The sequence below is a fragment of the Neomonachus schauinslandi genome, chromosome 3 (assembly GCF_002201575.2).
Source record: "Neomonachus schauinslandi chromosome 3, ASM220157v2, whole genome shotgun sequence".
NCBI lineage: Eukaryota > Metazoa > Chordata > Mammalia > Carnivora > Phocidae > Neomonachus > Neomonachus schauinslandi.
Window position 1 is genome coordinate 171516408 of NC_058405.1, and position 144179 is coordinate 171660586.

At 39.1% G+C, this 144179-nt stretch overlaps 2 protein-coding genes and 1 pseudogene across 23 annotated transcripts in view; 2 read left to right on the forward strand and 1 right to left on the reverse strand.

The window, feature by feature from the left end:
• Positions 1–1071, forward strand: part of ATIC (5-aminoimidazole-4-carboxamide ribonucleotide formyltransferase/IMP cyclohydrolase) — a 23732-nt gene extending 22661 nt beyond the window's left edge. For all 5 annotated transcript variants that reach the window (XM_021703287.1, XM_021703288.2, XM_044913397.1 and 2 more), the window contains 2 exons: positions 184–339; positions 843–1071. In XM_021703287.1, coding sequence (XP_021558962.1) covers positions 184–339; positions 843–962 — 276 coding nt within the window. In that variant the 3' untranslated portion in view covers positions 963–1071. The remainder of the gene's footprint in view (positions 1–183; positions 340–842) is intronic.
• An 8220-nt stretch (positions 1072–9291) lies between these two features.
• On the reverse strand, positions 9292–75765 carry FN1 (fibronectin 1). 18 transcript variants are annotated; one of them, XM_044913737.1, is made up of 47 exons: positions 75537–75765; positions 74430–74558; positions 73376–73513; positions 71880–72011; positions 70552–70689; positions 68413–68571; positions 66080–66271; positions 65115–65294; positions 64311–64487; positions 63049–63201; positions 61204–61332; positions 60039–60182; positions 54832–54953; positions 52227–52407; positions 51865–52041; positions 50757–50885; positions 50561–50650; positions 49569–49763; positions 48548–48820; positions 46966–47232; positions 42701–42795; positions 41113–41281; positions 40530–40616; positions 40119–40310; positions 38535–38807; positions 37236–37418; positions 35067–35156; positions 33566–33835; positions 32543–32659; positions 31709–31873; positions 31019–31174; positions 30229–30342; positions 29139–29408; positions 27751–27938; positions 24756–24843; positions 23841–24017; positions 22746–22835; positions 22354–22533; positions 21098–21187; positions 19881–20165; positions 19699–19805; positions 18207–18345; positions 15894–16059; positions 13918–14042; positions 13304–13410; positions 10444–10551; positions 9292–10038 (listed from the first exon to the last, which is right to left on the reverse strand). In XM_044913737.1, the coding sequence occupies exons 1-47, from the start codon at positions 75682–75684 to the stop codon at positions 9967–9969; spliced, it is 7356 nt and encodes a 2451-aa protein (XP_044769672.1). In that variant the 5' UTR covers positions 75685–75765; the 3' UTR covers positions 9292–9966. The 18 variants fall into 18 exon arrangements, with proteins under 18 accessions (XP_044769672.1, XP_044769680.1, XP_044769678.1 ...); XM_044913745.1 differs by lacking the exon at positions 38535–38807 and having other exon boundaries at positions 19881–20090; XM_044913743.1 differs by lacking the exon at positions 38535–38807.
• Positions 25210–26242, forward strand: LOC110592313 (annotated as a pseudogene).
• Positions 75766–144179: the final 68414 nt, after the last annotated feature.

The following is a 144179-nucleotide window of genomic DNA, read 5'->3' on the forward strand; positions in this document are numbered from 1 at the left end:
AATGAAATGTTAAAAGCATCCAAAAAAAAAAAGATTCTAGAGATGTATGTAAACTGGAATGAGCCATTGTAATTAAATCCTGGGGGAAATGTCCAAGTGCTTTCTGGCATTCTGATTTGCATCAGAAAGTACTAAAGATCATGCCCAAAATTTTACTCTCCTTTCTCCACCCTCTACTCTTAGGATGAAGATTTGATAAAGTGGAAGGCATTGTTTGAGGAAGTGCCTGAATTACTAACTGAAGAAGAGAAGAAGAAATGGGTTGACAAACTTAGTGAAGTTTCTGTCAGCTCTGATGCCTTTTTTCCTTTCAGGGATAATGTAGACAGAGCTAAAAGGGTAAGTATGGAATTGATGTTCATTTGCATAGAATTGATTATTATGTAAAAACTATTTCAGGGATGCCTGGGTGGCTCAGTTGGTTAAGCTTCTGCCTTCAGATCCCAGGACCCTGGGATCCAGCCCCACATCAGGCTCCCTGCTTAGCTAGTGGGGCGGGGGGAAATGATCTGCTTCTCCCTCTCCCTCTGCTTGTGTGTTTTCTCTCTCTCTCTCGGACAAATCTTTTTAAAAAAAACTATTTCAGAAATCCTGCTTCTGTTTAAATTCTGTGAATTTTACATCCAGGTTACAGCAGTATGATGTGTCAGTAATATTTAATTATTTTACTTTTCCGTTTGATGTATGAATAACCCAAATCCTATTATTTTCCTGTTTTGACTGTGAGTGAATCACTGCACTGTAAATCATTATTAGCTTATGCTTTCTAGAGGGGGATTTTGATTTTGGCATGTCTTAACCTAAAATTGTGTTTTGAAAGTCAGTGTCTCTTCTTCCCTCAGAGTGGTGTGGCCTACATTGCTGCTCCTTCTGGTTCTGCTGCTGACAAAGTTGTGATTGAGGCTTGCGATGAACTGGGAATAATCCTTGCTCATACAAATCTTCGGCTCTTTCATCACTGATTTCATTGCACAGTATTTTATGGTTTGCTTATGTGTAGGTGAAAAATCACATGTGACATTTTGACTGTCTTTTTTAAAAAATAAAACATTAAGTCTTAGTCATCTTGGATCCATAACTTTTGGTTGTATTTAATTTCTTAAAGTTATAGGCTGTCTAGCATACAAACATTACCCACAAATATTTGTGTGTAAGAAATACAGGAACATCCCTGCCTCCTGGAGCTCAGCTCATCGCACAACATTGCCTGTGTGAAACATCTAAAAATCAGCAAGTAAGCCAGGGAAACTGAGCAAACCCTGGAGTTAGATAGCATAAGCATCCTGCAGTCTCCCTGGTTTTCTCCGAGGGGATTCCACTCATGCAGCTTTGCTTTTAGAGTTCTAAAAAGCTTGGTTGTCTCCTTTCTAAGCAAAAGTTTGAGATTTGTTTGAATTTTAGTGTGATGTAGGGGTCAAGTTTCACTTTCTTTCCATACATTTATCCAGGTGTTTCACCATCATTTGAAAAAACTGTTGGATTGCCTGTTTGCTCAGTTAACCATTATTTGCAGTGGGTCTATTTCTGGCCTCTGTTCTGTTCCATAGTTATGTTTGTCCTAAGGCCAGTACCATGCTGTCTTGAAAATTGTAGCTTTATAGTAAAATTTTGAAATCAGATCATGGGAGTCCTTCATCTTTGTCCTTTTTAAAAGTTGTTTTGGCTATTCCAGGGCTTCAGCATTTCCATATAAACTTTAGAACTAACTAGTCTATTTCTACAAAAAAATTTGTTGGGATGTTGATTGGAATTGCATTGAATCCATAGATCAATTTGTGGAGATTTGTCATATCTCCTTTCCCTTTGAAGGTTGATCCTGTCTGGTTTCCACCATCTTTTGGTTGCTCTCCAATGGTTTCAAGTAGATTTTGTAACATTTTTGTCCCGTGTTCATAACTATCTGTAGGAGGGTTAGTCCAGTACATTCTCCTCTATCCTTAAGAGAATCAGGAACACATGAATATCGTAGGAAAATTTCTAGTCACTGTTTCCTAAAAGTGTACTTACTTTTTGAAATATATAATCATGCCTACCTGCTGAGAGAGCCAAGAAATAATGATACCTCGATAGCAGTGAGCATACCTAGGGCCAGGTTCTTGGTTTCTAATGCCACTCCAGTAAAAGGATTCAGGACTCCTTGGAGGCATAGCTGATTCTAGGACTGGGGTAGGAAATAATATGAGATGAGATACCTGGAGCACCTTACAGTGCCAGACAGTAAGGAAGGACTTTAAAAACAAGCACATGATGAGAGTGTGTCAAAGGACATGGGAGCCAACTAAAAGGATTCCCAATAGCCAAAGCTGGAATCATTTGAGCAACAAAGTAATGTAACCCAATCTATGAAATATCTGAGGTCATGGCTGACCTAATAAAGGATTGAATAAATAAATGGAGAATCAATCTGTGCAGAATTTTAAGTATATGGATATTCCACTTTCAAGAAGATGAGCATAACTCCCCACCCCTTAAGTGTAGGCTGTGCATAGTGACTTCTTTCCAAGGTGTGTAGCATTGAAAGGGGGATAAAGGAGTAGCTGCAGTGGAGAGACCTGACCGATAGCACCTCAGCCAGGTGATGAGGGTTTAAGAAGCATGTCATGTTGATAGTATGTACCTCCAAAGGGGAATGGCACTTGACCTCTTTGGTCTTCTTTCCAAAAATCTACAACCCCAGTTAAGTCATAGGAGAAGCATCAGGCAACTCCCAGTTGAAGGACATTCTATAAAATACCAGTACTAAAAACTGTCAAGATCATGAAAAACAAGGAAGGTCTGAGAACATCAATGTAGAGGAGACTAAGGATACATGTCGACTAAACGTAATGTCTCCAGGATAGACTTCTTGAACAGAAAAAAGATGCCAGGTAAAAAGTCCCAATGAAGTATGTGCTTTAGTTATTATGGATCAATGTTGGTTCATTAATGGTAACAAATGATGATCACAAATTTTTTCTGTAAATCCCAAATATTAGAAAATAAAAAGTTTATTTAAAAAAATACATAATCATACTTCAACTATCACACTGAAAGGCATAACAGTTATTAATATCAAATACCCAGTCACTGTCCAGATCTTCCACATTGGCTTTTTTTTTTCCCCCCAGAGTTTGTTGGTAGTAAGATCCAAGCCTGAGATACACATTGCATTTGCCTGGTGCATCTCAAGTCACTTAGTTGACTGATTCCTCCTTTATTTATTTATTTATTTATTTATTTATTTATTGCAGTCAATTATTGAAGATACCAGGTTTTTGGTTCCATAGAGTTTCCAATATTCTGAAATTCTGAATTTTGTTACTGCATTCCTGTAATGTCATTTTATTTCATTTGTGGCTCTGTTCCTTTATTTCTTTTAAACTGATAGTTGTAGCTTAATGATTTAAGTTTGACCTATCAACAGTAGAGAAAGATGGATTGAAACCTACCTCTGTGAAGATGAGTTTACGAGTTTCTCCCTGCAGATTTATAAATGTGCTTCATGTATATTTGAAGCTAAAAAAGTACTTTTCATAGTGATTTTATATACTCCAATCCTACTAACAATTTTTGTCTTAGATAAAATAAGTTATTTTATCTAATATGAACATAGCTAGACTAGCTCTTTTTTGGTTTATATTATGTCTAATACCGCTTTTCATTCTTTGGTGCTCTTATGCTTTAGGTGCAGATATATCTGGAATCTGTTTTTGTTTTTAATACAACTTGCCAACTCGGCTTATTTATATTCATTTCAATTATTGATATATTTGGACCCTATTTCTACCATCCTATAGTTTGAACCACTTTTTATTCCTTTTATACCATTGCTTTAAATTGATAGCTATATTTCTCCTGTAATAGGAACTTCACCTGCTTAATGAACATTTCTCCATTCCTACCCTTCAAAGCCCCCATAATGTCGATTCCTAGACTTTTCAATTCTGTGTTAGAGACATTTTCTCTTAGGCTTTGTTGTTTTTTAAGACAAGCTTTCCAACGTTTCTGTTAACCTTTACTTCACATACCTCTTGCCATTTCTCCTGAGTTTCTCTCTCCTCAGGTAGAAGCTGTATGCAATGTGGTCTGCTAAGAACAAATTCATTTTTAAAAATAAATTATAAGGGGCACCTGGGTGGCTCAGGTGGTTAAGCGACTGCCTTCGGCTCAGGTCATGATCCTGGAGTCCCTGGATCGAGTCCCGCATCGGGCTCCCTGCTCGGCAGGGAGTCTGCTTCTCCCTCTGACCCTCCTCCCTCTCATGCTCTCTGTATCTCATTCTCTCTGTCTCAAATAAATAAATAAAATCTTAAAAAAAATAAAAATAAATAAAATAAATTATAAGTCATGCCTGTGGAAAGTGCATAAAACACCTACAGTTTAAAGAATAATTTGTAGGGGCGCCTGAGTGGCTCAGTCATTGGGCATCTGCCTTCGGCTCAGGTCATGATCCCGGGGTCCTGGGATCGAGCCCCGCATCGGGCTCCCTTCTCCGCGGGAAGCCTGCTTCTCTCTCTCCCACTCCCCCTGCTTGTGTTCCCTCTCTCGCTGTGTCTCTGTCAAATAAGATCTTAAAAAAATAATAATTTGTAAACAAACACCTACGTCGCCTCTAGCCAGGCCAAGAAAGATAACTTTGCCAGTAGCTCCCATGGCCATTGATACGCCTCTTCCGGATTATTTTCCCATTTTTCCCTCCAGAAAACAACCTTGTGCCTTTTATGATAATCACTAACTTGTGTTGCCTCTCATCGGTTGGGTGATCTTGGGCATGTTGTTTGACCTCTTGCAGTTTGTTTCCTCACCTATAAAATAGGGATGGATTTGCTCCTGGAGAGGGTGAGTAGCTCTCAGTTAAAAGGACTTCTGGTTAAAACCACAGGAAACTAGTTTGTCAGGTTCAAGTCCCAACTCTGCTACCTAGGAGCTGCGTGATGTTAGGTTGTTCACTCAGCATTTCCCTTACTTTCTGTTTGTAAACTGATGATGATAACAGTACCCATCTTGTAGGGTCCGTATGAGTAGATGAGACAAAGTTTGTAAGAACACTTAGGACACCATCCGGAACAAAAAATACCATTTGTAAAAAATGCTAGGGTCGCCTGGCTGGCACAGTTGGGTTAGGCGTCTGACTCTTGGTTTTGGCTCAGATCGTGATCTCACGGTTGTGAGATCGAGCCCTGTGTCAGGCTTCATGCTCAGCGCAGAATCTGCTTGAGATTCTCTCTCCCTCTCCCTGCCCCTTCTGCTTGTGCTCTCTCTCTTTCAAATAAATCTTTTAAAAAATGCTAGTCATTATTCATAATGCTTTGGTGTATATGGAAGCATGGGAGGTAGTGAAGGAGGATATTAATGCGTGGAAATGGCTTAAAAAATAGTAAATGTATATTTATGGGAGTTTTTTTTCAGTTTCTGAATAGGTAGCCAAGAGATTTCTAAGTTCTTTCAACCTTTCATCTATTCTGTTTCCCCACACCTCACTTCTTACCATTAAACAAAAGGATATTACAGAGACTTTCTGTAAGTAAAGTGCATTTTCTTCTTTTTTATTGAAATAAGATTCACATAACAAAATTGACCAGTTTAACAATTTCAAAGTGTACAAGTCAGTGATTTTAAGTGCTATATATTCACAAATTTATATCACCATCACCACTGCCTAATTCTGGAACATTTTCATCACCCCAAAACAAAGCCCATCCCCATGAGCAGTTATTCTCTGTTCCTCCCTTCCCCGCCGCCCCTAGTAACCATTAATCTACTTTCTCTGTTGGTTTGCCTATTCTGGACACTTCATATAAATGGACTCATGATATATGGCCTTTTGTGCCTGACTTCATTCACTTAGTGTTTTCAAGGTTTATGTTGTAGCATGTTTCAGAACTTCATTCTTTTTAACAGTCAAACAGTATTCCGTTGTATGGATATATCACATTTTATCTAGTCATCAGTTTATAAACATTCGGGTTGTTTCCACCTTTTGGCTATTATGAATAATGGTATGATGAACGTGTGTGTACAAGTTTTTTATGTGAACATATGTTTTCAGTTCTCCAGGGTATATACCTAGGAGTGGAATTGCTGGGTACTATGGCAGTTCTGGGGTTAACTTTTTGCAGAACCACCAAAATGTTTTCCACAGCAGCTGGACCATTTTACTTTTCCACCAGAATGTATGAGGGTTTCAATTTCTCCACCAAGGCAGCATGTTTTTGAGTCAAATACAGCTTTCAGCTCTTGGCTCAGCATCTTATGACTAATGCTGAATTATACAGATCAGTAGATTTCATTGTAAAGTCCTGTCCAGTGGTTTGCTGGCAGAGACCATGTTTCCTTCTGGAACAAAATGGCAGTTTCCAAAGTACTGTAATGTGAGGAGAGAAAAGAGAAGGCCAAGGGAGAATCGTTGGCCTTCGTTGTATTTTATGTAAGAGGAGCCTGCTGTGGTGGGCAGCGTGCAGAACATGGGATTCCAGCACCAGTGAGCCCAGGATGCAGTCGATAAGCCTCCCACAGCCTCCAAGCAGTACTAATTGGGAGTCTTCGGGGGCTCCACACCAGAGCTATTTTAGAGAGAGATTTGGCTCCCAAGATTGTTGAAACCCACATGTCTCTAAAGAGTAAGTAAAAAGGAATTCAAGGAAATGTAAAACATGCTTTAATATCTCATACCTGACTCTACTGAGGAATGTTAAAAAAGGAATTTCCGTTTTTGGCTTTCAGCTGAAGCACCATTTCTCTGCTCTTTTAAGGCGGTATTTTCTTCCCTTCCTTTGTAATTTATATAGATTTTTGTTTGCAATTCAAATTAATCTTTTATTTTAATGAAGCTACAGAGTGAGACAATGTGGCAAACTTTCATTTAAAATAGCACCATATACTCTTTAAAAAGAATTTTCTTAGTCTGAAAAACCCATGATAGTGCATGGTCATCTTTGTGCTGCTTCTGCTTTATCAGCTCTTATGGTTATCTTTAAATGTTCCCAAACATAAGAAGTCCCAAGAGTGGTGGTCTTCTTTTTTTTTTTAATGGTTGAAATGTATTTCCTGAAAATGGGATTTTTTAATTGTAGCCTGCCACTTTCCCTACCACAGTAATGGGAAGTTACTGAATAGGAAGCAATTTCAGCATTTGAATGTGCTGATGTGATGTTTCTTAATCACCTTAATGAGTTTCATGCAACTAGAAATGGAATAGAATTTTCAATGGAACTATAATTAAATAGAAAAGTCATTTCCTATACTTATAATTTCCACCTGATCATTTCTTTATTCACCGCCTTAGAAAGTGTGCCTCAGAGACTTATAGTGATATTATTATACACACAAATTTGCATTATTCACTTAGGTCATCAGCACTGAAAACAATATAAAAACACAAATTTTGTTACAAATCGAATGCAGCAAGGCAAAGTAAAGCTTCAAGTCAACAATTTTTCTTTTTAAAATCTGATCTATTTTCTAGTTTTACCTAATTTTTTCTTGAATTGGCAATTTCTTGACTGAATCGAGATTGGTCTTTTAATTATGCCTTTTCAATTTGGCCTGTTTAAGAATTCTCGGGGGAAAAAGTATCATGAGTCAGTAAAAACTGTAAAAGAACTTTGGAAATCCTCTTGGTTCTCATGTCTGAATGATTTTACTGAGAAATGGTAAAAAAAGAAAGTTTTACCATTCTTGCATTTTGATGCCAAAACATAAAAGACCGTTTAAATTTGTTTAATTTGTTCTTACTATTTAAATATAGTTACTGGTTCACTATTAAAAGTTTAATTTGTAAGATTAATACACTGCTTTTGAGAATCTAGCAGACAGTCTGGAAAAAGTGTATTTTAAAATCTTAAATGTGGAGCTTGTGTCTTCTACATTTCATTTATAAATTGTCAGAAGGGCTTGCTATCCATTTAATTAATACAGTCCAAGTGGATTTACTTAAACTCACATTTGGGAAGATAGTTTTAGGTTTGCAGATAGGCAAGTGGTTTGAAGCACATTCTCAACTGATAGCTGTTCTTTCCTTATGTTTTAAAATATAAAGACTTTTAAGCAAGATGGAGTTGAGGTATAGACCTTCACCTGCATGTTACCTGGGCCTCCTCTTCACATATGAAGACGAGGGGACCAGCCTGCTTTCTCTCAGGCCTGCATCTTCAGTGGTACTTCCCACTGCATGGTGTGTAGATTTATACTGAATCACATTTTCTCTTAAGTGATTAGTGATGACACATGTGAGACGGTCATATAATATCACCACGATCTGTTTCTTCTGTGATTTTTTTTTTTTAAACATATACAGAGCTGCTGCTGTCTTGGTCATTACTGGCCTAATAAAGCTGAATGATTAGGAAAGTTAAACAGAAATCTGGGCTTTGGGTCTGTGTCTTGCTAAGGAAAACTAATCTGAGCTGCATTCTTTATAAAATTAGACTGCAAAACCTCCTCCCAATGAGATACTAAATGTTAGGGCATTTTGTAAACTGTAAATCAATTCAAATGTGAGATTTCTTTTTTTTTAAACAAATGAATCCTGAGGAAATCTCTTTTTGTAGTTAGTCTTAATATTCATTGACAGGTGTTTATTGAAATATTTTTTTCCATTACACAATAATGTATAAAAATATTGTATATTATGAATTACTAATTTTTTACTAATTAAAAATCAGCTATCTCCAGTGCCGTTATTTACTATTCTAGATGCCAGATTTAATCTCAAAGTTTTGTCGTTTCCCCAAAGTTAAATTGAAAAGGAGGTGTCCTTTGTAGATCAGGAGTTTTGCAAACTCTGTCCTGCTGGGGCACCCTGAAAGTGTCAGCTGGCAGGCATCAAGAGGACCTGGGGTTGAGGTTCTTGTATCAGACCATTGCCCTAAGACAAAGCTCCTCTAGGATGTGCTATTCAAGTCGTTTTAACATCTCATCTTTTTTTCTTCCTAGAAGGTAACCTCTTTGAATAGGTGTTTATTCAGTGAGGGGAAGAAGGGAAGGAGGGGGAATGATGTTTGGAATAGAACAAAAAAAGATTCTTTCAGTCCCACTTCTGAAGAGCTGGCTAGCAAGTTCAACAATATTTGAGTTCACTAAAATCCGGGAAAACAGAGATACGAAACTAGCCCTATTACTGAAGAGATGAAATATCAAGAATGAATCTGTTCTTATAGTGACAGACTTGGAAAATTTTGTACTTAAATCTCCAAGGAGAGAGCTATACACATCATAGGTTTTCAAATGTAGCTGAATTGAAAAGGAACATTCATGGGGAATCTTCTTTTCCCCCAAATTTCTTTATGCAAAAAAGAAGCCACGACATTCAAGTTGTGGAATGTAAATCTTTTATTAAACGGTTGTCTTTCCACAGTAGTAAAGCTTTGGCACATACAATATAAAAAATAATCACCAACCATAATTATACCAAATTCCTCTTATCAACTGCATACTAAATGTCTTCAATACAATTTTTTCCATATAAAAATACTGGGAAAAATTGATAAATAACAGATAAGAGAAAGATATTACTAGAATCATTTGAAAAAGGTGAATACTGTGGATATTTTAAATATCACAGTAACAAGGACATGCCGTTCGTACAATATCGCAGGCCAGTGAAGTGGAAGCAGAAGTGTTTGGGTAACTTTCCTACTTAAAATTTCAGAGGATACAATTTCAATGCATCTTTATGTTGGTTGGCGCCTGTGCTCCCTGTTGATCCCAAACCAAATCACAAGTGAGAATCATTTCATTTAAAATACTGAGCGGTATTGAATACTTCAGAGCAGAACGGGCAATGTACGGCCCCCACTTACGAGAAAAGTCTCAAAACACTCCCAGGGGTGATGCTTGGAGAAGCTGTGAGTTGAGCTGAAGCTGGAGAAGTTACTCCAGAGCAAAAGGGCTTAAGAGAGAAACACTCTAAGATGGGGTCTGCTAACATCACTCCAGTTTGGATGGACCTTGACAGAGATCCATGCTTGTTCCTCTGGGTCCGAAATACTACTCTCGGGAATCTTCTCTGTCAGCCTGTACATCTATAGGCATGAAGCATTCAATGGGGCAGTTGACGTTCTGTTAAAACAGAAAAAGGAAAAAAAAAAAAAAAACAGACTTCTGTTAAAATAGAAGAAAAATTCACCAAAAAAAAAAAAAATCCTGTGAGGCGTACGGAATAAAAGCGGAGAGGCTTTGATGACAACTGCTTACAGACAGGAGAATGTTTCTGGCTTTGGGAACTTAGCAATGTACTGGGCAATAGGCAATGTACTGGGCAATAGGAGATCTTCAAACGTTTTGATAAATTTGAACCTAAATTGTGTTACAGGGTACAGTCTTCTACTCAAGGCATTTAAAAGATGTTTTTAACAATAAGGAACACTTGGCTCATTCAGAAGAAAGGTACCTACAGAAAGAGACTCCCTACTAGGTATCTAACTGCGTTTAGGGGAGAAACACTCAAGGTGCAGGTGCACGTACAGTGTTAGTTCTCTGATGGTATCTTTGCGAGTACTGGTTGTAGTGGCCAGTGGAGCCTTCCTGACCGGGTTCAGCCCCTGGTCTGCGGCAGTTGTCACAGCGCCAGCCCTGAGAGAACACAGACATGAAGTCAAACGGGGTTTACGATCACCCAAGAACATCACCATTAGTGCCTTCATTAAAGAAGAATTTCAGGTCTTACCTCTTGGCAATGTATGAGCACTTAATCTCTCTGATGCTGATTTTAGGCATTTATAACTTTTAGAATACATTTTGGCTTATTACTCATATCTTCTGATCACTCCTGTCTATTTATGATTTTCCTGAAATGTCCTCCCTTCTCTTCCCATTCAAACCCCATCCATCTGCTAAGGCTCGTTCCAGTCCCAACTTCCTACGTACGCTTTCTGTACTAGAAGACACAGAAGTTTTCCCAGAATCCTAGAGCTTTCTACAAGGGAGTTGAGATCACAGGACAAACACCCTCATTTTATAGGAAATGCAGCCCCAAAGACTGCCTTGCTCGGAGCAAGTGGGAGGAGATCCACACAGTGAAGTGCTCTTGATTTGGGACTGCCCCCCAGTTGAGTAATGCCTGGCCATGCTCCTTCTGCTGTCCCTTCCTTCCTGCATTGCCATGGCCAGTGGACGCTGTAGCTTTTCATCTGGCCACACCTGGGATAAGAGATGGGAACAGGACTGAGCTGAGCCACTAAGACTTCTCCCTGAGATTATTTCTAGAAATGTGAGGAGACGTGTTCTCCTTCACTGTTGCTCCTAAGCCTGTAGGGGATAAACACAGAGCTAATAGAGGTCATCTTTTTCACTATCAGCAGGGGCTTCTGGAAAACAAAGCCAATACAAAGGAACAAAGCAGGGGCGCCTGGGTGGCTCAGTTGGTTAAGCAACTGCCTTCGGCTCAGGTCATGATCCTGGAGACCAGGGATCAAGTCCCACATCGGGCTCCCTGCTCAGCGGGGAATCTGCTTCTCCCTCTGACCCTCCCCCCTCTCATGCTCTCTCTCTGTCTCATTCGTTCTCTCTCAAATAAATAACTAAAATCTTAACAAAAAAAAACAAAGGAACAAAGCATATGAGAGAGTGAGAGACTCTGAATACCACTGTTGGACTGGTCCTGAAGCGGGTAGATCCTGGACTCTTGTTACGTCTTTCTTTTGCCTTAATCAACCTGAGCTGACCTTTCCTCTTACAACCAAAAGAACCTTAAATAATACAATCACTTTCTTCCTTATACTGTCACTTAAATATTCCAGACATATTTCTCCATTTAAAAGCATATTCCCCATAACACCTAATATAATACAGGTAAATACCTACTTACAGAGTCACTGAATCTTGCTTTCACATAAAAATGTAACAGTTTCCACTGCTGTCTTAAGTGTTTCATTTAGCACTTCCTTTAGAACAGAATAGGTGTCACAAATGAAAGGTCTCATGTGCATAAATACTGAGGAGATGCTGAAGTGAGACCACATTCTACAAATTCACTTTCCATCACACATTTCTATACCAGCCACTTACCAGAAAAGGTCCACCATCACAGTCTTCATAGGTGTTAATGAGAGACAGAGCACCTCCACAGCTTTTCTCTATCAGAATGGGGAGCCTCTCCCTCCCCACCTAACCACTACGGGTGGAAGGAGATCAGAGTAGTTTCCATGAGCTGCCAGCCAGGTCCTCAGGTGGGGCAGAGCCAGACCCCTGAAGGCCCTTTCCTGCTGCAGGACTAATTTTCCTAAAAACCACTTTCCATCATGCTCCCTTTCTTCTTGGGTACCTACAATTGGCTAATGCAATAGGCTTCAGCCAGTGAATCTTACCCTGGCGGGGGGAGCATGGTCTTCACGTATCAGAATGTGAGGAGCTGTTGGAGATGGTATGTTTTCATTGGAAACAAAGGAATGTTATATTCCTTTGCTTTTGAGTTACATGAAATTTTATTTTGAAATTTCAAATAACATTAGAGGAAAGCATAGCATTTTTTTTTTATTATTATAGTGAAGTAGGGCACAGATGAGAAATGGTTGAGAACTTCTCGCTTAAACAATGGACTTCCAGGCCCTTCCATAAGTGCCCCCCCACCTTCTTCTCATCTGATTTGTTACAAGACACCGGGCAGTGGGTTGGCTCACTGGAACCCACATATAACAGCTCCTTCCCATCCCGGGTGGTACACTTACTCCGGTCTTTCTGCTTCCTCCTCTTCCCTCAACCTATTTTAAACATCCGAAACCCCAGCCAGTGTATGTTTCTCTTTTCCATGGAACCTCTCTTGCTGATTCCAGCCTACCTGGAAACTATTTGTCAGACCCACGAAGAAACTCACTTAATTAGCTTGACTCTCAATGTATGCTAACTTAATGCCTCCAATTATATCCTTAAGAGCCAGGACCATTCCACATTCCCTCTGTCTGTCCCATATTCCTTAGCACAGTGCTAGATCTGTAGCAGGAATCTATTATTGGATTGAGAGAGGGTATTTTCTTAGACCCTTTCTTAGATCTTAACAACATTGCCATGTGGACATCTATCCATCAGCATGGATCTAGAGGCCCAATGCTACCCAGCATTTGACACTTCAGTTGCTGAAGAATAGAGACAGCCTGAGAATAGTAGGTGTGAGAGGGGCTGAGGCTGCCATGGAGCTGAGAACTGGGAAGAGGTGTAGAGTAGCCTCATGTTGGCAGCTCTGTGCCAACAGGAAAGGAGGTATTTCTACTTTCATAAGGGGCATTACCACACCTTTGTGTACAGCACACACACAGCAAGCTGACCTCTCAATCACCAGTGCAGGAGACTCCCCTTTATCTTATCTCAATTACAGGGAGGCCGGCCTTACCTGCTGGCCTCCAAAGCATGTGCAAGAACAAATGGCACCAAGATATTCCTTCTGCCACTGTTCTCCCACGTGGTATGTCTTCCCATCATCATAACACGTGGCCTCATCTACATGGAGATACAAGTCAGAAGGTCACGTAAGACTGAGAACAAGACAGACTTCACCTTTATATGTAGGGATGGGTTCTGGTTCTCTCCAAAATGTGCATCCTCACAGCCCAAATCCCACATGTTTATGGGAACCATTGGTAACAGAGGTACTGCTGTATAGATCTTAGGGCAGCACTTCCAAAAACTAAATCTGATAACCTGAAGAGTTTAATGTTTTAAAAGTTGAATCTGAAGACCCATAAAGCTTTCTTGTAATATTTCACTGCAGATTATGGTCAAAATACTCAGGTCAGAAAAGTGCTAACCTGTCCTATAATAACGTTAAATCATGGCTCATTTTTGAAGCTTGTCTCCACTTTCCCAAATCAAAAGATTAACAAACCCACTGTTCACTCCTCAAGGAGACCTAAAGTCTCCAGTCATTTCTGTGAATGAGAGTTACAGCTCAGTAATAAAAGTGGGAGTGCTTAAGGCACTAAAGATGATCTATGGCAACGAACGTACGAGGATCACACTTGAATTCTCCTTTTCCATTTCCAAGACATGTGCAGCTCATCATCTGGCCATTTTCCCCCTGACGATCCCACTTCTCTCCAATCTTGTAGTTCACACCATTATCATGGCACCATTCGGGGGGGGGGGGGGGGGGGCGGAATCAGAGGCAAAGAGTTATCAGTGTGTTCTGACTCACAAGACAGTGCTCTGGGACATGTCATGGGATTTTAAAAGCCAGGTACCTGGAAGGAGTGGCAAGAAAAGCTGAGGGTCATGATCTCCATGACAGACTACTTTTTGGTTGGATTTAAAAATATTATCTTTATCACTTAACATTTTCCAGGACATTTTAAGATGCAATTCATTTCCCCATAATCATGTCACAAGAATAGTCGGGGACCTTCATTTGCATTCTCACTATTAAGGTTTAACATTATTGAAAACCAAAGTAGGATTTAAATAGTCTTTTGGGAATGGATCATAGACAAAAAGTCACTTTTTGGATTTGCAGAGAACCTGGATACGATGTAGTTCTATTAACCAAAAAACAAAGCTCAGCTGGCTTATACATGCCCTAACCTGTTTCTTGTAAATGGAAAGAGTAAAAGAATAAACCTGTGTATCAAAATAAAGCAAAAACCAACAAAATGATAAATCACTGGTTATTATTCCAACAGATAAGACTTGTTCTGAAGAATATCTAAAAGTCACAGTTGCATATCTTTAACTGCTGTCCATAAAAGATGACATTTTAATCTCTAAGGTTTTTACTAAAACAAAACACACTTCAGAAGTTTGTATAACAAGTCAGCCATTCATTAAACTTTTTTTCATTCTTAAACTTTAAAAGTTATTTGACAATTATCACATCTAAGCAAAGAATATGTCAGTTGAGCCAGAGAATCACATAAATCACCTTACAGCTCTGTTCCCGCATTGTGCCTAAGTACTTACCTAAGTAATAAATATACAAACTTAAAATAGTTCAGTTTCAGAAATGAAAAACCACCTAACTGATGCCAAATTTTCAAACTTCCAACTCCTACATGGCATAGGACACATCTGTTCCATCTTTCCATTTTCAGATGGTCAAGCACAGTAGTCTACATTTGAAAAAATTAGTTGTCTCCATATTTTAGTCTGAATTAAACCATTTCATATTTTAGTGTGAAAATCTTTAAAAAATCTGTTATGTTGGATTTCCCCAAATATAATTTCGGGGTATGTCTGTAGGCGGCTTGTTTATAAGCCATAATGGGTAACACCTATAAAAATAAACCAATTGTCAATAATAATCACATCCCCTAAAAAAGCATAAATGAAAGTTTTATAAATTCTAATGTTAAATCTCAAAGCATAATAAGTTATCCCTAGGATTATTTTAACTGAAAATACCATTAAAAATGTTAAAATCTTTTTATAGTTTGAAAATCAAATATTTTTCCATTGAAGTTGATTCTTAATTATCTATAGATGATTATCAGTACTCTCTACATTACTTGGCAAGATTCAAGCTACCTGATATGTGTATGTGTACGTGTGATATGACAGTGTGTATATGTTATGATATGTGTATGTTTGGTTTGTACTGAAAGAGTGTGAGTATAAATGTTTACCTCCGAACTCACTCAACATTAAAGATTAAGAGCGATTTGGGATTCCTTTGTGTCTCTGATACTTACTCTTCATTAGACTTAGCTCCAGAGAGTTTGACTTTATTATCTTAACAGAAAATTTAAAAAAATCATTACCATCACGAATGTATTTTTAATTAATAGTCATATTGACAAAGAACCCCTGAAATGAAGCAATATTCAACAAGTAAAATTTCCCATCATTCTTTATGATGCAAAATGTTACTTTGAGTCAAGCAGTCTCCCCTCTTTTGCTTCATGTTTGGAAGAGCCTGTGTCTGCCAAACATGCTTCCTTGACACATTGTGCAAATGCATGAAACTGGAGGAGACAGACAAAGCAAGCTACTCACTAGATGAATCACATCTGAAATGACCACTGCCAAAGCCTAAGCACTGGCACGAGAGCTTAAAGCCAGATTCAGACAACCGTTCCCACTCCTCTCCAACGGCATAATGGGAAACTGTGTAGGGGTCGAAGCATGAGTCATCTGTAGGTTGGTTTAGGCCTTGGTTGACTACATGAAAAAAAGGAGGAAAAGAAAAAAAAAAAGACATCTTAATGGTGATTTTAGACCATAAGAAGAAAACTGAATTATTGTTATAATGACCTAGTCTAAAACAGAAATCCCAGCAGCATTAAGAAACATTCATTTGTTTTACCAATGCATCAGTTGCTCTAATAAACAATGCTTAGATGTTGCCAGAGGACACTTGCCACGAGCACTTTAAAAGGACTCTAACTTCCATTTTTGCCATCAGTACTAAAAAAATCACCATTTCCGGTAAAACTAGTCTATAGCACCTGAAACATATCTTGAGGCATTTTTAAGCTAGTTAAGAACTCCAGTGGGATGCAAAGGCTGAAATGTCTCTCCATCACTACCTGAGGGACCTTAAGCTAGTTATTTTGCATTTCTCTGCCTTACTTCCCTCATCTGTAATATGGGGTTAATCACAAAAATATATCTGCTCAGGATCTTGTAAAGATTACGTGGATATCATGAATTCAAAGCACTGGTCCATTGCCAGCACTTAGAAAGTGCTCACCAAGTAAAGAAAATTATTAGAGAGCATCCTTTGGTTTTAATGCAAAAGTCTTAGCCATTTTTATATACTATTACAATGCAATATTCACTTTTATTATTGCATCATAGCTAGAGTTTGTACATTAGTATGCTAGTAATAGGAGAGCTTTACTTTATCATTAAAATCAACTGTTCCAAATAAGAGAAAGCAAGTGATATGAATGACTTAAGAATACGTAATGTAGTCTCTTCGTGTTGTCTAGTATATCGGTTTTTATGTTTTGAGAAAACTTAAGTAATCTGTGAAACCAAAGTATGCTTCCAATGATTCTCTAAAAATTACATAAACTAATTTCTGTGACTTTGAATCCCACTGTGTGTATTTCTTTTTACAGTGCAAAAATCAAAAGCTCGAAAGCAGTAGATATTTGAAGTGTGTAATGTTTAAAAGGCATCGCCCTGGAAGAAAATAGAGTTTGGGAGAAACTAAGAAGTCTGACATGTCTGAAAGGCCAGAGAACCTGGCTAGAATGCAGAATATTGCTGCTGGGGATACGGGGTTGGAAAGGAAAATGAAAGGAACCTAAAGTGTTACTAGGGGTTTCAGTAACCCTCCTAAAAATAGCCACCAGTTAAAATTCCACCTGACTTAAGTTATGGAGATGGAATCTTTAAAAAAAAATGATGTGGAAAAGCACAAAGACTTTTGTGCTTTTGAAAATTCCTTTCCCGTGGCTTTCTACTAGTAAAACCACACAAGGCAGAAGGCATGCATCACCCTGGATACATAATAAACAAGTACTATATGATCCCCCACCAAACAGTCAACTGCTTAAATTCACAGATATTTATACATGTAAAATATCAGTCATCTGCAACCCTAGGAAAAAAGCCTGTCATTTGACAGAGACAGAATTCAGCACTCCCTGCTGCTGTGAGATAGAGAACCCTCTGGTGGGAAGACTGAAGATTCATGGTTTTGAGGATTCCCTATCTCATGTTCCTTGGTCAATCTTCAGCTGATGCAGGTTAAAAAGCCAGGTGATTCACTACTGATTTAAAAGGACTTTGCAGGTGCTACAAAGAGGGGTCCGTGATCATTTAACTTCTATTTGGCTTTGGGGTTATATAATTAGAAAAAGAAATTGAAATAACATTGAAAGAAGGTAGCTCTTTGAACCGAAATGGGGTATGTTTGTAGCATTTTACATCAGGAACAAAAACCAGCAGTCACTAATGTCTGCAGATAGGGAATTTCCTTTATAGATAATCCGTTTCGGTACTTAGAGATCACGCAAGAGGACAACAATGTGGTGAGGAGCAGAGGGTCTGGGAAAAGAGATTGGGGGACCAGTGCCCTGTATCAACTCAGACACTCGCTAGCAGGGAGTCAGAATGTTGGACTAAATCACGCTTGAGGTCCCTCCCAGGTCTATTATCATATCACTGAGACTACTTTACAAAGAAACTAGGATACTATGAGGGAAGAATAATTGAATGTAAAGTTGCTCATTTACTTCATGGCATCACTTCCCAAAGTTAAAAGGCAACAACAACAAAGGAACAGTGGAGAGAAAAAGTGTCTTTGGAGTAGTCCAGAGGGGAGCCTGCGCCTGAGTAACCAGGCATTCACATACCAGAGTTGCCAACAGTAATAACCTCCTCCCGAACCTTGTGCCTCTTCTGGTCTTTCAGGGCCTCCACTATGATGTTGTAAGTGGCCCCTCTGGTAAGGCCTGTCAGCGTGGCGCTAGCAGAGGTCCCAGGAACTCGGAACTGCAATCATTGGCACATCCAAAGTGAGGGAGAAACGTTATACTGAGGAATTGACGTGACTCTTTCCCTATTCTCTTATCAACAACCTGCACTATGTAAGTAAAGCAAAGGAAGACAAAGAAGGAGGGTATGTATAAACGTCCCAGACCAGCCGTGGAGAGAAACGGAACTTGGGTGAGGGGCCATCTTTTCAATCTGCCAAATTTTCCTGTCAAAAATCTACCCTATGTGCTCCATAGTTACCAGGAGCCCTCAGTAATTCAACAGCCTCCTGTTCATCCTGCTGTGACTGCAGGCCTGTGCAAGCCCACTGGACTCCCCTGGCCATGCCCTTTTCACATAAAGCGTGGACACTGCGCTGTGTGGGAGATATACTCATATCTGCAAGGTGGCATGTGACCCCGACATGGGGTCCTTAAAGCATTTGGGCAAATCCTCAAACTCATGTTTCTAAGCTCATAAATCTTTCACAGTGTAGTCAGTTTTTTTTTTTAATTCTGCCACTTTCTAAAAATAAGAACCCACTAAAAATTGGTACCAGCAAGACAAATTAAAGAATAAAAGTTTTAAAGAGTCAGTCACTTATAACAGCTGATGTGCACAACTTCATGTAAATTCTTTTTCCTGGGACATACTGTAGATAATGGGATTCTTCAAGGACAAACTATAAGGATGGCATTTTATTTCATTTATTTATTTTTAAAGATTTCATTTTTAAGCAATCTCTATACCCAACCTGAAGCTCGAACTCACAACCCTGAGATCAAGAGTCACATGCCCTTCTAACTAAGCCAGCCAGGAGCCCCAAGGATGGCATTTTAGCCCTTCCTGCACAAATGTAAGTTCAGGCAGAATATTTATCTCTCTTTTCTCAGATCATTTCTTTGTCCATATTACTAAGGAGCCTCAAATGTGTGAGAATAATAGAAATTATTTTATTCTCTCTACGAAACAAAAGCTGATGCTACTCTTTGGTACATCCCCCAAAGCACAGCCATACTGAGATCTAAAAAAGAGAAACCAGGGCTTAAGCATGCTAACTTTCTTTCTTTTTTTTTTTTTTTTAAAGATTTTATTTATTTATTTGACAGCGAGAGAGGGAACACAAGCAGGGGGAGTGGGAGAGGGAGAAGCAGGCTTCCCACTGAGCAGGGAGCCCAATGCGGGGCTCGATCCCAGGACCCTGGGATCATGACCTGAGCCGAAGGCATCCACTTAACTGACCACCCAGGCATCCCAAGCGTGCTACCTTTCTAAGAGGCCCTAGAATGTTTATATTAGAGCTCTGGTCACTTCAGTTACCTAGCTTACTTATTTCTAGGCTGCCCAGAAGTAAAGAGAAAAATCAATTACCTGCAAAGGTTCTTCATCAGTGTCAACCGGATGACATGAAATGATATACTCAGAGCTTTCTTGGAATGGGGTCCAAGAGATGGTTGTCTGAGAGAGAGCTTCTTGTCCTGTAGAGGCATTTGGATTGAGTCCCATAACGTGAGGGTAGAGGTGATGGTCAACGTCTCCCCTGGGGACATGACCAACTTGGATCTCCTCATTTACATTCGGCGGATATGGTCTCGGCCTATGCCTTACAGGGGAGGCCATTGTGGGCGGTGTGGTGCGCCTAAAGCCATGCTCCTCAAAGATCATTTGTTGCCCAACACTGGGCTGCTGACCAGAAGTGCCAGGAAGCTGAATACCGTTTCCAGTGTCATACCCAGGGTTGGTGATGAAAGGGGTCTTTTGAACTGTGGAGGGAACATCCAAGATCTCTGGTCCGTGAAGATTTGGGTGTGGAAGGGTTACCAGTTGGGGAAGCTCATCTAGCCAAGAGAGGTTAGAGCCAAAAAAGCAAAGCGTGTTAAGCTCCCAAAAGTAGCAGCAGTGGTCATTACCAATTCAGGCAACAATGACAGCTTATCGATCTAATCAAAGACTCGAGAACATTAGCAGTTCTTAGATCACAAGACACTTTTTCCAAAAAAGAAATCTTTATGATTTTTCTCAAAGGTTTCTTTATAGTTTAGAGTGAAAAAAGCGTTAGTATGAATTTACCATACACACAAAGCTTTGAACCGCTAAGCCCCACAGAAGCTACTTCTGCTCAAATTAAGCCTAATGGAACTGAAATGTGCAGGCTTTTTTCTTCTTTTCTTCATTTGAGAATCATGTTATAAGGACTAGAATCCAGACTAATTATTTCAGCATCTGAAGTATGAGAATTCCAGTTTTTCATGAATTGAAATGGTAAAAATAGATAAAAATACATACATGTTTATTTCCAAAATTCTCCTATTAGTATAAATAATGAATTTTCTTCAAGTTAAACTGAAATTGGATGAAAAAGTACGATTATTTAGTTCAAGTTTCAGAAACCAGATGATAAATAAAGAGAACGGGAAGGATTATTTTCCCTACTATTTTTTTTTTTTTTTAACATTAACTTCAACAGAAGGTATAGAAGAATAGCAATAACAGCAACCTGGTTTCTACATTTTAATATCTGGCTTAGATTTTTTAAAGGTGAATAGAAGGCTTTATATTGATTGGCGAAGAGAAAAATAAAACGGAAAGCTGCAGATTATGTTAGGTTATTGTGCTGTCAAAGAGCACAACATATATATGCTAACCTGATTAAGAAAAAATTTCCTTGAGAAAGTTATCAAAACCTGGAGAGCCTTTTCACTGCAAAATTGATCACTTCTAATTAGTTTTGTCTTCATTATCTTCCTATTACCCAGAAGGTGCCCTTTACCTGTCTTTTTCCTTCCAATCAGGGGCTCACTCTTCTGGTTATTCTTGAGGGCAATGACTTGGATGGTGTACTCGGTGCCCGGTTCCAGACCTGATGGAAGGACAGATCATCACGTTATGTCTGTGGGCTCAGCTAGTCAAATGGGAGTTGACCTTACCAGGAGATGCAATTGGGAAGCAAGCGTCTTCTCTCTGGCTGGCCTTTTTGGCCTCCTGAAAGGTAAAATCGACTTCATTTTTTTTTCCACAAAACCCAAATACTCCACATATTGTGGCCACTTGGTAAATTAATAACTTTCCTATCAAATCTGACACCTGAAAAAGCACTTTTATGCTAACATCTTGTGGGTATTCTTTTACCATGTTGTCTTATTCGCCCTTTTGAATTCAAGAAAATCTATCAGCACCGTACACCACCAGTGGGATATACATTTGGGAGAGATCATTGCAGATTGTATACATGAATCTACTTAGGGCCTAATAACGAGATGGTCCTCAGTGGCAGGATCAATGAAAAGTTAGACAAAGGTAAGTACTCTGTAGGAGAGGGTGGCCAATCTCTGTGTGGCCCCTGTAGGAAGCCAATTCAACTCCTTCCATGAGTGATTCTATTTTCCTGTCCCCAAAGTTTCTAAAAAAGCAGTGTCTCTTTCTGGTATCTCTGTGTTCTATAAGATTTTCAAGTCCAGATGATATCCTGAAGAGAGTTTAAAAATTAAATCTCCTGGACAAAAATAATACCAGAGGCTTATGATCTTTCCCACTGAAATGGACAGCCCTGATTCCCCATTCCAGGCATGCTTTCCAGTATGGGTGGTTGGGAATCCCTTTGTCTCAAGACCCATTCTGTGAACCTGGGTAATGAAGGCAGTGGCAGGTGGCACTCTGGCAAGGCCTATTAGATCATCAGATCTTTAGAGAGCTAGTGGGGAAGACAGGATCTCAATTAGCTAGTTTGTTTTGAAAAATGTCTTTTTTCTAGGACAGGACTTTACAATTATCTGGCAAACATACAGCCAATAAAAAGATTCTAGTTATGCCATTAGACAGTATTAGAATTACTGTATTTTCATGAATCCGTGTCTTTTGAGATGTACTGAGCTCTACAGCTCCTTGATAGAAGATGCTTTTTGAAGTTACCAGAAATGGGGCTCCTTATTCTCATGATACAGCATCAAAGACACAGTTGGAATCTGCTAAGCACTTTGTGTGTCCTAGGGAGTCCGGCGGAAAATGGCAACAGGGAAGCAGCAATACCAGTGACAGTAGCCTCTGTGACACCAGGGCGGGGACGAGGGACCACTTCTCTGGGAGGGGACCCAGGCTTCTCATACTTGATGATGTAACCAGTAATCTTGGCACGGGGCGGTTGCCACGAGACCAGCAGGGAGTTGGGTGTGGTGGCCAGGAAGTGCAGGTTGGATGGTGCATCGATGGCTAAAAGAAAACAAGGTTAAGTCTCTAAGAAAGTGAATAACCAGGGAAATTATCCCCACACTCTTTTTCCACCCTTAGAAACAGACTTGAGAGAATCTGAGGGTTCTAATAACTATAAAAATGATTCACTGTCAGCCTGATTTTTGTTTCTTAAGTTCACATGACCCATCACGTTTAAGTCAGTGGCATTTCTCCAGCAAAAAAGTGGTTACCAGTGGAGGCGTCGATGACCACAGGGGAGCTCCGGGCGTTGTCATTCAGGGTGTACAAGTAGATCTTGTAGTCAGTGCCGGGTTGTAAACCTGCGATTTGTGAAGAGATGCTTTTTATCCGATTTTAATTTATCTAGAAAATTTTCAAACTCATCTGCAATTTTCATGGTTCCTCTATCATCCCATACGTATACAGACCACACAAGTGGTCCACATTTGAGCAATAAATTAGAGCCTGGCATGGTTGTTAACTGTTAATGAGAAACATTATCTCAAAAGGAAATCACTGATGCATACAAAGATACTGGCTAAAGTAAATTTTAAAATTAAAAAATGCTATGTTAAAAGTAGCTATCTCAGAGAAGGGCCTGGGTGGTACAGTCGGTTGAGCGTCCGACTCTTGGTTTTGGCTCGGGTCATGATAGGGTTGTGAGATGGAGCCCCACATCGGGCTCTGTGCTCAGCGTGGAGTCTGCTTGGGATTCTCTCCCTCTCCTTCTGCCCCTCTCCCGCTCTCTCTCTTTTTCTCTCTAAAATAAATAAATAAATCTTTAAAAAAAAAAAGAAGAAGAAGTAGCCGTCTTGGAGAATGAGGGGCAAGCACCTACTGAGTGTGTTTTCCCTTTATTGTCATCAGTCACTGGTAACTGGAATCAGAATTTTAAATCACAAAAAGACCTAAATTGAGCCAGATATTGAATATTCTCTGACTACAACTTGGATCTTTATTTTATTTTAAAATTTAATTATGTTTATAATAGAGGTTAATGTTAAGAACTGTATGCCACTATTGAGTTTCTTTTGGTTTTAAGCATTGTTAGATTTTTTTGATAAGAAAGGGTACATTGATAAAAGATTAAATTTAATAAATGGAACTCATGCCATATCTCTGGCAAACATGAGACAAAATCAGGCATTCACAGAATACAACTATTTCTAATCATAGTATGAAAGTAGGTTTTTAAAAATTATAGCTGGATTATTGTAAAACATTGGCAATAAATTTAATCAGTGTAAGTGGTAGAGTAACTGATAAGCTAATATATGTTGGGAATAGCAATCAACAAACACAGTCAGTACAGTGAATTCCCTGACCTGTGATGGTATAGCTCCGGACATCTGGCTTGATGGTTCTCTGAATTGGAGTCTGGCCGTTTGCTGGGATGGCATCAACTTGGAAGCCAGTGATTGTCTCAGTCTTGGTTCTCCAGCTAATGGTGATGGTGGTCTCGGTAGCATCTGTCACACGGGCCCTTCTTGGAGGGCTGACATCTGCACAAATCACAACCAGAGATCAGTGCCTGGATGACTCCTTTAGGGAAAGTTTTGATATTTTAAAATGTGTTTTTATTATATACTAAATATATCCATTTCTACACATAACTAATAACATATAGATTTTCTCCTATGGCATCTAGAAAGAAAGGTTGACAGTAATTAAAAAATATGAAAAGACTCACCTCGCATATCTTTTTTTTTTTTTTTAACTAAAAACCTTTACAGATGCTACCAGTGGTTCCCAAGTCTGGCTTTATACTCTCTACCAGTACCCCAATAAGTATTAAAATTATTAATATATTATAACATAACATAAGTGTAGTGGGAGTTACAATGATATGGCCAGCCAGCAATAATATATGTATGTATTGTTAGTACTTTGGTACAGAAATTGGGCCCAATTTCGCCCAGTACTTTCTGTACCATTAAGGTACAGCAGAAGCCAGTGTGTCCTCCCCAAACATTATGAAAACAAATTCCAACAAGTAGAGCATAAACTAGGTATCAGTCCTAGTTCATAACACTAACATGATAACGTTTTGGAGTGATTCTATTTACGTGCCAGTGCGCCACTTTCTGGAGGGGCATAAACAGTGACAACAGCAATTCAGAAAGAGATGGGCAAGCAAATCGGTTTCCAAGCTGGGATTCCTTCTTTTAACTTGGTGATCTAGAAAATCATTTACCATTTATGGAGAATGTTTGTTGATACTTAAAAGCTTGATTACTCACTCTCCAGAGTAGTGACGATTCCCTGAGCTGGTCTGCTTGTCAAAGTGTCCTTAAGGGCATAGACGCTCACTTCATATTTGGTAGCCACCTAGAAAGAAGGACACAGTAAACTTTAGCAAAGTGATCTTCTAAAGCACAGGTGTTTTCACTACAGCATTAGAAAGACACAACGGTTGTAAAAGAAAAAATAAACTAGCAAACCCACAGCACTATAAATTCCTAGATGAATTTCATTCCTACACTGCAGATGACCAACAACACATGTAAATTAAATGAATTTAAAAATGTGCTTAGGGACTTTTGGCTGCATTGGGCTGGTTGGCTCTTACTGTTGCAGTGGTGACCCACTTCATCCTGTCTTTCTGACTCTTAGCATCTGGAGGTCTTCCTACTCCTCTCAGCTCTTCCACCTAGATCCATAAGCCTGGGCCTTTCTTACAATCTCACTCTTTTTTTTTTTTCCGTCTACCCTCAACTCACCAACATGAGTGCACATCCAGCTCTGCCCCAATGCCCGCCTGGCCCCGAAGCACCCAGTTCTAGGGACTCTTCTCCAATGCCTGAGATTTATGGGCCTGAAGAAAATTATGCGTTCCTGCAAATGTCATCTGCTGAGACACCCCACGCAGAGACCGTCTCTCCTCTTCCTTCCTCCATGGATCTGCTTGTTCAGGACAGCCCCGACTCCTCCACCAGTCCCAGGGTAAAACTACCACCCACTTCTGGAGAGGAGAGAACAGTGAGGAAGGAAGCTATGGCCCAGGGCAAGAAACAGAAGATCAGAACCGTATTCTCTCAGACCCAACTCTATCTCCTCAATGATTGATTTCAGAGACAGAAATACCTCAGTCTCCAGCAGATGCAAGAACTTTCCAACATTCTGAACCTTAGCTATAAGCAGGTGAAGACCTGGTTCCAGAACCAGAGAATGAAATGTAAGAGGTGGCAGAAAAACCATTGGCCAAAGGAGAACAAGAGTGTGACTCAGCACAGCAACCGCAGAACACCCAGGCTTCTATTCCTACCACCAGGGATACCTGAGGAACACTTCCGGAAACCTTCCAATATGGAGCAACCAGACCTGGAATAACCTGAATTGGAGCAACCAGACCTGGAACAGCCAGTCTTGGAGCAACCACTCCTAGAACGGCCAGTCTTGGAGCAACCATTCCTGGACCAGTCAGACCTGGTACCCCCAAGCCTGGAACAATCAGCTCCAGAACTATGGAGAGGAATCCCTGCAGCCCCAGATCCAGTTCCAGCAAAATTCCATCAGCGATTTGGAGTCCATCTTAGAAACTTCTGGGGAAAGCCATAGTGTAATACAACAATCTGCTAAGTATTTTAGTACCCAGCAAATAATGGATTTGTTCCCAAATTACTCTGTGAACATACAGCCTGAAGATGTGTGACGATGAGTATATTATTCGATCTCAATTCGGGCAGTGGCTGTATTACTTCTCCTAGGCTTTGCCTTTTGTCCTATATATCTCTGCCTCGATATTTTTGTTTCCCATTATTCTTATTGTGTCCATTGAGGGGGTACGATTGGAGTCAAAGAGGTTTCAGTAGCATTGGCTGTTATGGACAACATGATAAAAGGTGTTTCTGGCTAGAGATAACCAGATACAATCCTAATGTGGATATCTTTAGGCTCTAGAATCTAACCTCAAGAATAGGAAGTGAAGATACAAAGACGTGTGATGAAGGATAATTTGTATTTTCTGAGATTGTGAGGCTTTTCTTGTTAATAACCTCAATTTTTAATGGTGAAGGGTTAAACTATAATGTGCTTCATTGATTTCCTCTGTCCCTTGTGATGTTTTACTAGAACTGTTAATTTGTTCATTATTCTAGTATTTGTAGAAAGATGTTTTGCATTTTAATGTATCATGATAATAGTACCAGTCTGGCTGACTGGATTATAGGTTTAAGTACAAATAAATAAAATACCCACTTTAAAAAAAAAAGTGCTTAGGGTTAACACTAAGTAAGCTATAACTTACATTCTTACACTGAGCTGATCCAAAATGGGGGAAATGGGTATTAGCCTGTTTTTCTCCTTTATGATCTGACAGATGCCAATCATGAATTTGTGTGATCATGGAGAGGCAGAGAGAATGCTTTCTTCTCTCTCTGAAACCTCTTTCTGTCATTTCTCCTGAAATTGGCCTTATTTTAAGAAGTACATCAATTTCCTAGATTCCTGGCTAGTTTTCCACATGTGCGTGTAAAGGATTATAAATGTTTCAATGAAGGGAGGGTCAGGTAGGTTGGTACGAACTAGAAAATATTCCTTGCCAAGGTAACAGAGCTCAGAAAATGCATAACCAAAGTGGATTTATGCATTCAGCCTATGGACATATGAATTGCGGCCCCCCCCCATACACACATAAAGCCTTTTTAAAATAAACAAAATGAATATACATTTAGAGAGCTATGAAAAATCCAACACTATTTATAAAAGTCCATCCCAGACAATCATCTGGAAGAGCTTAGGTCAATATAGAGAATTCTACTTGACACAAAATTACAATAAAATTATTTGATGGCAGAGGCAAAGAACACAGTAAGATTTATTATGATATTTTACCTCCACCACCTTAAACTGTGAAAGAGATAACTACAGTTGATCCTTGAACAACGGAGGGGTTAATGGTGCCGACCCCCTGCACAGCTGAAAATCTGCTTATAACTTTTGAGTCCCCCAAAACTTAACTAATAAAAGTTGTACTGTTAACCACAAGCCTTACTGATAAGTAGTTGATTACCACATACTTTGTATGTTATTTGCATTATATACTGTATTCTTACAATAAAGTAAGCTGGAGAAACCAAAATGTTATTAATAAAATCCAAAAAAGAGAAAATACATTTATAAATCCTGTACTATAAAAAAAAAAAATCCGCGTCTAGAAGTGGACCCACACAGTTCAAAACCATGTTGTTCAAGGGCCAACTGTACTTTATTCCAATGAAAAAGGGCACTTCTTACCATGAGTCCTGACACAACCACAGATGAGCTGTCAGGAGCAAGGTTGATTTCTTTCATCGGTCCAGTCTTCTCCTTGGGGGTTACCCGTACTCGATATCCTGTGAGCTGAACATTGGGTGCCGTCCACTGGGCAGTAAGGCTTGTCGGCGTGACCTGAGTGAACGTCAGGTCGGCTGGTGCAGGAATGGCTGTCAGGAGGGTCATTGGTTAGAGTTATCTTATAGGAACTGGAGAAGAGGGAAAATAAAGTGAATTCCAAGAAGTTTGGTTAGGTGGGTTCCCTGGTCAAGCAAAGATTCGGTATGAGCAAGTACAAAAAGGGATGCAAAATAAAGAAAACGTTTGCTGAAAAAATGTGTTCTATATCTACCAATTCTCAGAATCACTGGAGGCACTTGGGTAACCATGCCAGAAGTCTAAGAGACTTTAGGTTTTAGAAGTCATTTTTTGTTTGGTTTGGTTTGGTTTGGTTTTCTGCTTTCCCTTAAAAAAAAAAAATAAAAATGGCTTATTGGCCATTAGGATTGATTTTCCATTTGTATGGAAAGATGAGCAATAGCCCTTTTCCTAGATAAATGATCTTTGCATGGAAAACCATTTCACAGAGTATTCCATCCCCAAAAAGATAGAATTATGTTTTTATCCTCTTTATTTGAACCCCACAGCAGATAGTGCTGCTAAATTTGAAGTATTCTCTGTGGTGCAGCATAAGAAGAAAACTGGCTCACAACAGAAGCAGAAAAGAGAAGCAAAGAGCAATAATACAGATAGTCCCCCCCAGGGTTTATGCTGTCACAGGGACACAAATTTAGCATTCCACTCTGCTTCAGAAACAAAGCACAAGCGGATAAAGTATTGTGGAAAGCATTCGCCCTAAACCAGCTCCTATGTGTCCGGTTCTCAATTCTTTAAGCAAATCACACACCCCGCACATGATCTCTAACCAAAGAAGGAAGGTCTTACCTACGTGTTCTCAGAATCATGCTGCTAGAAAATGGCCCAGTTTGGATTCCTTTTTTAGAATAAGTTCTAGGATGCCAAACTTCTTTCCTTTATGCACAGTGAGTATAACCACAGGGAGTCAGAGTTTAGGGAATAATCCATAATTTTAGTATCATCTTCAAATGTCTCACTTTAGGGCCTTATTTATAAGCCAAGCCACTCTAAAACCTCCCTGTATTAGACTGTACCTGAATATCACCTAAACTTTATAGTTTATGACGATTCTTTTTTAAAGAGGGTCTTTCCTAATAGAAAGGCTGCTTTTTTTTATTCTTCTTTTTTTTTCCCCTTTATAGGGACTCAATAGCCCGCTCAAGTAGAACTCATTCAGCAGGGCATAAAGCTGCTGTGCCCGTGAGCACCCAGTGGTGCGGTTAACGATATACCTGTGGACTGGGTTCCAATCAGGGGCTGGCTCTCCATATCATCGTGCAAGGCCACCACACTGACTGTGTACTCAGAACCCGGCCTGAGGCCTTGCAGCTCTGCGGTGTCTTCTTCACCATCAGGTGCAGGGAATAGCTCACGGATTCCATCCTCAGGGCTCGAGTAGGTCACCCTGTACCTGGAAACTTGCCCCTGTGGGCTTTCCCAAGCAATTTTGATGGAATCGACATCCACATCAGTGAATGCCAGTCCTTTAGGGCGATCAATGTCTGTTAGGCAAATTAATGGTAAGAGGTTATGTGAAAAGCAAGTTGTGAAATAAGCATTTTTATAACGTGCAAAGCAGTTCTGCAGATACCATTTTCTCGGATTAATTCAATTCCAATTAACCCACTATCAAATGGAAAAATTACTTGACACATGATTAAGTTTCTTTTGGTTTAGAAAAGATTTAATGTTACATCACTTATTAAGACGTAGGTGTATGTGAGACACATAGGCACCTTGCAAAATGTCCCCACAGGGAGGATTTATTCATATTAATTTTACGATATTCTACCAAGATTCATTTTTGCAGTGTGATGTTAGTCTCACAGACCTGGATTTTCTATACCTTGGAAGTGGCAAGGTTGATTTTCAACGTTAGGTTCAGATTATTATAATCTTTCTTTAACTCTTCTCTCCCCCCTCTATTATTTACATTAAATGTGCTCCAGACAGTTTTCCAAATGCTCCAAACATAACACCTTCATGAAGCACGCTGCAATCAACTTTACCATCCAGTCGTAGAAAAGAAGGTCCAGGCAAAATATTTTTGTAGATTTGCTATAGGCAAATGAGATTTTGCTGAGGCCATATGAGCAAAAGAAATTCGAAGCACAGCAACTAGGATAGTTCCACAACTTCTTTCCCTGGATGTTCATTGCTTAGCACCAAGAAGGAAAAATGTCTGTAAAGGGCTCAGCTCAAGATAACGAACTAACCGAGTTGGCTTTCTCTAGGTGTAATTGCAAAAGACATGAGGAAGGCATACAGATGCCTAAGAACAAAACTGACTTTGAAAATGGGAAAGAAGCATTGGTTACGTACTCGTTACTGCAGTTTGAACCAGAGGCTGACTCTCTCCATTTCGATTCTGAGCATAGACACTAACCACATACTCCACTGTGGGCTGCAAACCTTCAATGGTCATTTCTGTTTGATCTGCAAAGGGAGTAAAAAGCAAATGCAGGATCTGTGTCATCCACTGTAAGGCCAGTTAAGTGGCTGTCCGAGTTTGGTAATAAATGCCTGGTGGCCTGGATTTTTCATTTGTAGATTTCTCATGAAAACATGGATGAGTCAGATATGATTTCTCTTGGACAGATATGTTCATTGCTAATACAAATCGCCATACTGGAGTAAAGTCAAACTAAAGGATCCACTCTAAAATTTAATATGATGTCTCCAACAATGACTGATGCTGCTCTCGGAAAAAATGAAAATTAGTTTGATTTTAAGATATTGCCTTAGGATCCTAATTTTACCAGGATTTTATATGAAAACAAAAACAAGAGCTAAAAGGATCTTAAAAAGTTAGGCCACCTCTCTCCTTTGTGTGCATGACTAAATAAAACCACAAAGAGAGATCTAATAATGCAAGATGTCCATACCAACAAACAGAACTACGCATGTAAAATGAGGAATGCACTTCTCCTAAAAATTCTGCTGTGGAGGGAGTCTGTAACAATCTCAAGCCCCGAATTCACAGATGGGGAAACTTTGACATATGATATGAAAATGTACAGTACTCAGACCTAGGTGGCCACGTATTTTAAAAAGCATATGTGTGGCCCTCTTCTGTTTATCGTGATGAATGGGAGATGCTGGTTATTCTTACCTGGACCTGCAGTTTTCGTTTTTGATGGTCCTGAGCCATTTTTGGGAGTTGTGGTCACTCTGTAACCAGTAACAGGGGAACTTGAAGGCAGCCACCTCACACTAATGCTGTTGTCCTGAACATCAGTCACTTGCATCTGGGATGGTTTGTCAATTTCTACAAATAAGAACAAGGAGAAACCAGTGAGGCCCCAGTCGGTGGGGACAAGAACGGACAAGGCTTTTTCCAGTCCTGGTAGGCACGGAAAGATCTCTCATCACTATTAATCACTCCCAGGTGTTTCTTTTGCAGAAACACCGAGATTGCCTTTGGGAGGTGGGGCACGCATCTAGGTACCATTACCTATTTTCAAGATGGCTGTTTCATTCACGAAGAAACTATGTTCCAAGTAGGTGTTTGTCTTCTTACCTTATCAGCTCATTCATTCATTCATTAACAAATATTTATTGAACACCCTTATGCCTGTCTCTGTTGTAGGCACATGGAATATATCCGTTAACAAAATAGACAAAATCTCTGCCCTTTGCGGTGCTTCTTCGAATATCTGGCTCAAAACTCTGTTAGCTGTCTGTGTTGCTTCATCTTATTCAAAAAGAAAAGCAATTCCACAACGAGGAAAATACCTTGGGAGAACATTGCAAACCTAACCGAGTAAATATTCCTCTGTCTCCCCGGAGGAGGAGTCAGTACCTGTTCGATAATCAATGGAAATCGGCTTGCTGCTTGCCGGGCTGTCTCCACGGCCAGTGACAGCATGCACGGTGATGGTGTAGTCCGCTCCAGGTTTAAGGCCACTGATGGTAGCTGTGGACTTGCTCCCAGGCACAGTGAACTCCTGGACAGGGCTACTTCCTCCTGTGTGAAAAGGGGTTAGTTCAAAGCGTGAGGGGCTGAGAAATAGTTGGGGATTGCTGAGTCACGACATCCACATACTGAGACAGCAATTAGTCACACCTTTGATTATTCCCTTTAAAAGAGTATTATTAATAGGGCCCACACAGAAACATACTTATTTATGCATGTACTGAACCTTAATAAGTGTGTAAAAACTGGAAGAAAATTGCAGTTAATGCTATTTTAACATTCCAGCTTTAAAATGTCACTGAGTTGTGGATTAACATTAGAAGGAGAAAGAAGGTAAGTCCTCAACCCAGGATGGCATATATTGTGCTCCTTTTTCAAAATATTAATGTAACACATTCATGTTAAATAAAATTCTGAAAATACAGGAATGTAAAAAAAAATACAAATTACTTATTTCACCACTGATCATATATTTGTGAATTTGTAATTCTTTCTTCCTCAGCTCTACTGTTCCTCCTTTAGTATTATACAAACAACTTTGTATCTTGGTTTTGCCACCAATTAGAGCATACATATTTTTTTCACATATTCCTGGAAGAGACAAGTTTCCATTGAATGGACTTGCCAAAGTCTCTTTAAATATTCATCCGCCCTTGGGTTTTGAGGTTGCCCACAACAGAATCTGACTTGATTGGAGTGAAATAGCATTTACTAACGCACCTGTTTCTCCATAGGTGATCCTATAATATCTCACTGTGACGGCAGGAGCATCCCAGCTGATCAACACGCTGGTGGGGGTTGCAGCAATGACTTCCAGGTCCCTTGGAACATCAGAAACTAGAAAAACAAGGGAAAGTTTCCATATCTATAACTTTCAAACGATGCCCAGATTCACTCTGCTCATTTTTTCAGATAGCTGCCTTTATAATTCCTGCATATAATAATGTAAATATTATGTAAAATTAGCAGAAATAAAAATTATGAACAATTCAAGGTAAGCAGTTAAGGAAGCAATTCAAATTGTGATAAAATGATTATTATAAATTTATTGAAGCATTTTTTTTTCTTCAACTTTTTATTTTGAAAAATTTTAAAACAGAGGCGCCTGGGGTGGCTTAGTCGGTTAATCGTCCGACTTGATCTCAGCTCAGGTGTTGATCTTAGGGTCGTGAGTTTGAGCTCCACGCCGGGCGTGGAGACTACTTAAAAAAAATTAAAACAACAGAGAAGTTACAAAAATAATATAATGAATGCCTATATCCCCTTCTCTTGGGCATTTGCTAATTGGTAACATTTGCCACATTTGCTTGTCTCTCTTTCTGTGTCTTTCTCTTTTTGTTAATCCATTTGAGCCCGAGGTACAGGTATCATGATGTTACTTCTCCCCTAAGTACCTCAGCATCTATCTCCTAAAAATACTGACGCTATTTCATTAAAATAATTCTGTTTTTAAGGGAACTTTGAAAGAGGGATTTTCTTAATATTTTGAATAAAACTTTGGGTATTGGAAATGTATCAATATCTATATCCAGTGAGAAGTTTCCTGTGATAAAAAAATTATCTTCAATAGAGTCTAAGAAGGAGATTTTCTCTACATATTCTCTCAATTCTCTCTCCATGCCTCATAACCACAATCTATTTTTTTAAAAGATGATGACTCAGACAACACAAAGCTGTTTCCCAGAAGATACCAGCTGCCCAGAAAGTCCTCTGAGTTTCTTTGCAGACCAGAAAACAAGTTACCTGTTGACTGTTGGCCATTCAAGGGAGGACTTTCTTCTCTGCCATTCAGAGCAACAATGCTGACCACATATTCTGTGCCCGGATTGAGATTGGTGAGGGTGATGGAATTCCGAGAGGGGGGCACTCGGTCTTCCCGAGGTCTTCCACCGGTGTGCTCGGGATGATGGCGAATGCGATAGCCAGTGATGGTGGCTCGAGGAGCAATCCAATGGACAGTGAAAGAGTTGGTAGTGATATCAGAGAAGTCAATGCCAGATGGGGAATCAAGGCCTGTTTTTCCCACCCAGGGGTAAAAAAAGACATCACCAGTTTAGGAGATGAGGAAGAACATAGGGAAGAATGTCCTTTCTCATTAGCACAACAAATTGCCATAAACCTTAGGCCATGATGCACTGATTCTAAGCCACACATAAATTTCAAAATCATAAACTGAACCAGTTCCAATGGCCACCTCAAGCTTTCTTTTCTTTATTCTAAGTAATCCGAGTGATTTATATGTGTCGTTACCAAAGGTTTCTGTATCACTTTTGAAGACAGGTGTTTAAGATATTCTGGGAATTGTTTTCAAATGCTTCAGTGTTCAAGTATTCTATGGTTCTATCCTGTAAGTGTGTCACTCAAAATAAGGCAAGATATGCCCACTCTCAAGTTAAGTGTTTGGTTCTCAAAGAAGCTTTCTGCACTCAAGAGGAAATTGATAGGTCAACAGGGTAGTAATAATGCCAAACATAAAGCTCTCAAAAATGTCCATCATCCTGGACAAATTACAATGCAGGTAAATCCTCATGAATTGAAAATTTAGTGTACTGCAGAAAAATTAATAAGAATTTAGAGTTTATCTCAAATTCAAATCATTTAATCTCTCTGGGCCTTCCAGAACATTTTTATTTTAGTAAAAGTAAATTGAGATATCACAACTCCTCTTTGGAACCAAGTGGACTATAATAAATAAATTAATGGATACACCACATCGCACTTTTTTAAAAGAGAAAAATTAATAGAAGCCCTCATATTAAGGAAGAAATGTAATGTTACAGGATTCGGTTCAACTTATTTACATAGCAAATGGATAGTTCATCAAGCAGAAAAAAGAGAGAAACTTGTTGGCTTAGCAAAGGAGGGAAAAGACTTCCATGACAATTTCAGTGTTGGGTCAGCCTTAGATAGAGCTGCCTAATGAGAAGAAATGTTCACCATCTCTAAATTATAAGGATTATATTACTCTTGGGAGATTTTTTAAAAGGATAGACAACAATGTTTCTGGACTATTTTGAGTCCTCTCTGGAAGCCTAGAGTATAATCTTAGTGACTGAAAGTCAGGGTAATACTTGCAGAAGTGTCATTTAATTTTTAAGACCAGTGATCAGAAAGTCATGACAAGGCTATAAGCACCATTACCACCACAAAAATGGAGATACATTTTTAGAAGCAGCATTCTATTTTGCTATTTAAAATTGGTAGGTAAAAGCTATTTGATCAGCATACTGCCAACATGACTCACCTGTTTTCTGTCTTCCTCTAAGCGGCATGCTCTCGTGCTGTTCGTACACACTGGAGACACTGACCAAATATTCTGTGCCAGGCAGCAGATCTGAAGAGGCAAAGGGGACTTATTTTTAAATTGTGCTCAAAAGCATGAAAAAAGCAAAGCGCTCTTAGGACTATTTCAATGGATAAAACAACATACACAGAAGCTGAGTCCCGTAACCTACTTATACTGACGTGAATGTTGCTACCTGGAAGTAGGCTGTAATGAGTTGATAAGGAAAGGTCACCTTGCCCTCTAACGTCTCTAAGCCCTACCCTCAGACGCACTTCTCAGAGTATGCAATACTATGCAATACTATGCAATACTATGCATCTTATCTGCAATAAGATGGTTGCTGCCACGTAGTATTATCTCTGTCATCCACTTTATATTACGTCTGTTGAGGGCATGTGATGATAATGACCACGGCACTGTGGATTATCACTGACTCGTCACCAACAACCCTAGCAAGCAGTTTGCTACTATTTAAAGCAGACTTGCGGCCATACGATAAAGTGCAAATATTTAAAGTGTACAGTTTTGACAGGTTTTGGCATATGTATGAACTTGTGAAATCATCACCACATTCATGACAATGAACGTATCCATCACCTCCAAAACTTTGGTTTACAACTATCCCCATTTTACACATGAGAAAATGGAGGCACAGAGAAGTTGTCTTCTTTGACATACTTGCCTGAGATCATAAAGGATTTGACCTAGGCCAAGACCAGTGGCCTTAATAATTAACCTTTACTGGAAAAGAGTCATAGTCCATGGGAAAGTGATTGGTTCTGCCATATTAAAGTAAAAACAAAATACTGAAAAAATTACATATGCTTTCCTGAGTATCCTCTTCTCTCATTTTGAGGTCCCCAAAAAAGTACAGAGTAAGGGTTCTATTCTTTGATTTCTTACTCGGTAGACCCCATTCCCCTCCACACCATTTTGTAGAGGCCCCTGCAAGGCTTGTATGCTCAGACTCCACTTTCCTTATCCCTGCTTGCCCAGGGGTAATTTACTTAACCACTACAAACCTCAGTTGCTTCATCTATAAAACTGGGTAATAACGGCTTTTCTGGGGGGAGACGGGACTTTGCAAACTAGAGCAGGATCTAGAATATGTTAGAACACATGATGAACATGTGACTAGTCAGTGGGGCAGACAGTGGTCCTGAAGCAGGGGCTGCGTCCTGAGCGATGCTGTAACTACTTATTCCGGAGTGCTCCAGAACAGAAACGAGAGCCTGTCGATATGCAGATATAAGGACATTCTCACCCTCAGTCATGAAATGAGAAGCCAAGACTACGGTCATGTTGAGCTGCCTTTCCTGCTCTAAAATATGTTCGCAACATAGAGAATGTTTTCAGACCATCCTTTGGTACTGTACCTAAATGTGAGCTCTTTCTTTGCTTGTGTGGAAACCAAGGCTGTTCTCATGTGTTTACTTTCCTATTCCAGTGAGAAGGACGAGAACAGACATTGACAGGAAACACAGCCCCATGTCTCAGCCTCCTTCTATTTTCTTTAATCAACGATGTCTATTTCAAAAAGGTAGGATCTAGAAAGACACAATTTCCATAAATGGTTGCTGTTTTTCTAGGTCCTCAGCCTTCAGAGAAATCCTGCCAACAGATTCTTTCTGAAGTACCAGTTACACTTCTGGCTCTTTCTTCAAAGCAGCGTCCTGATCTATCCTAACAAGTCACTCTTTCTATGTTTTCAAACGCTAGAGATTACCTGCTCGACACCTTTTTCTTTTTAAAAAAATGAGACTAAAACAGATATGGTGACACTATTTTCAATCCTCAGTTGTTTCTCTCTCCAAACATTTAGATTTAGTCATACATTTTCTCTTGACATTTGTTTATTTTTATGTGCTCATCTGGAAGCAGAATTTGTTTGAAGTCTTCGAACTTCGCTGCTGGTGTTTTTCTAGTGTGATCTTTAAAAAGTAGATCTCAAAGATACATACATGAAAATAGCAATAAACATGACATCCTTCAAAAGGCACAGAGCGGCACATCCTATTTGGAGTTTAGCTTATAGTCTTGATCTTAGTTGTTCCTACCTGAGAACTTGGAATTCTTTCCTGGGGCTCTAGCTTAGGATTTATTGAACAGATACAGTTGACTGCTTACTTGTTAAGACCACTGCATTGTCTGAAGGAGAGATTGACAACTCTGCAACATCTTCCTCATTTTTCACAGGTGAGTAGCGCACCAGGAAGTTGGTCAATTCAATGGACGGAGGTGGGGCCCAGGTGACACGCATAGTGTCTGGACCAACATTGGTGAATCGCAGGTCACTGGGAGAAGGGACAGCTGGTTTCAAATAAGAAGGAAGACCAGGTTAAGGTAATTTAAAATGAAAGCTAACAAAAATAGCTGGAAAGGTAAAAAACAGTATTTCATGCATAAAGGAAATGAGTCATCATCATGCAAATAGTCTAAATCTAATCTAAATCATAGTGAACTACTGTTAAAAATAAAACACTACACACAGTACTGTTAGGCCCCTTTAACCTTTCTGCCATCAGTACATATGAACGAATAATTTGCATCTACTTTCAACTATGTGGATTTTAAGTACATTATTAATACCACTGACAGTTATTTTAACCCAGGCTGAAGAGGCTTAAGTTGCCACACAGCAAAGAGAAACACAGCGGTACTTTCCGAAGAACCACATGCACACAGACAAAAAGACAAGAGGGTCCTGAATTTCCCCGGACACGGGGTGACTACAGCTCCCGCCATCGCTACAATCCCACTCCGTGAATTCTACCTACAAGTGAAAAGGTTCATGCAATTGGTTCTCGGCATGTTTCTTACCATGCAGGGCAGAGAACCTTTGTAATGTTGCATGCTCAGCCCCAGGCTGGTTAAAGAGGAGTTTCTTTACCTAGACAGGGCAAGGCAATCCACCGTGCTCCAGTTTCTTTTTCTCCTATGTCAAAACAGCCCCCTTCCAATCCACCCTAAATTTGACTGGGTTTTTAGTCAACTACAAAGAAGGAACATGGTAGGGTTTATCAAAGAGTAGAAGGAAGAGCATCACGGTACATTTTGGAAGTACCTTTCTTATTAACCGGTGCTCATTGCCCAACTCGGTATTCACGTAAGATACGTTGAAAAAAAACCTCCAGGTCTGCAAATTCATTTAACCTTTGCCATCTTGTATGGAACAGATCAGATCTCTCTAGCTTTCTGCACCTTTGTGGTTTAAATGGAAGTGTATTTAAGACCACGTGCATATGCCTTTGACCAATCAGTTTAGCATATACATCCAATCCCTTACCCGCCCCCAACCCACCCTCCCTTTCGTAAGCGAGGGCAAATTGCTGGCTTTCCCTGTGAAACGTCCATCTTTAACCAGAGTGACTGGTGGCAGCATGCAACACCATCCATGTCTCAAACACAGAAGTTTTCAAAATTCACCCGTTTGCTGTGTCAGTGTAGTAGGGGCACTCTCTCCGCCATTAATGAGAGTGATAACGCTGATGTCATAGTCAATGCCCGGCTCCAGCCCTGTAACTGTGTAGTATCCTACTGAGGAGTCCACAAAATCTTCAAAAATAGGGATACCTTCTCCTGCCGCAACTACTGTGATGCGGTACCCAATAATGGTGGAAGAGTTTAGCGGGGTCCACCTCAGGCCGATGCTTGAATCGGTTATATCAACAAAGCTTAGGTCAGTGAGTTGGGGCACCTCTATTGAGTTACAAAGCAAGGGGGGGGGCAAAAGGAAGATAGAGGCAAAAAAGAGGGAAAAAAAAAACAGTGTACGTCAGGTTACTAGTGGCAAACTTGACAGAATGTTAAAGCAATGATGGTAATATGCGATCTTTTCCCAATGTTCCAAAAAGACGTCCCAAGCATCAGGAATATAGTTTGCTTCCCTCGGAGAATAAAACAGGTTACAATATTCTTAGGGATTTTCTTGCATTTGAAAAGTAAACAGTAGGGTTTGAACCTCTCAGGTTCTTAAAAATTATAGGGCTGTTTAGGATGTCAAAACCATTCTTAGAACCTAGACATAATATCTTTAAGTATCAGCAATGCTTTTTTAAAAAAAGAAAAAAAAGCCAAAACTTTTTTAGTAGGAAAACAGAGCTTGCATGAAGAAGGTTAAAAAAAAAAAATGGTAGGTGAGTTTTTCTTTCTTTTCCCATAGAAAAAACTCAAGACAACATTATGGCCATAATGCTAACGCATTATGAACATATGGTGTGAAATGTGCCGTTCAAAAGCACATTCAGGAGGAAGACAGACTTGAGTCCAAGACCACTGCCAATATTTTGTATGATTCATAATCAAAGTTATTTAATCAGCATTAGTAAAAGCATTCTACCAAATAGTGCAAAGGAGAACACAATCTGTCCAATGCTTTCATTCTGTCACAATCCAATTTTGGACAAATAACAAACCTATCCCTAGATAGGTCTTTTCAATGTCGTCTTTCAATCCACAAGAAAGAACACCCGAAGGTATGGCCTTTCTTTATTTTTTTTTTCAATCTTATAAAGGAAGGATTTGAAACTGCAAGATGAAGAATTGAACGTGTCAACCAAGGGCTATGTCAATGCTCACATATGGAGATAGGTACGATTTTATAGACAGCTGTTGAAATTTGATATGGACTGTAACATCAGGGACAAATGCGCCGATGGGATGCATTTACCATATTACTTTTAGCCTGTCAGTACTGAGGACAGACACATGACACTGTTTTAGTAATATTTCCACGTGAGCGGACAGTACAGAGTTAATGCCATGGGGGCCACTCCATTACATCCCCATCGCCACAAACAGCACCTTGGTGAAGCAGACAGGAAAGCGGTGTTAACAGCAAGCATTTGTCCAAACAGTTGCTTTGACTTCACGGTTTTGGAGAGTGTGGTTGGGAGGTCAGAACTAAATCCCAAATGTACTTGACACCCTCAACCACCTGGGGATTAAAATCTTAATCCCCACTCAGGTTGAACCTGCCACTCTCGGGATAACAGCTTATTTTTCCATTACCTGGGATGACGGTATCAGAGATAGGGACACTTTCCTTGTCATCTTTGACAGTGTAAACACTGACATTGTACTCCAGGCCAGGACTCAGGTTTTCAAAGGTGCAAGAGCTCTGATCTGCATGGACCACTTCTTCCAAAGAGTATCCCTGTTGGCCATTTAGGGGCGTGGTGGTAATTCTATAACCAGTAATGTCTAGAGAAAACAGGAAGGAGGAAGTTACTGCACAGAGCCTTTGTGACCCAGGGCACATTAAACTCGACTCCCATGACGGACCCACGAAGGGGAAAGGAGGAAGACTGGACATTTATTGAGGACCCTTTGAGGCAGGTATTAATATCCTCCGTTTAAAGAAACTCTTGGAACAGGGGAGTGCTTTCCAACGGCTTGCCCGCTGATACACCCCAGGCTTACCTGGAGTAGTGCTCCTCTCCCAGGAGACGGTAAGCACTCCAGTGTCAGGGTTTGCCTCCAGGTGCAGGTTCATTGGTGGAGACAATGCTATGCAGAAAAAAAGTTTTAAATTAAAAGTTAAAGCTAACCCCGAGCACTTGACCTGTGGAAAGTTGTTCCTTTCTCTCTTTTCCTCCCTCCTTTCCTCCCTCTCTCTCGTTCTTTCTTTCTCTTCCTCCCTTCCCCCTCCCTTCCTTCTTTTCAAGAATCAGTAAAAATATAGAAGTTACTCTATAAAACCATGGTGGACAGGGATTCTCTGAGAGCATTTCTTTTTATGGTGAACGATTTTGCAATACTATTGAAATTCTTCCTGTCTTGCCAGTTCATAAATATTTTTGACATGGAAAGAAAAGTTCTGATGACATAGAATATATGCCCATATTGAACTTGCTCCTCCAAATTTAGCAAATAGCTAGTAAGGTAAGTAGGGATGGGATCTTCCCCTTGCACCGTTATCAGAAGCAAAAAGTGATACTAATACACCTATGTTTAAAAATCGGACCAGTTTTAAAAACTAAAAGAGGCAAAGAACTGCTCTTACGTGTCACCACTTTCTTTACAATCGGAGTATCTCTCTCTTGCCCATCCCTCAGGACTGAGATGGTGTACACGTATTCCACGCCTGGAGTCAGGCCAGACACAACGATGCTTCCTGACTCTGAAGTCACTTCTCGCGGTGCTTCCCCTCCCTGGCTTGGTCGTACACCCAGCTAGAAGAAGGAAAGCAAAATAAACACCAAGGACAAGTGTTTCCAGAGCTGGATCACTGCAGAGAGGTTGTGGTTATGCTGTGTATAATGTGAACTCCTGTGCACACTGCATACTGTACTTTTATTAGGGGATGAGTTGGGGTCTGCCTTTAGCTCTACTAGACACTTCAGTGGGAAGTTCCTTGGACTGGGGGGCCAAGGTGGGAGAGGTGTCTTCCAGAACTGCATTACATTGGCTTGTCATGGAAGGTTCTGGAAAAGTGTCATTACATGCTGTTTTGCTTGATCAATAATCTCCAGATATAAACCAGACATACACAGGGGCTTTGGGCCACATGGCAGTTCATTTCTATTTTCTCTGTTCCTGGAAGAAATCCTCCAGCACTCTCTTTAATGAGTTATGAACATTCAACTTAAAGGTAGCAGCCCCTTTAACATTTTGTACTTCAGAAACATTCTTTTTGAAGAAGTATGTTCATAGCTTAAACTGCAGGACAATATATTACAAAAGAAGAATTAAAATGAATGTGCCCATAATTTTCAGATTTTTAATATTTTATTTCAAAACCTAGGTAATATTGTCTCATCAAACAGTGTTCAACTCTAGAGACGTCCTTTGTAGGTTATAAGGCTTCTGAAAGTTAGAATGACACGATTAAGAGAAATTTAAAACGGCAATCTTCAAAAAGGGCTTCTCTATATTTAAGTAGCATAATCGTCAATATGGCCATTTGCATATTTCAAAAAAGAAGTGACCTTTGGTGTATTTTTTTAAACAAGCAATCATGGGGATTTAGTCTTGATTTCCAATTATAATAAGTATTTCTCTCCCCACACTCTAAATGCCAAGGAAAGGAATTCTTTTAAACATATTCATTTGTATCCATCACTTCCCTAATATCATTACTTTAAAGAACATGAATCCAGATATCTACAGGGAAGACCTTAATCTTAACTTCTATTAAGAGATTCACCCAAGGGGCTTTGAACAAGTGGAGGTGAAACTGATTGGATGGAAATGTGATTTTTAAGTGACTCTGAGCTTAATTAGTCTCCCTAAATTGGTTTTCGTGAACTTGTTGACCCCCATTTACAACAACACAACAAAAGGCATTTCCCTATATATTTTAAAGTGCAGTTCCCTGGGGAAAAGGATAGAGAAAATCAGATCACAGCAACAGTTCCATACTAATGTTTTATCCTTTGCAAAGCACTTCCACGGCCTCAGTCCATCCTTCCAGCAACTCAGTGAGGGGACGGTCATGTTATACCTGGACGATGGGGTCAGAGAGGCACAGAGGGAGGCAGCCAACCAAACCCAGGTCTCCTGACTCCCAAACACCCCGTTTCTACCACATCCAGAAACATGAGGGCACCTCGGGGCTATACCACAAGAGATTAGGAACATTTGCAACTTACCTTAAAACCAATCCTTGGAGCAGGTGTCCACGTGATCACAATGGTGGTCTCAGTGACCTCCGTGTTGTAAGGGGGAATGGAGCTGAGAGGCTGCACTGTGAAACAGAATCAATGCATGCGTTCAAACCTTGGAGTCACAGATGATGGCACAGAACGTACGGAACGAGTATTTTTACGGAGAACCTCAGTTTACCCAGCTAGCGGATCCTGAATGTCATAGCCTTCACTGGGTGGGAATTTGGAGTAGGTCAGTGCTTCCCAATCTTTCATGCGCCACACAAATTATCTGACACCTGGCTAAAATGCAGGTTCTGATTCTGTAGGACCAAAGTGGGGCTAGAAGTTTCCATTTCCATGATGCCGATGCTACTACTAGCTCATCAATCATACTTCAGTAACAAGGGCCTAAATGACCTCAGAAGACAAGTTCAAGTCCTTGGATTCCTTGATTTTTGTCTTTCCATCAAGTTTGGGATTTGAGTTTTATGACAATAAATTTCCCTCTACAGTCAGTATAAAATCCCATTTGAAATGTAAAACTGGTCACCACAAGTTGATTATCATTCTGCTTTTTAAATCATTAATTTGAGAACAATTGTTAAATTATAGATGTGATCTGAAAATAGCTCCATGCTGAATTATTCCATAACGATGGTCAATTGTTTTTGGTTGCAATGAGAAAGACCGTATGAAAGTTAAACAAAATCTGCCACCATGGATGTACTCATAAATCCTAAAGATTCCTTAAATATGTGATTATCCATTTAGGATAAACATATTACAAAATTTTAGTACTCTGCCACTGGCATTAAGAATTATAACAAGCGGGGCGCCTGGGTGGCTCAGTCGTTAAGCGTCTGCCTTCGGCTCAGGTCGTGATCCCAGGGTCCTGGGATCGAGCTCCGCATGGGGCTCCCTGCTCAGCGGGAAGCCTGCTTCTCCCTCTCCCACTCCCCCTGCTTGTGTTCCCTCTCTCGCTGTCTCTCTCTGTCAAATAAATAAATGAAATCTTTAAAAAAAAAGAATTATAACAAGTTAATTTTGCAGCTCCTATCATCCTGACCTCGCTGTTATTCTCTCAGTAAAAATACTACTTTAAAAAAAAAAAACAAGAAAAGAAGAAAAAAGAGCATGTGTACACACATTTAAGACAGACGTTTTCAACAGTCTACAAATCTTTTTACAGATTTAGAATCTCCAAAATATAAGGGACTGAACAACTAAATCTTGCAATAAGAGGAATAAGCATTTCAATAACTGGCTGCTGATGAGGTCTCAGAAGCCAAGACATCTGAACAGGGTGGGTCAAATTCAAGGGTTTCGAGTGTGTTACCAGGCTGGGTCACATGTTTGGTGCCTTCATAATTCCTTCCTTTTTATGTCCCAACCAAATTCTGTGTCCACTGGGGGAAAAAACCCTATTAAATGCATTTATGTGAAATTATGAATGGCTAGGGAGACCAGTTATCCTCCGGAGGTACACAATGGAGATTAAAAGTCTGAAGACCCTGCTCACTCCTCAGCTCCAGGCACTTGTTTTCCCTTCGACCATGTGGGGGTTTGGGCACCACTGTATTTCTCCCACTTGTTTCCAGGCTGCACTTGAATGTGTGATTTTAAAAAATTGTTCTGAAAATACTGTGTGGAAAAAAAATAAAATATGTGTGTGGGCTACTCTTTAATGACTACCGTATCAGCTGACCTGAAGTTCTACTGTTTAGTGAGCCGTTTCCTAACTACATTATGATTTCGAGGGTGTCTTCGGGGGAACCGGGACAGGTGACCCATGATGCCTTCCCAGAGTCTCTGAAATCATACGCCACTTGGCTGCTGCTGACTTTGCCAACTTGCGGTGGCTTGCCCCGTGGGACCATGTTAATGGCCACAAGAAAACAATTCGGAGAGCAAGTAGCTTCTTGCACAGAACATCTGTGAAAGCCACAACTTTTTCACAAATTACATTCTCTTCCACTGTCTTGGGCTTTAGGACTGGGTGTTTTCTATTGCTTGAGCCAGCCAGCTAGCATCTTCCCAAGTTGAAGATGATGCTCTCTGCCTGGGAAGACCATTACAGGAAAATCTCCAAACCACAAACCCACAAACTGATGTCAAACAAAGGATGTGACTGTAAGTATGAATTATGGGTTCTGGCAGGTCTTGTTAGGTGAAGAACAGCCTGGCTGTTAAAGAAATAAAATTTGCCCTATTTATAAAGGAGTAAGCTGTATTTTCCCCAGAAACAGCAGCCCCCCCCCACCACTCCACCCTCACATTTGCTTTTAAGAATTTAGCACAAGTTACAAAATCCAGAAAAGTTATTCCCAGAATTAAGCATGGTAAGACAGTAAAAAGCTACAGAAACTTAAAGCAACTGCAAAAATATGCAAGCCGTACTGATGTTTACAGCCTCAGAGAGTACTTCAAGTTCAAATGAAGTTGTGGAGCTGCCTACTTAAGTAGGTTTATTTAAACTGAAGCTTTGCTTGGTTGAACTGTTTTCATTCTCATTCTTCCCTCAATCATCTATTCAGTGAACAGTTTTTGAATGTAGGCTGTGTGCGAGGCAGTATGTTAACCTTTATCCAGTAAAATTAGTTTTGACAATCAGTACTTTAACTCAAAGAGAATTATATTTTATAGAAATATACTGTGCAGAGTGTCAACATAATATCCTGTGCAGAACATCAACGTAATATGGCCAATATATCAAAGTCTGCAAAAGTACTTGAAACACTCTATGTTGACTCACTGTACTTAATTATTGTTTCTTACTTAACAATACTTAATTATTGTTAGTATCATTAAAAATGCTTTTTCTCTTTGGTTTCTTTTGTCCATCAAAAGAAACTACAAAAAAAAGTTTCATGTTAAGGAGTGAAAAAGTAAAAATGATAATTTGTAGAATTATATGTGGTCAGTAAAAGGTTAAATCTACTGAAATCCTGTTCTAATTCATGAAGGGCATCTGTAAGAAATACAAAAACACTGATTTCATATTAATAGATTCTAGAGTATCTTAGTAACATGTAACATAAAATAGCAAAATTTAGAAGTTAACTTACAAATGAAAAGCAGATTTTACTTGCTTATAATTAGCAGTTACTTAAGAAAAAGACTTCACTAGCCAAAAACCCTACACCAAATTTAAGTGGAAATACATTTTTGGTAAATTATGAATTCTTACTGGGAAAAGTTTGTGGAGAATTTTCTTTGGGAAGTAAATTCCATAGTTATTTACAGCTAAGCTTACGCTCGCTTTTTGAAGGCTCCTTAACATCTATATTTTTAAAACGTTTCTGGAAAAATGCAAACTAGTTCATAGTCGTGATATATGTTGAAGAGTGTTGGGTGCTTCTATAATTCAAAATGTTGAGTTAAAAATAACAACTGGTGTTCAGCTAGAAATTAGGGGTCTCATAATTCTTTGTAATGTAAATGAGAATGTTTTTAATAGAACTCAGTTTATAAATACAGGTCTTTATTGTGATATAGATATGTAGGAGATTTAAGGCCACTTCCCATAAAGTGTCGAGCAAAAAAAGACAGACATGACCAAAAATTGTCAGTCTTCTTCCCTCACTGGAACTTCGAGTCGTTTAAGAAAGATGAAAAGAAAAAAAAAAAGTATTCCGTTCTGCAGAAATACTTTAATCTGCTACAGTCTCATAAAGAAATCCTTTCCTTAACTTCTTGTTCTGTTGGTTTCCATTCAGTTTGTAAATGTTTTCATTCTACACTTACTGCTATCATTCAACACCAAAAGTAGCAGGATGTAGACATCCGTGCTGGTTTTGTTTCTTGCCTTAACTGGTGTTTGGTAAACTCATTTAATACAATAGCATTCGACTTTCAAATAACTGGGTGCTTTAAACCGCATTACTCAAAGTGGTCCCAGAGGAAATAAGAAGACTGGTAACATTTGTAATTTAACCTTCATCAAGAAAATCTTGCTTCAGAAAACGATCAGCTGAACTGAATAGCGTGCTTCCTGATTTCTACTCCAGCACAAGCTCCTTAGGATCCAATAACAAACACATGGATCAAGGGGCTGGTCCATGACCACACTTTGAGTAGCACTGCTTTTAATCTTCCCTTTTATTTAAACCTTGTACTAAGGGTTTTAAGTTAACTTTTAAAAAATTGGATGAGGCACGGAAAATGTAAACATAGGCAAAAACCGACGACATCACTAAGACCACGGAGAATGTAAACATAGGTAAAAACTGACGACATCACTAAGATGGGACATTCAAACTTTAGCTTACGAGTGGTGAAGACTCCTGTGGCTTTGGGACTCTGCTGGTTGCCTTTGACAGCCACGAGGGATGCGGTGTACTCAGACGCAGGCTGCAGATTCCTCAGGGGGTACTGCGTGGCCGAGGGCCCCACGTTGTAGTGCTTGGGCTGGCCTCCCCGGGTCGGGCCCACAGTCAGTCGGTACCCGGCTATCCGGCCCCGAGTTGGAGTCCAGGTCACTAAGACAGTTGAGTCAGTTTCGTTGGTAAACTGGAGGTTAGTGGGAGCATCCAATCCTAGAAAAAAAGATGAAACACATCAAGAAATATTTGACCTTCAGGAATGATCATACGGAAAGTCAAAAGCTTGACTGAATTTTCTAAACCTTTCTTAAGGTGGAAACTAAGTAAAACTCAAAACCTTGGAAATGTGGAGCTATTATGAGATGGAGTGCTACACGGAACTTTGCAAAATGGTGTCAATCGTGAGAAATTGCTGACTTTTTTTTTTTTTTTTTGCTTGACTTTGATCCTGAGGAAAGTGGAATTTTCCAGCATGACGTTCCCATCACCCTCTGAAATTATACTAACATTACTGAGATAGCATTATCAAAACAGAAACAATAACCAAAAAAACCACTTGTGAATACCACAATGTGCTCTGAACCAAACTGGTTAAGACATGAGAGACAAGGCCAATAAAACGAGGGCAAGATGAAACCTCTACAGGGAACGTAAAGAAAATTGTCTGCATGAATTGAATGAATAGTCCTTTGCTAGAGGAATAAAAGTAATTTTTGCATAATCCGTATTAGATAATAATTATAGCGTATCTGTCAGGATCACGGTAGGATGCTGGTGAGGGTGCACTATCAGAAAGAATCACACAAACTGTGAGTTTTCTTGAGGGTGATAGCTAGCGCTTGCCCTGCAGTAAATTAAAACACTTTTCAGATGAAGGAAGTGCTTAAGAGGTAGTCAAATATAATAACTGAAAGAACGGGACATGGAGTCACAAGGCAAAATTCTATGTGGCTCCAGCTCCATTGTTTCCTAGCTCTTGGACTTCACAAACAGCAGAATTTTGTATGAGCTTCAATTGCTTCATGAATCCAAAGTGGATAAGAAGACCTTTTTCATTAGGTCAAAAAGAGTATTAACTATAAGGACAATGAACTGAGCAGAGACCCTGGGACTTCATATGCACTAACTGTTTTAGCAATTACTATTTATAAATAATTCTATAAAAGGATTAAGAGTGTACATTTGCAGTTTGATCTAGATATTTTTAGTTACAGAAAATATCCTCAAATTTACAATCCATGTCTCTGTCAGCAAAGAAAATCAGGTTCTCTTAAGTTCCCCTCTCTCGGGGCCATTACATGGATACGTGTATTTGGGAAATGGGTCACTGTTTAGCATCCATGGAGCTGATCTCCATTTTGTTTCGAAGTGTTAACGGGTTTTATGTCCACCACGCATTCTCTTCTCCACTGGGTAGTTCCCCATCTCTAACTGTACCCCTAGGAGTTAACGGTTTGCTGTGCATTCACCACAGATTGGAAGTCAGGGTGGAGAATCTGGGGTGGAGATAGTCAGAAGGAAGACATACTGGTCGTTTGCTCTGCTGTCAGAGGCTTGCTCTCCCGCCCTTGGTTCACAGCGAAGACTTTGAAGTGATAGGTGACCCCGGGGGACAGGCCAGTGACTTCCGCAAAGGCGTTCCTGCTGATGGGCAGCCTCTGCCCGTGTTCCCCAGGCAGGTTGACAGGGATCACGTCCACACGGTAGCCGGTCACTGCACTCTCAGGGGGTGTCCACATGATGGTGACCTTCACATCTGTCACTTCCACAAACTGCAGGTCCCGGGGAGGAGGAACTTCATCTAACAGACGAGAGCCAACCGGTCATTCACAATTCCTCCTGAAGAGTATTTTTTTTTAAGCCAATTTCCCAGATGTGTATAGAAAATTCATGGTGCCTCTCATTCCAAAGCAATGCTAGGTTTTGTCTCTTCACCAGAGAATATGTGTTTTTGCTTATATTTTCTCTGGTTCAGTCATCCTGCTTACATATGACATTTGAAGCGTTTTGTTTTATTTTACCTAAAATGTGTAGCTAAGCAGATGAGTTTCCAATGTATTGTCTTATCAAGGAGTTTAAAATAAACACACAAAAAATAAAATTAAAAAAAAAATCCTAATTGTGACAACAGAAAAAATGTGGTTTGCATTTTACTGAACCATTTTGTAAAACTTAAAAGTAACAGATGACTGAACACTGAAGTTTCTGGGGAAAAATATGAAGGCTTTATGTGTCAGTTTGTAATCAGGAAGGCCAATAGCCAGCCTTGATAAGTTAGTTTATAGTGTGGACATTTCAGCCAAGTTTCTTAAGTTGAGGGATAAACTAATCTATAAGATTACTGGCATATGGGAACCGTTGACAGAGACGAAACAACCCTCCCACAGAAATAATAATTCTTTCATCTTACACTTCTGGTCCTCCCCAGCAGGCTAAGGAAAGGAGCGCCATCCAAGGGCAGTTTTATTCCTCCCATAAAAGTGAGGTTAAATGTGTTACCTTGGTAAACCCTAAGAGATATGATACCACAGGAGGTGGCTTTAAGTTACCTGAACGCGGGACGCCAGTGGTTTCTTGTTGGATGAAAACAGGAGTACTTTCTTGGTTTTCTTCCACCGCGTAGATGGTGATGTTATACTGAACGCCAGGTTGCAAGTCACTGAGGGTGACTGAGTTGGCAGTTTCAGGAAGGTTGAGTTCTGTGCTACTACCTTCTACCGATGGCGAATACACTATTCTGTATCCTGCAGATCCAAGGGGAAAACGTTAGCCACACAGTTTTATGAAACAGAGGTTTAATGAGTCATAAATCCCTCTTCTCAGAAAAACCCTTAGCAGCTTGCTTGATTAGTTAAGAACTAGTGATGCTTTCTGACTCTTTAGATGTTGCCACTTCTTATAAGGACTATTCAGTACAAAGATAAAATAAGAGCAGCCATGCAATCCTTCTTAATAATAAATATCATCCTTGAAGACCTGATATCCTAATAAATGTCTATTAGAGATGCCATGAGGTGAAAATATTCATGTGAAAACGATTTCTTCTCTTCGAGCTCTGGGCAATGAAAGCAATTAATGAACCACCTTGAGTGCAGATTGTCTAGCATTGTCTGTGTCTTTTAGAAACTTCAGAGGCAGCTGAGTAACTTAATGAGCTAAGAAGGCAACTGAGCTACCTCTTTAAGACTAAATCTTAGAGTGAGGTTTTCAGAAAAATTACCCCTCTTCGATCTCAGAAATGCCTGGTTTAATAAGTCAGTGAGCTGTCTTTCGAGGTTGTGTGTTGTGTGTGTGTGTGTGTGTGTAGGGGGTCAATAAAGTGGACATGGTGGGAAATGATCTGTAAGAAAGTCGAGCAGTTAAGACTTCAAAATAATCACATTCTGAATTACTATTATACACACACACACACACACCTTTACCCTAGTCTAGACTTATGTAGGAGAGTTAAGTGGTATCTCTGTTCACAGATCAGAATTGGCTCCCTCACCACCCGTGCTGTCAAGATGAACTTGGCAGCCAAGAAGGAGGCCAACCTCACCTGTGATGGGTGCCTGGGGTCTGCTCCAGCGAACAACAATCGAGGTGTCATCCACTCGGTCCACAGCAGGGTCAGGAGGAGCATCAGGCGCTAACAGACAAAGAAAGGAGCACCCAAGGAAAACAGTCAGGAAATATTGCTCTAGGCCTGTTCTACAGAAAAAAGATTCTCTTCACAGCGCCTAGTACATGTGTACCTGTTGTCTGCGAAGTAGACAGGATCAGACTCTGTTCTCCTTCTTCAGATATCTGATAGACATTTACAATGTATTTTCGACCAGGAAGCAGGTCAGGGATGTTCACAGAAGTGGCCGTGCTTGGAAGATCTTTAAAATAAAAAGGAAAGGTTACCAGTCAGAGCAAACCAACCCCTGAAATCACTCCACAGACGAGAAGAGGGATATTCTTAAAACTATATATTCATAAGGGAAGGGGGCAAGTCTAGAAGGAAATGTACTAATGGATAATCAATAATTATCGATGCATTATGGGATAATTTTTCTTTTGTTTACCATTTTTCTAAATTTTTTCTCTAAAGATATATAATTTTTATAACCCACCCCCAATTTGTAAAAATAGCTCTCTGTAGTTAGAAGTCAGGGTGATGGTTATGGGCAGGGGACGATGGGGTAGGAGGGATATTCTTTTTCCTGATCTGGGTGCTGGTCACATGGGTGTGTCCACTTTATAAAAATTCATCAAGCTCTATGCCTATGATATATTTTGCTACAATGAAGTTTTTAAAAGTCCCCTAACCATGAGAATTTAAAAAGCATTAATGAGGGTACTGTGTACCCCCAAAGGCTAACATTTTCTGCTGCGGTCCTCAAAGTGGCAATCACTTCCCTAAAGAAAGCCCTAGGAGCACCTGGGTGGCTCAGTCAGTTGAGTGTCTGACTCGATTTCGGCTCAGGTCACAATCTCAGGGTCCTGAGATCAAGCCCCACATAGGTCTCTGCATTGAGTGCGGAGTCTACTTGTCCCTCTCCCTCTGCTCCTCTCCCCACGCTCTCTCCCTCTTTCTCTCTCAAATAAATAAATAAATAAAATCTATTTAAAAAAATTATATATATATATATATATATATATATATATACATAAAAGAAAACACTATGGTTGTATAGATCTGTGCCCAGGCGAATGCGTAATGCAGCTCATATTGGGGAACAGGAAAATGTGAGCATGGCTCAGGAAAAACCCAGCTAAGTTCTAGAAAGGTCATCTTTCCCTTCCTCACAGCGGAAGTTTGTTCAGTACGAGCCGTCAACTAGTTCCAAAGCTGTCATGATGGCACATTTAGCTTACCGAGATACTGTGGCTCGTCTCCCTCCTCACTCAGCTCGTATTCCACACGGAATCCTGACACGGTGTCTGAAGCCGAGACCCATGAGACCACAAAGCTGCTGGCCGTGATTTCGGTCACAGATTCAGAAGTGGCCACAACGGGAGAAAGGGGTGTCGTCTCTCCTGTCACGGTGTTGCCTAGAGGGTGACAGAAAGGGGAAAGGGAGCCTTCAGCCACTGGAGAACATTTACTACTGTCATCCAAAGGACACCATTTAAAAAAAAAAAAAGTGTTGGTGCCATCCATGGAGGAATAGGACCTGGGAAGCAAACCACTTCCTGAGGAACACAGGCACAGCCATGAGGATGGGTGGCATACATACTGGTCACCGCGGGGCTGGTGCTGGTGGTGGTGAAGTCAAAGCGTGTCACCTCTTGGTGGCCATAGTGCTGGACACTGATGAGCTGTCCCTCATATACCACGCCTGGCGTCAGGCCTTTGATGGTGTACGAATTCAAGTGGCCGGGAATGGTGGCTTCCTTCCAATGGCCTGGAGAATTTTTCTAAAGATTTAAAAGAAAAGAAGTCATATTAAGTATTCCCAAGGATGAACATTCAGAGATGATACTGAGTAATCTTCAAAGAAGGAGCGACCTAGGCAGCTCCGCTGTGGAAGAAAATCATGGAAAACTGGAATCAGAATCTTTAGCAGAGATATATCTTTATCTCTGCTAAAGGGATAGGGATCTTTAGCAGAGTTTAATATTAATAATAATTATTATCATAGCTAATATTTACTGGTAGCTCTTTGTGTGCCAGGCTTTGTGCTGTTTTACTTGCATTCACTCATTTAAACTCCATCTCTCCTTTCCTCCAAGTTAATGGTATAATTACCCTCATTTTACAGGTGAAGAAACAGTGAGGTGTGACATGACCAAGGTCACACAGTCGCAGGCACTGGGCACCTTCCTTTTTGCCAGACTGATGATGAACCCAAGTTTTGCCTCTCCCATTTTTTAAATTTCTACGATGAAGAGAGATAAATTCTTCTCTGAAGTGGGAAAAGGCTATATACTCTTTCACTTAGTAGGATACAAATTTCTTGCCTTGCAGAAATAGTCAAAAATATAATACTGCTTTGTGACTCAGTTCCTGGGACCATCACATATAAGGTTCCACTGGTCTGGCTGAAGGCTCATTCTTGGATATGAATTACCCCATCAAAAGCAGTTCCCAACTTTGGGCAAGACTGAAAAAGAATGTGATTTTGGTTTATTTAATCTTTGATTCCAGTTTACATTTTCACATCCTGTCCAACTTCATTAACATGTCATGGATCACAAAACTCATTGCAATAAAATGTGTGGAAAAGAAACGGCCTTACTTCAAACAAGATGAGATCCTTTTAAGTGTAAATATTCTAAACTAAGTCAAAATACATTTTTAATGCCCAGTGAGTTTTTTAAATTATCCAATCAACCAGTTCCTCAATAATTCAAATACTCAAGTGTCCATTTATATTTTTGAAATCAATGAAACGGATCCTTGTATATCTTAAATTTAAATTTTAACTCAAATACCCTGAAAAAAAAAAACACTGCAATTAATCATGACAGTTAGTTCAGATTTAATGATAAATCTTTCATTCAATGTGAACTTTTCTAGACAATTAGCTATCAGAAGAAAATACTCAAAAACAAACTCTCAGGTAACATCCATTGAGGAAAAACCTGTAAATTCTTAATTGTTGAAAATCTCAAAGAAATTCATCACTGCAGCTTCTTTGAAGATTTCCCAATTCAGTGTACATTTTATACCTCTCTGTAAGTGTCCCAAATTACAGAGATCTCACATAACACTTCAGAGTTAGCTTTAAAGTAAATAAAATTGGTGATGAAACAAAATGATGAGAGACAAGGAGGTATCTGAGGGGACAATATAGTGATCTCATTGACTAACATCTACTAGATACAAAGTTCTGGAAATGGCTACTCCACATACTATGGACAAGAGTACTGAGTATACTACCAAAAAAAAAAAAAAAAATGATTTCACAGCTTGAATTTTTCCCCAAGAGTTAACTGCATTAGTAAGTCAAAAGTTTTTATTTATTTATTTATTCATTCATTCATTCATTCATTTATTCATTCATTTATTTATTATAAGAGACAGACAGAGTAGGCGCAGGTGGGGAGGCGCGGAGGAGAGGGAGAACCAGGCTCCCCGCTGATCAGGGAACTGATGCTGAACAGAACCCTGGGATCAGGACCCGAGCTGAAGGCAGATGCTCAACTGACTGAGCCACCCAGGCACCCCCTCATTTTGCTTTTAATTGCTAGAATTTAATAGCTATGGCTAAGAGTGGGCATTTTTGTCCTGTGTTTAAAATAGTGTTTCTCAAGTTATGAGTCATGAATTTTGGAGGTATAGCAGGCAGGTTTGAAGGGTAAGAAAAACTAAAGCTTACTAGGCCAATATGATTTCTGTATGATTTCTTCAATTTCTAGATGGTTCTTGTTAGAAAATCACAAGGTTCACTTTTTAAACAAACCATCACTCCTCTGTATTCTTCCCTTGCACCATCTTTTTCCCTTCTATCTAAATAACTTCAAAGGATCAAAAATAATGTTTTAAGAAGTACTCCCTTCAAAAGTGAACCCAAAGAGCTAAAGATTAATTTTTCAATCATGGAAATGATGCCAATCATTGTTTTCCTCTGATAGAGTTGCAAGACATACAAAACCTTTAGATTCTCTTCCCATATTGGGGAAGAATTGTTTCAGGCATTATCATTTCTAAGTCCTTGTTAAGAAGATTTTCTAAATAACAAATCTTTCTAAATCCTTCTAAATACCAAAAAAGCTAAATCTGTATGTCAAGTCACAGATAGTTAATCATATTTATTGGCTCAAAAGCTGGAAAAAAAAATGTTTAGGATATGTTAATTTCAGTAGTCTCAGTGTGCAGTTTCTGAGCGGGATACTCACAGGCTTCCATCTGAGAATGTACTTGGAAATGTGAGATGGTTCTGGGGCATTCCACTGGATGGGGTGAGAATTGGGTTGACTGGGGGTCTCAGTGATGATTACTTGGACGGGACCAGTTGTGCCTGAAAATGAAAATGTGAGATTCGGTGATCTTGGGTAATCACTTACTTCAGCTTAAAATTTAGTGCACATGGATGGCCATCATTAAAAGACAGTTTTACTTATCAGTAAATGTGAGTAGAGTAAAAAAAAAAAAAAATTCTTGGATTACTTTTTTACATCCTCACCTTGGAAATCAACACAACAAAATCCTTTCTTAGTCAATAGATCATTGTCCATCACATGAGAAATGCAAATAGAACTTGTTTATAGCAAATAAAATGTGAAAAATGCCTCTCAGTTTGCTTTCCTCTCCATTTTCAAAGTAAGAATTTTGAGAAAATTGCGAAACTACTCTAAGCCAAATAAAGTGACACAGAACCCAAACTCTATTTATTTATCATACTAAGCTTCTTTAAAGCAAATTCTCATTTGTGAAGGCTTTCATCAAGAATGAATCTACCCACTAAGAAGGAAACATTCCAAAGGCTATATGACATGATATAAAGCACACATATTTCTAAGTGGGGTAGAATCCTTAATGATTAATTACAGACTCAGTTTTATTTCCTTTTTTTTAAGTTTTATTTAAGTAATCTCTATATCCAACATGGGGCTCGAACTCATGACCCCAAGATCAAGAGTTGCATGCTCATTTGACTAAGCCAGACAGATGATGCCCTAAGACTCAGTTTATTTCTTATCAGCCTAAGCATCCTATTAGTTAGGGGGAAAGTTTTAGTTTTAGTTTTACTCGATAAGTATACTCTAAAATCCTACTACTGAGTGCTCAAATTATTAAGAGGTCAAACTTTTTTTTTTTCCAAAAGCAGTTTCCAACTGAAATGGCATTTTGAAGTATATACTAAATTCAGTATTTCCACATCTCGATATGTATGACTGTTTCCAACAAAATTCAAAGTCTGGTTTTGGTTCTTCTTCTTCTTCTTTTTCTTTTTTTTTTTAAGAAAAAAACATATAAGGGAAGTAGAATTGATTTCTTAATAGTGTAGACTCCATTTAGGATAATAATGAAAGAGCTAGAGAATTTAAGCTTGCAGAACAGAACACCATCTTTTTCCTAAACACTGTCTTTTTTTTATGATGCCAATCAGTGTTCTACTTATTAGAAATAAAGTTCCTTGTCATAACCTTTCCAAGAATTTCTAACTGCCACTCTATCAAAAAAAAAGCAACGTTTTGCAAGTTTCATAAAGCATTTCACCAGCTTGTTAACAGATTTAAGTTTTCTGAAAGCTCTTAGGAAAAAAAAAATAGTGATTTTCAAACTTAATTATTTTTTTTTAAAGATTTGTATTTATTTATTTGACAGAGAGAGACACAGTGAAAGAGGGAACACAAGCAGGGGGGAGGGAGACGGAGAGGGAGAAGCAGGCTTCCCGCAGAGCAGGAGCCCGATGTGGGGCTTGATCCCAGGACCCTGGGATCATGACCTGAGCCGAAGGCAGGCGCTTAACGACTGAGCCACCCAGGCGCCCCTCAAACTTAATTATTATCTTTGCTGTTCAGTTCTCTTTGAAAACAAAGTATTCTATGGCAGAACAAATACAAAACTTGCATATCTTTGTAGACTCAAAAGTTTTGGGAATAATTCAAAGTGGTTGAAGACTAACAACTATTCTCTGAATCTTAATTTCATTTAATGCACGTATTTCTAAGCCACCTGAACACCAAAATCCATGCATAAAATTCTCAGTTTTCCATTCTAAAATAGTGTATATTTCACAGAACATGGCAGGATGTTTGTTTTAATCAATTGGCAGAAGTTAATTTCATGTCACTTTTTAAATTACGCCTTCTGTTTATAAAGATCCTCACAAATATAAATAAGCGTACTTAAATTTATTTAATTTAATAAGTTTAAATAAATAAGACAAATAATGAAGCAAAATGTCAGAGATGTGACTTCTGTGAACATCAGTAAATACAGGAATATCACGTCCTTAAATTATTCACAATAATTGGTGTAAGGCTGTTTAAATATCGATCCTCTAAAGAAGTCCTACTATAATTTCCTTAAGTAAGGAGACACCTGATATGTATTTTACTTAGTTTGGCAATCAAGATTTTGAAGGAGGAAAAAAAGTTTATGATGCCACAGAATGTACAACACCGAGAGTGATCCTTAATGTAAACCATAGACTTTGGGTGAAAACGGTGTCGATGCAGATTTCTCGGTTGTAACAAATGCGCCACTCCGGTGGGGGGTGTCCGTAATAGGGGAGGCTGTGCATGTGTGGGGGCAAGGGCTATATGGGAAAGCTCTGTACCTTTCAATTTTACTGGGAACCTAAAACTGCTCTAAAAAAACCCAGCTTTTAATTAAAAGCAAAAGTTTATGATGGTAAGATGTCTATTAAGTTTCACTGCTCACCTTTAACCCTAATCATGTTCCTGGGTCCATGAGGAGGAGGTGGGAAAAGGAAAATGCGACTCAGTGGTTTGTACCTCCATGACGGAGCAAAACTACAAGTTTCTTTTCTTTCTAAAACTTCAAGCACTGGTTCGAAATTGTAGGTTTTGGAATTTACGCTTGCACCATAGCCCACCCTTAAGGGGGCTGCACTGAATGGCAGTGTGGATTTCATGCATTTAGTATATTTTTGTTCAGAAAGAAAAGAGACCGTGTCCATCATTTGTGAGGTCAACTAAATTCTGATTACCACTCTACCTTAATCTACATATGATCTGAAAACAGGATATCTGAAAATTCTGACATCATTTACGTCAGTTGAATTTGATAAAACTAAAATTAACCTAACTGGTATATACTAGCAATTACCATTGTAAAAACTTGACTCCCTCTCTTATTCAATCTGATCAGGCTAACCATAAGACAGTTAAGTAAAAATATGACACGATGTGTATACTTTTAAAAATCAGTTTAAGGGCGCCTGGGTGGCTCAGTTGGTTGGGCGACTGCCTTCGGTTCAGGTCATGATCCTGGAGTCCCTGGATCGAGTCCCGCATCGGGCTCCCTGCTCAGCAGGGAGTCTGCTTCTCCCTCTGACCCTCCCCCCTCTCATGTACTCGCTCTCTCTCATTCTCTGTCTCTCAAATAAATAAATAAAATCTTTAAAAAAAATCAGTTTAAAATAAGGCTGAAATGAATCATTTCTAGTAACGATGACCCTGGGGAAGTTAAATATTTATGAGCTTGCAACTCAGTCCTTTTTTCTCTATTTTATTTGCTGAGATCTGTGCTTTCCTAGCTGTTTATTGACAAACCAAATGCCTCTTATCTTCTGTTAGTTTGAACAACTCCACCAAATCCTCTCTGTAGAAGGAGCCAAAAGGGCAAGGCTCCAAGACAGTCTGCTGGTCATCTGTGGCTCCTTTATTCTTCCCACACTCATAAAGCCCCGTGTGCTAGGCATGAACCCTTGAGCAAACCAGGCACAGAGATAAGCGCCCAACCTCGTACTGAGGGCAAACACCAATCCCCTCTCTAAATCCCCTCCTCCATGTTCAATGGGCATTCCTCTGACCCTTTTTAAAAAGTAGGAGCAAAGTCAACTTGTAAAACTCCAAAGCAGAAGGCTCCCTTCCTTTCCATTTGGATTTCACCCTTGTCACGTCCACCAAAATGCTTCCAGTGAGTTGCTTCGTGAACAGGCTCATTTTAAGAGTGAGAAAAAAATTTCTCTCTAAATTGGAGGACGATTTTTGACAAACTGCCACACCAATAACAATCCTAAACATAGAAACTAGAGAGTGTTTCTTTAAAAGTTTCTATCCTTTAGTTGCCTCATTAAAGAAGAAAACCAATTATATAATTTCTGAACTTCAGGTTTTTCTGCAGTCAGATTTTTAAAAAAAATTATTTTAAGTGATTCTTACCTCCAAATCTGCCATGAAATACAATTTAAGAGCCAGGTTAATTTGTGCTGTGAGCCTGTTTAAGGCAAGGTCAACTTCGACAGCCCTGACAGCGACTGAGGGTTAAGGAGAGGTAGGTTTCTTCCAAGTTTGTGGAAAGGGTGTATCTGGGTGGTTAGTACTTAGGATCAGAGATCTGTTAGATGGTGAGTGCTAGAAGGAACTTTAAAGGCAATCAGCTTTAATCTCCCCATTTTACAAATGAGAAAATGATGAGTGGAGTTTGACATGGATCTCTTTCACCACACATACAGCCGGGACCCATGTCTTTGGCAAACTCTGCCTTTGGCCAAACTGTTCCATACCTGGTTCTCCACGATAGTGAATCTCTTACTACACTATGGAGGCATTTAGTTTACTTAATCTTAATTTCTGTCAGAGACAGGTTCTGACGCTCTGAAAACTTGTTTTTGTTTCTGAATGCTGGCCATGTTTCAAGTCTAAAGTTAACAGAGGTCTAGGAGGATTTGCACCTCTGTAGTTGCTCAAGAAACTGGTACCTAAAGATGAGAGCTTCATAATTCACCATGTCTTATTATAATTAAATTTTTTAAAATTGTTTTTTTTTTCTAAAATGAGTTAATCACACCTACAGCTAGGCATTATGTCTTGTGACCTTAGAAAAAAAGAAAACCCCAGCAATAAACATTTGGGAGTATTTGAACTGTGTGGGCAGAAAATTGACCAAATTGCTCAACTCTTGACCCAGAATACTTTGTTCTAGACTCCAACTGATCAAATAAATGAAAATTTGGACACAAAGAGGCCCTGGCTGAAATGTTGAGTGAACACACGTACCCTACGTTGATTTCCATGACATCCCTGTATGCAACCTCTCTGTCGAGAGTCATAACATAAAGTCCCAACACTTCGCTCCCAGCGTAGCTCACTGCACAGTTTCTATTCCCATGTGCAGATGGGAGATCAAATTAGCCTGAGTGTTTTAACCTAATGGAATGTTCTACAGTGTTCAGAAACAAACTTGCACACAGACAGGCACATTTTCCCAGCCTGGCACATCTTGTACTTGACTGGGGAGGAAAGAAAATCATTTGAGTCAAAAATCTGATTATTAGATCATGATCAGAGAAAAAGATGGGAAAGAGAGAGGAGGCTGATGCAGGGATCAGAGAATTAAAAACAATGATGCCACCCAGTCTTTACAACTCAGGTGGAAGTGGTCAGTTTGCATTACCCCAGCTACTTACCTGGATAAGTCTGCAACGGCTGGCAATGCCACTCCCCAATGCCACGGCCATAGCAGTAACACTGGTACCTGACGCCATGCACATACTTCTCCCACGAGTCTCCAATTTGATAAAATGTCCGGGTTTCTGAATCCTGGCATTGGTCTAAAATATATACAAAGTGAAAGAAGCAGCACTAAACATGGAGAGCTACAAACTGAATTTCAGTGTCTCCAGCAAGTGAGCAAGGAGCATACGTTCTTAGTTTTAATGGAAACTTGCAACTATCCTTACAAGTATACGCGGGTACACAATATTTTGTTCCTATCTTTTACCTTACAGGACAACTGGCAGTAAATAGCGGTAAACAAGTACCCACTAGAAGAAATGTTTAGTCTTCTAAAAAGACAGTAGTTCTAAATACAAATTTTATGATTTAGATTTCAGGACATACTGACATTTTGAATATCAAGTTGAGAAACTAAATCAGATATTTTATTTTGCCTACATTATAATGCAACTGATTTACCATTTGAATAGTGAGGACAAAATAACACTTTATATACCTCTTTAAATATTGGAGGGCTTAATTTTACATGTAAATGGATGAACTAGATTTTAATCTAGTTAATACTTGCTGAGCAGTTTCTGAAAAAACTTCTCAGGCTTTGATAATCTCAGGTCAAACAAACTCATCTGACCAGTTTGGTTTCTTAGTGAGCAACAGGTCTCTTTTAGTAAAGGAATATTAAGGGATTACCTTAAAGCTGGCCTGCAGCTCTGTTAAGGCTCAACCTTCCCTATTTGCTTAGATCTATTAAAAAGGGCAGCCAAGAAAAATAAAGTATTTGGAAGGAGGTATTTAATGGCATGAGCATCTGCACAGTCAGCAAAGGAAGGTTCTCTTTCATAACATGGATTCTCTTTATAATTCAGAACCAAAGAACTGATTCCATTCCATTAAAATAAATCTGAATGGGTTACCAAACTCAGTAATAGATGACTACCAATATCAAGTTGATATACTGGGTCATGATTAGAGAAAAATTTTACAAAGCTCTCTACAAACCACTGATCAAAGTCTGGAGTCAAATTCAATGATATAATATGAAATAGCTCTCCTTATCTGAAGCTCGTTAACTAGTCCCAGCATCCAAAACCATTTAGAGACATGAGGGCTAATTACCAATGGGATCGCACTTCCATCTGCCCCGGCCCTGACCAAAGCAGGTACAATTCAGCATGTGTCCCTCTTCATGACGCTTGTGGAATGTGTCATTCACGTTGTAGGTGATGTCATCAACAATGCACTGATCTGTTTAGGAACCAGTGGGAAGGTGGAGAGCTTTTTTAAGTTTCACGATGAAATTAAAAAATGCCATGCTTTTCTTTTCCTTTTTTTTTTTTAACATTTATTTATTTGAGAGAGAGAGAGAGAGAGAGAGCATATGCAAGCTGGGGGAGGGGTAGAGGGAGAGAGAGAATCTCAAGCAGACTCCACGATGACAAGGAGCCCGACACAGGGCTCGAATTTATGACCCTGAGATCATGACCCAAGCTGAAATTAAGAGCAGGATGCCTAACCAACTGAGCTACCAGGTGCCCCCAAAATACCATGCTTTTCTTTTTTTTTGAATACCATGCTTTTCAAAGCATACAGTTTTTTCCACTAAATTATCAACACCTCCCACTAAAAGAACTTTTCTACGAGCATAGAATTAATACTTTTTCAAAGCTTGGTCAGGAATACAATTTTGGGAAAAAATAATTCTCTCTTTCTTAAACTCTTTCTTATAAACTTAAATATCAGAGGTCAAAGTACATACAACTACAGAATGTGGTAAAATATGCCTTCCTGTGGAAAGGCAATTTTTGAACAAATGTGTGTTTTACTTTTGGAAAAGTTCTTGCTTAGTTGATAATGTCCTTCAGGTCTCTGCTTGCTCTGAGAAATAGGGATGAAGATCAAACATACTTATGGAGTACCCAGCAGGGCGTGATGGTCTGATCATTTGTGAAATTAAAAAGAAAATTAGGCCAACTCTGTTCCTAACTCTCTGTCAGATCCTGAGAAAATGACTTTCCCCCTTTGGGTCTCTCAGCTTCTTCATCTGGAAAGTGAAGAGTTGGTCTGTATGTCTTTCTAGGATTCCTTTCAATTCTGCAACATCATATGGAATTATTATTACTGGAGTGAGTTACCCACAAAAGGAGAATAAGTTCAGGACAATGTCAACATACCAGTTACATGAACTATTTATTAGCTCAGAGTTCTACCTAAATCTTAGTTTTCAAATCAAAGAAACAGAAGTACTAAAATGGTTTTAATAAATTGCCGTCCCTATATTAAATACTAGGATCCAAAGGAAAAAAATTGCACTGACCAAAAGAAATAGGTCTCTCTATCACCTTCAGTTTGGATCTGCAAGGGTCTGATTTTAGAACAGCAAAGTCTCAGGGCACCTGGGTGGCCCAGTCGGTTAAGCGTCTGCCTTTGGCTCAGGTCATGATCTCAGGGTTCTGGGATAGAGCCCCTTGTCAGGCTCCCTGCTCCGCAGGGAGTCTGCTTCTTCCTCTCCTTCTGCCCCTCCCCCCACTTGTGTGCACGCCCTCTCTCTCTCTTTCTTGAGAAATAAATAAATAAAATAAAAAATAAATAAATAAAATCTTTTTAAAAAAACAGCAAAGTCTCTTTTCCTTATAGAAATTATCCAGTCTTTTCTAGACATGACTCTAATGGCCTAACTAAAAGCTAAAAGGACCAGATGATTGCGTTCTAGCCTTTGGGGTCATCTTCTCAGCTCAGCGTAAGTACTCACATCATGGGAATGCTTCAGAATTTTAGAACTGCTCTGCCAGCTTTTCTCCACTGGCTGCCTAACCTAAGAAGCTCATCATGCACAGGAGACTCATGGCGTGGCATTGCATACTTGCTCTCCTGCTTTTGGTAAAGTACAAGTTTTCACCTACAAACTTGGTCCTCTCTGCACTCTTGTTCCTATCAAATGTTCTCATTAATGAGCAAGCATACCTCGGAGTTGGGAGTAGGCAACACAAGTCCATTCTCCACGACCATTCCCAACGCATGTGCACCTCATCATGTGGCCCATATCGTGCTGTTTGTCCCACTGATCTCCAATGCGATACATGACCCCTTCGTTGGTTGTACAGATTTCTTCGTGGGCTGTAGGGAAATGGATGGAGAAATGATCACAAGGTCTAAAAACACATGCAGTATTATCCGTCCAGCTTGGTTATCCTAAGAACTCTCACTTGGGAAGCAGTCTGGCATGCCTCAAAGACGTCTCAGTGCTGCTCTGGGCATATGTAGAGTTTTGAGTCCCAGAGAGAGCAAACCTAGTCCAAAGGTGAAGCATGTTGTGGGGATTCATTGCAGGAAGGGTGGGGGGATGTTAAACCATGATAATACCTACACATTCACACAATAGGTCTGCATTGTTCTAGAAGACTGATGTTGATGACTGCCCCATAACTTTCTACTTCCAGTCTATACTATCCCAAAGGGAAACTATGTGTTTGGGTAGAGAATTGCAAGCAAAAGCATGGTTTTCTTCTAAATCCAACAATCTCTTTTGTTGAAAGAAATGAAAGTGAATATAAGTAGTGTTCTTGGGTTTCATTGCCTTATACGAACAGTTGACGATAGTGCGTGGTTCTTGGTTCTATAAAGAGAAGATCAAATGTAATCTACGGGGTTCTTGAAATTTGAAAACAAAAGGTATTGGCTCCCCTTTCACCATGCATACTAACTAGATCCCCCTTGAAGCCAGAAAAGGTCCCATGCTTGTCAGAAAACATAGAGTTTGGGCCATTTTGGTATTTCATAAGTGAGACAGTTTATTCTAGTTGAACCACAGTTATGTGTAAATATTGTAGGTCTGTGACTACAGTAGTTACACATGAAATGTGCTAAGCGGCCCAGTTGTCTGCTCCTTACAAATGACAAACCTGTGAAAAATTGGCATTTCCAGACGTTTTAAAAAGTATTTTTAATGTATTTATATATTTTTGGACATTAAATTATATCAAAACAATCTTACAATTACATAAATAATTATATACTATATATAATAGATATATACTATATATATATATACTATATATATAATAATATATATACTTACACAGATGTGTAAGTATATCTTATGTAAGTATATCTTATGAAGTTTTGTGCTGTCTGAAAATTAAGACTGAATGGGTGAACTGGGAGTAAAGTGGACACTATTCTTCTGTCTTACTCCATAAATGGGTGTCTACAGGGCTCCATCTTACCAGCCATGGGGCAGAATCCAAACTTCTGGTCAGCGTCGTAGTTCGGCGTGGTTCCACACCACTTCATGTTGTCCCTCCTGCCCTCAGAAGTACAGTCCGTGTAGTTGTGGTTGTTGTACAGGAAGGGGAAGTGACATAAGGCACCATTGGAATTCCCACCTCGAGTCTGAACCAAAACTGCCCAGAAGAGGACACAAATAGGAAGACAAACATGACCACAGAGCTTGGTGGCGCACAGTGGGGCATAACTACAGGGAGGTTCCGAGTGAGCCGGGTTTCTGGAGCTAATTCACAGGAAGTCTACCCCCGAATAAAGAATGCCTGATCATAGAGCTGCAAGCTTCCTTAGCGTATTCACCTTCACCTTCAAAATAGATTTAAATCCAATTTCACTCTCATTTTCCCAGCCAAAAGAGAAAAGACCGAATGGTTGCTTTGAAAAAGACATAGTTTTCACCAGAAGAGCAGCAAAAGCTCTCCGGCATCCATCCTGTGTATTCTTGAGCCCTGTGGGATTGCCTGTGGACTTTAACATACCTGTATATTTAACCACATCATAATCCCAACTGTGTCAAAAATAATGGAACTGGAGGGCTTTCCCCTTGGTGTCATTTCCCAAGGGGACTGGGGAACACGGAAGGATCTTCAGTGGTTAAGTTAGCTTCACGTCTCTGAGGTCCAGATTGAACAAAAGTGCTACTTCTTCGGCAGCCTCAAGATGGAATGGCTAGAAGGCTGGCCGATGAAAACAGGGATGAGAAATGGCTTTTTCTCACTGTTGCGTTTTCCCCTGGGGACACTCACCAGTGTGGTCTGTACAGAAGGAATACTTCTGGTCTTGCTCGTAATTGGAGGTGGTGCTGCACCATAGATGGCCGTCCTGTCGCCCTTCGGTGGTGCAGGAGTAGAAAGTTCTGCCGTTGTAAGTGAACGGTAGGACACACGGCTCCCCGTTGGAATTGCCACCGTAAGTCTGGGTGACAGCTACAAGCACAACCCAAAAGGGTCTCAGTAAATAGGGCTGCATTTCTCTCCCACCAGTGGCGCCTTCTTTCTAGCTTAACTGAGATGGAAGCATGTGCCCTCAAGCTGCTAGTAGAGATCACCACCGCGTTAATATCGGTCAAAATGTGTTGCTCAGGAAACCTATCCTTTGCTCCTAGAGGGATGCCTCGGTTCTTTTGCCCGTGTCCTTTGTTGCCACCGCTGCTGCCATGCCTCAGTTTCCCCATTTGTAAAGGTATATCAATAGCGGTTCATTAAGAATGCTGCTCCAGGTATACTGGAGGGATGTAGACAACTCTGTTGGTGCCTTAATAATTAACACATGAGGCTATTCTCGGGGAAAAGTCAAGTGTACTGATTGTTACTGTTATCGTTACTACGGCGTTGTAGCCCAGAGGAAATGCTTTAGGTCGTTGAGAGAGGTTTACACCAGGAAGCTCCAGAAATTGGCGATTTATAGTCTAAGGTATGGTTGATTTGCTACTCAGAAGGCAACCCTCTTGTAACAACAGTTTAGACAAATAAAGATAATACATAGCAGTTGAATTCCCACTATAGGAAAGAAATATACATAGATTAAAAAGATTAGAAGAAAATATATGAAATGCCAACCCTGTTTGTTATCACAGGGTGGAAAGATTATAAGCTTTTCTGGTTTGTTTTGTTGTTTCTTTCTTTCTTTCTTTGGTAAATGAATGTATTGCCTTTCAAAAATTAAGTAATAAAAAGTTATCAGTACTATTTTTTGAAAAGTTGATGCAGACCTGTCTCTTGGCAGCTGACTCCATTGCCCAGGCAAGTGCAAAGCATTTGCTTATTTCCTTGTGTCTTCAGCCACTGCATCCCCACAGAGTAAACCACACCACTGTCTGTGATACAGTGACCATACGGAGCAGGCTGGGGGTGAGGCTGGGGCTGGTAAATAGCTGTTCGGACATCTGTGAAGGGGCCAGATCCTAAGGGCATGAGAAAGGACAGTCATAAAGCTGGATAAGAGAAAGCAACTAACCCCTTCTGGACTTGGGATCTTCAGGGTCCCATACAGATCACTCTGAAATCCATGGTGTTACTGACCTGAACTGGAAAGAAATGACCCTCCCTTTCTGATTAGCTTCTACACTCAGCCTAGGAAATAATCTGTACGAGTCCACCAAATGGTCTCCATCTTCCAGCTCATCTGGAGCTACTGGGATTATATTTCTAAATCACAGATATTATCCTGTCACTCAACAGAGCAGATGCCCTCGACAATTCCTCACTCACTCCAGGAAGCTCATGGTCCACTACTTCATAATCCTCCACACCTAAGTCCCTTCCACTTCCTTCCTTGCTCTATGCCTCATCTCCTCATTGCCTCATGTACCCTGTGCTGTCTTCATGCCTCTCCCTTCTGCTGGAAGGGTCTACCTCACCCTCGCTCTCTTAGCAGCTCCCCTAAGTTCAATGTCACTGGGCATTTCTCTTCCTGATATTGTTTTTGAGAAGTTCCGACCACTCTGTAGCAGACCCATGGTCATCTGTGTAACTCAGCTCATCAGAGAATGCCCTGGAATTCTCTAGAAGTTGCCCCTCCTTCCACATTTTGTTTCTCCCCAGGATTATTTGGGAATTTGTGTGTGTGTGTGTTTCTAAAACCAATCAATCCTCTTAACACAGCTTGCCTTTCAGAGTAAGACAACAGAGTATGTTGATCTTTTCTTTAAGCTTTTGGAAATCTGTTCTTCCAAAGGCCAGGCCCACAGAAGAAGAGCTAGAACTGATGCCAGGATAACTGGTAGACTGAATTCAGCATCTACCTAAGTGCTGCTCAACCCGAGAACTCAGACACTTCACAGACAACGGGTCCCAAGGTCCCACTCACGCAAGAGACGGCATCTGTATTTATATACTCCACTAAAGGAAGAGTCACAATGCAAAGGAACATAAAGATCCTACAGAAGGAGGTTCCATTTTGTTTATCCCAATGTTTCCCAAACTTTTTTGAATAACAGAACCTTTTCCATAAATAAAAATGGACAACATTTATTGAATCTTTACCCCGTTAAACCCCAATTACCCTCTTAAACTATTTCAGGAGATTGATATTTGTAATTGTTTCTTTTTTTGGTTGGCAGTAATTTCACTGATAAAAATCAAATAATTCAAAGATACTGTCAAATCTAATCTTGTTCACCTTTGGAAGTGCTCAGAATAAGATGAAAACTCATCAAAGGGAGAAAAATCTAAACAAATAATATTTTTAGCTAAATGACTGGTCGATAAAAGGCTAAGCAACAATGCTAGTACCTTATGTAGTGAAAACCTAATGAGAACATATTAAGAACGGTAACAAGCACACATTCTCGATCGTCATATCTCTGTCTTCAGACTCTTACAAAACAAGCTACAATGCAAAGATCTTGTTCTTGTACTAGAAATAATGAAAACTTTTTTTGTTTGTTTGTTTTAAATGCTTAGACATTGTGTCTTTCATTCTCTTCTCTAGGCCTCCTCTGAATTTCTCAAATTGTGAATGCCAATACATGAAGAAAATGATTGTGCATTATTTTATGGAATGCCACAAAGTTTGCTGGAGCACGGAAACCACACATAAAGGATTGTTTCTGCTACAAAGAAAGCTGAATGTCAGGACAAGGAAATATATTCCATTTTGAAAAAGAACAAATGTACTTTTTTTCCCTTGTCCTAGCAGAAGACTCAAGTAGTCATGTAACTCATCATAACTCTTTCGTTTCCACTAAAATCCCCTTTAGGTATTAAAAATGCATCTGCATGGGAATGTATATGGGTACATATATATATCTATATATAAATTGTGTAGGTCTTATAATATTAGCATTTCCTTAAAAGTCCGTTTAATCTCTTGGGGCTAAAACTGCTTTTTCCCCCCTAAGACCTATTTTTATTTCATTTTTATTTAAATTTAAAACCTGATATGAAACGAAGTCTTAACAACCAACAATCTGTCAATGAACTCAGATGATTAGCAGAAACCCTGCAACTCATCCTCAAATGGCACATCAAAGGATAGATGGATCTGCAGAAATATTTTTTGAAATGCCTTCCTGTGTCCGGCCCCGCTAGTTCCGCGCCTCACCGGTGGACGTGGTCTGCAGAGACGCGTGCCTTTCACACTTCCACTCCCCTCTGCCATTGCCCATGCAGATGCACTGAAGCAGGTTCCCCCGATTATCCTTCTTGCTCCATGTATCTCCAATTCGGTAGGATGTCCTGGTGTCCTGATCATTGCATCTGTCTGTGTCAGAAAGGAAGTATTTAAATATGCAAATCAGGTCAAGCTGGGAAAAGGCACCAGAGTCGTCAACGCAAAAAGAAGAAGATTGTAGTTTAAAGTTTGGTGAGCTATTCTTTGGTGATATGTTTATATCTGGCTAGGATGCACAGGCTTGGACCTTCTGAAAGACGGGGTTCCATTTGTTCCAGCACAAAGGGAGATGTGTGATTTTGTATGATTTAGTCTTGTTTCACTTCCCTGTTTGCCAAAATATTTTTTCATCATCTTTCATTCGTTAACTTTTTTTTTTTAAAAATTGTTTTCACATTGGTCCTTTGATCAAATTCATTCCCTGGCTTTCTGTTTTTCCCCCTCTTTCCTTCCCAGGCTCTCCCCGCTTTCTCCCAGTAATTACTATATATGACCCAGCCTTTCAACAGGGGATCTTCTTTAGAAAATAAGAAGCAATAGGGAGGCAAGTAAATTTCAAAAGGTCTCCCCCAATTGCCCCAAAGAAGCTATAAAAAGATAGCAGCATCTCTTTTTTCATTTGTTATGTAAGAAAATTCAGGGGACTACCAACTTCTTTGACTAAAATGTTCTCTTTTCCCCTTCCACAGCACACACCTACTTAAAATCACCAATAAAATGGCTTCTTTTGAATTGCTCGGTGGTAACCCTCCATGGAAAAATGGAATTTTATAATTTGTAACTAAACTTCTGTCAGTCTGTGTGGCAAATAGATTGTTTCAGTCAGAATCCAGTTTTGCCCATATGCTACAACGACAGAAGAGAGGATTCGATTTGTGTATGAATCAGAAAGTCACTGCACTGGATGAGAGAAGGTAAGTAGACGGTTGTTGTTAAGTCCACACACATACACATCCACATTTATCTACCACCAGAAGAGAGGTCTGGATGAAGATATTATGGCTGCTTACAGCGTTTCCTCAAATCCCCAGCTGATAGGATGGTCTTCCCTGAACCCCCATAGCACTATTCTCAGTATTTGTCTTGAAGCCCTTAATATTGGGCCTTGTAGAAGATGAATATGTATAAGCCTTTCTCATCTCCCTGACATACTTACTAAGTGCTCTTCGGAGGCTGGGCTAATGTCCAATTCAGTTTTGTGTTCCTATACCATCCTGTACACAGTGGGGACTTTGGAATAAATGACTTTTCTTTGAGGCACTTCTCTCAAACTTGTTATCAGAAGAGCTTTAAAGGATAGAGGAGGGTTTGAGTCATCGCCACCAAGGTCTTGAAAGTCTGACGATCGTAATAAGGTTTTAAATGCAAAAGATCTAATGAACCAGCAAGTTTCTGGGAAAGACTGTCAGAATTATTATCACTTTCTGTGAAAAACTTATTTTTTTTTATTAGCAAAGAATTCAAATTTGGGTGATGAATATTTTAAGATGGTTAAATACTGGGGCGCCTGGGTGGCTCAGTCGTTAAGCATCTGCCTTCAGCTCAGGTCATGATCCCGGGGTCCTGGGATCAAGCCCCACATCGGGCTCCCTGCTCCGCGGGAAGCCTGCTTCTCCCTCTCCCACTCCCCCTGCTTGTGCTCCCTCTCTCGCTGTGTCTCCCTTTGGCAAAAAAATAAATAAAATCTTAAAAAAAAAATAGTATCTACATGCCCAAAGAGGTATTTGCATGTTATTTTAATGATTTCTTTGCTCTTAATGCTTGGAAAATACCTCAGTGATAATTTAGATTAAACATTTGCAACTAATCTTCAGGTCCACAGCACATTTGGCCTTTAAATGAATATCTGGGTTCTTTCTTAGCAGCTGATAGCCTAAGACCTTATTAAACTTTTTCCTTTTCTTTGAAGCAGCAGAATAAGTTGATGGTTGGATTTTTCTCGACATCCAAATGTGACCAAAGCCTGCTGGCTTATCGGGTGTGCGCCAAGTGACATCACATTACAAGTCTCTCTAGGATTCCAGAAAACAACACCTGGCCTCATCTTGAGCATAAAGAGTTAAAACATACTTCTAGAAGTACAGGTGATACGTCCGCTGCCTTCTCCCAGACAAGTGCAATCCACCATCATCCAGCCTTGATACGGCTTTTCCCAGGTCTCTCCAACAACGTAGGAAGTCCCAGCAGAGTGATCAAAACATTTCTCAGCTGTAGGGAAATTTGGATGAAAAACGGGGGAAAAAAGGGTTATTTTGAAACGTGCAGTCTCCTTGTAATTTAAAGTATATCGTGTAAGCAAAAATCCAGCCGCATTTTTTTTTAAGTGGTACTCTGTTCAAAAAGAAAGGCACGCCCTGTGACTAAGCACACAGTAAGTAACCAAAGCGAAAGAAAGCTCAAGCCGAGTTGGCAGGCAGAAATCCTGTTCTCCTAATAAGTACATGGACCATGTACATTCAGCTAGGACCACTGTTCACACCACTACTGGAGTGAAAATTATCTATGTATGTGTTTGTCTGTGGGAGACTATGCACAATTCCAATCCTAATTAAGAATCCATAAAAAAAAAGACAAGAAAGCTGTTGAAACCTTGATTGCTGTAAAAACAGCTACAACACAAAGCAAAATAAAAGCCTTTGAATTCACAAACAAGAAGTAAACAGAGTAAAGGTTATAGGCAGAAACTTAGATTTGTATTTATAGAGTTCAACTGAGGACTAAGGCCAAAAGAAGCTCAAAAATTTTTATTGTGAAGAAAAAAATCACCAAGGTGTGACAGAGGACACACAATATTGTTTCGGTCCAGCATGTTCCAAGAAAGAATATTTCTTTCTCATAGCGCCATTGTTGGGGCGCCTGGGTGGCTCAGTCGGTTAACTGTCTGCCTTCAGCTCAGGTCATGATCCCAGGGTCCTGGAATTGAGCCCCGCATTGGGCTCCCTGCTCAGCGGGAAGTCTGCCTCTCCCTCTGCCCCTCCCCCCCCCCACTCGAATCCGTACTCTCTCTCTCTCTCTCTCAGATAAATAAAATTTTTTTTAAGTACCATTGTTTTTTTCTTTTAAATAATTTATGTCTTGACCAAGGAGAAATCTGAGACCAGGTATTAGACAAAAGAAATTACTTTTTCCTAAATCTTTCAATTCTATCTTATGCTTTTGAAACAAAATTAAGACTTGCATCAATGCTTAGTACTTTCTGATCTGATTCTTTCGGGACTTCAGGAATACTAAGAATCTTAGTCCTTCAGGATTATAAACTATTCCAGTATTTGAAATAAAATTTCCATTTCATTCTTTTTTGAATTGGAATTCGGATCTCGTCTCCACGTGGCTTTTTATTCACCCCAACATTGTGACCGTGACTTCCCACCTCTCACTCATCCCTCAGAGCCACACACCTATGGGCTTGCATGTCCATTCTCCTTTCCCGTTGCCAAGACACACACACTCTAACATGTAACCACCAGTCTCATGCGGTCTCCTCCAGGTGTCACCGATCTTGTAGGACTGACCACCTTCATGGCAACGGTCTGTTCAAGACAAAAAGCAAATGTTAGAGACAGAGACAGAGAATATTAAAAAAAAAAAAAAGGAAAAAGAAAAAGAAAGAAAAGAAAAGGAAAGAAAGGAAAAGAAAAGGTCTCATGTTCCACCCATGTACTAAGTACATACTTAGGTTAGCCAAAGTGAGGACCCAGAGAACAGCTTTCTCATCAGAGGCAAGGGAAAAGTTAACAGGGCTGGTCACTTTGGGTCATTCAATTAAATGTCTTGTTTAAGCACGATGGGAAATCACACAGAAAACTGAATGGAAAAGAAAGAGGTCATAAATCCTGGTTCCTTGGAGAGATCACAGGAAACTGGGTCCTAAAGCTGAAAAGAAAGACTGGCAGGCATGACCTCCCCACATCCACAGCAGGTTGAGCCTGATTGAATGAAAAGGCCACCTCACATCGGGTAGAGCTTTCCAGCTTTCTGGAGTGGGAGAGCCCATATTTTACTCAAGGATAAAAAATGTCATATTGGTGGAAATCAAATAGACATCTACTTCTCAGGTAAGGAAATCTGGGTACTATTCTAAGCTGTTAAACACAGTGGCCCATCCAAAGGCTGATGCTCACTAGACTATAAACACTACGGACCACTGACTCTTAAGACTGCCAACAAACTTGAATAAACCCTAATGTTAAATGTGGGAAAAGCTGATTGGGTCTGTTCACAAGGGACTGCTTTGTTCTTTTGGACAGAAGCCTTTCAAGTAACTTATACTTAAAGGATGGATTAAACAAACAAATGCTTTGTTAATGGAGCCTATTGGTAATCCAGTGAATCATAGAGGAAAGATTGCCTTGGCTAAACTAGACTTGATGAGGGTCAACACAGTCCCCAAAGGTCCTTGGAAACACTAGTAAGCTAACCATTCCATACTACCCCTGGGGATAGAGAGATTTGCTTCCTGGGTAAAAACCATAGGTTACAAAGAAACCAGACTGTGTCCGTGAGATGCAACAGGTCTCTGTCTCACAAGCAAGAGCAGAACACACAATGACTAATTCACTCTTCTAGACCATCTTCCTAATCACTGCAGATAATCACTGAATCAGTCTGGCTTGAGGAAGATGCTGAGGTAATATAAAATGGACAACTCCTCTGAGCATATCTTACTGAAATGGAACTCAAGAGATTCCCCTTGGTACTCCTAAGTCCACACAGACTCTTTCCACCTGTGCACGCAGCCATCTTCCAGAAGCACAGGAACAAGTTGGGTGACCACAGAAGAAAATTAGTCCGCTAGGGGTAAACCAGTCATGCATAACAGAGAGTGATAGCGAAGGTAATGGAGAAATTCACATACATGATATTTTATCGTTAGTTTACAGAATGTCTTTCTTACTTGCAATGGTGCAGCTTATCCGCCCTCGCCCAGCTCCGATGCAGGTACAGTCCCAGATCATGGAGTCTTTAGGGCGCTCGTAAGTGTCGCCCACTCGGTAAGTGTTCCCCGTGTACTTGTCAAAGCAAGTCTCTTCAGCTGAAGAGAGAAGGAAAGTCCATGTGAGCCCCACATATGTAAAAGCTTTTCTATTCCACTAATCCCATCCAAAGAAACACTCAGCCTTCCATTCTGAGTAGCGTGGTACCACAAAGTATGTAACAAATTAAAACGGGAGATCTAGATTCTACCCCAGGCTTTAATGAAGCTCAGCTTTTGAATTTTGACCAGTTCTCCACTTTTAGGTAAATGACTTTCTATTGGGAAAGGATTCTCAGGCCCTTAGGAAAAAGCCATACTAAAGTCCTACTTTAGGACTGGCAGACTGTGAAGGAAGGCTTAAGATTCTGACCTCTGACTCAGTCAAACCAAGGTCCACATGAAAAGCAAACAATTTGAAGAGCCCCACCGCCCACCAGGCAGTGTCATTTCTTAATCCTACTATTTCCATTCTAGACTCATCAGTGCTTCTCTGTAGGAGTTGCTATAATTTACAAGAGAAACAGAACAATGGTCCTAAAAGAACAGACACTTTGAAGTAAGTGGTTAGGTGGTTTTTTTGCAGCTGACAAACCACTTTACAGTATTGTGCCCAAAGAGTTTCCTGGCCCATAATCTTACAGTTTAAGATCTGAAATTCCTTTCTAATGAATTAAAATTTTATAAACAGTTCTTTTGGAGGGAGAACACAAAATCTTCCTTTTTCTCATCAACAACTTTGGGACAATAAAAAAAAAAAGAAGACTCTAGGAACTACGTTGGGGCACATTGGTTCTTTCGTTTTAAAGGTAGAAGTAACATGTGAAAGGCGAATAGAAGCAGTTATTAACAGTTTTTAAAGAGGAAACGACAGATAATTCCATTGGGAAAATTTATTACCAATGCTAAGTTTAATTAACAGGCACCAGTTCTCCATATATTAAGAGATACTAACTGCCAGGCTCCCACCACTTACGTTCAGGTTTGCTCTCGCAGTTAAAGCCTCGACTCCCTCCATAACAGGTACAAACCAAGGCATTTCCCAGGTAGGTGCGCTCCCATTGTTGGTTTATCTGATAGTGTTTCCCATTGTCATAACAACCAGCTATAAATGATTGAAGAAAAAAGTGATTACATCTGCATCCCTCTTTTTTCCAAAGTATGGAATTTTCTTGCACAACTAAATCGATGAGACTAAGCAACAAACATAGAAAAATAAGTTAATCATCAGAACATCAGAATTAAAAGCAATATTCCGCGAAAATATATAGAAATGAGCTATCTAAAATGTTAACCACAATTTGTATACATAGATATTTAGGTATTCCTTTTTTTTTTCTTTTAACTTAGCTAAATGTTATATACAATGATGTCATTTCCATCTAGCCAGGGGTCTACATCAAAGGAATGGAAACATTTTGGAAAGCAGATACCTGGAATTACATTTTAAAATATGCAAGGACCTTCAATGCTTGGGGGTTGGGGGGATAAATCAAGAAGGACTTTAAGCAGTTTCCTTTAGCCAAGGCTAAGGGAGGGTGTGTCTTTGAAAAACTGGAAGAGGAATTCCAATCTCTGTTCTTGGAGAAGTACCCTGAAGGGTCCCCAAAGCAGAGTGAACCAATTACATGTCTTTCAAGTTAGTTAGGAACCACAGAGCTATCTAGCCACCCTCCTCCCACACCCATTTAAAAAAAATAAATAACCAATTATTTAGTAACAAAGAAAATCCAAAGCCTAAGAGCCGGCACAGTAATCCCAAATGGAAAATTTAAAGGCATACATCATTTCCCTCTTTAAAGACAAGTTTGGATGAATGCATAGGAGGACAACTTGAATATGTAGAGTTGACAAGAGCGCTGCAGGACATCGCAAAACCCCTGTCCTCCAATGCATTAGTTTATTCTAGGGCCCTCGAAACCAGCCTGCTCCAACCATGAGCCTTTTGTGTCCTCGGTCGGTTGCTCTCATTAAGGCGTGCACAGACGCCGCACGCGCGCGCGCTCAAAACTTCAGCCCAACTTTGGTTGGCTGTAGGTCCCATCCCCGCGACAGCCTGTTTCAGCCGGCGGTCAGTACTCACGCTTGCTCTGGCTGACAGCCACTGGGGTCTGGGGCTGAACGATTTGCTGAGCCTGCCTCTTGCTCTTCGAGGCTCCGGTGGAGGGCACCGCTGTCCCCAGGGACAGGACGGCCAGCAGCAGCAGCCGGGGCCCCGGACCCCTGAGCATCTTGAGACGGTGCGGGGAGAGACGCCCTCACCAGAAGGCAAGTTGCCACCAAGTTTGGCTCCCTTTGCAACCCGCGGGAGAACTCCCTTCCAGTGCCTCCTGCGAGTTGATGCCCCCCAAGAAAGTAGGGGCCGGGGGACAGGGAAGGGGACGGCTGGAGGGACAGGGGGAAGGAGAGGACTAGAGAAGTTGGGGCTTCAGGTCCCCTCTCCAGCTCGCGCCTGGGGCTCCCTCTCCTCCCCCTGCAAAGCTCAGCCGGCGCGGGCAGCCGAGCCCCGAACACCGGGGTTTATATGGGACGGTCCCCTGCCGCCCCCCCGCGAGGTCCTGGGCGCCGCGGAGGAGGGACGGCCCGGCTCCCCCCACCTTCGGGCCGCCGCCGCCGCCGACCGCGCGCGGATTGGCCCGGGCTCCCGGTGACGTCAGGGGGACTGTGGGTTCGCCGCTAACAAAAGAGATGCTGATCGCCCGCCAGGACTGGGGCTACAGAACTTTTTTTCGGTTTCCTTTGCGGTCGTCAAACTTTCTTGGGGCTGAGGGGGAGGGATGGGAAGCGGCTGGAAAGGGGTAGACTGGGAGGAAAGGGAGGGGCTGCCGTTGTGCAAGGCGAAGGGGTTTGAAAGACACCCCTCCCCCCACTTTCCTTTCCTTTCCTTTTTTACTGGGGGGGGCGGTTAAGGGAGTTGAGGAATTGCATCACCTCTGGAAAAAAAAAGTCTGCTCACTGGAGTGTATTTTGGGGGGGGAGGAAAAACCATAAAGTAGCCACCACCTTGCAGCTGTAGGAAGGTAGACTTCGCAGTCCCAGGGCGGGGCTGGCTCTCCTCCTGTTCCCTTTTTTTGGTCTAATGTGCACTGATTTGGGACTCACTTTCTTTGCCTTCACAGCTTCCCGTTCAAGACCTCTCCCCTTCTGAACACTGTACCGCCCCGGGTCTGAGGAAGGGCTAGCTGGGGAACCGGGGGGGAAAGCGATTTTTTAATGAGCTTCTATTAAGTTCTGCGGGGTGCTTGGAGGATCTGGCGGAAATTCAGAGAGCGAGTTTTCTTTTTGGAAGGACAAAGCAGCACTTTGCTTTTAAAAATGTGCAGGAAAGTCTTTCCTGGGGATGGGGTGCCTGTTTCCACTCGAAGTGAAATCAGTCGTGGATGATCTGAAACCTGGAAAGTTGGACCAGCCATGGAGAGAGAAAAGTCTTCGTGTCGTTGCCCACGTTCACCATGCCCGTTACACACAAAGCAGAGATCTTGTTTGACTCACTAAAAGCTAAGAAAAGACTATTTACAGCCTTCCTTCCCCTAGTCCCTTACTTGCTTTTATTTGGCATTTTCGTTTGGTAGACATCAGTTTCATCACAATGCCCTTTCCCCAGCCCCTGCTGCCAATTTTTTTTTTAATACTTCAATTGTTATGTATTCCATGAATGTGGAAAGTTCCCATTTAAGGTTTCTCCCTCTTTCCCTCTACATGCAGAGGGTTGAGAGGGAATCTGAGCAGACTCAGAGCTTTAGCAACTCATCACATCAGTCTGTTTTCAGACAAACACAAATCACACTTGCTTTAAAAGATCTTCAAAAGGAGGACTCCACAATTTTCATCAGCGACTCCCACGAGACCCCAACTCAAAGCTCTGCCTTCCAGTGATGTTAGCGGCACAGACCTCTTGTTTGCTTTGAGAACCTATGAAAGCTACTGGCAAAATATTTCTGCAAGTACTTGTTTTCTCCAAAAGTCCCACCTCCAGTAACTGCCACGGGGTAAAGAACTCTATGGTCTATAAAATGCCCAACACATCAAAGACACAAAACTAACATTTGTTTTTATTAATGCACGGATTTAAAAAAAAAAAAAAAGCCCACAGCAAATATCAGTTTCTTACAAGTAGTATAAAATAACTTCATGAGTAATCTTTGTGACCAACATTTCAAGTTGAGAGAGTGCCATGGATTTCCCCAAATTTAGAGTCCTGTCTGGGTTAGAGGTTTTTTTTTGTTTTTTTTTTAATTTCTCATCATCATTTGACAAAGCAGTTTTCTCTTTCAAATATAAAAGGGCCCCTTGTAAAATTCCTAGTAAATTTCTGGGAAGCCAGAGGGAAGGATACCTGGAAATCAGAATGTAAGCAAGATAAACCTGAAGCTAAAGCTTTCTTAAAATACATAGATTCTAGGGGAAGGAAATAGGTGGTTAGAAAAATATTTTGTAAACAAAAAGCATGATAGTTTGATATATTTACTGTACTCAAAATACATTAGAATAATATACATATGAGAGCTTGGAGGAAAAAGGACCACCTTATATTTCAGAAGAAATTTTATATTTCAATCTTATTGAAAAATAATTTGTTTAAGGAAATAGCATTTCTCTTTTAAATTATAAGCAAAGATATAAAAACATTTGACTGAATTTTATAGGAATGTTTAGAAGTTTACCCTTTTACTTGCAATTTTTTGTTGTTATTTTTATTACACTTTGCAGACAGAGACATTTCCTTAGTTAAGATAACAAGGCTTACTTTTTTTGGTATTCTTCCATTATCAAAATCCCTTGTAACTATGTAAGTCTATTATCTCTAACTGGAGAGATAATTAAATATTGAAGACCTCACTGACTCTGTTCTAATTCAACTGATACGCCTGGGGTCCAAGATTCCCTTGCATTTCTTAAGAATGCTAGAGACTATTTTGACAGGGTGGGTTCTTCAGTAAGTAGTGTCCTTCTACTTGTAGGATGTATCCTTGGATTTCTTTTTCTCTTCTCGGTTTGGAGAGGGAAGTGTGACAAAAGAGACAAAAAGTAAATTCGTAGGTGTCTGGGGCTGGGGCTGGGCCCGGGAATTAATTGTAAATGTGCACAGGAAATCTTCCTGGGGTGATGAAAATAAATGTTCTAAAACTAGATTGTGATGGTAACTGCACAAATTGGTAGAGTTACTAAAAATCATGGGGTTGTACACTTCAAATGGGTGAAATTTTATGGTATGTAAATTACACCTTGACAAAGTTGTGTTTTAAAAATTGATTAAAAAGTAGTATTTCTTTATTCTTTTTACTTGCACCTCTTCTGATTTAGTTTCAAGGACACACTCCCAAGAGGCCGCAGCACACACAAGGCAGCTGCATTTCTTCGTTTTTCTGAGAGCGAGTTTGCCTTTAAAAAGTAGAGGATTCTTTCTTCTCCACTTGAAACTCCTTATTAGACCCAGTATTTGTGTGATGACATGTGTGTTTCTTTCTTTCTTTCTTTCTTTCTTTCTTTCTTTCTTTCTTTCTTTTTATTTATTTGACAGAGAGAGACACAGCGAGAGAGGGAACACAAGCAGGGGGAGTGGGGGAGGGAGAAGCAGGCTTCCCGCCGAGCAGGGAGCCCGATGCGGGACTCGATCCCGGGACTCCAGGATCATGGCCTGAGCCGAAGGCAGACGCTTAAGGACTGAGCCACCCAGGCGCCCCGACATCTGTGTTTCTATACAGAGCAAATCCTCACTTAGAACTGTGCCTTGTTTCTCCATGGAAATGCCATGGCGATAGGATTTCCCTAGAATTTAGAACAACTTAAAATTTCAGTAACAAAAAGTCGCACGTGTATTTGTGTGTTGGGGGGGGTGGAGTTGTTATTTGGATGTTTTGTTATTAGAGGAGGTTATTGAGGATTATGAACAATTATGGAAATCTGAACTGAATTGACTTCATTAGTTGAAGATTATGGTGAAGCACAAAAAGAATTTATCAGAACCAGTCATTTAAAGAGAATTGAAATTAAAACAATTTTAAGGGATAAATTTTAAAAGGCAATTTTTCTCCAAGTGAAAATGAGTTTCCTTTAAGAGTAATACACGCAGTGCAGAAAATACCCTTCCTAGTTGAAACCCTTGCCTATTGAAAAAAAGTCTTACCCTGATAAGAAATAACTCCTTGACCCAAAGCTTACTTTAAAGGAAGGTAGGCTGTTTTTTTTTCTGAAAACCTTTGGCTTTTATCCTGTTCTTAATCTCTTTGGGTCTGGTTAGAAGGGAGGCCATTGACAAGTGACCTTTGGAACTTTCTGCATTCAGAGCCTTCAGAGGGTCTTTTTCTATCTCATGGCTTTCTATTGGAAGGCTGGATGGAGATAAATTGCAGCAGTTTTGTTTCTTATCTTGATTGTATTTTTTCGGCATGAAATCCTTCCCATCTTCTTCCCTTGAAAACGGCCAAGCTTGCAAAACTGCTACTCATTAAACACAGGTGTGAGAAGGAAAAGTAAACTGCCCCATGGGCAGCCCTCATGGGTAGAATGTCTGAGGAGTTTGTCTGCAATTGACCGGGTGCCTACAACCAGGGAAAAATACATGATAAGGGCTTTAATTTATGCCTTGAAAGCTAGCCAGTTTCCACTTAATAAGCATTTTGTTTATATTTTAAGTTACATTATTACTTAATCAGCACTTTTAAAAGCCTTCATCTATGCCCTTTGTTTTTTAACAGGAGTATTCTTTTCTCATTAGAGTAACTCCCAAAAGGCTTTGCAAAGGAGTCTAATTCATCCAGTAAAATGAAACTAACTACTGTGCAATTGGAACACTTCACCGAAACTATGATAGAGAACATTTTAGCTTCCCAAGAAAAGTAACAATTTCTGGGAAAATTTTTATTTTTGTATGTCGCTCCTTTTTCCAGTTTTATTTTATTTTATGTTGGTGGCTTTCAAGGTTGTGGGTTTTTGGTTGTTTTTTTTTTTTTTAAGACTTTATTTATTTATTTGAGAGGATGAGAGAGCAAGCAAGAGCACAAGAGCAGGGTGAGGGAGCAGCAAATTCCCTGCTGAGCAGGGAGCCCCATGTGGTGTGGGGGCTGGATCCCAGGACACCGGGATCATGGCCGGAGCTGAAGGCAGCCGCTTAGCCCACTGAGCCACCTAGGCGCCCCTAAAGGTTTTTGAAAGGCTGAAAATTTTTTTACAAACTTAAAATATTTTTTAAAAACTTAAAGGATTTCCACTATTTAAATTATTTTCTATCCTTACACATTCATATACTTTTAGTATCTCATATGCAGCTAATCATGAAGGTTGTGTCAGATGCTTACAAATAAGTGTACACATTCTGAAATAAACTTTCAAGCCAACAACAGAATACTGTGATACAGGTGGTCAGTAGATGCCTTTTCTATCGACTTTCTTTTATTGCTTAGTTATAATACATTAAAGTGATGCAACTGAATTATAAAAGTGAAAGTATAAATATATTTATCTCTAAATCCATGCTGAACCATTTTCTAGATAAAGTTGAGACACTCTCTCATTGACTATGAAAATTTTACTGAGATGCAACAGATATTTAAAATCATTACTACATTGGGGCTCCTGGCTGGCTCAGTCAAAAGAGTGTGATTCTTGATCTCTGGGTTGTGAATTCAAGCCTTATGTTGGGTGCAGAGATTACTTAAAAATAAAAGCTTAGGGCGCCTGGGTGGCTCAGTTGGTTAAGCGACTGCCTTCGGCTCAGGTCATGATCCTGGAGTCCCTGGATCGAGTCCCGCATCGGGCTCCCTGCTCGGCAGGGAGCCTGCTTCTCCCTCTGACCCTCCCTCCTCTCATGTGCTCTCTCTCATTCTCTCTCAAATAAATAAATAAAGTTAAAAAAAAAATAAAATAAAATAAAAGCTTAAAATAAAAGAAAATTCTAAAATCATTACTGTGTCAAAGTGCCCACATCAGGTCATAAAGGTTCTAGCACCTGAAGAGAAATACATTTAATTAGCTAGATTTCATTAAGCACTTATTTTGAGCCAGACCCTATACTAAGTGCTTTTTGTATGCGTTTTGTTTTTTGTTTTTTGTTTTTTTCATTTAACCATCAACAACCCTCTGAGGTAAATACTGTCCTCCACTCACTCACTCTTACAGACAAGGGTCTGAGGCTTAGAATGATGTTTTGTAAATCACCAGCCTTGTTGAAATGGTGGTATCACTTAATGATCCCCCTCTGGCACAAAGGGGAGCAATTGGCTCAAGAATTTAGTGGATGATTTCTTCAGCATGAGACTCATTTCTTCAGAAGATGTCACACCCAACGCTGCTACCTGATAGGTCAGCTGTGGCATCCAGGGCCATTCTTTTGTGAACCAATTTCCTTCAAACAGTCTGACCGTGTTTTGATATTCTGAATCGCACGTGGAGGACTGTTACCTCAGACTCCACTGGACTAACAAGCATGGCGGGAGAGAATCTCTGTGGTGTTTACTGTGTGCCCAACACAGAGCATAAGGCACCGTTGGGTAAGTACTTAGCACGTATGAATGAAAGGAAAGAAGGGCAGATGAGAAGCGTGCTCGAATTCACATTTAGGGAATATTTATCCAGCCGGTCACGTTACTAAGTGCTCTGCCTATGTTATTTTAGTTTACTGTCTAAACAACTGCCAGAAATAGATATAAATAGGCCCATTTTTCTCTCTGAGGCTTAGAGAGTTTGAAGATGGTCCTTAAGCTTGTGCAGTAAGAGAGGGACAAGGCTGGAACCTCAATCAAGGTCTTCCTGACAAAAAATCCATGTTCTTCACCAGGATGCACTAGGCTTCCTACAAAGAGATTTGCCTCACATAAGTTTTTTTTTTAAATTTTGTTTTATTATCATGTTAATCACCATACATTACATCATTACTTTTTGATGTAGTGTTCCATGATTCACTCTTTGGGTATAACACCCAGTGCTCCATTCAATACGTGCCCTCTTTAATACCCATCACCAGGCTAACCCATCTCCCCATCCTCCTCCCTTCTAGAACCCTCAGTTTGTTTCTCAGAGTCCATCGTCTCTCATGGTTCATCTCCCCCTCTGATTTCACCACCTTCATTTTTCCCTTCCTACTATCTTTTTTTTTTTTTTTTAACATATAATGTATTATTTGTTTCACAGGTACAGGTCTGTGATTCAACAGTCTTACACAATTCACAGCACTCACCATAGCCCATACCCTCCCCAATGTCCATCACCCAGCCACCTCATCCCTCCCACCCCCTACCACTCCAGCAACCCTCAGTTTGTTTCCTGAGATTAAGAATTCCTCATATCAGTGAGATCATATGATACATGTCTTTCTCTGATTGACTTATTTCGCTCAGCATAATACCCTCCAGTTCCATCCACGTCGTTGCAAATGGCAAGATCTCATTCCTTTTGATGGCTGCATAATATTCCATTGTATATATATACCACCTCTTCTTTATCCATTCATCTGTCGATCTTGGCTCTTTCCACAGTTTGGCTATTGTGGACATTGCTGCTATAAACATTGGGGTGCACGTACCCCTTCGGATCACTACATTTGTATCTTTGGGGTAAATACCCAGTAGTGCAATTGCTGGGTCATAGGGTAGCTCTATTTTCAACTTTTTGAGGAACCTCCATACTGTTTTCCAGAGTGGCTGCACCAGCTTGCATTCCCACCAACAGTATAAGAGGGTTCCCCTTTCTCTGCATCCTTGCCAACATCTGTCATTTCTTGACTTGTTATTTTAGCCATTCTGACTGATGTGAGGTGATATCTCATTGAGGTTTTGATTTGGATTTCCCTGATACCGAGCGATATTGAGCACTTTTTCATGTGTCTGTTGGCCATTTGGATGTCTTCTTTGGAAATATGTCTGTTCATGTCTTCTGCCCATTTCTTGATTGGATTATTTGTTCTTTGGGTGTTGAGTTTAATAAGTTCTTTATAGATTTTGGATACTAGCCCTTTATCTGATATGTCATTTGCAAATATCTTCTCCCATTCTGTCGGTTGTCTTTTGGTTTTGTTAACTGTTTCCTTTATTGTGCAAAAGCTTTTTATCTTGATGAAGTCCCAATAGTTCATTTTTGCCCTTGCTTCCCTTGCCTTTGGCGATGTTTCTAGGAAGAAGTTGGTTGCTGCGGCTGAGGTAGAAGAGGTTGCCGCCTGTGTTCTCCTCTAGGATTTTGATGGATTCCTGTCTCACATTTAGGTCTTTCATCCATTTTGAGTCTATTTTTGTGTGTGGTGTAAGGAAATGGTCCAGTTTCATTTTTCTGCATGTGGCTGTCCAATTTTCCCAACACCATTTGTTGAAGAGACTGTTTTTTCCATTGGACATTCTTTCCTGCTTTGTCGAAGATTAGTTGACCATAGAGTTGAGGGTCCATTTCTGGGCTCTCTATTCTGTTCCATTGATCGATGTGTCTGTTTTTGTGCCAGTACCATGCTGTCTTGATGATGACAGCTTTGTAATAGAGCTGGAAGTCCGGAATTGTGATGCCACCAGCTTTGCTTTTCTTTTTCAACATTCCTCTGGCTATTCGGGGTCTTTTCTGGTTCCATACAAATTTTAGGATTATTTGTCCCATTTCTTTGAAAAAAGTGGATGGTCTTTTGATAGAGATTGCATTAAATGTGTAAATTGCTCTAGGTAGCAATGACATCTTCACAATATTTGTTTTTCCAATCCATGAGCATGGAACGTTTTTCCATTTCTTTGTCTTCCTCAATTTCTTTCCTCATATAAGTTGCCTCATATAAGTTTTAAGAAATTTGGAAACATTCTTGGATGGTAACTTTATTTTAGTTCCCCCAGATCTCCATGCTGTGCCCTTCACGGCCTTGCTCTGCCCCTGGGAGCTGACCCTTGGACGATATGGTGGGATCCTCTGCTTGCTGGAGGGCAGGAGGACAGAGAGGTCAGGGTGCTTCTTCTGAAGCCTGCTCCCTGCTACAGGGCCACAGTTCAGGTGGCAGCTGCCTCTCTCTAGACCATTCTCAGAGGGAGCAATAGTGCCCCCAAGAGGGTGAAACCTGGTTCTTGAGGTGTGGTTAGGGGTAAAAAAAAAAAACAAAAACCAAACAACTCAACCCTACCTGATAAAATCTTATCTCTTCGTTGTTAATTTATTTCATTAGGTAGAATTTGAATTAGATTTAATTTTTGGAGGAAGGGGGGAGGTTGAGGTAGAGGTAATAACTAAAAATAAATGGGGAGGAACAGTCGTCTGGAACCACATATCCTGCCAGACTGTTCTCTGAGGCTCCAACTCTCACTGGCTCCCTCCTATGATAGCAGCTCTAGAAGTGATAAAACTTCATGCCTTGCCAGTCCTTGGGAGTCTCCAACATCCCTATATCCCTTGCCATGCCCACACCTCTTTACCAGGGCCTTTGCCAACATCTTTCAGGGGAAATCATTTGAATTCTGATTCCTGATGAACTCTGACAATACAGACTCCAACAGTTTCTAACGATGACATGAATAGTTCACATAAGCTATGGTTTAAGTTGTAAATTATAGCCAAATAGATTTAGGGCACATGAATTCTTTTCCAAACTTAGCAAATAATATGGCTCAGGGCTTTCTCCTTGGATTTCCCATGTCTTGGCCTTTTTTTGGTCTCTCTCTCTCTGCTGAATATGTGTCCCTCAACTACTCTATCTTTCCCAGAGCAAAATGCTCTCATGATTGGAACAAACAATCTAATGGTTATACAATTATAAAGAAAAGAGGATTTTATTTTTAAGTATACATGTTGTATCTTCCTGACTCCCTTGGAAATAATTTGCTTTATCCACCAAGAAATTTGTTAAGACAAAGAAGAATCAAGAGCCTTACCACATTAGAAACAGAAATTTTTCTTTAAAAGTCCCTCATGAATCTACAAATGTCATATATGTACAAGCTAAAGATTTTTACATGTTTTCATATATGTAAAGATTAGTTTTGCTTTTGAATTCATTTTAGATACTGAAATAACTTAGCTGAGAGCTTGTAAAATCGAGGAAAGCTTATTCGGATTTCTCTACTTCCGTGAGCAATAAACTCCAAGGTCTTATCAATATTTAGCGTACATAAATTCCTTATGCGGAAACAAAACTTTCTTGGGCAGACCTGATGGATCAGTAATCATTTAAGCCTTTCAGAGACTCTCCATCAAAAACAAGCAATAATCTGTCATATCTTTAATTTTAGAATACAACATGATATTTAGGAACACAATTTTTCATAAAATGTTTTGAAATTCCCGTCGTGTTCAGTTGATTTGTCAATTTCCTCATCTTTTTTTTTTTTTTTTTTTTTTTTTTTTAAAGATTTTTATTCATTTATTTGAGAGAGAGCACAGAGAGAGGGCCAGAGGGAGAAGCAGACTCCCCGCCGAGCAGGGAGCCCGATGCGGGACTCGATCCAGGGACTCCAGGATCATGACCTGAGCCAAAGACAGTCGCTTAACCAACTGAGCCACCCAGGCACCCAATTTCCTCATCTTTTAAAACTAGAGAATCCATTTATTTTTAGGTTAATTTGGAAATTAAAAGTAATTGTAATGTCTTTGTCAGCTCTGTGTGATCAGTTATGGCTCATCTTAAAGATACTTGGTAGTTTATCCTCTATTTTTTACAACATAGTGGTCACATTTTTGTCAACTGTACACAATTCTAGAAAGATTCCTGATAGCTTACCTACTTACACATTCAATTAATCATCCCATTTCCTTTGTCCAATTAAATTTTGAAGCAAAATAATATAAATGTTTACAGACCCAAATTATAAATTCATTTCAGTTTGGAAGGGAGCAATACTAAGTATGAATTATAATTAGAGCATCAAGTTTGTTCTGATACTTTCTAACCTCTCTGAGGAAGTGAGTTTTTCAATTTAGGCACACAATATATCAAATTAGAAGGTATTCTCCTTTACTTATGAAAGTCTTTGTCTTTTCATTGTGTGTGTGGTTTTGTTTTTTTTTTAAGATTTATTTATTTATCTGAGAGAGAAAGAAAGTGTGAATGTGCAAGCAGGGGGAGGGGCAAAGGGAGAGAATATCCAAGCACACTCCCCCGGAGCCCAAGGCAGTGGTGTGGTGGGGCTTGATCTCACAATGTGTGAGATCAGGACCTGAGCTGAAACCAAGAGCTGGACGCTTAACTGACTGAGCCACCCAGGAGCCCCCATTGTGTGTTCTTTATCAAATTTGTTTTTTAATTGTGGGCTAATTAAAATTGCCTAAAGTTACAACCTAGACAACCAACTCTAATATTCCAGCAAACTGTGATTTTGGTTATTCCCAAATAATAACAGATAATTTAGAGAGAGCTATAGTGAGAGAATTTTTAAATATTTTATTTATTTATTTGACAGAGAGAGACACAGTGAGAGAGGGAACACAAGCAGGGCGAGTGGGAGTGGGAGAAGCAGGCTTCCCGCGGAGCAGGGAGCCCAATGCGGGGCTCGATCCCAGGACCCTGGGATCATGACCTGAGCCGAAGGCAGACGCTTAACGACTGAGCCACCCAGGCGCCCCGAGAGAATTTTTAAAAATTTAAAAAACATGGACATATAGTTTTCTCTAAAATGTTCCCTTAAGATTTTTTAACAGTTTAATGGTATAATTGACATATAATAAGTTGCATATACTTAAAATGTACAATTTGATAAATGTTGGCATATGTGTACACCTAAGAAATGATCACCACAATTAAGATAGTGAACATATCCATCACCTTCAAAGGTTTCCCTGTTCCCTTGGGCAATCCCACCCTCCTGCCTTGTCTATCCCTCTAATCTGTTTTCTGTCACTATGGATTAGTTTGCATATTCTAGAGTTTTATATAACCAGAACCATACAGTATATGTACATATATATATTCATTTGTACCTGACTTCTTCACTCAGTATAATTATTTTGAGATTCATCTATGCTGTCGCTTATATTGATAGTTCATTCTTTCTATTACTAAATAGTATTCAATTAAATAGATAAACCACAATAGATTCATCTATTCATCTGCTGATGGACATTTGAGTGGTTTTTGATGACTAAAAATAAAAACTGCAAAAAATATTTGCTTGTAAGTGTTTGGATATATACTTTCTTTTCTTTTGGGTAAATGTTTAGGAGTGAAATGGCTGGATCATATCATAGGTATATTTTTTAACATCTTAAGAAAATGCCAAATGGTTTTCCAGACTAGTTGCACCATTTTATATTCCCACCAGCAATGTATGAGGATTACAGTTTCTTAACATCCTTGTCAACACTTACAGTGATCCATTTTTTACATTTTAGCCATTCTAATAAGTATATAGTGACTTCTTTGTGATTTTATCTTGCATTTTCTTAATGACTAGTGATGTTAAGCATCTTTCAATGTGCTCACTTGCTATTTATATGTCTTCTCTCATAAAGTGGCTCTTCAAATCTTTTTCTCATTTTTATTTATTTTTTTTATTATTGAGTTTTGAGAACTTTCTATGTATTCTGGATACAAGTTATCAGCTATATGCTTTGAAAATATTTTCTCCTGGTGTATAGCTTTTTTTTTATTCTACAGAGGTGTCTTTTGAATTGCAAAATTTTCAAATTTCATTAAGTACAGTTTACAGTTTTTTTTCTCACTTCATTTGTTTTGGGTCTCTTAAGAATCACTGTCCTTGTTACCTGATGCCCAGTGCCTTGAAGACCATGGTTTCATATACTTTTTCCCAGTCTCTCTCAATTTCCCTCTCTCTCCCTACTTTTTTTATGTTTGTTTTAGGTGAGAGTGTAAATTTGTTTCCTATGATCCTATGTTAGCTGAAAGTGGGAGTCCTCTTCAGTTTTCAGAGATTTTAAATATATTAATCAGTAAGTTGAAAAAAAATACTATGCCTTCCTTTAAATATAACTTGAAGTTCTATTATACATTTTTAGATAGTTTTGTGTCTCTTTTATTTTGTGCCCAATAAAAGTATTACTTTTTTGTAAAGATTTTATTTATTTATTTGACAGAGAGAAAGAGAGAGCGCGCAAGCAGGGGGAGCGGCAGGAAGTGGGAGAAGCAGGCTCTCCGCTGAGCAGGGAGCCCGATGTGGGGCTCAATCACTCTGGAATCATGACCTGAGCCAAAGGCAGATGCTTAACCTACTGAGCCACCCAGGCACCCTAAAAGTATTACTTTTGACAGTTTTTTTATTACATAGATTCTTTTACTATTGTCTTACTATTTCCTTTTAGCTTATAAGACATTATTTCCTTTTCTACCAGTTTGCTCTTTGAAAACAAATTTTATTTCTCTTGGAACATGATGTCAAAGACTGAATTTGGAAGGAAGTCTAAGCTCAAATCCATGGAAAAGACACCACAGGAAACAAATGCTATAACTATGGCTTCTCCAGGTGTTGAATTAAATGGTTATTAAGCTAATTGGTAGCTAATCCTGGCATCTATTACCATTTAATATAATTAGTGTGTAAATAAGGTGATATAAATTGTGTTCTGTGTGAAGTTGTTACTGATGATTGTTATCTCTGTGTGCAAGTGAGAAAACCAATAAGAAAAATGATGATTATTAGTGACAATGATAATAATTATAGGTCTTCTCTGATTATTCTAGCCCAATCTGCTCTTTTTCTTCTCATGTTGATTATACTTATATTCTTTTCCATGTAGAATGGCATATTGTTATGGCTCCTTAAAAAATAAGTTAACATGGATTCTTTTCTCCCAAATAACACTATAAACTCTTTGATGGTAGGCATTGAATTCACTCCTACAAAAAGACTTTTTAAAATTTCGGGGCACCTGGGTGGCTCCGATGGTTGAGCATCTGCCTTCAGCTCAGGTCATAATCTCAGCGTCCTGGGATCAAGCCCTGTGTTGGGCTCTCTGCTCAGCAGGGGTCTGCTTCTCCCTCTCTCTCTGCCTCTCTCCCAACTGGGGCTGGCTTGCTCTCCCTCTTTCTCAAGTGAATAAATAAAATCTTTAAGAATAAATACATTTCTATTATTTGAGGTTCTATAAAGAATATGGTGGAGACTGTCCACCCAGATCCATTCTCTTCCTCCACAGTTAGGCCCTTTGTGTACAACTAGACTACATTTTACAGCTTCCTCTGCAGTTATAAGAGTTGAATGGAAATACTTCTCACCAGCAGGATGTGAGAAGCAAGGTGTCCCTACTGTGGGGTCTGGGACTTAATTCAATGGGCATACCTCCTCCAGATTATTTTATTCTTTACCCCCAGCTGAAATGCAGGCATGGAAGCCATCCAGCTTTTTACCATGCAGATGAAGAAAATTTCTTGGGAACAGGTCAGGACCTGAATCATCATGAAGAGCAGAGCTTCTTCACTGACCTGGACCATTCATACTGAGACTGTTGCATGAGAAAGAAATGCATTCCTTTATTCTTTAAGCCTCTGTGTGGTTTATCATCTTTTTCCAGTAGCCCAATTCCATATTAACCGATATGGTGGGGTCTGTCTCAGTCTTCCTTACATGGCCAGTAGTTGAGTTGCCCTGTTGCTGGTGACTGCATGGGCTTGGTTTACCAGCTTTGCACTGCTGTTTGCAGTTCTATTTCAGTTTTTTTCTCTTTTTCTGGCTATCCATGTGTACATGGAGAATTTTAGCTCCTATGATAAACTCGTCTGATATTTTACCATTTATTTATAAATAATAGATTCGGGTCATCCATCAAATGTTTTAGAGCATCTGCCTAGAGCATTGTTATGGGTTGAATTGTTTCCCTCCAAATTCAAATGTTGAAGTCTTAAACCCTAGTACCTTAGAATGTGACCTTACTTGGAAATCAGATCTTTACAGAGGTAACCAAGTTAAAACAAGGTCATTAGGGTAAGCCCTAGTCCAATATGAATGGTGTCCTTGTAAAAAGGGGAAATTTAAGATAGACATATACAGGGAGAATGCCATGTGAAAATGAAGGCTGAGATTGGGGTGATGCATCTATAAGCCAAGAAATGCCAAAGATTGCCATCAACCCACCAGAAGCTAGAGGAGAGGCCTGGAACAGATTTTCCCTCACAGCTCTCAGAAGGAACCAACCCCGTGACACCTTTATCTTGGACTTCTAGAACTGGGAGACAATAAATATCTGTTGTTTAAGCCACTCAGGTTTTGGGGTGCCTGGGTGGCTCAGTGGTTAAGCGTCTGCCTTCGGCTCAGGTCATGATCCTGGGATCGAGCCCCGCATCAGGCTCCCTGCTCGGCGGGAAGCCTGCTTCTCCCTCTCCCACTCCCCCTGCTTGTGTTCCCTCTCTTGCTGTGTCCCCTCTGTCAAAATAAATAAAATTAAATTTTAAAAAAGGCCACTCAGGTTTTTTTGTGCTTTGTGAGTGCAACCCTAGCAAGCTAACACACACACCTAGAATATTAATACTAAGAAGAGTGTAACATTGAATTCAGATTAATAGCCAGAGTTCTGGAGGAATGACATAACATGGCCAAAGGCAAATTCTTAGTCACTGAAGGGCTGGGATGGTTGACTTTTTGGTCCATGCTCTTTCCTGCAGATGTTTCTGTGCCAAACATTGTGTGTAGGAGACAAAAGTAGGCAAGATACAGGTCTTACTCTTAAGGAACATAAAATATAGTAACAAATTGGCAAGGATGAAAAAGTTTGATTCACATACTATTGGCAAGTGTGTTTGTTGAAAAACGGTATGCATGTGCACAGATTTGGGAAGTGTAAATTGGTGCATTCTTTTCAAAGGGCATTTTGGTAACACTCAAAATGCACATTACTAAAACATGGTAGACAGAGCACATGCATTTCCTCTACACACTCCTGAAACCACACTAGTATGATATTTCAGAGAGAAAAACAGTAAAAAACCACAAGAATAAAGAGACAGCAGATAAAAGAAATCAACAACAATTTGGAAGAAGGAAAGCAGATGGAGAAGTGATTATTAAATTCACAGAATAAATGTCTGCAAGCCAATAAGAAGGAAGCCGATTTATATTCAAGAAGCACTCAAGAACCCCTGTCAATAAGTAGAGGCACCAGATACCTCTGAAGATGGGGAAGAAAAGGACTGAGAAGTATTTGAACGTCTCTCTGTAAGCAGGAACTTGACACCCTCTTCAATCTCTACCCTACTCCACCCAGCCAAGGACCAGTTGACCCCTCCCTCACCTCATCAAGGCAGGAGCCAGGAATTTGATTGACTGTATAGATAGAACCAGAAATACCAAATGCAGTGGCAGGAAGAGTGGTAGAGGAGAAACCCAGGGCTGAAACATGAGGATTGACTGAAAGTCTACATGTTTACTCTCCATGTGGCAGATGGGAGACTTTCTCTCTGGACTGAGTCTTTTTGGAAAGGGTGATCTGTAGATACAATGAAATAGCCAGATGCCGATCCAGTCACCCACAGTGATTCCAGTCTGTCAATAAGCTCCATCATGGGCACAGAGTTTCCAATTAGATCTTTGGTGCCTCGATTCTAAATCTAAATAGACAGCCATAGGTCACCAAACATTTAAGGAAAACCTCTGACATGAAGAAAGATCAGAATGGATTTACAGAAGACAAAACAAAAAGATTTGGATGAAATAAATGAAAACCTGAAAATCAGTGACTGTAGAGAGAGAAGAGGTTTATTGTATGAATAAAAAAGTATTTATATCTGTATGGGCATTCAGAGGGCAAGAAGTAACACTCAAATTAAAAAATTAGGGTAGCAGAAACTCTAAATATTGATTTTGCTAGAAATTATGGTGGAATTGGGAAGATGAGAGAAAAGAAAGTGTGCTTAAGGGAGTGGGTAAGGTGATGGAGGAAGGAAAGATGTGGAGCGATGGGGTAAGAACAGCTGTTTTTCATTATTCACTTTGTACTAATTATCTCTTGATAAAAATAGAATAAAATTATAAAAAAGCAAAATAATAAGGAAAAAGAACTGTCAAGACACTTGATTTCAACTGAATGTTTTTAATTATTCTAGTACTGGAGATAGATGTTGTCCTTTTCTCTAATTCAGTAGCTTTTCAAGTTGGAAGGACAACGAGAGGGTAAGACAAGTGAGAGAATTCTGCTACCCAACCTGCAAACTGTCTTTGGCAAACAAGATTTATTTCAGCTCCTTGGGAAGGACACCAAAGGCTTGTTCCTAGAGCTCAGATACCTCAACATGTCCTGACCAAGAGGACATTTCAGCAACGAGGGGATGGTAGACACTGGATCAGAAATCCGAAGGGAGGTCTTGTGATTATTTGTAGAATGTGCAGATGATCTAATGTATACCTATTAAAAATATTCAAAATTATGCCATATCTATACTGCATTAAAGAAATTAAATAAGCACTAAAAATAAAATACATATGCCTTTTAATGCAGCAATCCCAAATTCCTGTTTTTTGTTGTTTTTTTTTTTTTAGATACCTAACCTAACCCAGAAATCAGCAAACCTAGGGGCCAAGTCTAGCCCGTCGTTTTTTTTTTTTTTTTTTTTTGTGCAGCCTGTAAGCTAAGAACAAGTTTTAGATTTTTAAAGGGTTGAGAAAACCAAAAGAATAATACTTTATGATATGAGACAATTACATGAAATTCAAATTTCAGTGTTCCTAAGTGAAATTTTACAGAATACCGCCATGCCCATTTTTTAAAATATTGTCTATGGCTGCTTTCTTGCTACAGTAACAGAGTTATGCAGCAAGAGAGACCATATGAACCACAAAACTGAAAACATTTATTATTTGTTGCCTTAGGAAAAAGCTTGCTGACCCTTGATGTAGACCATCTGAGTGAAGTATCTTTCCAGATTACTCTACTATTTTTCCTCATTTTTTTAGTTGTCTTGCCCACACACAATTCAAAAACAATATTTTAAATTCTCCACTTGATGTCTTTCCAAAGGAATTCAAATTAATTTTCAAGGAAAATGCTCTTTTTCACACTTCAATTTCAAAGGTTCAAAAATATTTAATTAAATCGCATGATTATAAAGACAAGTACAAATGGAATAAACAGTTTGGTACCCGACAACTGACCCCTGGTAAATATGGAACCCAAGTGATGGGAGCAGAAGAGCATCGATCGGCATGCTGGACAGGACCATGGGCTTCGAGCATGTGTGGCATCACCGTCGTGTTCTATGGAGAGAAAGCCGAGTGCAGGTTAAGGTGGTGCACGGATTGATTGCGCGGAAGTTGTTTAAGAGATTTTACGTTGAAATTGTGGTCTGGTTATTTCAGCTGTTTAGTTTTCTCGCCCCAACTAAAGTATAAACCCCGAAATGGCAGGGGATCCTTCTCACATTCCTTTGTATCCTTCCCCCAAGCATGGAGTGTTGAACTGAGTACAGCACCAATGTTCAGCCTGAGCCTCCTGAACCGAGGTTAGACAATGAAGCTCCCGGAAGCCCGAGGTGACAGTTCCTCGGGCAAGTCAGTTCTCACAGCCACATAGAAAGGTCTGCTCACCCACTGATTGTAGGCCATCGATCTGTTTTGATTTGCGATGCTGTATTTCTTTTTTGCCATTCTCCCAAATGACACTTCAGCGTTCCTGATTCATTTTTATGCTTTCGCGTCTACCGCTTCAAGGTTGGACTCTTGCCTAAGCAGCAAAATTGAAAGAAAAGTCTCCTGTCAGAATTGCTGATGTGAAGGAAGACCGTAAGGTTCAAATGACTTCATAGCGCATAAAACAATGTGAGTGAAAATGGGCACATTATTTATTGTTCACGACCAAGTTGGGGATGCGGAGAAAGCTTGCTCAGTTTTGGTGAGATGGGAGAGCTTGCTGCAAGCTACCTAAAGCTTGAGTTACAAGATGTCATTAATATTGACAACAATAACAACAAAACTGTGTTGAAGGCCCCTTGTTATATATAATTTGCATAATTCTTGCCTTAACTGTTTTCATTTTTCTTTACTGGGGCATATGATTAAGAACCTAAGTCCTGCAGCCTAGTCTAAAGGTCCTTGTTTCCCTAAGAGGAAAATGCTTTTGTGTTGAAAATTAACCCAACATTTTGTATATATACAAGGTATATATATCTCAATGTATAATTACTCAGTATGTGATGAACTGTCAAAAGTTAAGCATGTGTGATCTGGTATAGGAAGCACTGATAAAAATTAGGTTATTAATTTTATTCTTCATTTGACTTATGATTTCAGGAGAAGTGCCGATTTTTATTACTGAATCACCCTCTTTTGTTAAAAACTGAATAAAATTATATCTGTCTACATCATTAGTATATTGCAAAGATCCATAAGAGTGGTCTGCAGGGTGGCATTTAAGGGAGCTTTTGGTTTCTTATTTATCAGTTAGCAGTTTTATATAATTGGCACTCTGGTCCTTGATTTATCAGTACATATATCTGTGTCACCTTGATTACACTTAAGGAAAAAAAAAACTCTCTGGTCCTCAGTTTCCTTATATGTAAAACAAGTATGTTGAATTAGATTATTTCTTACTCCTGGGTTAAACAATTACGTAGTTAAAAAGCAGCTCTTATCAAGTACAATTTTTTAACCTCACTTTCAACAATGGCTGAATATAAAGTAAGGACACATTTATACTTGCTAAGTATTCATGTACATATTTTACATATACCCAGAATATTGTAATATATATCTTAGCAAGGAATATGGGCTTGTATCCCAACTCACTTTGTTTCTAAGAGAAAAGGTGAAGAAATAAAGCTTTATCTCTAGCAAGAATAAAAACTTCGTTTCTCCCCTCTGTTTAAGTCATCAGAAAATCTTTGTTACTCTACTTCATGATTTCCTCTTCTTGGGGTCCCTGGAGGTGGGGAGTGCAGCTCATAAAACAGTCATCTCTTTCCTGCCTGCTTCCTAAAGAGAAGGCCAGTGAGGGCTAAGATGGAAGAAGTGATTCACGATGGGACTGACGTGGGCCTGCTAACTGTGCCCGGAAATAGGGAGGCTCATCTGCCCATTGAAGGCCCCACTGGACTGGAGTGACCCACAGAGGGCATGTGACTGTCGCAACAAGACCAGATGCATGGAGGAATAGAGAAGCAATAAAGAGCTCAATGACCAGGCTCCATACGTAGGGGTAAAAGGAATACAGAGTTCAGCTGGCTTGCCTGGTTGTTCTTTCCAAATTCACCAATTCAGTAAGTCACTTCACTTCTCCAGAGGAGAGACAAAATGAGAAAAAGGTCAACCAGAGTCACCAGGACTGTGCTTATGGAAAATCATCAGGAATAGGGTAAAGAAGCCTCTTTTCTAAATCTACAGTCCTAGTCATTACTAGCTACATTCTCTAGAAATAAACCTTTGTGATTTGTTTTAATCTTACAGAATGCCAAGATACGGCATGTAAAGCAATTTAATGTAACTTTCCAGGTAGATTTGTCCATAATGAAACCACTCTTGGTTCTACATTTGCCAATGCTCTTTGCAATGAAATGTGTGCACATGTTTAACATTTATCTTCAATATTAACTGTGTTAGCATTACTATTGCTTACTCTGACATTTTAGTTTTAATATTTCTATTTGGAGGAATTAAAACACCCTTGACTTCAAAGGCACTATAACTCATTTTCACAGTCTGAGTTCATGTGGAGTGTTTCAGAGGAAACTTGAGAAATGGCTTTGCATGAATTTCAAGAATGAAATGGCTTCGGAGACAATGTTTAAGACTATACCACTTGGAAATTAAAATCCTACTTCTGGGAATTTCTTCTGTAGAAATACATGTCAGTGTACAACGTAGAATGTAGTTTGATAGAATGAATGTGTTGGCCAGAATTTTCAGTGACTAGATAAAGACCTATAATGAAATAATAACTAGCAAGTTAAGAACAAAATAGCTACAATCTGAAGTACAGTTTGACTTTCGTAACAATGGATAGAAATTATAGGGAGGTAAAGATTTTATTTCAACATAAGGATGAACTTCTCAATGGTAAGAGCTATCCAAGTCTGAAATTGGCTGCTGTAGTCACAAAAAGGCTGTACAATCACTCTGTGATGGTACTTGAAGGAGAATCATTCATGCTTGTATTGTGTTGGGTGACTTCCAAATTCTCTTCCAATTCTAATATTCTGTAAGAGCTATTGAAATACATAATGATGTCAACTCTTTCAAAGTTTTTTTTTCTTTTATATTAGTTAATAGAATATACAAAAACTAACTATCATGCCTCTGCTTGCAGTAATAGAAAAGAATCAGGACCATTTAAAATAGGCTAGGGGAAGAAGAGGACCATTGGAAATGAATTTTTGCAAATTAAAGTATTGAGAATCATATCTATTTTCTAATGAGATTAAAAAAGATTATTGCAAGTATGAAGTACCTTATTCTATTAGTATTCCTTTATTACTTCTGAAAATAGTTTCTATGTATAATCCTTAAATAATACTGGAAATGATCAAAATTCTGTTGGTAAAATTACCTGGCAGATTCTAAAATTTATAAGAGGAAACTCATGAATGAAAGCTGCCCGAAGAATGGACACTATTATTTGGAAGTATGTATGGTCCTGAGGATTTGCTAAGTAGATGGATTCTACTGTATGGGCCATAAGTTTTATAAGTTAGTCACAGCTTCTTCCTGTCTAAACGGAGGGAGCAACATTGATTTAGAGTCATCGAGGCAACAATGGTCAGAACACATGACTACTTTCTTTATTGCATCTCAGAGTTAAGCTTCACCAGAAACACATTTCCTGATTTGATAATAAATGCCACACCCTCAGTGACAACTAGGAGGAGCTGTTTGGTCTTTACTCTTCTCAAAATCCTCACTGTGGCAACAAAACATTGTTACCTACTTGCACTGAGTCCTCCTTTTATGTAAAGAGTAAAGAAAAATACATGTTTTGTAAAGAAAACACAATTGCTGGGATTCTTTCTGCCAGTGAAGATTCTTCTGTCCCTTTTTGTTCTTTTAAATGTTTTCCTGAGCTATTTTGAAAGGATGGTTTGTTGAATTTTCAGCTCAATCATCAGTTCTTGGAGTCCTGTTTCTGTGCATAGGAACTTACTACACCCCTCAACTGCTCTTTTACTTTGTAGAACAAAAAATTTAAGTTTCAATCTATGAACACCCCCCCCCAAGGTCACATAAAAACAAAACCCCCATATCACTCTATATAACTGAGTCATATACCCGTTGAATTTCGAAGGGTCATCATTGGAAACCTGAACATTGAAATATTCATTTACTAAGTGAGCATTATGTAAAAAAAAATTATACTGGAAATAAACATAGAGTTTCTGACCTCAAATACTTGAAGATTACATTTGAGAATAGACAAAAGCTTTACTATGGCTCAACATTGGTAATAGCAGTAGTTGGAAACAGCATAATTAGAGGTAGGAGACATTTTCTCTGGTGTAAGACTGATGAAATGATCAACATATACACATGTTTTGATGTGTGCATTTTGGAGAATAAAGGATAGGGAGTGAGTAAAGTCTGTGAATATATATATATATATATTTTGGCTGTCTTCCTAAGGTATCAAGGCTCTAAGAACCCATCAGCCAAATAATATCAGATTGAACATATCCAAATAATATTAGTTTGAATCAAATGAAATCATTGTTTATGTTGATAAAAACCAGTGAATATTGGCATTTTATATGGGTCAACCAATTAAAAAAAAAAAGCCTGCCTTAGTTTTTTATTGCTGCATACAAATTGCCACAAAATTTAGCAGCTTAAAATAACACTTATTATCTCACAGTTCAGTAGATCAGAAGTCTGGGGGTACTTGATTGGATGGGTCTTACAAGCCCCAAATCAAGGTGGGGCAGGGATCTTTTTTGGAGGCTCTAGAGAAGATTCTGCTTCCAAGCTTAGATTATTGGTAGAATCCAGTTCCTGTGGTTGTTGCCAGGTGCTGGTCTCAGAAACTAGAAGCTGCTCTTTGGTCCTTGGATGTGGCCCCCTCCATCTTCAAGCCAGCAGTGGTGTGTTGAATCCTCATGCTTCAAATCTCTGACTTCTTCTGCCACCAGCCTGAGAAAGCACCCTCTTTTAAGGGGCTCATGTGATTGATTAGGCCTCCCCAGATAATCATTTTGATTAACCCGAAGTCAATTGATTAGTGACCTTAATGATACCTGCAAAATCCCTTTTGCCATGTAACATAACTAATCAGGGCTTGACAGCTCATCATATTAGAGTGGGAAAGCTTAAGGAATCATTTTAGACTTTTGCCTACCCCATATACTGAAAATGACCCCAAATGTCTCGGATGTAAAGTTCTCAGTTGCCATAACTGTGTTATCTGTGACCTGGGATCTTTCTCTGTGTACAAGATGTCCACGAGAGGATGGGGTGTATTTTCAAAAATGACAAACCTTGATGGATTTTTCTAGTGCATTAAATGTAGTCAGTGTTCTCCTAACACACTTCAATTCTAATCTTAGCTCTACTCTAAATTATAAAATAATACTCATTATTTCATGAGTCAGCATTAAAAATAGCTGGAAAATATTATGATAAAAATAAAATTAATCTCAATAAAATAAAATAAATCTCATTTTGCGATATATATATGTATCAAATCATTACATTGTACCCCTTAGACTTACACAATGTTGTATGCCAATTATATCTCGATAAAGCTGGAAATAAAATGAAATAACAATAAATCTAATGAGAATCTGAGAATGTGTTCTAGAGAATCCATCCTATATTTTTTACCTGGCACCACTTTAAAAAAATGGCCAAAAATATTACCCATATAAAGAAGAATGAAATCTTGCCTTTTGCAATGACATGGACAGAGCTAGAAAGTATTATGCTAAGCGAAATAAGTCAGTCAGAGAAAGACAAATACCATATGATTTCACTCAGATGTGGAATTTAAGAAACAAAACAAACAAGTAAAGGGAAAAAAGGCAAGAGAAAGAGACAAACCAAGAAACAGACACTTTTTTTTTTTTTTTTTTTAAAGAAACACTCTCTTAACTATAAAGAACAAACTGAAGGGGCAGTGGGTAGGGGGCTGGGTTAAATGGGTGATGGGGATTAAAGGGTGCACTTGCTGTGATGAGCACCAGGTGTTGTATGGAAGTGTTGAGTCACTGTAGTGTCCACATGAAACTAATATTGCACTATATGTTAACTAACTGGAATTTAAATAAAAACTTAAAAGAACTGGAAGAGTTGAGCAAGGAAGGTAACATGTATGCAATAATTAATAACAGCAAATCTAACATTAAAAAAAATGGGCAAGAGTTGAAATAATTAGTACATTTATGAAACTGAAAAAATTACAAAAGATCTCTGCTTCTTAAATCGGAAAAAAGTGTGCATTACTCCTACTAGTCGACATAATGATATTTAGCAGATTTCCACTTCTGGTCTATTTGATAGATTAAATTCAATAACACATGAAGTGTTATGCATACCTCACAAGTTGTAGGGGGCTATGCTATGGGGAGAAGAAAATACAGGACATTTTTTTGAGAGCCTAACATTGTAATGTAATAATAAAGAAAACAATGACAACCATTTACTGAGTGCTTACTACATTCCAGGCACCGGGCTATAGATAAGGGGCACAGATTAAAGTGCTGTGCAAGGTTGTGCAAGGAAGTGGCTGAAGGTGTGGGCTCAGGAATCAAGCTGTCTGGGTTCAAAGCTGGGCTTGATCACTAATTATGTGATAGTGGACAACGTTTTTTGCCTCTCTATTTCTGGTAAATAAGCATTATCGTCAATAACCTACTTGTTGAGTGGGTTAAATTAGATCATCTATCAATGAAAAATATTTAGCACAGTGCCTGGCACATAACAATTGTTCAACGAGTAACACATTTAATAATATTATTGGAGGAAAAGAAGATGGAAGAAAAAGTGGAAGGAAATTGATACAGGTAGAGTGATCAAGAAAGGATTTATAAAGGAGATGAAGCTTGACTTGAATGGAATTAAATTGAAATTTTATACAGTTGACCCTTGAACACAAACAACATGAGTTTGAACAGTGTGGGTGCACTTGCATGTGGATTTTTCCCCCCATAAATACAGTACAGTACTGTTAATATATTTTCTCTTCCTTATCATTTTCTTAAAAACATTTTCTTTTCTCTAGCTTACTTTATTGTAAGAATACAGTATATGATATACGTAACATACAACATATGTTGTAATTGACTGTTTATGTTATCAGTAAGGCTTCTGGTCAACAGTAGGGTATTAGTAAAGTTTTGGGGGAGTCAAAATTATAGGTGGATTTTCAACTATGTGGGGGTGCTACCCCAACCCTCATGTTGTTCAAGGGTCTGCATTCATTCTAAATTATTTCAAATTTACCAAAAAGAGTTTTTATTTTGTAGAAATAAGAAACTGATTATATCTGTTTCTTTGGACAGTGAATGGTACTAGAGGCAATCCACACATTCTGCTTGTTGGCAAATACTAGGTCTGTATAATTTCATTTTCTTCAAAGATAAGTAAACAAGTATCTCATCCATTCAGACTGCTATAACAAAATACCACAGACTGAATGACTCATAAACAAAAGAATTTATTTCTCACAGTTCTGGAGGCTGAAAGTCTAAGATCAGGGTGCCAGTGTGGTTGGATTCTGGTGAAAACCCTCTTCTACATTGCAGACATTGCAGGACTTCTTATTGTGTCCACACATGGAGGAAGGGACTAGAAATCTCTTTCTGGTCTCTCATAAGATATTAATCTCATTCAAGAGGGAGTGGTCTAATCACCTCCCAAAGGTCCCATCTACTAATACCATTATGCTGGGCATTAGGATTTAAGCATATGAATTTTGGGAGGACACAAACATTCAGACCATAGCAACAAGCAAGCAAACCAATTAGGCCCACTGGATCAATAGGCTACCACGTTAGTTTGGATAAGCAGACTTGTTCCCAATACATGAGACTTAACCCAGGAAATTGGTAAACCAAGTTTTGATATTTATCTAGACTATGAAGGAATACTATGTATGTTTTTCATCATTATTTGATTGGCCTAAATGCCTTAGTCATTCCCTTCCCACAAAATCCAAGTTAAGATGAACAATGACCAATCAGTGAGGCTCAACCTCCAGTCAGAAGATTCGGAAAGCATCATGGCCATTTAGATCACAAAAAGCCTAGGTTTATAGCCATCCAGTCCATCCATTCTGCTAAGAAATTTTTGTTTATATATTTCCTTTTCATCCCTAGATGGCCCGTCCATAGACCAATTAACCAATTAACAATCACCTCTTTTTCCAATATATAACCCTATGATAAGATAAAGCACCTTGACTTTCCTCTGAAGAACCATTCCTTCTCCACTTTCCATCCATGAGCTTCAGGCATAGCTGACCTCAAGTGTGGGGTTTTGACTTGGTTCTGGGTAATCAGAGCATTGAAATACCTTAGCCTTTGCTTTTGGTTCATGGACTCAAAATCCAAAGTAGGCCAATAAAATCTTCCTGAGAATTTTTATAGAATTAATTAACAATTGTGCTTTTTTTTTAGGGTTGCTAAAATGGTAGAATATAGGTATGAAGTTCCTGGTGGGTAATATCCTCTATAGGGGAAGAGGTTGCCTGGAAATGAAGACAACCCAAAGAAAACAAACTCAGAAATAGAGAAACTCATTCCTGAAGATATCATTTGAACACCGATATCCAGCCATGCAGTAAACATCATCCCTCTGGACTTCTAAGTTTATGAGCCAATAAGTTATTTATACGTTGTTTAAGCACATCTGGATTTTCATTTCTGTTACTATCAACCAAACATGTTCTAATTCAGATTTAATATTGCTGCATCACCCATCCAGATTGATTAATTAATTTCAGTCCCAATTATAGAATCCTGGAGGACAGAATCTTTATCTCCTGGTCCAATCAGTTGTGTTTAGTATCAGACACGCTCACAGAACACAAACATACCTGTTGTTAGTGCTTACCCCAGTGGGTGGGTAAGGAGAGGTACTTTTCATCAAAGAGGGACAGAGAGATATACCAGAAGTCATTTGGTTCGTTGTCTAAGAACATTTTGGAAAAGAGTAGTTATTAAAGGGAATTTTCTCTAATTATCATAAAACTCTAACAAGCAAAATGTGTGTGACTTTTATAATCAGAGAATAAGAACATTTAAAAAAAGGGGGAAAAATCTTGCTTTTTTGTTACATTCAGTAGCTGTTAGGAGTTTTTATTCTTTTTAGTTAACATTTAATAATGGAAATCCATGCAACAAAAATGTTTCCTCTAAGTCATTTGAAACAAGGGGAATAGTCCTGAGATGATATCTGGAGAGCCAAAATCAGGTTAGACATTCTTCCTTCCTGTGGAAGTCTCTTGAATCTCATGCCCGTGAGCCAAATTCCTGTAGCCAGTCCCTAGGATCCGACTGTCTCTAACTACTTCTCTCCCTAAGGTACACTCATTTCATGAATTCATCTGATGTACTGCTAAGTAGAATTTAGAGACTATTTAAAACAACTTTCATTTGGGATATGTTTCTAAGAAGTTAATAATTATCAAATATAAGAAAGGGGGGAAACCTAATTTGATCAAAAATTCCCAAACAACTTGATATTGCAGGTGTTTATCAGTCCTAAGGCAGACTGTGGCTAGTTGGGTCCTCAGTCCTTTATTCCTAAGTCAATCTTTTTCTCTGTGGGAGTGAGTGGTCAGCCAAGCTGAGTCATCACAGAGGAGAAGAGCTGTTGGAAGTTTTTCTGGTCTAACACCATCATGTTACAGAAGACAGGACCCAGCCTCAGAAAATGAAGTTTAATAAGTGAAGCTAAGAGAGAAGAGCATTCCAGGAAGGAAAAACTACTTGAACAAAGGCACCAAGTTAATAAAAATTTAAGCTCAGGGACAACATTTTTTTTTTTTTTATTTATTTGAGCCAGAGAGAATGAGAGAGAGAGAGAGAGAGAGAGCATAGGGTCAGAGGGAGAAGCAGGCTCCCTGCCGAGCAGGGAGCCCGATGCGGGACTCGATCCAGGGACTCCAGGGTCACGACCTGAGCCAAAGGCAGTCGCTTAACCAACTGAGCCACCCAGGCGCCCCAGGGACAACATTTTTGACAATGAATTTGGATGTGGCTTCCGATGCTTGAGAAGTGGACCGTAAACTTAGGAAAGGTAAATTATTAGGTCCAAGTTATAGAAAAATTTCCAAGTCAATGTAAAGAGTTTTTCTTTCCTTTTTTAAAAAAAGACTTTATAGGGGTGCCTGGGTGGCTCAGTCAGTTAAGCCTCTGCCTCTGGCTCAGGTCATGATCCCAAGGTCCTGGATCTGGCTCCCTGCTCAGTGGGGAGTCTGCGTCTCCCTCTGCCCCTCCTCCCTGCTTGTGCTTGCTCTCTCTCTTTCTCTCTCTATCAAATAAATAAACAAATAAATCTTTAAAAAAACTTTATAAAACATAGAAAAGTGGGTAAAATCTGACCATGAACCCCACGGAGTTATCACCCATCTTCCAAAATGATCAACTTTTGACCAATTTTATTCCATCTGTGTCTCACCTCCTCCCTCCTTTCCATGCTCCCTAGGTTATTTTGAAGCAAATCTCAGCCATAACATCAATTTATCTATAAATATTTCAGTATATATTCTCCAAAGGAAAAAAAGGTTTTTAGCTATCCTATAGATAGGAGGAAGCCTTTGAATAATTGTAACCTGGGAAGCAACATGTTCAGAACTGTGCTCTTTAGAAAGGCTACTCTGACAATTTATGTGTGGGCTGGGCTAGGGAGGAACAGGGCATGGTAAGCACTTCATATTCCCCATTGCTATCATCACATATGCTACTTTAAAATTAGTTCCTATTTTCCAAATTTAAGATATGCTGTATGGTTTTCTATGCTGGTATTGAAAGTAGAAATAATTTATACATTCTTGGCCAATGGAGCTATTTCCCTTTTGGAGGTTTTGTCATCTTGACATTTCAGTTTCATGGTTTGTAATTCTTTTATTCATTGAGGTGTATGGCAATAATGTAAGTGTGAATTTTTCTATTTCTACTTATATACTAAATATTCATCTTTTATTTTATTATATTGCTCATAAGGACATTCTGAGTACTAGCTTGATGTTTATGGGGGAAAAAAAGCTTTCTTAGCTCTAAAAAATTGCTTTTGAGTTCCTCGTCTCTATAAGTAGCAAAATATATCACATAAATTATTCAGGTGATATGAAAATAAATAAATACATTTCAAATGGCCATATAAGAGATCATTTCTCTGTGTATTGAGTCCTCTTTCATAGAGACACTGCAAAACCATGAAAGATTGAAATATTTTCTGAATGAGAAAACTTTCAGCATGATGCACCTCCCAGGGCATTGTGAACAGAAATTAAAATAAACCCTGTCTGGCCCTAGGGTTTATGTTGAATATTTAGAAGCTGGAAATCCTCATTTCAGGGTACATTTTTCTTTAACCCCATCATCTCAACATGCAACAACCGTACTAGAGAATAGATAAGAGTGTCTGTCTGGTCAGCTAAGTATGCTGTCCTTTCACATTGCTGAACAATTTCCAGAGTACAGTAGAGGCTTTTAGATCCTTAATCCATACAGTACATCTTCTGCTTGTAATTTATCCTTTGAAGATAAACACAAATGGGAAGACCAAATAACTCACTTTCCAGTCAAAGTGCTCACATTTTCCATCTGGTGTATTGTTGGGCATTACATAACAGCACATTTTTCATATCAGTGCTTGTCTGCCATATATTTATAATCAGAAATGTCACATGATCCATTGAGAAGAAATCAGAATTACACATGATTGCTATATTTACCTCCTTATATTTCCTACTAGAAGCTTTTCCCAACTGGTTATTTCTATCAGTTGTGAGGAATCATTAGAGAAAAGCCCAAGGGGAGAGCCAGCAATTTCATAAAATTGTAAAAAAAAAAAAAATTATTTGTCTAACCATCACAATAGCTTATTTTTGAAACTCCTACGTTTTTCAATGTATTTTTCCAATTTTAATCAATCAATCAATTAATTAAAGTTTTAGAAGAATTTTGCCTATAGCACTTATTTATTTTTTAATTTCAGCTTTTTGAAGTACAATTGACAAAATTGTAAAATTTTTAAGCATACATCATGGCAATTTGATATACATATTCATTATGAAAAGATTCCATCTAGTTTATTAACACATTTCGAGATGTATTTTTAAATCAAAACAGAAGATTGATAGATGACAGATAATCAAGAATTTTCATAACCGAATCTCTCATAAATGCTTGAAATTTCAGACAGAGCATCAGGAAGTGATATGAGCATGTGGTGACTGGTATAATTTGTCAGGCCAATAAATACATCATGCTACCAAAAAGTCTGTCTTTGACTGTGGAAGTCATGCATGTTTTCTGAAAAAAGAATTCTAGTTCCCATACAGGATTTCAGGCTTAAAAACTCAGAGATGTGCCCAAAGCTTTCCCAAACTTCTAATTAACACCGAGGAAAGGCAGGAAACCCAAGTTCTCACTACTGCTCACCCCCTGGGGGGTTGCACTTAGCCATGTTGCTGATTTTTTTTTATTTTCAAATAAGGTAGGACTTTAATCATAAAAACAATTTTAAAAGAGCACACACATAGAAGATGGTAATTGCTGTCCTTTTTATTTACCTAAATCTGGGAAATCAAGATTGCCAACAATCATTCAGCCACAAAATTTATTGACTGTCCATTTGATAAATTGTTCTTGCAGCTGGGGATTTAGTAGTGAACCAGACTGCATCTCTGAGGGAAGTAGAGAGGGGGAAGTCAGACACTGAGGAAAGTAATTTCATCTTCAGGGCCACAAATATTTCAAAAGGCAGAGGAAAAGGCTCTGCGGGACTGAATGATAGGGTGTGCTAATCAAATGTGGGCAGTCAGAGAAGGCCTCCTCGAAGAACTGGTGCAAAAGTTGAGTGAAGAGTTGGGGAATAGTAAAAGCCCAGAGATGGAGGAAAGGCTGATGCATTTGTGGAACTGAAAGGAGATCAGCATAGCTGGAGTAGAGCAGGGTTGACAGGTATTTTTTTAAACCATTGCAAGTGTAAATGGTCCAAGTTTGTGCCTCTGGAAAGTCCATCTTGGCATATCTGCAATCCATTTGCAGAAATGCTTTGGGCTTTGGCAAATTCGTTGGGGAGTTTTAGTTTGGCATTCAACAGAGGACTTGGCATGAAAGGATGCTGACGAAGTAGAGACGGGGCCAGACAGGAGACGGCTGGGGGGCAAATGGGAGGTAAGAAGGGGAAGTTAGTGCAGGCAACACCTTCAAGGTAAACCAAGATCATGGAGGCCTTGTTGGGGATGCCTGACTATACTGGGGGCAAAGGAGAACCATGGAAGTGTTTTAAGCAGGAGAGAAGTTTGTCTGGAAAAGGGAGGAAGTGATCCAGAGATGCCTTTAAGAAATCCGCTTGTCGATGTTATAGGTCTGGAGCTCAAAGAAGAGTCTGACCCCAAACCCAGTTCTTCAGTTTCTTGCTGATTCTAGGAAACCCTGATATTCTTTCAATACATTCCTTTCTGCCTACAATAGCCCAAGTTGGTTTCTGCTGCTTGCAATGGAAGAACCCGAACTAATGTGATAGTATACAAGTAACAGTGAAGATGGCACAATTAACACAAGATAGATACTCGGTTTAATTGACTGAATAAAGAAACAGAGCAAAATGGTCAGAGTTTACCGACACTGTGTCCCTGTTGGGAGTGTGTCAAGCCACCTGGCCTGCGAGGCCTCTGTGCCCAGTTGAAAGATTATACGTGCATGTTCTTCAGGGGAAAATGAAATGTAAGATATTCTCTCTAAAATGGATCATATTCATTGTCATTAAAAATAAAAGTTCCAAAAAATACAGATTATGTAGAAAAAAATTACAGTTAACACTATGCATGAACTTTATTAAAGAAATATCTATTATGAGATATCAAGTCACATATATTGGACATACAGTTAAAAAGCTATCAAAATTTTTGTCTCATTTTTATAGTCATTAGGGTTTTTTCCCCTGAGTATCTGGGAATCTAATTTTTAAAGTTAATATTGAAAATTTTCCATCAGTTAACATTTGATAGGTATGGATAGAACCCAAATTAGCTAGACTTTCTCCCCAGGGTAAATAATGTCATTTTACTTGGCTTCTTTTCTTTTCTTTTATAGCTTACACCATTTTATTTTTTTAATTTTTTAATTAAAACCTTTTTATTACTGAAGTATAGTTGATGTACAATGTTGTATTAGTTTCAGGTGTATAACGTGCTTCTTTTTTATTTTACCTGCGTTTTTTTCCAGTTCCTGTGATAAGGAATAAAAAAATCAATTTCTTGTCTTACTTCAGCAGATTAATTTTCCATTTTATCCACTTCGTGACCAAAATGGCAGCATCCCTATGGAAAATCTCTTACTACGCACATTCATGAAAATGGTTTGACTAAAATTAATGAAGTGAAGTCATTCAATTTTGACAGTGACTTTCAGAGGTAGGATCAACAATGTGTAAATAGCCTTAAGAATCCATTGAATTTAAAAGGAAGAAAGAAAACCTACAAAAGCACATAAAAATTTATGAACTCTAGGGGTTATCTGATTTACACATGATTTCTTTTCACAAATTCAGGTGTAAGAGTAGCCTATTTCTCATTCCCATCTTTTGTTTATTCTTCCTGTTCCTATGCCTGATTACGTGTGGATTCAGTCTAGACATACCAACCATTAAGCAACCAATTTCACAGTTAAGTGAGTTGTCTGTGTTTAGATTTCCTGGTCTCTTAAGCCCTATTTTCTTCTTCCCTTGTGATCACCCAATTATGTACCATGGTGGGTACGCCATTTCAGAGATCTGACCCAGTGACTGATGCTGGTGGAGAACATTTCTAGTAGAATCCCCATCCTTTGCTGTGCCACGTGATTTTCTTTTGCCCAGAGGAAAATTCTGTCTCAGTTTTACAATTGAGTCTTGATAAGGCAGTCATTAGGAACCTTTTCTATGATGATAGGCATAGTCATACTCCTAAAATGTTAATGAGACAGACACGAAATCAGTTTTACACTCTTAATGCTGTTAATTTCTAATTAATGTGCCTTTTCTTCTGACACCTTCTTGAAGGAAGCATATTTAATTTTTCTATCACACTGCTTTCAGTTCCCATTAACCTCTTAAGCTTGTGCTAATGGTTTGCAACTTTTTAATTTACATTTTATCTAATTCGGAAACAAATTAAAAAGCAGATGTTTTCATGACTGTGATTCAAGAAAAACAGCCCTTCCCTAAACAATATTGGTCATGTCCCTTTCGATGCAAGGGTCCAAAACCTAACTAGCTTGAGCAAAAGAGGGAATGTGTTGGCTCCTATAACTGAAAAGTACACAGGCATCAGATCCAGCTGGATACAGGTGGTTAATATGTGGCATCAGGATCCCTCTCTTTCCAACACTCCTGACTCTGCCTTCTTCGAATCGGCTTATTTTCGGAAAGGACTTCCCCCATCTCTAAATACAGTGATGAGATGTCTATCAGCAACTCCAAGTTTCTCATCTGCCAATTTAGTAACACCAGCAGAAAAGAACACCTCTTTCCCTGTTGACGGGATCTTTCAGGGGCTCAGTAAATAGCATTGTTCTTTTCATGCCTAGGTTCTGAGTCAACTGAGAAACAAGATAAACACCAAAGGACCCAAATATCACCTTTATTACTGGCAAAGTCTGTCAGTTGGCATTAAAGCCCCATGGGCTTTCTAATAGCAACTGTAGAATTGGGTACACTTTTCTACCCAGTCCTGGGTCCAGACAGTGCTGCACCAGTCTGGGCTTCCCAAAGGGGCCTCAGTGAGCAGGCTAGTCTGGTGAATGTACCCAATTTATTCTTCTTTTTACCAATTAAGTAAGTCATTCTTCCTCTGAAAACTTGGGTGGGGCTTGGGGAGGGGGAAGAAAGGCCAGGACTGCTCCGCAGCTAGTGGAACAACTTCAGTATGGAAGGAAATGTCATGGACATGGAGGAAGTTCCTTCCTAGTCTTTCCTGGGTCTTAGTTCTCTCAATCCACTGAACTTATCATTGAACCCATAAGCAGCCAAGAGTGTGGCTGTCCCTCTCTGGGGACAGTCCTACTTCCTCCTTTATGTGGCCACTCCTAATACCAAACACCCTTCCATTGAGGATCCTCCTGAAACCCCCAGTGGGCTTGGTAGTTTTGATGCAAGAAAGCTCTGAAGTGGGTCAGAGAAATAGATTAATTCAACTAACTCCAGAGCCAGTTTGTATCCAAGGCTGAATGTTCACTTCCTGTTCTATTTCCCAAACCACATGATGTCCCGGGTCATTTCAGAGATCAAATGCTATCATAAAGATGTTCCAATAATGAAATGCATAGAAATTCCAGAAGTACGATTTCAACAATTTAGAGATTTCACAAATATAAATATAACATTCTTTCAACGATCCCAGTCCTAGGAAGGAACTATAAAGTCCATAAACAAAGTCTCCCTTTTCTTTTTCTTAAGATTTTTTATTTTATTATTTATTTGACAGAGAAAGAGAGAGTGAGAGAGCACAAGCAGGGGGAGCTGCAGGCAGAGGCAGAGGGAGAAGCAGGTTCCCTTCTCAGCAGGAAGCCCGATACAGGGCTTGATCCCAGGACCCTGGTATCATGACCTGAGCCAAAGGCAGACGCTTAACCAACTCAGCCACCCAGGGACCCCCGAAGTCTCCCTTTTAAAATCCGTAGGACACCTAGGTGGCTCAGTTGGTTAAGTGGCCAACTCTTGATTTTGGCTCAGGTCATGATCTCAGGGTCCTGGGATAGAGCCTTGCAAAGTGCTCCTCACTCAGCTCGCAGTCTGCTTTAGATTCTCTCTCTCCCTCTGCCCCTCTCCCCCCATGATCTCTCTCTCTCTCTCTCTCTCTCTCTCACAAGTAAATAAATAAATCTTTAAAAAAATAAGTTAAAATCCATAGATGTTAAAATCTAGCAAAATTCAGTTCTATAAATAAATGTCATTATCCTTGTGAGCTAAAAGGAAGGTCAAAATTCTTAACATTAAAATTAAAACTCAAAAGCTGCTCTCTCCAATTTACTATTCAGTTTATTGGTCTCTATGGCAGGGGCGGGGCAGGGGGACGCTGCTCTTGGTATCAGGGGAGAGGTGAGGTTCTCTGAGCATGAGCATGTGCAGCCTGGGAGGGGTGTGGTTCTTTTCAGAACCTCAGAAGTTGTATTAGTTTAATGCTAAATCTCTCACTTTCTAAGGAACCCAAAGAGTTAATAGGACACACAAGATTTCCATAGCATGGGCCTCACATTTATCATTTGTAGAAAACAAGGTAATACTCAACCCCCTAAAGCAGTCATCCCCGGCAAAATGTTGTACCCAGAACCGAGTATTTAGTGCTGCAAAAGAGCATTACAGAGACTTAGAGATGTCTGAAGAAAACAGAGTAGATGAAAATCTTGGTTTTAGCATTGCCAAATGCAGGGCAGTCAATACTGGGTACCTGGAATCCATAGCCTGATAAGAATTTTATAATGGAGAGATGATCCTGGATTATCTGGGTGAGCCCAATGTAGTCACGAAGGTTCTCCCAAGAGGGAGGCAGGCGGATGAGACTCAGAGAAGGGTAAATGACAGAAGCAGAGGTGGGAACAATGCCATTGCTGGAAGGCAGCCAGGAGCTAAGGAATGTGGGCAGCTTCCAGATACTGGGAAAAGTCAGGAAAAGATTCTCCCCTTGAGCCTTCAGGAGGAGCACAATGCTACCAAAAACTTGACTTTAGCCTAGTGAATCCCTTTTTGGACTTCTGACTTCCAGAATTGGAAGATAATAAATTTGTGTTATTTTCAGCCACCTGGAATTTGTTATGGCAGCAACAGGAAGCTTATCCAAGCCCCCATGTCTGTGCTCTTTCCCCTCACCTGTGCTTATCACCGTATGACACAGGAAATGTTCTATTCACTTATTTTATTTACTTTCTATCTCCATCTACTAGAATGTTATTCCATGAGGGTGGGGAATTTTTTTGTTATTAATCCCCAACATCTAGAACAGTCCATGTCATATACTAGATCCCCAACAATGATTTGCTAAAGGGAAGGATTAGTTGTCTTTAAAAATCCTATCACATCATATCATTCTTAGTTGTTTTTTTTTTTTCTCAGAGTCCATAGTCTCTCATGGTTCATCTCCACTTGCAAGTTCTGATGAAAGTGTTTAAACCCACAGCAATGGATAAACCTCTTTCCTTTTGGAAAGATGGATAAACAGGTGAGAATGCCCGGTTGTCAAAAGGAGGGGGATCATTCTGAGATAGATCTGTTCTTGTGAGATGGTGATCATAAAAAATAAGGTCAAAATGTCTAAAAGCTGATCCTTCACAACTGATCAAATAAATTACAGTGTTCCATTACCATAAAAAAAAATGGTAGCCATTAAAAAGAATATCATTGGAAACTTTTATTGGTATAGAAAGAGTTTTACAATATACTACTAAGTTCAAAAAGAGAGAGAGAGTGACAAACCAGGTAACAAAACAGTAAAGTAAAAGCATTGTGTTTATGTGCATGGGTGGGAGGCAGGAGTGGGCATTATTGATGGTAAGAAGATAAATACTGGAAAATTATAAACCAAAATAATTAATAGGTAAAAAGTTAATACACATGCTAGAATATGTTATTAAGATGATTTTATAATCTTCTTTTTGATGGTTTGTAGTTTTAAATTTTTTTATAAAATCATAAATGGTCACATTTCTCTTATGTAATTATAAGGAGTAAATATTGCTTCTTGGAAAGCTTACTTCCAAAAAAAGTGTTGACTGAGACAATTTTACAGATGAGTTCTTAACACTTCACAGAGATGAGTAATTTTCATTTTATTTTATTTAAAATTTCATTTTATTAAAAACTCAAGGGCGCCTGGGTGGCTCAGTTGGTTAAGCAACTGCCTTCGGCTCAGGTCATGATCCTGGAGTCCCGGGATCGAGTCCCGCATCAGGCTCCCTGCTCGGCAAGGAATCTGCTTCTCCCTCTGACCCTCCCCCCTCTCATGTGCTCTCTCTCATTCTCTCTCTCAAATAAATAAATAAAATCTTTAAAAAAAATAAATAAAATACTCTACAATGCAGGAAAAGATAAAAAGTGCACAGATTTATTACACAATTATCATATCCCTATATATCAAAACATAACAAAGAGCTGAAAAAAAATCAACCATGAGCCAATTTCACTTGTGAATATGAAGCAAATTTTCAAAAATGCTAAAAAATTTAAAATAATGTTTGCAATTTGTTTCCAGTATTTAAAGACATTCCTGTTAAGAGAATATTATCATTAATTGTAGACATAATATATAAAAGCCAAAAGGTATCCACTGAAAAAGTTACACTAGTAAGGTTTAAGCAGTTGGTCAGTAACAAAGTAGAATATATAGAAAAGAACTGTAAGATTGGATAAAACAGTAGGTTGGACCTGAATTAATAGAGTAACTCAACCCCACTTATACATTTTAAATACTTAAATCTTTATGGTAGCTCAATTTGTTACTCCTTTTAGACAAGTAACTTTGTTCCTACTCTGTTTCTTTTATTAAATCACACTGAGGTAATTGGCTTTCCCAAGCGTGCTGGGGCAGGAGTTGGAGGCAAAAGTAAGCACTTATGTGCTTAAGGACATGTGCGTGGAAGTTTAAGCTAAGACCCCAAAGACGAATGATCTCATGACACATAGAACAATAGAAAATGGCTTTCATTCCAATCTTGCACTTTTCTGGCAAAGTATGTTGTTAGGTTTTTTTCCTTCTAGCTCCGAATAGCTATGACACCAACTGGGGGGTCCTACTATTCAATTCAATTCTGACACTCAATACACAGAGTTAGCCGCCCTCACTTCAGATGTCAGTCAAAAGTATTGGGTCTCCGGGTTACTCACACTTCTGTCTGAAGTGGCTACAAATTGGAGGTCCCCCTCCCACCCTGTTTAGGTTTGATAATTTGCTAGAATAATTCACAAAACACTTAACTTAGGTTTACCAGTTTAATGGTGTGTGTGTATATATATATGGTTTACATACATGAACAAGGGATATAAAGGGACAAGGAATATAAATGCCAGATTAAGAGGTACACAGGTGAGATCTGGAAGGATCCTGAAAGCAGAACTGGAGTGGGGTACACCAGCTTCCTGGTATGTGAGTGTGTTTGACAACTTGGAAGCTCCCTGAAACCCACTGTTTAGGGGTTTTTATGGAGGTTTCATTACATAGGTATGATTGATTAAATCATTGGCCGTTAGTGATTTAATGCAACCTACATCCCCTTTTTCCTTCCTGGAAGTCAGGGGGTGGGGCTGAAATTTCCAGCCCTCTAAACATGCCTTGGCCTTTCTGGTAATCTGAAGGTATCTAGGGTCCCCCAGCCACCAGTCATCTCGTTAGCATATAAAAGATATTGTTATCACTGGAGATTAAGGACTGGGGACAGAGACCAAATATTTATTTGTATTATACCACATACATTCAAAGAAGAAGGAGGGCTCTGTCATAGCTAACCCCAAACATGGATTGTGTTGCCAGTCAGGCAATGGGACAATGGTGGGCTGCCACAGTTATCAATGAGAAGAGACTCCAGCTCAAGGGTGATGCCTTTAAATGTTGTGCATGCTTTCTATTTCCCTCAGAAGGTCAGTCCTCTAAAACAACTAAATAAAGCAACAATAATAACAAAAGTCTAAGTTTTACCCTGCTACCCTCTCCTGACTCTGAAAGACTCATGCAGGGATTTCCACAGTCTCTGACAAAATCCCCTATAAAATAGACAAGGGAGAAACAAAAGAAAATTTTAGAAAATATGTAATTAATTTTCTTACCAGAAATTGTGAGGACATTTGATTTATAGCAAGGCGTGGGTTCAAGAATCTTGTCCTAGAGTTGAGACATGATGGTGAAGGAAGCAGTAAATGGCAGATTTAAATGGCAGACATAAAAACCAGTGAATTGGAAGACAACTCAGGAATTCTCCCATTACTGAAAGAAGATTAAAGAAATAAATATGAAGAGAGAAGAGGTAATAGACTTGGAAGGGAGATTTGAGTGTTTTAGGATATGCACGAGGACTTTCAAGAGTTAATGACAGAAACCCACAAACCTCAGTCAATAAAGAATTGATTTCTGTAACAAAAGGGCTAAAAAAATACCAGGCACATTAATCAGCAAACTCCACATATACTCATAAACATAGAATTTCTGAATTTCAAAGACAAAGGAAGTTCTTTAAGCAGATAGTTAAAGGTATCTGATATCAAGAAGGAGAGACAGAGATTGTATCTCCATGGGAAGGACCCCAGTCCCCGAGGGGAGTGGGTGGTAGAGGAGAAGCAGAGTTTGAAATGTACAAAGCTGAAGTGAGTCTGTGACTATTTCAACTGCGCCACTCTATATGAAAGAAACTAGACAGTGATTTTCCCAGATATGACAAGGATCCAAAAGAATTATGTCACGTTATCAATGACAAGTTGTGAAATTAAAAGTAATTTTCGAAGTTATCAGTAATAAGAAACAAATTTAGATCAACTATGCTATAGGGATTCTCTTATGCTTCCCTGTATAGAAAATATTGTAAAGTTGTCATGTAGAGGTAAATAAAGAAGATGCAATTAAAAAAAATGGAGAAAAATGGGTACATTATAGATGTATACCAGGCAATTAATTACTATAAATGCTATGTTATTTTCTGGATTTTGTGACATTTGTAGTATTTGTTCATATTTTAAGATTTTGTAATTTGTTATTTCTTATGCTGAATAAAAATTTGTTTTCATACCTAATTTTTTGCCATATTACATACAGTAAAATGAATAATCACAATTGTGTATTATTTTTCTCAAATAAAACTAAAAGTATATGTTTCAAGCCTCCCCCCCCCAATCTAGATGCCTCCCCTGTATACTTCTCAGGTGACCTTCCTGTATTTCTCTATCCAATCAAGAAATGAATCAATGTAATTAAATAAAACAGTACTTTAAAAGAGGAGAAGATTAAGAATTAAAAACGTTCTGGGTAATATCAAGACCAGAAAATGTATTTACTGTCTAAATAATTGTTAATATACTTACCAAACCTAGTATAAGTGTAAAAAAATGATCCTTGAAAGAAAAAATAATATACAAAAAGGTTATCATAGTCATAAATATTGGATCATTTCCACAAAATGTGGTACAGAGTGGGAGGAGATATGAACGGAGGGCTGGTTACATTTCTTATCTTCCATAAGCTTTGAATTTAGATTCTGTTTATGATGGTATGTGGTTTTGTTTGCGATAAAATGGGCATAATATTCTAAGTATGAAATAACTGTATATTATGAGAATTTACCAATCAGATTAGAAACAAGTTGTAACACTCATGTGCTCACCTGGTGCATATAGAAGTAATACTATCTTGGTTATAAATGGTCATCAGTGGTAGAAAAGGTAGGAATTTGCAATTTCTAAATCATTAGATTTTTTTTTTTAAAGATTTTATTTATTCATGAGAGATAGAGAGAGAGAGGCAGAGGCAGAGGGAGAAGCAGGCTCCCCGCGGAGCAGGGAGCCCAATGCGGGACTCGATCCCAGGACCCTGGGATCATGACCTGAGCTGAAGGCAGACACTTAACCGACTGAGCCACCCAGGCGTCCCAACTAAATCATTAGATTTTTTTAAAAGTGAATTTCTTTGCCTTCAGTGATCATCCAGTCATTCTTCAGTGAGAACATTGGCTTTGGGGAAATAGTAAGTATTCAGTGGATTAAAAAGTTCCTATCTTTGATTTGCTATCTTGAGGCCCAGGCAAATATTCAGGTAGAGACTCATTATCGACTCTACTAGATTGTTAGAATACCAGGGCTCAAAACACAGTAAATAGAAAGCCTCTGGTGCTTTCGGCACTGGCTTCAAAGAGAGGAGTTGTGGTAAATTTCTGTGAACTGTTGAAGGGCTGATTTTACTATACAGTCACTTTCTTTTCTTCCAGGAATGAAAGCAAAGCTTTTTTGGAAAAAAAAAAAAAAATCATACATCTATCACAGCCTTGACTTTGTTCTTTTTATTACCAGTTCATTAGTTAAGGAAAAAAGTATTTGCTAAAATCAGCAAAACCCAATAAACAAAATTCCCAAACCCCAAAGAGCACTATTTCCTGGTTACTGTTAACTAATTTATGCATTTGTTTTACAGAAAATGTTGGAATTGGAATTGGAAAAGTAGTGAACCTCAGACTTGGAACCTGGAAACAGTGACTCTTTCCTATGCAAGGTACAAATTTTAATATTTAGGACCTCGAAGTTTTACATTATATTTCTTTATTTGTTAGTGGTTATAGAAAATAGAACTCTAGAAATATGTCCCGCCTTCCACTTAACTTGGAATCTCATTTCCATGCTTTATCACTTGTGGGTTTTGGCATAGAGCTGACATCCCAATTATTCATTTTTCTGAGCATGACAATGGTATATTTTCCCTTCTTTTTCACTTAATTATGAACTGGGTAGCTACTGGATACCAATTAGCTTGCTGGCTATAAGGGTGTATATGTGTGTTTGTGTATCCTCCATCTGTCTCTGTGTACAAAATATTCAAGTAACTTAAGAGTGATAAGTAAGACAAATGTCTCCAGCTTCCACAATCATTTTTTCATGGGCCTGTCATTTTTTTTTGGCTTTGGCTTAGAATAGTTTGGTTCAGTTGCTTGGGTACAGTTGATTGAATACAGTTGCAACAACTAATAAAAATCTGTTATAAGTTAGGAGCACTTTATATTTGTACTCCATTGTCTCCGATATGATGCATTATTTTCAACCCAGAATTTAGTGCCTGTACAAATCTTCTCTCCATCTGAAGCCTTGACTAAAGATGGGGAAGATGTGGAAAGCATTAACTCACTTTGAACTGAAGAATAATTTATTAAAAATATAATAGTCTATAAAAAGTTGACAGAAACAGATTCTTCCTCTTGTCATGTTGAAAAGAGGTCAGGCTTCCTTGCTCTTAACAGGACTTCCTGTTAATGATGGGGTCTGGTCAATGGAGGCCCTGGCAGGAAGTTGAGGGTGAGGAGGAGTGTGAGGTCAGGGCATTTATGTCTCCTGTCTGCCACGTTGCTGAGAGTAGCTTTGTTCCTCTACCAAAGGCCACAGCTCCTGTGAGGAAACCTCTCCATCCAGTTCTGTGTCTGGGCTCTAAGACCCTCCCCTCTCTTTGTGTTTTCAGACACAGGGCTGGTAACAATTCGCTTCTTTTGCTGGTCTCCAGGTACTATTCGCATGTCTTCTTGCTTTTCTGAAACCCTGCACATGTCTTTGTGAAAAGTGGTTTTAATTAAACTCTCCTCAAATTTTCCAGTATACACGTACCTTCTGGTTTTTGCCAGGTCCTTGGGTACAGCGGTTAATTTTTTTAAATAAAAAGAGGCACTCTGAGCAATATCAATAGTGAGCGAGAGAGAATAGAAGAGGCATGGAGTACTAACTGAAGTTTCTACACAGATTCTTCCTTCCTCCCATCTCCATTTGCTCATCCTGATCCTCTCTCCCTTTTCCCAGCTCCCGGTTTCCTCATGACTGACCAAAGCCTTTTATTTCCATTCTGTAAGAAATCCTCTCTACTCTGGATTAAGTCCAATACTCTAAATACAGTACTCTCCCATTTCCTGACCTTCTCATCAATTTTCATTTCCCATGCCTCATTTTCTCAGAATATCAATGTTGACTGATTTTGATTAAATAGGGAAATAATTTGATACACTAATTTATGCTAAGGTACAACGTCTAATGATGCCTTAGTCATGTATAGCACTCCATGGAGTTCTGACTTTCAACAAAGACTTTTAAAGATAAAAAGTCTTATCTCAGATTATATAACATAAACAAATGAGTGACTCTCTAATGGTGAGTACATCACCCACAAAGGCAGAGAGTTCCTTTGGGGAATTATTATGAGGTAACCAATGCAACTCTTGGGTCACATAATAGGAGTTGTCAGCTCTACTTTGATGTAAGGTTTGCACTGAGAAGCTGAGCAGTAGGTTTAATGTAAGGACTATGCCAAAATGAGACCATTTCTCTTCCTTGTGAAATGGAAAAAAAGGAAAATGAAATGGATATTAGCAACTTTGATATAAGAAATGAGCAGATACTATAATAATTCTTTCTGTACATAAGGAATCTCCATTTAGATATGGTTTGGGCATGATTTAATGTATTAAAACTTAAGCAGAAGTCGAAGGAGTATGGAATTTGATGTGCTTTGGATGAAGTCAAGAACTTTTGGATGATTTGGACCATTTTCAGAGTCGTGTTTCTTTTTTTCCCCTGATATGAAAAGTTTGGGGTGTCATTAATATCTATAGCCCAATTTCTGTGGTTCACACTGTTACATATTTGATGTCATTAATTCAGCACCCGGAAGTGTTTTGCATACCATTTCTTTCTTCCTTTTTTTCCTTGAAGAATAGTTGACCCAAAATGTTACATTAGTTTTAGGTGTACAACATAGAGATTCTGCAAGTCTGCATGTTATACTCTGCTCCCCATGAGTGTTGCTCCCATCCGTCACCAGATAAGACTATAACAATAGCATTGACTAGATTCCCTATGCTGTACATTTCATCCCTGCGACTTACTCATTTCATAACTGGAAGCCTGTACCTTCCATTCCCCTTCACTCATTTTTCCCATCTCCCCACTCTCCTCCCTTTTGGCAAACATCAGTTTGGTTTCTGTATTTATGAGTCTGTTTCTGCTTTTTGTGTGTTTTACATACCATTTCCTAAGAACTTCTGCTGCTGATGGCTTTCACTTTATACCCAGAGATTAATGGATAGATCTCACTTGGTTTTACTTTAATCCAGTCAGATGAAGGCATGTGTGCAAACTATATCTCAGAAAGATTTTGTTAAGATACTGCATATCAATTCACTTGCGTGGAGGAGGTTCAGTAAGACCCTTCCAGTGTCAATATCTGGTCTCTGGTACCCCAAATCCTGAATCTCTCAGCTGGTCTAGAAGCAGGATGTAGAGAACAAATAGCCAGGTCTCAACAGGGGGGTGTGGAGGCTGGGGAATAGATCTGGGTATGAGTTGGAGGGAGGCTTGCCAGGAGAGAAGTTTGAAGAGAGCACCATCCTTTGACAACCTTCCCTAAAGGCTTCAAAGACTGGCCATCGATGTTTCAGTAGAATATTTTCAGTGTTTCTTTTAACATTTCCCATTCATTTATTCAGCAGATGTATATATATTTTTAAATTTACCATCAAGTACCAGGCATTATTCTCTGTGCTAGGGATACATCAGTGAGGGAAAACAGACAATAGTTCTGGCTCGTGGAGGGCAGGGGCAGGGAGAAAAACCACAAAAAATAAATCATTAAGTAAACTATATAATAATTTGGATGACAATGAACGTTAACTGAAAGGAAAGAGAACTGGGGAAGGAGGCCAGGAATTTGGGAAGTTATAATTTACATTTAGAGACTTTGTTGGGTAGATGACATTTGAACCAAGACTTGGAGGAGGTTGAGGGAAGGGGCCATGGGGCTACCCCTTTAACACAGACCTAACAGCTGTTAAATCAACATGTTAAAGCAGCTCTGCCCACTTGAAATATAATACAAACCACACAGGTGATTTTAGGTTTTGTACTATTCACATTTTAAGAAGTAAAAGGAAATAGGTGAAACTAATAAAAACAAAACAGTTTGTCTAACTAAATATATTCCAAATATCATTTCAGCATGGAACTGAGATCTAGAAACAATATTAAATATTTTGCATTCCTTTTTTTTTTTTTTTTTTTTGGCAGAGAGAGAGACAGCGAGAGAGGGAACACAAGCAGGGGGAGTGGGAGAGGGAGAAGCAGGCTTCCCGCGGAGCAGGGAGCCCGATGTGGGGCTGGATCCCAGGACCCTGGGATCATGACCTGAGCTGAAGGCAGACGCTTAACGACTGAGCCACCCAGCACCCCTTTTGCATTCCTTTTTTTTTGTAGTGTTTAGCATGGGGTGTGTATTTTATAATTACAGCACATCTCGGTTGGGACTGCGCACATTCAAGTGTTCAATAGCCACGCTTGGTTTGTGATCATTGTATCAGACGGTGGAGCCTTAAGGAGTATGAAAAATTGCCACTCTAGAAGAAAACACTTGAGTGAGTAGTCTGCTTTCCCGTCTCTTCAGGTCAGACTCCTGGGCAATGGGGAAGACACAAGCTTAATTTGGGGTGGGGGAGAAATTTATTGCGAACAATGTACCGGGCAGTTTTATTTCTGTTTTAGCCCAGTAAGGATAACCCATTCTGTCCCCTTTAGGTTGGCAACTTGACATAAAGGGCCTCATTTATCCTCAGACATTTGTATACATCTTTTGCCAAAACCTTTCTTTCTTTTAGGAGTTGTCTCACTGAGAAACTGATTTTGCTGGACTATCCATTCAAGGTCAAGCCTTCGTGGTATTTTGTGTTTGTTGGAAATGTGGATGATCACCTTACACTAGAGGTTAAGGATATAAATAGGAATTTTAAGAATGCAATTGTATTCTGAATGCCTGAGTTCTGCTTATAAGGTATCCAGTTCAGCAAGAACAAGGAAGAGATAAACCATACATTAATGCCAATTTTTGTAGTTACTAGTAAGATGAAGAACAGCTGTTACTAGTTTTCCCCTCTGCAATCAGATTGTAAGTCCCAGAGGATAGGAGCCAGGTCTTCATGATTTTCTCTTTTCTTTTGTGTTCTCCACAGAGGGTGGTGCTGAGCACATAGATGATATTTCATAAATATTTATAGATTACTCCAGGGGTTGGCAAACTTTTGCTGTAAAGGCCAGATCATAAATATTTTAGTCTTTGAGGGCCATACAGTCTCTCTCACCGCTACTCTACTCCTCTGTTGTAGCAAAAAGCAACCTAAATAACATGTAACAAGTGGACATAGGTGTATTTCAATAAAACTTTGTTTATGGACACAAGTTTTATATAACTTATAAAACTTTATTTATGGACATATAACTTTACATGTCACAGAATATTGTTCTTCTTTTGATTTTTTTCCAACCAATTAAAAATGTAAAAACCATTCTTTGCTGTAGGGCCATGCACCTACAGACAATGGGCTGGGTGTAGTCGATGACCCATCCTGGGCCAGCACCTGGCTTGCAGGGTCCTCATTTTTTGCTTCTGCCTTTTTCCCTGGTTTTATTTCCTTTCTTCCTTATTTCCTGATTCATTCTCTTTTCCTTGTTTTGGCTTTCCTTCATCTCCCTGCGGGGTACCCTATACCTGCCCTTCTTCCTGATCTTTCTTTTCTCCCTTTCTTCAAACATGATAGCTGCTTTCTTCTCTTAGTTTACCTAAGCACTGTCACCTTAGGGGGAAGGATTTCCTGAAACACTGATTCAGTAACAGGAAAAAAAAAGATAGATGGGATTGAAATAATATTTAAAACATGGAGCTCTAAAATTATTATATTATGACCTCCCCTTCTCCTCCTTCTCCTCATTTTTATGCTTCTCCATACACTGAGTGCAAGGGTGAAGAGGGAATAAAAGTGACTTATATGTACGTATTGACAGAAGTGTCATTACTAATATGTGCAAGTATGTGGGTGGGTAATGGTTATTCTAGTTGTGCTATTTATTTTTCATTAACCTGTAATAATTGGGCCTCTCAGCTATTTAATCTTTCACCCCTTCCTGCAAATTCAGACACCTATTTGAGAAAATTATCTTGACTGACTAACAATTTTGCCTTTGCTGAAACTAAGATTTTTTTTTTATTTCCAACCACTCCAATTCATAGCTTCTAATTTTAAAGATGGTCTTATTCAAGTCTTTTTTTTTTTAATTTTTACAACACTTTCATAAACAATTTGCCTCAAATCTACCAGGTTTGAGCAATAGCCTTAAAATTCAGTTACCAGGGCAATTTTAGAAAGTACAGACACTACAAAGACAAAAACAAACAAAATAACCTCCACAAAAAACCTTCCTTTGGTTCTTGTCCACAAATGTTCAGAGCATTCATAAACAACACTGTTAAAAACAACACCATTTCATCACTTTTTTCCTAAAACAAAAGCAGCGTATTTTCCTTTCTTGCCTTTTCTCTCTCTTTTTTTTTTTCTTAAAGATTTTATTTATTTGACAGAGAGTGAGAGATAGTGAGAGCAGGAACACAAGCAGGGGGAGTGGGAGAGGGAGAAGCAGGCTTCCCGCGGAGCGGGGAGCCGGATGCGGGGCTCGATCCCAGGACCCTGGGATCATGACCTGAGCCAAAGGCAGACGCTTAACGACTGAGCCACCCAGGGGCCTCGACTTTTCTCTCTTTCTTTACAAAATTACCAACTTAACAAATATGATCGAATTTTACTATTCTCGGCAGTTGTGCAGAATTTTGCCCATAAATCTAAGATGCTTTTGCCTTTCTTCATTTTTTTCAGCTGCCGTGATTAGGTGTTAGAATCAACAGCCTTCCTTCTTTGATAGAATTCTTTTCTTCCACTAAGTAATATCCTCTGAATTAAGGGTAGGGCAGTCAGTTTCTTCAGCTGTATTTATCATTGTGTTAGTCACAGAAATCCATCTTTTTAAAGATAGTCCATGATTTTCTCCCTTAATTCAGAATATTTGATAGAATGTGATATACCACAATTAGCAAAATCTAGACCAAAGCAAAATATTTACAAGAGGTATGAAAGCTTCATAATCATCTCATCCTCAAATGCACACACAGTATGATTTGAAGTATTATTACAGCTCTTATCCTCTTTGGGAAGATATTGTTAATTCACTGAATCTCACCAAACCATCTCAATCACATGGATCGCCAAAAAAATGTTGGCTATGATCAAATCTGATTTGTTACCTACAAATTCAAGATAGAATGATTATCCTTTGGTTGCATAGCTTTTTTTTTTTTTGCATTGAAAACAAATCACATTCATTAACTTGATAATATTTATAATATCCCAAATGTATGAGGAAAATACTAACATCAGTATTTTCATACAAGAAAGCACAGGCATCTAGCAATAGCATTATGTAATATAATTTACACAGTATTATAAAGCTAATCATAATTGTTAAAATTTAATCCATATACTCTTTATATTTCCCCCTTAGTTCATTGCAAAAATACTTCTAAAGACCACAGACATACAAAAAGATACTGTCTGTAATACACAAAACATTGCTAGTCATGTGTCCTGAAATCTTCCATGTACTTTATATGGTGTTGCCAATGTTAGAGTAAGAGAAAAAGACTTAATCTTCTCTTTGAATCCAGAAAGGAGAAAGACAAGCACTTTCATGGGCATCCTCCAAGAAACAGAGGTTGAAAGGCAAGCCTCCCTAAAAATGGCATTGCTCTGTTTGGGTAAATTAAAAAAATCTTCAAAGAAACTAGTAGACCTTTGTGGCTGATTGTGTTTTCCAAAGATTGCTGCTGTATCCCATTTCACAAGTTCTTCCCGCAGAGTCACGCTAAGCTTGGCTCCATTCAGAGGTTCGGTCTGTTCCCTAGCTTGAACCTGGATACGTCTTTCTAACTGCTTCAACCAATAGAATGTGATGGGTATGACACTGTATGATTTCCAAGCCTGGGCATGGAAGGAAATCCAACCTCTGCCTGGTTCTCTCTTTCTCTCTCAGGGCACCCGCCCTTTGTAATCAGCCATCATGTTGTAAGGAAGTCCAGGTCATATGAAGAGGCCACAGGTAGGTGTTCTGGCTTAAAGTCCTAGCTAATAACTTGGCTGACAGTCAGCATCATCCATGATTTATATAAATAAATGAGTCTTCAGATAATTCCAGCCCCTAGCCTTTGAGCCATGTTGGCTGCTAGCAAGTGGAATAGAGATGAACTATTCTTCAAGCTATCTAAATTTCAGATTTATGACCAAAATAGGTGTTGTCATTTTTTTAAGCCTCTAAATTTTGGAGTAATTTGAAGATTTTATTTATTTATTTTAAAGGGATAGAAATCGGGGTGAGGGGCAGAAGGAGAGGGAGAGGGAGAATCTCCAGCAGACCCTGAGATCATGACCTGAGCTGAAACCAAGAGTCAAACACCTAACTGACTGAGCCACCCAGGCTCCCCTGGAGTAATTTAAAATGTAGCTATAGATAACTGTAACAGCCTTCAACAAGATAGTTCTTTGATGTTGTAAAAATTACATTGCTCATGTAATTTGAGTTCCATTCCATCTCAGAACTAATGCTGAACCATAGCAACCCCTGGCATACTTCATATATCTCCCCTTTGAAGGAATATAGAATTCCCTTTTGGTGATTTCTTTGGAAACAGAAACAAGTGAGAGCACTTCAGAACAGGAAGTGGCCATAGAATTACTGCTTTTGGTTTTTGTGAGTCCTCAGAACTACAAAAAACATTTAACTGGTTTGCAGTAAATTGCTTCCATTAGCTCAGCTCTTAGAGGAAAATCTTCACAGCTAGCAATGTTATGATGCCACCCTTGTGTACCTATTAGGAAGCAAGAACAATTCGATCATACTTGATCTATCTCTGTAATTCTTGCAAAAATAATTTTGGGGGTGCAGATGAGTAAGCAATGTGTACAGAGAGCAGTAACTAAGTTATGTTCTTATTTATTGTGCAAGTCCTCAGGTAGGCTGGAAGCACATGGCAGTAGCAAGTTTAGAATTATTTCCCCATTTATAACTCAGTAGGGTAGCTCCTGTGGTTGACCTTAGAGTCACAGAATGAGCTAGAGAAATCTGTCAAGATGTGTTGGCCAGCTCTTCAGATAAACACTTCAGTTAACTTAGAGGTCAACATCACCATTTCAGCTTGACTCTCCAATTTTGGCAGCTTGGCTAAGAGTCTTGTCCACAAAACCCTTAAACTTAATTGAGGTAAATTGTTTACAGCAATCTACAACAACTAGATGGTATGGCTGAAAATTTATTTCCAGGTGTTCTAATGATTCTATGTTAATAACATAGTTATTCCTATGATGTGGTCCTGAAAATTCCATATGAACTATTGAGCAGACCTACTCTTCATAGTATAGAATGTAATCTACCATTGTAACATCTAACTCGAATTCAGTTCACTAGGCAAAGCTTCAGGCCGAAACTTTCACACAAGATACTCTGTGAAAGTGCCACAGAATGAAAGATGGCCAAGACAATGTAATAACCATCTAGAAGAAAAAGGCAGGGAGGAGAGTATTTAATAGTATGGACTCTCGAGCCAGTCTCTGGGTTCACGTTCTGTCTCTGACCCTGATTGTGTGATTCCAGGGCAGGTTCTAATTTTCTAGCATTAGAAAATTAATCTTTCTTTGCCTCTGTTCCTTCATTTCCAAAATGAAAACAATAACTTTGTAATGTTTAAAGGAGTTAGTCGATGTGCCGTGCATACAACAGTGCTTGGTATGCAGTAAGTGCTAAGTAAATGTTAACTATTACTATTATGTTGTGAGTGAACAATTGAATGCCTTGAATTACTCAGGAATTACTCTTTCACAAATTATAAAGCATTTTAGGGTTCTGGGCAGTTAATCATATAATTTGTCCAGATGGAAGATATGTTTCAAGCACATTTTTTAACATCAACACTTCTTCTGGAAGTGTCACAGTCTCTTCAGGAATTTCTATGAGAGTCAGCTCTGGACATCAAGATTATGTATGATTCTTTCCATTACATTCTAGGCAAGCAGAAAACACACAGTGACCACCGAGTTTGTGGCTTTGGTGCTGTTTAGATCGTGATCATGGTAATTAAGGTAAAAGCCTGCAGTTAGAGTTTCCAATTATGTTGGTGAAAATTGAGGAGTGGGGAGATTTTTGACTTCCGAAAGAACTCATAATGTAGATAATATTCTTTGAAGCACTTCTCAGAGACAGCCGTCATTAGTGTTTGGACTGTGTATAGCTCTCTCACCATAAGCTGAATAATCATTGGTGGGGAGTTCTGGTTTATTCTCAACATAAGAAACTGATTCTGACTGGGAAATGAATGATGATATAACATCCCAGAAGGTAACATTTTTCTGAGACCGACTCCACAGAGTAGTATTTCCAGTAAGTAGTGAAGTGACCCAGCAATGGCAGACTTTTGAGGAAGAAACGTCAGAGAAAGCACAGAGCCCCAGGAAACTTTAGTCTTGCTGAGTTTTAGATCACATCTGATATTGCATGTACTTGTCTCAGTTGGCTAAGTGCTGAGAGCAGGGATAGAGTAATCCAAGAAGGTGTCAGTGGAAGTTCTTGTTCCAAAACTTCCCTCATTATGTGGATGCCCACTATGTCCTTCTATGAGATTATCGGCACTTTTTCCATCCTTGAAGAAACATTAGTATTTTACCATTATCAGTCCTTATGGGAAACTTTTTGTGAAGCCAAGATTATTCTTCTCAACATATTTCTACATTTTTCTGTGGAATTCAGCTTTCTTATTGTGCCCATGATTAACATGTTGTTTAAGTATTAGCACCTTTTGGTAGCCATGTGTCCATTTTGCTCTCAGATACATTCCTTGACCTCTGTGTTGAAGAAGCACCATTTCCCAGGTTCCTTAGCACCCTGGCATTTGGATAGGTTTGGCCAATAAGAGGCACAGGTGAGAGACTGCAGATCAAGAGGAAGGGAGAAAATAAGATACTTCTCTTTCTTTCATCTGAGCAATATCTCTAACCGGGTATGTCCCCGCTGTGGCTCCAGCTCCCATTGAGTTGTCTTCCATTCTTCCACTTGGCATTGGGCCTTTGCTTTGGAACTTTACTAACATTGACTTCTCCCTTCCTCCTACCTCTACTTTTGCTAATCTCTGGTTTTTTCACTATCCTCTGCTTTCTTTCTCAGATCTGACATTACCAGTGTAACAAATTTTCTGTGTTAAACTCCTCTTTTAGAAACATCTAGAGTAATTTCTGTTTTCTGACTGGACCCTTACTGATACACACATGTAGAACTTTGTAAGAAGTCTGAAAGACATTCTAGAATTCTAGAAAATTCAAGAATTTGAAGGATAACAGAAAGTCTAAATGATATAACTGAAACTATTTCTGAATCATTGATTGCTTGGGCATCTACAGTCATGCCATTAATGATAAGCTATTGATAGCCCTAGACAAGACCAATTTTTGCAAACACAGTAATGTAGGTTTGCAAAGTAATGTAGGCCAATGGACACACTACATTTGGGGTCTTCTTAAGGTCTTTCTTCAAAGTCCTTATATAGTCTCTATAGAGTTTAACATAAAGCATTAATAACAGTATAATTAGATTAGTCCATAGTATACACAATGTATTCAATGGTAATTTAGTTGACTAGAACCTCAAATATCTCCTCTATATTTTTCTTTAAAACAGAAGGTTCATTTCTGACTTGGAGTAAATTATTGCAGAGGCTGAATCTAGATAGAATGGCACACTTTTTAGTGCAATTTTTCAGAGATGTCATGAGAATTCTGTTACCATCTTGTTGAAGCTGGGACTTCCCTAGGGTGTTGAATATCTTGAAAATTAATTCATAATATTATGAGAGAGTTTCTTCCCTCCAGTATATTTTGTTGACAACTGGAAAGATGTCTAGAACTATAATACTGTTTCTGGCAATACCAATTGTTGGATTATTATAACCTTGAAGAATTATGATGAGTAGCCATAGCAGTGGTGTGAAAGGGCTTTAGCAGAAAATATTACAGAAGGGTCTCAACCATACCTTTAAACCATTCTTATAACATCACCTCTCATTTATGCTGCAAGCCACCACAATCTAGCTCCGACCCCTTAACCCCCACCCTATCTTCCACCTCTCTAGTGGAAGTGTCTTGAGAAGGCCCCTGACCTGCCAAGTTAAATCTAGTCCCCTTTTCTTAAAAATGTCTTTCCTTTGGTCTAGGCTTTTTGAACCTCACTTTATTCTAGAGATAATTAAAGATCTCATTTTCTCTTCCCTGAACAATGTATCTCCTTGCTTCTACCACGTTTTCTTTCCAATTTATCCTCTACATTGTCACAGTGTAGAAGGCAACATAATACAATGAGAAGATCACAGGCTTGAAGCTAGGAAGACCTATGTTCAAATCTCAGCTCTTCCATGTAAGTGACTTGATGCTGACCTCAATTTTGACATATCTTGTAAATATGATACTAGAACTTACCTTGTGGATTTGTTTTCATAATCAAAAACAATAATGTCTACCAAGTAGCTTGGACATAATACAAAGTCATTTTGTTTTCTTAAAAATCAACTCAGTTATTCACATATCTCTCTTCTCCTAGTCACAGAATAAATCTCAGCCTCCTTAGCCTGGTGTGCATAGCCCTTCACAGACTACAGCTTCTTCTCCGTCCTAGCTTCTGTGCCATCATCCCACATTCTGAAAATATAGATGGGCTTGCTCTTTTCCACACCCGGCCTCTCATTTATGGTTCCACATATTTGCATATTTAGTTCTCCATCTGTAATGTCCTTTGCCCTCTTGTCTGAATGGCAGGCTCCCAATATATTCCTCAGAGCCCTATTCAAATATTATCTTTCAGTCCTTTGCCCTCATTCTAATAGATTTTGAACATTTTATGCAGTTGAGGTGGTCTCCTATTTTGAAGATTCTGTCCTTCCCATGCTGGAATTGGTGAATACAGTGAGTCTACGGCTTCGCTAATTTAAAAAGTAGATAATCTATAAAACCCAGCAGATATTGTGGAACTTACTTTCCATATAGTCTGTTAACCCTGCTGTCAGGGTATGCTATTTCTATGCATTATAATAATTCTTGGGCCTGGTGAAGATATGACAGCTATTCCCATAGCACCTATGATGGGAATGCACATTTTAGGGAAAACAGTTTGTCAATATACATCTGAACTGATACTTAAAATATTCACCCAGTGATTCTGTTTCTAAAAATCTACTTAAGGAACATAATATGATATGTATATACAAATTTATGCAAAAATGTGTTCATCATATAGTTATAGTGAAAAACTAGATAGATCTCAATCACCCAAAAATAGGTTTTAGTTATATAAATTATGATATATATATACAACAGAATACTATGTAGTCATTAAAAGTTACACTTATAAAGTATTTATAATAAAATAGAAATTCCTATGACATAATGTTAAATTAAAAAAAAGTCGGAATACAAAGGCATACTTTCATATGATTACAATTGTATTGAATATACACATAGAAAAGGGACTTGAAAAAAGTGCTAAATGTTAGTGATTACCTATATTAATCAGAGTGGGCTACCTGCTATAATAAACAACCCCCCAAGTCTCTGTTGATTCATGATGGAAGTTTATTTCTTGTTATGTCATAGTACAATGTATAGTACAATGCAGACCAACTCTTCTCCATGCAATTATATGAAGATCCAAGCTCTACCTATCTTCTAGAGAAAATGCATTCATTAGGCATGTCAAGGAAGATGGTGTCCGAGGTAGGACCTGAAATTGAGACACATCACTCTGTCCACACATCATTGGCCAGAACTCAGTCATATGACCCCACCTACGTACCCAAAGTTTTGGGAACTGTATTCCCAAGAGGAAGAAAAGGAACTTCTAACATTGCCTTCCTCATCTCTGAGAGTAAATCTAACAAATAATTTCTATTTCTTTACATTTTTCTATATTTTCCAATTTTTCTCTAGGAACTACTTATTATAAGAGAAAAATACATAATTAAGAAGGCCTCAGAGGGGCACCTGGGTGGCTCAGTCGTTAAGCGTCTGCCTTCGGCTCAGGTCATGATACCAGGGTCCTGGGATCGAGCCCCGCATCGGGCTCCCTGCTCGGCGGGAAGCCTGCTTCTCTCTCTCCCACTCCCCCTGCTTGTGTTCCCTCTCTCGCTGTCTCTCTCTGTCAAATAAATAAAATAAATAAAATCTTTAAAAAAAAAAAAAAAGGCCTCAGAGTTTTAAAAGGAGCTATTCTTTTAATTTCTATGACATGAATTAATACTGTCTAAAGTACTTTCTTTGACATCAAAAGGTTGATTTTGGTTCAGACAAGAGTTACCATTGCAAAATTTCACTATGTACACCATGATAAGAAATCCATGCAATATGAACAGTTCTTTGAACTGATGAAATTTAAATATCTAAATAGCATTGAGAACTACATTGATTATCTCACAAATTCATCAAATATTGTTTAAGAAAATGGAGTATTAAGAAATATAACTTTATTTTATTTTTTATTTTATTTTATTTTTTTTAGAGAGGGAGGGGGGCAGGGCAGAGGGAAAGAGAAAGTCCTAAGCAGGTTTCATGTGCAGTGCAGGGCCCAATGCAAGGCTCAATCTCACAATCCTGAGATCATGATCTGAGCTGAAATCAAGAGTCAGATGTTTAACCTACTGAGCCACCCAGGCACCCCAAGAAATCTAAATTTAAATCAAATTTTTGGTAGAAAGAGATGAGAAGGTAGAAATGTCTGAGACCCAAATTCTTGAACCTCAAGCCCTCTATTGCCTATGCTCTTCCAATAGTTGTATTGTTTCCAAATTGTCCTTATCCATAACTCATCCACATCAGACCTCTTCTTATTTGGGGGCAGAGAAGTAGAGAGAGAGAGAGGATGTTGGATAAGTACAAGTGCCCCTTCGTTTAACTTCATCCATTGATGTCCAGAGGACAGCATATATTCTGATTAGTATTGAAAATGTTGACTCCCTAACTGTTGAGGTGATGGCAATCTTTTGTTTCTTTCCTTCCTTCTTCTTCTTCTCTCTCTCTCTCCCTCTCTCCCTCCTTTTCTCTCATCTACCTATCCATCCATCCATCTAAGAAACATTGATTGAGACTCTACAAGTAGCTAGGAACTATGCAATGTAACTCCATTTTTGGTCTTTTATTTTCATTTGCTACATGACGAAAGTCTTTCTCAATGTGGATACAGGAGAGCAGGTACGCTGACAGAAATTCTTTCTTTAAACACAGGATCTGCTTAGCTCCCAGTGTGGAGATAACATTTGCTTACTATTTCGTAGCATTGAGGATGCATTTACATTGCCTGTTAGCCATCTTTCTTTTTCTTTTCTTTATTTGCACACACTGGCTTCAAACCTCTGTTAAAAACAACCGAAAAAACCCCACACAGACCCAAAATAGGGTCACTTAGCCTGAGTTCCCAAACCGGTGCTTAATACATAATCTAACTGCAGTTTTAAGTTCCTCCAGAAATGTAGTCTTAACTGGTCAGTCTGGAATTTTTCAGTCAGCACCAATGAGTCTGCTACATGGCCCCTCTCCATCACCCAAAGGAAGATGAGGTCATCTGCATGGTAAGACCCCTGGCTTTTCCCTATAGAAAGCCCTGGGACAATGTTTTTGTTTTCCTAATAACTTTCTTGCCCCCATTGCCTTTCTTTCTTTCTTTCTTTCTTTTTTTAGTGAGAGAGAGCATGTGTGGGTGGGCAAGTGGTGGGGGGTTGGGGGAGAGGAAGAGAGAGAATCTTAAGCAGGCTCCACGCCCAGTGCAGAGCCCAATGTGGCGCCCGATCTCCCGACCCTGAGGTCATGACCTGAGCCAAAATCAAGGGTTGAACCAACTGAGCCACCCAGGTGCTCTGCCCGCACTGTCCTATAACAACCTTCCATTTTGTACAACTCCTTGGAATGCCTCTCTAGTTGCTAGATAGGGTGCTGTCCGATTCGTGGATCATTCAAAAGCACCAATTATATCTTCAAATTTACTTGGTTGAATTTTGTTATTTAATACCACCCATCTTCAAGTTCTGAAAAATGTGGCATAGCAATTAAAAAAACAAACAAAGAAACAGCAAAACCCAGAAGGTCTACTGCAAGGCAATGACTACTCAAAACAAAACACAGCTTGCAACTGAGAAGTCTCAGAAAGATTCTCCAGCCCATTAGAATCTGTGTTCACGTAGTTCATGGACACCCTTTGTTTCCATGTTATTTAAGGAAAATATGTCTAGAATAAAAGTCCTGAAGAAGAAATGGGATTAACACTCGTTTTATTCTATAATACTCTACTTAAAATTAGAAAAGTCACATTCATTGCCCTTCTCAGTTTATCAGATTGAACGACACAGATTTTATTACATATGACCTCGTGGGTCATTAGCATTTCACAATCATTAACTTTTCATTACCCTTTTTCAGAGCAGAAAATGTCACTAGAAGCATATGTGACATGTTTAGGAAAATTGTATCAAATGTATAAAAGAACATGAAAAACATTAGTTTTTCTATTTAAAAGAAAAAAATCTATGAAAATGTCTTGTTAGTTTCCAATTAAAATTTAAAACTCTTGATTAAATGCTTAAGTTGGTCATGCCTAACTGAATGACAACTGCCATCTCACCATCCCTGTTCAGACTTCTTTTCCTCCTATTTAAATCATTGTGTTTATACGGTTGGTTACATCTGCAGAGCCAGGGGAATCGGGACGTAGGATTTTATTATATGTGTTTGGGGTTATTTGATCAACCACTCCACATTATATTAAAGCAGAGAACATTGGATTTTCTGGATTGTCTGGTAAAATGGGTCAAATTCTCTAGGTGTTTTTTACCACACTCTCCTATTTCCAGGAGTCTAACTCAGGTTTTATTCACTCTTTAGGTGTGCTGATGGCTTTATTGAGTATACACGGTAAGTTATGCACTATACAAAAAATTCACTTTAGATTCAGTCTCTGACCAGCAGGTTCATAGCCTTTATTTACAAGGAAACAGAAATAACTGCATTTTTACTGAAATTTCATTGCTTTTGTATACTGGAAAGGAAATTAAGATTGTTTTTTTCTTTCAGTTAGCATTTCCTGGTGGTGATAATTCTTTGTTTTCAGATTGATTTATTTATTTGAGAGAGAGCGCGCACGCGCACACACGTACTCAGGGGGGGGTGGGGCAGAGGGAGAGAGAATCTCAAGCAGACTCCCCGCTGAATGTGGAGCTGGATGCAGGGCTCAGTCCCACGACCCTGAGATCCTGACCTGAGCTGAAATCAAAAGTCAGATGCTTAACCGACTGAGCCACCCAGGCCCCACTCTGGTGGAGATAATTTGAGCACACAGTAAGAGAAATAAAAACTTCCTTAATCACAAAAGCATTTTTAATAATACAGATATGTTCATTTCAAGTGAGTATACTTTGAGACTAGAATTAACCACGGTGATATTTGAGGCAAGTATCAATGCCTATGATTTGAGGTCACTGTTTTTCAGTGAGGTTCAGTTATGTGAGAGACCAACGTCTAATTTATCCCTAAAGACACCATCTGATTTGCCTCACAAGATTATTTTCTAAAAATAATGAGTGAACTGTATTTATAAACTGTTCAGGAAACTCAACATAAGTCCCTGTTGAAGCTGAGAGACTAGGATATAAATAATTGGTGTTTTCTGGCAATGGCTTGGATTATGAAAGGCAGTGTTAATTCTCTTTCTAAATTGGATACGTTTTCTGATTATCTCCTTGTTCCCCTGAGATGAACAGAGAGGTCTCCTCACGAGAAGACATCGCTTCATCTTTCTCTTTTACCTTTGACTGGTTTAAAAACAGCAACAAAAGTATTCGCAGTTCTCCTCAGAACCAAGCTGGCTTACTTTGGCTTATGTTTTTATTTGCTCTTTTCTCCTAGGCTTTGCCTTCTTTGTGCCTGTTTTTCCTTTTCTGCCTCTTCTGAGTCATATGTTGACACAACTCGGTGCGAAGCCTGGGGTTTGAAGAGACTTGGACACCATGTCCAGGTACACAGAGATTTTTGTCTGATAACACCACACACACTCCACCTGGAGACTTCCTACACTCGAGACATAATATTTTCAGACAGCAATTTACCAAGCAGGTTGGCTGTGAAGATGCCAGCTTGCCAGGGGTCTGTCAGAGCTGTGGTGCCTGTCTCTAGTCCTCTGACTTAAGGGCTTAGTTCTCACTTTAGCCACACTAATAAACAGAGCTTCTTTTTGAAGTGCAGGGTCTGGGAGAGTTTTCTCCCCTAGGCTGTGGAGAGAATCATAAAAACGTATGACTTTATTCCAAACTCTATATTTTTGATGAAATACAACTCACAACTGATCTTAGAAATAAAAGCTTCTCAAATTTTGAACTGTTGAAGTCTGAGATGTCGTGACATCTTCCTGATCACTCGATAACTTTCTTTCCTGGCTTCTCTACACCTTCACGTTTTGGAAGTTGTGTGTACCTAATACCATCGTTCCTATTTGATGTTCTCAAATGTGAACAGTGGTGACTCTTCTGTCCTTGATTAAATCGCCCCCCCCATTTTTACTAATTTTTTTCCTGCTCCATTCAAAAGATGTATGTAGATATAAGATACAAGGAGTGAAAGAAAGAAGCAGAACAGGGAAAATAAAGGGATACAAAGGGGAGAACAAAGTAAATGAGTAGGAAAGACAAAAGGGAAATGGGATAAGATTTCTACTTTAAAATATGGGAAATTTCACTAGGTGTCATTAGGCAATTTGGCTTCTTTCATGAAACAAAGCAAATAAAACTGCTAAGTTTCCATAAAGCAATTATCTGCATTTTAAGATTGGCAAAAAGATATGTGATGAGAAATAACTGAATCTCTCTCTCTCTCTCTCTCTCTCTCTCTCTCTCTCTCTCACACACACACACACATACACACACATTCACACACATTCACACCCTATTTGGTGATCAACACTTAACCATGTAAGAACAAGTGGTTTCAAAGGTAATGATTCTGAGTCAGCAGAATTCTTCTGCCTTTGATTTAGACCAAATGTTGTCTGCTATTTAACTTTAGATGTGTCTTAAGGTCCCCTTTAAGTCCCTTCTTGTTGAAGCCAAGAACTTAAGGCAAAAACAAAACATGCGTTTGATGTTCATGCTACTTTAGCACCAAAATACACCCAACATCTATGATCTTATGGTGGTAGTCCCTCCTTGATCACTTAACTTGAAATAAACAGATGGATAAATAGATGGTACTTTCTCTTACTCAACACGGGTCAGATTTTTACAAGAAAGCCCTCTCCAGTTTGGGTTCCACATCTTAAGAGAACTCTGAAATTTGGAGAGGATTCAGAAGAGACTATGAATGTTGATGAGAGGATTGGAAAATGGAACTTATAAGAAAGAGTTAAAGATGTTGGAATTGCTTATCTTGGAGGAGAGAAGAAAGGTAACTAAATAACAGTCTTGCAGTGTTTGAAGGTGTATAATATACATAATGGTTACCAGCTGTTTTCCTTCTCCAGCAAAGAGAACCAGAGGCCAACTTCTCACACTGCATAGGTCAAATGTAGGGAAACGTTTCTCAGGGGGGGGTGGTAGTGGTGGTGTTAAAAAGATAAACGAGTAACTATTGCATTTGTAAAAACAAAACAAAAAAACAACTTTCCTGGACTTATTTAAATACTGAATGGATCTTAGGTCTCCTATTTTCTGGGAATTGGAAGATAAAATTTATGTCATGGTTCTTAATGTTGATCATAATTTCTAAGTCTGTAAGAACAGAAACTTATTTTAAGGGAATATGTATACATAATGGCCAAGAATCATAGAATCTATGAATTACTTTCCACACAATACATGAATTCAAGACATGGAAACGTGACTTCCATAAGGATGTTAGATGTCAACTGTTTAAAGTGATGCCCTGCTTCCTCAGAAAAATACTGCTGCTAATTGACATAAAAAAAGGAAAAATCAAGAGAGAGCAGAGATGGAAAAAGTATACAATAGATACTAAAATCATGTAGGCACTAGGAACCTCAGTTACAATTATACTGGCACCAAAAATAATCCTAGGCTTTTTTCTTTTCTTATTTCTTTTTTATTACAATGGACTAAGCTAATTCTTCTAGTTGATCCACAAGGAGGTCTGCTTCTAGGCAAAAATCTCTGTGTGAAACAATATGATTATTTATTGTTTTTTGAAAACTGGACAGCCACATGCAAAAAAATGAAACTGGACCACTTACACCATACACAAAAATAATTTCAAAATGGATTAAAGACCTAAATGTGAGACCATCAAAATCCTAGAGAAGAACATGAGCAGCAACCTCTCTGACATCAGCTGTAGCAACTTCTTACTAGATATGTCTCCTGAGGCAAGGGAAACAAAAGAAAAAATAATCTATTGGGATTTCATCAAAATAAAAAGCTTCTGCACAGCAAAGGAAACAATCATCAAAACTAAAAAAACAACTTTTGGACTGGGAGAAGATATTTGAAAAATGACATATCCAATAAAGGGTTAGTATCCAAAATATCTAAAGAAATTATACAACTCAACACCCAGAAAACAAATAATCCAGTTAAAAAATGGGCAGAAGACATTTATTCTGGATTCACCAGTTTATCACTGGGAGCATTTTCCTTTTTTCTTTTCCAATTTTATTGAGAAGTAATTGACATACATCACTGTGTATGTTTAAGGTGTACAGCATGATGCTTTGACTTACATACATTGTGAAATGATGACCACAATAGGTTCAGCTCGTATTCACTGTCTCATATAGATAAAATAAAAAGAAAAGAAAAAAAAATTGTGATAACTCATAGGATTTACTCACTTAACAACTTCCCTATATATCACACAGCAATGTTAACTACAGTCATCATGTTGTACATTATGCCCCTAATGTTTATTCACCTTATGACTGGAAGTTTGTACCTTTTGATCACTTCCTCCAATTCCCCCTCCCTCCACACTTCACCTCTGGTTACAAGTCTAATCTCGTTTTCTATGAGGTTTTTTGTTTGTTTGTTTGTTTTTAAGATTCCACATACAAGTGAGATCATACAGTATTTGAATTTGTCTGACTTATTTCACTTAGCATAATGTCCTCAAGGTCCATCCATGTTCTTGCAAATGGTAGGATTCCCTCTTTTTTTATGGCCAAATAATATTCTGTAATATATACATATATGCCACAACTTTATCCATTCATCCATCAATGAACAGTTAGGTTGTTTCCATGTCTTGGCTATTGTAATAATGCTGCTATGAACATGGGGGTGCAGGTAACTTTTTGAATTAGTGTTTTCATTCCCTTTGGATGTTTTTTCCAGAAATGGAATTGCTGGATCATATGACAGTTCTATTTTTAATTTTTTGAGGATCTTCCATACTGTTTTCCATAGTGGCTGCACCAACTTATAATCCCACTAACAGTGCACAGAGGTTTCCTTTTCTTTACTTCCACGCCAGCATTTGTTATTTCTTGTCTTTTTGATGGTGGCCATTCTGACAGGTATGAGGTGGTATCTCATTGTGGTTTTAATTTGCAGTTCCCAACTGGCTAGTGATGTTGAGCATCTTTTTGTGTACTTGTTGGCCTTTTGCATGTCTTCTTTGGAAAAATGTCTGTTCAGATCATTTACCCATTTTTTAATTAGGTTATTGTTTCTTTACTATTGAGTTGTATAAATTCTTTGTATATTTTGGGCAATAACCCCTTATATATATGATTTGCTAATATTTCTTCCCATTCCACAAATTGTTTTTTCACTTTATTACGGTTTCTGCAGAAGCTTTTTAGTTCGACATTAACCCACTTGCTTATTTTTGTTGCCTGTGCTTTAAGTGTCCTATCCAAATCCTTACCAAGAACATGTCAAGGCGGTTTATTTCTATGTTTTCTTCTAGGAGTTTATTTCTAGTCTTAAATTTAAGTGTTTAATCCATCTCAAATTAATTTTTGTGAGTGGTGTAAGATAGGGGTACAGTTTCATTCTTTTACATATGAATATCCAGTTTTCCCAGTACTGTTAATTGAAAAGATTATTTTTCTCCATTGAGTGTTCTTGACTCCTTTGTCAAACATTGCTTGACTGTATATGCTTGGGTTTATTTCTGGGCTCTTTCTTCTGTTCCATTGGTCTGTCTGTTTTTATGCTAGTACCATACTATTTTCATTACTATAACTTTCTAGTGTAGCTTGAAATCAGGGAGTGTGATTCCTCCTGATTTGTTCTTCTTTCTCAGTACTTTTTTGGCTCTTTGGGGCCTTTTGTTGGTCCATATAAATTTTAGGAGTGCTTATTACTTCTGTGAAAATGCCATTGCAATCTTGATAGGGATTGCATTGAAACTACAGATAGCTTTAGTAATATTCACATTTTAGCAATGTTAATTCTTCCAACCTGTGAACACAAGATGCCCTTCCATTTATTTGTGTCTTTTTTGATTTCTTCCTTCAATGTCTTGTAGTTTTCAGAGAAGAGATCTTTCACCTCCTTGATTAAACTTATTCCTAAGTATTTTATTGTTTTTGATGCCATTGTAAATTGTGCTGATTTCTTTATTTCTTTTTCAGAAAATTCAGTTAGTAGGAGCATTTCTTTATGATTAGTAGAACCAAAAATGTTCACATAATTATCTGTGAGTGGGCACAGAGAGGTTGTATTTCAGACTCAGGCAGAAAGCAAATCATCTGCTATGAAAATATGGTATTAATAATCTCCAGTGGAAATATACCAGTGCCAAAGGCTTCAGATTAAATCGTAAGAGGAAAGGTTTAGATTTTTGTCTTTAGATTTCTTTCGAGGAGAAAAAAATGCAGAGAATTTATTTATATAGTAGTGGCTTTGCTTGAAGTGTTCCTTCTGAAAAAGAATTAATTAAGGAGCTTAAAATGTTTTTAAACTTTGTTATGGACATTTTCCAACATTCAGAAAAGCAGACAGGATGGTATAATGAATCCCACGAACCCATCACCAACCATTCAACAATTTTCAATGGTCTACATTCCTGTTTCATCTACCCCCAGTCACCTCCTTCCATTTTTGTTTTTTTGTTTTAGTCTTTAGGAACATTTAAATGCACTGAAACTTTCTTTGGGAATCCGTGATATTTTTGTCAGTATCTAAAATATAAATATCTTTGTTAGTCAACATACCCAGACTTTCATACTGATAAACATTTTGTTTCAGAATGCTAGCTGTGTTAGTTTCCTATTGCTGCTGTAACAAATGACCACAAACTTAGTGGCTTAAAACAACGCAGATGTATTATCTTATAGCTCTGGAGGAGGGATATCTGAAATGGGTCTTACTGGGCTAAAAACAAGATGTCAGCAGAGCTGTATTACCTTCTGGAGATGATAGGAAAAATCCATTTTTGTTTTTGTTTTTGTCCCCCTGGCCCCCCAAGCCCCCAGCTTTTAGTGGCTGCCAACATTCCTGAGCTTAAGGCTCCCTTCCATCTCCAAAACCAGCAATTGTCAGTTGAGTCTTTCTGATATTGAATCACTCTGATACTGTCTTCTCTCTCCCTTTTTCCCAGATAAGGACTCTTGTGATTATTTTAGGCCCATCTGGATAATCTCCCCAATTCAAGGTCAACTAATTAGCAACCTTAGTTCTATCTGGGCTACCTTAATTCCCCTTTGGCACATAACCTAACATATTCACTAGTTCTGGGGGCATTAGGACATGGACATTTTCTGTCTTCCACAATGGACATATTTTACGTTGACTCACACATACACATTTAAGCCTTTCATGTTAAATATGTAATGCAGATTTAACAGTTATAGAAAAATAGTCAAAAAGCAATTTGCCAAGTCCAATGTGTTGAGTCTATCTCTAATTCTGCAGACTGATTATTTAACTCACTGTTAAATCTGTATAAACACAGTAGTAATTATTTCACAGTTTGGAGAGTAAAGTAAAAAGAAAAAAGACAGCTGCAGCAACAACAAAAACAACCATTTGGTAGGCAACAGATCAATTACAGATAGAACAGTTTGGATTGGGCCTTCTTAGAATCTTAACATCACTAACATTATAATCTATAAATTTATTTATCCCAGAGTATTTCTACAGCTCTGTTGCCTTGGATACCTCAACCATCTGAAATGTTAGGCACTTTCTCTCTGGATTCTCAATTTTTTCATCTGCAGACTGCTCCAGGCCCCCAAACCATGTCCAAACACTTCTTTTCCTTCCATTTTGTTCCCTTATATGCTCATGTAAGAATTAGAGAGGTGCCTTATAGCAGACAGAGACGCTGTGATGTCACTGCTGCCAACAGGAAGAAAGACTACTGATGTGGAACAGATGTGTGTAATAATCATTTTTAAAATTCTGTGTGCAGCTTTTATAAGAAAGTGATAGTGATAAATATTTGCATGTTTGGTGCTCATATTATTTAAACAAAGCCATCAGCTTATGGTGTCTTACAATCTCTCTTATAGATTTCACTAAAAGCAATTTATTATTATATATATGTGTGTGTGTATGTATATATATATATATTTTTTTTTTTCTCCTAAGCTTGGGAGAATGAGAGCTTTGTCCTCCCTCCAGATTCAGGATAAACTGGTTTACCTCTTTCCTTTTCTATTCTAGATGGAGATGTTCTTTGGGAAGGGAAACACCTCCTTAAAGAACGTGTGTTCCGTCAAGGCAGCATGAGCATTAGAATCCGATGAAATCCCAGCTCGGCCACTTGAGCTACTTCATATCTCCGAGGCTTTGTTTCTCAAGTGCAAAACGGGGCTAATAATATAATTCATTAGATTGTTGTGAGGAAATCTGGGATGATGTATAGAAAGCAGCTAAGGCAGTATCTGATGCACCAAAGATCTGCTCTCTCTACCCCTTCCTGGAGAGGAGGAGGCTGTGCCATGAGAAAAACACTTTTAAGACCATACAAATTTTTTCAAATAAAATTAGTTTTTCTATTCTTGAAGATTATGTGAAAATGCCTAGATAGACTTCCACAAAATTTGTAAGGTACTGTTTAGAAAGGTCTGATTTAAAACTTAGGTTATGTGGTATATCATAAAAATCACTTTAGAGGTCCTGGGGTACCTCAGAAAAATAGGCAGATATCCCCAGGAGCTGAAAGTAGGGTTCAATGAGGGGTCTGAATAAATATCATTTAAAAGAAACCCTATCATATTTAGTAATATGCCACAGATGAAATATAATAAAACATTGGTTTCAAATAGTTCCCCCAAATGTCAAGTCACAGGGGCACGTGTTAAAGAGTCTTTTTTAAAAAATTTTTTATGGTTATGTTAATCACCATACATTACATCATTAGTTTTTGATGTAGTGTTCCATGATTCATTGTTTGTGCATAACACCCAGTGCTCCATGCAGAACGTGCCCTCTTTAATACCCATCACCAGGCTAGCCCATCCTCCCACCCCCTTCCCCTCTAGAACCCTCAGTTTGTTTTTCAGAGTCCATCGTCTCTTATGGTTCGTCTCCCCCTCCGATTCCCCCCCTTCATTCTTCCCCTCCTGCTATCTTCTTCTTCTTTTTTTTTTTTAACATATATACAATGGAATATTAGGCAGCCATCAAAAGGAATGAGATCTTGCCATTTGCAACGACGTGGATGGAACTGGAGGGTGTTATGCTGAGCGAAATAAGTCAATCAGAGAAAGACATGTATCATATGACCTCACTGATACGAGGAATTCTTAATCTCAGGAAACAAACTGAGGGTTGCTAGAGTGGTGGGGGGTGGGAGGGATGGGGTGGCTGGGTGATAGACATTGGGGAGGGTATGTGCTATGGTGAGCGCCGTGAATTATGCAAGACTGTTGAATCACAGATCTGTACCTCTGAAACAAATAATCAATATATATTAAAGAGTCTTTTAAATACCTGAAGATAGGGGCGCCTGGGTGGCTCAGTCGTTAAGCGTCTGCCTTCGGCTCAGGTCATGATCCCAGGGTCCTGGGATCGAGCCCCGCATCGGGCTCCCTGCTCCTCGGGAAGCCTGCTTCTCACTCTCCCACTCCCCCTGCTTGTGTTCCCTCTCTTGCTGTGTCTCTCTCTGTCAAATAAATAAATAAAATCTTAAAAAAAAAAAATACCTGAAGATAGCCAACATGAGATGATCTTCAACATGATCTCTCTTCAATTTCTTTCTTGAATTTCTTCACCATCTGTAAGTCACAAATTCTGTGATTCTTCTGCATAGACCCAAGGCCCTTCCTCTGCTTGTGGAAAGAAATGTCTTCTGGGGGAAGAGGAGACCCAGAAACAGAAACTATCCAAGAAAAAAAATCTGCTGAGTAAACCAGAAGACAGAGCAGAAAGCATTTTCTGTGAAGGTAAAGGATAACTACGTGGTAACGATAGCATGAGCAGCTAAACAGTCATTTCCAAGGGAAAGACAGGCATTCTATGTGTTGGAGGGAATGGGAGTTTCAGACTTACCAACACAGATTTGCATGTTTAGGGTTATTTGTGTTCGTGGTAAAGAGCTCAGACTGGAAGTCTTTGTTTACTGCCTGAAGATTTAAGAAGCCAATTTGTTTACTGTCTTCTATCTCATCCACAGACCTTATCTTCCTTAATAGGATACTAGATTGCACGCATGAAATTAAGCAAATATGGAGTAAGAAAATCACCTCATTGAAATAGATCTTGGGATGTCCTTAATTTACAAGAACATTAGGAAATTCTCAGAGTATCCTCACCAACTGAGGAGATAAATGTTTAAGGCAATATTCCATGCTAAGCGAAACTCTGTGGCTGAAATAAATGTTTTGTACTTACAGCAAATTCAGTAGAAGACCACCTCCCAACTCAGATCTGCACTGAGTGATCGAAAAAGAAAATGGGTTGAATGAACCAAATAAATAGGGCTTGTTACAAAGATATCCTCATGTATAATCAAAATTTAGAAAGAGGGTGGTTCTGAATTTGACTTGGCTTTACATAAAATGCAAAACAGGGCAGAATGAGAGGACTGTTTTAGGAAGTTAGATTAGCTACAATTTCACAGATAAGATAATTTCACAAGCAAAGATTTTGAAAGCACACATGAGAAGAAATTGCAATCGTCAGCAATTAAAGCATTTTACAAAAATTTCAGAAGAACAGGGTCAAGATACTGTCACAATCTGACATGATAGCCTTCAGGAGGAGGAGGAAAGCAGACATTAAGGATAAAGCGGTGGGAAGCGAGAGGTCCAAGTGCAAGGTTCCTCTAGGACTTCTGCTGAGTCAGCAAACCCTCCGGGATTAAAAGAATTCAGGATTCTTTGGACTGAACCCTCCTGCTAGGGATGCTGAAGTGGGTGCATATGTGTGAAAAGGGCTGTGATGTCTGATACCTAAAGTTGGATTTTTGTTGTAACTCAGGTCTGAGAGAATTCAGATAGAAAACAAAAAGTGGCAGTGACTAGCTGACCTTAGTTTAACCCTGTTTTGAAAATAAAATCTTATATGTGTTAGTATTTTATAATATCAAAACTTCTGAACTTTATATCCATAATTCCTACGTGTCAGTGATACACTCAAACGGGTTGTGAATGTGACGGGAAGTGAGATGAGAGAAAGAGGGCTATTCCTAGGTTGTAGCTCTTTGCGAATCAAGGCTGAATGCTGTCTGTCCTCCTTACTATTGGAGCAAGGGCATTGGGGGCTGGGGCTGGTGGGCAGCATCAAAAGGGAGGTTGGACTGGGGCAGTTTTTTCTGGAAAATTGTGACCATTTGTTGCCTACTTAGAGACTACCTGCTCGTTATCTCTTTAATGCTAGAATGAGGTAGTGTAACTCCTATTATGGGTGAGGAGACTAGGGCTCGCAGACATGAAGTAACTTGCTGGATAACCACTAGGGGTGAAGCTAGACTTCGTCTTAGTTCTGTCTGATCCAGAACCCATGTTCTCCAACTAGGTACCCTGCCCACACATTTTCCCTCCCCATTTTCCCACCCCATACCCTGCATTTTCATCATTTTTCAAGTGGTGTGCATTATCAAATGTTTACTTCACCCAAATGAAGGTGGAATGAAAATATATTTCAGTGTTATTTTTAGTTTATCTACCATTTTGCATTGCCTATCACACTGCTCCCTTCTATTTGCAAAAAA

What these genes read in the sequence shown, in the direction of transcription:
- FN1 (XM_044913735.1), bottom strand. Translation starts at nt 75,684, where the DNA reads ATGCTCAGGGGTCCGGGGCCCCGGCTGCTGCTGCTGGCCGTCCTGTCC. An exon ending in GGTTCAAACTGCAGTAACGA is followed by an intron (nt 29,409 to 30,228) that starts GTACGTAACCAA and finishes TTTGCCTAACAG; the next exon opens with ACATTGATCGCCCTAAAGGA. An exon ending in TTCAGATGTGATTCATCTAG is followed by an intron (nt 14,043 to 15,893) that starts TGAGTAGCTTGC and finishes CCCCCCCCCCGA; the next exon opens with ATGGTGCCATGATAATGGTG.